The 144,179-nt window shown below is 40.7% G+C and overlaps 1 protein-coding gene across 1 annotated transcript; it reads left to right on the top strand.

Moving 5' to 3' along the window:
- Positions 1–37,138: 37,138 nt before the first annotated feature.
- Tmem200a (transmembrane protein 200A) lies at positions 37,139–121,605 on the top strand. The gene is made up of 2 exons (XM_057762047.1): positions 37,139–37,270; positions 118,442–121,605. Exon 2 carries the CDS (start codon positions 118,458–118,460, stop codon positions 119,931–119,933), a length of 1,476 nt encoding a protein of 491 aa, XP_057618030.1. The 5' UTR covers positions 37,139–37,270; positions 118,442–118,457; the 3' UTR covers positions 119,934–121,605.
- The last annotated feature ends 22,574 nt before the right edge of the window (positions 121,606–144,179 follow it).

Below are 144,179 nucleotides of genomic sequence, written 5' to 3'. Positions count from 1 at the left end.
CACTGGACCACCTCACCATATCCTGGATATTTGAATCTGTCTTTAAGCATGGTGTTATATTATCTTCAAGGGCTTCAGGCTGGTGTGTGGAAATGTCTATAATATACTTTCATTCTGAAAAAAATAGACAGAATATGAATTTCAGTTGTTCAGAATTTATTGTTGGAGGGAAAATAATATTTTTGAACATAAGTTCGGGTTTGAGATATTTTTCATAAGTGAAATGAGCCTCTTGTAGTGATTTCTATGCAGGAACATTCAGACACACGAACATTCATTGTTCCTATACGCGGCTGAGGCCTTATGAGAACACTTATTAAAACTTCCTTCCTTCTTATTTGGAAACGAACTCATCAATCCTGCTGCAGTAGGTCATACTCCAGAGGAGCTGCGCAACGCAGAAGGACTGACTGTCAAGGTAGCAATCTCCTTAAAAATGCTGGTCGTTGTGAAATGAGAGAGTCACCTGTTGATGTTGGGGGAGGGGACACCTGCTATCATTGCTCTTCACTTCTACGTGGCAGACAGGAAGCTATTTTCAGATGTTTTCAGAAGACAGAAGAAAAAGACAACCACTGTTAGTCTAGAGTTTCTAGGAGATGACAATAGGTTTCTTTGTACAATATAGGAATATGGATATTAAAGTACTCCTTTGCAAACCCCTTTTTGTGAGCTGTGAACTTTGCACCTTACCTGAAACCCCTGTGAGGATGCTGCACAGGTTTCCAGCTGCCTCACCTGTGCGACGGAACCTGCACTCATACCGTTCCATGTGTGTTACTATGATTCCTCTACAACGCCTTCAGTGTGGGGGACAGCTATTCCGACCATCCAAGACAACAAGACCAGCCCAAGACAACATGAGTTGGAAGACGTTGGTTTCCAGTGACAGAAGTATTCGCTGCTGGCACAGAGCACCAACATCCATGAGTACAGCTTCTTCCCCTTTTGTTCTGTTCTCTCGTTCTCCCTTACAATTCCTTAATTTAGAAACTAAGGTTTGTAAGAAATAAGTCTACAGCAGGTGGCTGGATGTAGAGAAAATAATCCAATAGTCTGGATAGCTCATTAGCAATCCAGATATGATGCCGGCTGTTGGAATTCTCAACCCAAATATTTTACATGCATTTCTAGGTCTAGCTCTCTCAGTTTGTATGTCCACATAGAGTCTGCTAATATAGTACCTCAAAACTCAGGAGAATCGGTATTATGAAAGATTCTCACAGGATTCACTCAGTAATATGCCTAGGGATTAATGTTATCTTCCACTGAACCTGTGGAAGGTAGGGGCCATGGCTTCCACTTCCTCTATAACATAGAGATGACTACAAAATATATATTTAAAAGAAGGTGACTGCAGGGCTTCTGGAGGCTCTGGGGGAGAAAGGTTTACCTTGTCTTTTAGCTTGGAAGCCAAAGACAAAGGTGAAGTCTTTTGCCGCCCTATTTTGACTGTACATCCCGTTGGGCCCACTGGGATGCTCCAGCAATTGCCTCCCTTCCAAATGAGACAAGAAGTGACCTTAACTTCATCTAAAACATTCATTCTCATTGCCATATAACAATGTATTTAGTTCCCGAGAGCCCGGGGGGTGTACACATCTCTGGGGAGGCATTATTCAGATTATCATAAATGCTAATTGATTAAGCAAAAATAAGCATAGTTAGGATAAAACCAACATATCTCCTTTTATTTTCATATTGTAATTCTACAAAAAAAATTCTTAGAAACTCTAAAATGAAGCAAACTCGATCTTATCAAATTGGATGTTCTAATTATAGTTTTGCTTATGCCAGTTTAAGGTTCCTTTTTCTCTGCAAACTCCTTGGTGTGAAGTTTTCTGCTGTCCGGCTGGGCCGTGAGAGGCAAGCTGACGACAAGGGAAGGTGGCCTTGAGGGCTTCAGTTTCTTGGGCGTCTCCAGTGCTGCTTGTTACAGAGATGCATCATTTCTACAGTGTAGTCAGAGCATATCACCTTGGTGTGAAATCTACCTGGGGACAAAAAGAGAGGCCAGAGACATTAAATGGCTTCCAATTCATGGGGCACATAAAGTTTAGGTACCTTGAAATGACCGAGCTTTTTCACACTGGAGCCTGAAGCATTCACTATTAATGTTGATATATTGTTGGACAGTTTGTTGTCAAGAAAGAAAGAACAGAGAGTCAGGAAGAAAGGAATGGAAGGATGGAGGGTTCTCATATTTTAATGATAACAATGAATATTGTCTATCACTGTTTTGTTTTAACACAGACTATCACATACACTGATTTTTTTCGCTAGTTGACAGTTACACAATGCAAAATGTTCACATTTTAGTAACTCAGAATAAAGATGCACATAGGTTATCTAGCTGTTATTGTTGTTTTTAATTCAATCTTTACTTTGTTCACCAATTTCTTTCATGAGAACATACTTAACAGGTTTATTGAATAAAATACAAAATAATATTAGGTTTTACTTGCCTCAAAAGTAAAAGAAGTATGTTTTGGCTGGTTGAAGTTTGAAACACATATAAATTTCAAGTCACATAAAAGTGAACGAGCATATTGGGTTTGTGATAGCCATGAAAAGAACAGTAGGGATGCCGTGTAGTGAGACCTCTGTCAGTGGGAAGTAGTTTCCATTTGCTGGTGCGTGAGGAATGCATGGTGTCCTGAAGTCGATGCCTGATGTACAGAACTCTTTAGGGGAAGTTTGTTACGATGTTGTAGCAGGCTGTTAAACACACAACTTCAGTGGCACCAATGTCAGGAGTCTTTCTAGAACGTCTGAAGGACAACCTTAGACTATGTCATCTCTGTTTACTTTGACCAAATTCCTCGAGTTTAAAATATAGGATCCTGTGCTTTTCACATCCAAACACCTTTATAAATTTAGCTCCATAAAGTTCAAATATTTATAAACTATTCTTATAATTCCATCAATAAACTGACCTTGGTAAGACAGTGCTGAATTCCTTCCAAGCAGAAACATAGACGTATCTCTTGACCATCAGTTATTTCACTGGCCTGTGGATAGTGTGACTTTAGGCATACAGATAAATGGATGGTCCAAAGACAGGCATCAGGTTGTCAGTGAACCATATACAAACATGGAAATAATTGTGACGATGGTTGCATCTGTCTTTTTAAGATAAGGTAGCATCACTGTCAGTAGATTCTCAAAGGGCTCTGTGTCTAATAAATAACAGAATGGTTCAGGCTGAAAGAATTAGAACTTTTTCCTTTCCTTTTAACAAGATATTGCTTACAAACTTCAGGAACAAATTGTTTTGGAATCATAAATGAGCTCTTTTTACCTATCATGCATAAACTGAGAAGCAGCTTTTTAGAAAATTAATATAAAAAACATAAAATGTAATTGCTAAGCAACCTGTGCATGAAGCATTATATTTTGACTTGTTTTCATGAATTTAGCTATTATAATTAAAGTTAATCTTTTTAATCCCAATTTTGGGCTATGAAAATTATGACAAATTTATTTTTTTCAAAGAATTTTCTGTCTTTAATAATCCAAAATGCAATCATCTAGTCAGGCTTTTATAATATGGAAAATAAATTTCTGCACTCTGATGAAAATGCAAGAGTCTATTATCAAAAGAAAAATAATTCTCACACTCAATATTAGCTACCTAGTAAACTTCAAATGTAACTCAACATTTTAATCAACCTTAAGTGTTCTTGACATACATTAAGATGCTAACTAGCTTTCTTGAATTGCAACAGTAAAAGCATTCAAGTCTTATGAAACTGTAAGATACTTTATAAAATGTGAAAGGAAGGAAAAGTGCAGTTGTTTGAGGGAGAATGGCTGCCACGGGTTCATATATCTGAATGCTTGGCCCCCAATTGGTGGGACTGTTTGGTAGGGATTAGAAGGCATGACCTTTTTGGAGCAAGTGTGTCACTGGGGGTGGGCTTTGAGGGTTCCAAAGTCCTTTGCCATTCTGAGTTAGTTCTCTCCTTGTTTCATACTGGAGGATCAGAAGCAAGCTCTCAGCAATTGCTCCAGTGCTATGCCTGCCTGCCTGCTGCTGTATTCCCTGCCATGTTGGTCGTGAACTCTAACTCTTCAGAACCACAAGGATCCAGATTAAATTGCCTTGATCACCATGTTTTGTCATGGTAATAGAAAAGTAACCAAGACAGAAATGAATACTAACCATGTTTTAGGAAGCAGTGTAGATTCCAAGCCTTGAACAACTCAATCGCATTAGAGATTTCAGAGTGGGGTCTTGATGATTCTCTACTAGGAGAAAACTTTTCTAAAATGAGTGCAAGGAAAATTCCCGGAAGACAGAATTTTAGAAATGAAGATGGAATTTAATAATTTCTAGAATTGCTGTAATTGATTTTGCGTACTGCTGGTGAGGGCATTCCTCAGTCAGGAGCTGGGAAGGAGTAAGGTTACCTCAGACAGAATAGAACCCACTCTGTGCTGTGGAATGATAGTTTTCCAGCCGAAGACAGCCCTTAGACAAAAGTATGAATACGATTGATTTGGAGGAGTTAGTGACACGGGGAATGGGCACCCCAGAGAGAAGCAGGATTTGGAATTCCTTTCAGTCTTTTGGTAACTGGCATCTGGCCCTGCACGGGCCCTTGGCATCTGTTAACTGATTGAGTAAATGAATAAACTGTTTATAATCCCCTCCCCTCAGTGGGGAGGTGAGAAATTGTCAGCCTTCCCCAGATGATATGAAATAGATCAGGTTTCCTGACTTTCCACATGAGCATGGGGAGCTCAAGAGGAAAATAAACAAATGTTAAAATACAGATTCCAAAACTCTCGGTACCTCCCTAAATGCTTTGCATTTCCAGAAACCCTGGCAAGGCAGTCCTGTTAGGAGTACAGGGGGCTTCAAGGAGGATAGAAAGGAAAAAACATAGTAGCTTGTTTTGCAAAGCTAAGAGTTTTGATTTTTCCTTTTTCTTTTCTTTTAAACATTATTACAATTGGCAGCCATTGAAATTTTCAGGCAAGAAAACGATTTGATTAAAAATTAATGAAGCTGATTTATGTAGGAAAGGGCGATCAACTTGAGCCAAAGAAATATACTAATGAGTAAGGATCTTAAGGCTTTGTGAGTAAAAGCCCATTAAAGTGATTTTTAACAGTTTTCTTTCTTTTTTTAATTAAAACCTAAGTGCGAGTCACACATTGAATGTTTTTATCTACTTCCGAAGGCACGCTGAAGCTTTGATTCCCCATGCTTTGTCCTTAGGAATAGAGCAATGCTATTAGAAGGGGCTTGGTGGAGGGAGTCTCCTGTGTTTCCTTTCTCCCCACTTTTTTCACATAGTGATGCAGTAGGATGTTTCTTGACAGATGCTGGTGCCCCATCTCAAACTTCCCAGCCTCTGTAATTGTGAATAACTTTCTGTTTAAAAAAATTGCTTGGTTTCGTTGTGTGACCCATACCCAGGTTGGAACCAGGATAAGGAATTTGCAGATATCATTGTAATAGGCTCTTGACCACAAGGCTTTTCCAGAACAAAACAGAAAAAGATAACTTTAAACTTTATGGTTTGGAATCATCTGCATCTTATGAGGTTCTTATTAAACCAGAGCCCTGTCCTTAGTGAGGACCAATCCTCATAATCATTACAACTTTCTACTCCAGAGAGGCACTGCAGTGGTTTGTATGCTAAGCGACCCTCCAACATTCAGGCACCAGAACACTCGTAGTGCTGTTTGGGGAGGAGCAGCATTGTTGGAGGAAGTATGTCACGGGAGACTTTGTGAGTTCAAAGCCTCGCCCTTCTTCTAGTTTCCTCTCAGCTCTCGGCTCTTTATCTTTTTTATTTTTTGAACTTTTCTTATTTTCTATCGTAAGGATTGGATCTAGGGCATCATAGTGCTCTACTACAGAGCTGTCTCTCGAGTCACCAAGTTAGCCAGGCTGGACTTCAACTCATTCCACAGCCAGGCAGGCCCTAGATGTAAAATCTTCCTGTTAGCTCCCCTCGTAGCTGTGATCATAGACCCAGGCTCTGCTAACAGATTTGAACATGGCGTTGGAGGAAGTTGAAGAATTCGACCACCAGTGCCCCATGTTTTATGGTCTAAAAACAAAGAATGAATGCACAGGAGTAAATCCTTTCACCTGAAAGGCCAGTGGTCTACTCTGCAGCCGTCTTTTCTTTCCACTACATCTTAACTGCCTGCGATGTAAGACCTCCTGGTAGAGAAAGAGGAAGCAGAAGACCATGAGCCAGAGGAACGCAGTTTTTGCAAACATTTAATGTGCTTACACAACCATCAATAAAGCTGAGGATCCAGTCTCTACTTGGCTCTGATTTTTGTTGTTGTTGTTTCTCTATCCTGGAGGATTGCCAACCCTGGAGAGGAAAAGCGGTGCTTAACGCATATGATTTTGGCTATTAATTTTTCTATTTCTATAGTTGAAAATGGGTTTCCAGAAATAAAATCCCAATTTCCATCTTCACAATTAGGAAATAAAGGCTCAGATCTAAATGACACGGCTTGGACTCATTTATTTGCCTTCACACACCAAGGGCTCAACTGAGATTTCCTGGGCTCTTTTTAACTTAATTGCTTGTCTTTTTGACTCAGTGTTTTCAACAACTTCTCAGGATGTCCTCAAACTCATGGGACTCATTTAACTCTACTGCCTCAGCCTCTAGATCAGCTGGGATGACAGGCATATATCTTCTCATCCAGGCTTCTGCCCTTTCTTTAGCTTATATTTTTATCATCATTATATTTATAAGAAAAATTATATTGACTGTCTTAAGTGCCTTCTAGTTATTTATATGCCAGCTATCTCAAATATGCCTTTGGGAAAGAAAGGGATTAAAGAAGAATATAAGGTATGGTCCAGAGATATCAGAATAACTAGCCTAAAACCCTACCAATACTGAGGCATAAGACCAACACGTTCACTCCATAGGCGGGCAGCTATCTCTCAGATATCAGTTCTCTTTGAACATGAGGCACCCCAGAGCCACACTCCCCTGGGAATTGAATTGCTAAAAACCAGAGCTCCATCTTCAAAGACTCTGGCTTCCTCAGCAGCCATTCATGTGCTTTCCAAGAGGAGGTGCACTTTGTACCCCACAGTCTGTCAGCTGAAGGTACTGAAGGCTGTGTGTACATTGCCATGCACGATGCAGCCTACACTAGTGACGCCTGCCGATAAGCGTGAAGGACATCTGGCATTCTTCCTTGGCACAGTTCTCCTTGTTCATTCGTCTCCACAGCATGGAAAAGGCACGTGCTCTTCTCTAGCGGTGAGGGCTGTGGTTGCTCAACACAGTTAGGATTAGGAAATGCCATGTTTTTAAAAATTGCTAAACCCACCACAGAGTGAGGAAGACTGTGCTTAGCTCAGGGATCCATCCAACGAGACAAGGGCATATGGAAGGCTCAGGGACAGAAGAACAGTGTAAGTCAGAGGAGCAAGAGAAGAAGAGCAGGGCTGAAAATGTGTGAGAAGAAACAGAAGAATCTCACCCTGGTGATATTTACAGAAACATCTCCATGAGGCACCGGACAGCATGACATGGTGAATGTTAAGAGAAAACACGATGATCTACTTTAATTAAAACTCGATTGCATGCGTCTTTTCAGTCCTGAGGGCTTGTTTGTCTATTTGTTTTGTCTTCTAGGCTTTCTGGAAGAACTCTAGTTTGCTTTGCTTTGTTTGTCTTTTCTTCCCTTCCCATTTCCCTCCTCTCCCTTTCTCTCCTCCTAGATAAGACTACATCATTTACCTGTTTTAAGTTCTCCATTGGTTTCCTATTTTAATTACAATGACAACAGCACTTTAGTTAGTCAGGCACCAGATTCTTCCTTTTGTCTCACCTCTTCTCAGGCACTCTCCCTCTCATTGGCTCAGCCAGTCTGGTCCTCTAGTTGATCCCAACCACACTCAGGTCATCTCAGCAGCAAGTTCCTTCCACACTGCACCATGCCACTATCAGACTCAGCACTGAAACCCCAGAAACGGACTAAACATATTCCTTCTCTTGAGGTAGTTTGTCACCACAATGGAAAGCTAACACCATCTTTGGAAGCTGGTTATGACAGGAATACAATGGCTTACTACAAGTCAAGAGTAGGTGTGGTACAGACTTCACAATTCTGAGAACAAACGCCCCACGTATTGGCCATGACTGAACTTGTACGAGGGGTCCCGCTTGTTCTTCCCAGCCGCCGAGAACCAAAATAACCACACAAAAACTATATTAATTAAAACACTGCTTGACCCATTAGTTTTAGCTTCTTATTGGCTAACTCTTATATTAATTTAACCCATTTCTATTAATCTGTATATCGGCACGTGGCAGTGGCTTACTGGCAAAGATCTGGCATGTCTGACTCTGGCAGCTCCATGGCGTCTCTCTGACTCCGCCCTTCTTTCTCTCAGCATTCAGTTCTGTCTCCCTGCCTACCTAAGTTCTGCCCTATCAACAGGCCAAGGCAGTTTCTTTATTCATTAATGGTAATCACAGCACACAGAGGGGACTCCCACATAATGAACTATCCTGCTGTAGATGTGTGTTGGACTCTGCCTTATTTCACACACAGCCCAGCATTTGTATTACCTCCTACCCCAAGGTCATTCATTGGCTAGCCCATTGCCCAATTGTCCTTTTCTTTGTACCATTTATCACTTGCAGATGTTGCATTATGTATGTGTTCACCTCTGAAATCTGGGCTGTGAAAAGCAGAAGTGACTGTCCTGGGACCTAGCAGCAGAAACACATGAAATGTTGAGTAGGGGAACAAAGATCTATTGTCACAAGGCTATTGTTTCTGATCTTCCCACAGATGGTGGCAGAGGCCTCAGTAATATTTTTGGTTTTCTTCTTTTATCCACAAAGGGTAGACATTATATTCTCAATGCTTCTCCCTTTTCTCATATAGCAGTTACCCCTTTCTGTAAAGATGTAACTCATCTGTTGCAGCTATAAGAAAGAAAGAAAGAAAGAAAGAAAGAAAGAAAGAAAGAAAGAAAGAAAGAAAGAAGAGAACAATCCAGAATCCACCAACTTAAGATAATTTGTTCACATTTGATATGCTTTCAGACCAAGTGATTCATCTTGGGGCTGCTTAGCTTTTCGTATTTCAGATGATTAACAGACACTTTTGATCAGTGTTCCTGTATTAAAGAAAGTGGACTTTCATCTTTGTAGCTACAACTGTATTTGAGGACTAGATCAAACCTTCAGATGGACTTGTAGAGTTTCTTGGACATTTTCTGTTTTAGCTTTAGATAACCATGTGATTAAAAAAATATATGACAAGCTATGTCTTTAGTTAAGCAAACTTTTCTTCAATCATGTAGTAAGATTCCTGATGCTGGAGTTCATCTGACATCCATAGCTTGCATAAACCCATGGCAAAACATTTTATTTCCATTAAGGCCATTTCTACAATGACAATATGTGTTAACGTTGTATTATTCTGACAACATACCTGAAAGAACTCACCTAAGAGGAGATGTTTATTTTGATTTGGTTTCAGAAGCTTCAGCTACAGTCCACTGGTCTCAGTGCTTTTGGACCATGTATAGCAAGGCAGAAGCTTTGTACAGAGAATGTCTGTTTATCTCATAGTGACCAGAAAATGAAAGAAAGAAAGAAAGAAAGAAAGAAAGAAAGAAAGAAAGAAAGAAACAGGAAAAGGCCAGGATCCCGATATCCCCTTCAAGATTTAACTTCCTTCCATGAAAGTTGGCCTTATGTCTCAACAAGCTTTAGCCATGGCCTTTAGAACATATGTATCCAAACCAGAGTAGACTATTTTTGCATAAAATAGTATGGAGTTAGATCAGAGAACTATGTTCTTGTGCTAGTCTGAACATGTATTATGTATTAGATTCTAGGCAAGTTCCAATACCTAAAAAGAAAAATATATGCCCTTTCCATGTTAAAAAGGTAATATAGGCATATAGACATGTGTGTGTGTGTGTGTGTGTGTGTGTGTGTCATACACATTCACCCCCTCTTGTGCATGGGAGTGTGCATATACATATGTGTGCATATGCACGTGGAAGCCAGAAGACATTGTCTTCTCTATAGCTGCCTATTTATTTGAGACAAGGATTCACACTGAACCTGAGGCTCATGCTTTTGTGTTTTGTTGGCTAGACTGTAATGGAGCAAAGCCTGGTGGTCGGGGAGCTGGGGTTACAGACCTGTTCAGAACACCTAGCTTATTATGTGAGTGCTAAAATCTGATCTGTGGGCCTCATGATTGCACTGCAGGCAGTCTTAGCCACTGATCTGTTTCTCCAGCCCCTTCAGTGATCATAATTCCAGAGCTTCTACTGAGAATTGATTCCTCTGTAAAGGAAATGCATGCTGATGTATTGTATGATGTCTAAACATTGTGGAAGAACCTTTTTCATGAGTATGTTTGGATAAACTTTGGGAAACTATGCCTATTTCCCCCCCTTTCATGTTAGTTCTATGCAATAATGAAGGAGGAGACAGGAAGACATTTGAGAACTAGAGATTATCTTGTCGGTAGAGAGGGGAATGTTAATTCATTTGTAATATTGCTTAATTAGAGCTAATTTTTCTAATATCAATAACTTGTTCTTTTACATCTGTTCACTTAAAAATTGTATGTTGCTAATCAAATTTACTTTTCTCTTTCCACAGAGGCACAGCAGTCTAAGTTGATAAAACATTATTCGCAGCAGAATATTTTTTTTAACTCATAAGTGGATTTTATTTTTTCCTTTGCCTTCCTTATTTCTTTTTCTTTAATTTATTAGATTTTTTAAAAAAAATTCCCAATCTAAACTCCTACTCATTCCCCTTCTCCCATTCCCTCCACAACCCTCCCACTTCACCCCCATCTAATCCTAAGAAAGGATAAGGCACTTTGCTTTGGGGAAGGTCAAAGGCCGTCCCTACTGTATCTAGGCTGAGCAAGGTATACATCCAAAGAGAATAGGATCCCAAAAAACCAGTACATGCAGTAGAGATAAATCCTGGTGCCACTGCCAGTGGCCCCTCAGTCTGCCCCAGCCATACAACTGTCAGCCACATTCAGAGGGACTAGTTTGGTCCTATCCAGCAGAATATTTTAAAAAATTAAGCAACCATCACTTTGCCTTTTAATACATTTTGACCTCAATTATTCTTTCTTGTTACCAAAAGAAAGAAGCACATTCCCAGGAGCCCTCAGGGCTCACCCGGGGAAGCAGGTAGGCTAACTGCAGGTGTTCACCCCTTCCTCCTCTCCTCCAAATACAATTCTCCAGTCTCACCCTCAGCTCAGTAGCAGAACACCTACCATAGCCTCCATCCCTTCCCTCCATCTCCACTGGATCTCACAGATCTTCCCCTCCACCCTTCTTCCCCCTATTCATCTCTGTATGTTGGACTCCAGCAGGCAATCCCTGGGGGCCCCCAAGCCACTCCAGCCAGGGAAGCAGGTAGCGTAAATGGGGAACCTCATCTTTCCACCTCCCCTCCAAATCTAATCCCTCTGTCTCCCCTCCAACTCTGAAGCAAACCTCCTGCTGTCATCCCCCCCTCTTCCCTGCTTCCATCCCCAGTAGATCATACAGACCTTTTCTGACCTTCTTCCACACTCAGCCTCTTATCCCAGCCCCCAACTCCAGCAGGCATTCCCTGGAAACCCTCCAAGCCAAGCCTACCAGAGAAGCAAGTAGGGCAGCAAAACAGGAAAGCGAGCTATAGACGTTCACTCTTACTCCGCCCTCCAAATCCTGTCAGTTCTTACAGTTGTGACCCCTCCTCACTCACTCTCTGTTCACATTTCTGGGAGCTAACCAGGTCCTTGTGGAATACCCTGCCTTCCACACCATTCCTTCCACTCTCCTGTAGACACCCTTTACATACATACACACACACACACACACACACACACACACACACACTCGCCCCCCACCAGCCTATCGCCATTCCTAAAGGTCAGCTTCCAAATACCTAGAAATACATTGTACCTAAAACCCTTAGTGACCACACCTAGCAGAATCCCAGAAGAATTCCCTATGAAGCAACATACAAGCACCCTGCTTTCCTAAAGAACCAGAGAGGACAACAGAAACCACGGAACAAAAGACTCACCTAAAAAAGACCAGACATCAGTACCTAGAATTATAATCATCTCAAATCCAGAAGCCTAGACATTTGAGTCCCTACCACAGTGGGTCCTGAGAATTGTGGCATAGCTGAAATACAGGTCAAAGACCTTAAAATAGCCTTTATGACTATGATACATGTCCTTAAAAAGAAAATAAATAGACCCAATAAGAAATCTTTGAAAATATGAACAGTGGAAGGAAATGAATAAAACTATTCAAGAGCAGAAAAAGTGGAATAGAATATAAAGAAATCCAAACTGAGGGTATTCTGGAAATGAAAACTTAGGAACTAGAACAGGACCCTCAGAGGCAAGCATCACCATCAGACATTTAAGACACTATAGAAGAAATAAGTACCTTTGTAAAAGGAAACGCTAAATCTAAAAGCAAAACAAACAACAACAAAAAATTTTATAGCATAAAACATCCAGGAAATCTGTGGCACTTTGAAAAGACAAAATCTAAGAATAATAAAAATAAATGAAGGAGAGGAACCCCAGGTCAAAGGCCCAGAAACTATTTTCACAAATTGTAGAAGAAATTTTCCTAATCTAAAGAAAGTGATGCCTATTAAGGTACAAGAAGCATATAGAAAAGCAGATAGATATCATGCTCCAGAAAAGAAATCCCCTCAGCGCAGAATAATCAGAATGCTAAATGTACATCTGTTTGGAATGTCTTTTTCCATCTTTTTTTGCCCAGTGACGATGTCTGTCTTTGATGTTAACGTAGCAACAAAGATGGAAAAAGACATTCCAAACAAATGGATCTTAGAAGCATGCCAGTGTTGCCATTTTAATATCTGGCAAAGGAGATTTTAAACCAAATGGATCAGAGGAGACAGGGATGGAAACTATCAGAGGAAAACCCTACCAGGAGAGCATTGCAATTCTTAACATATCTGCACCAAGCATAAGAAGACCCAAGTTTGTAAAAGAGACACTACCGTACTTTAAACTCGTATTGACCCTCACTCACTATAGTGGGAGATTTCAGTCTCCATACTCCCACCAATAAACAGATCATCTAGACAAAAACTAAACAAAAATGTTGGCACTATTTGCTGTTATAAACCAAATGAACCTATTACATATTAACAGGACATTTTACACAATCACAAAAAAAAATGTATCTTATTCTCAACAGGACATGGAACTTTGGTACAGAATTGTCTATATTCTGTCAATCATGTTTTAAATAAACTCTAATTGGCCAGGCAGGAAGTATAGGTGGGTCAACCAGACAGGAAGTAGAGGCAGGGCGATGAAAACAGGTAAATTCTAGGAAGGAGGAAGCCCATTCTTCCCAGTCCTGTCTCAACCACCTAAGAAGCAAGATGTGACCTACCCTGCTGAAAAAGGTACCGAGCCATGCTACTAACATAGATAAGAATAATGGGCTATATACATTATAAGAGCTAATATGAAGCCTGAGCTAATGGGCCAATTAGTTTTATAACTTATGGAGATCTTTGTGTGATTTTCTTTGGGATTTGCTGGCTGTGGGAACTGGGCAGGACAGAAACCCCAACAAGCCTGGCCTTCATGTTACAGAACTTTCTCCAAAATTGAACACAGATCATACACAAAGAAAGTCTCAACAGATATAAGAAACTTGATATTAAACCATACATCCTATCTGACCACCACAGATTAAAACTAGATAACAACAAGAGAAACAACAGAAAGATTACAAACACATGGAAACTGGACAACTCTATTCTGAATGAAAACTGGATCAAGACAGAAATTTAGAAAGATGTTAAAGACTTTCTAGAATTGAATGAAAACGAATACACAGAATATCCAAACTTATAGCACAACAAAGGCAATTCTAAAAGGATAGTTCATAGAACTAAGTGAACACATAAAAAATGAAGAGATCTCATATTAGTAATTTAACAACATACCTGAAAGATCTAGAAAAAAGAAGAAATCACACACAAAAGGAGTAGATATCAAAAAAATCATCAAACTGAAGACTAAAATCAATAAAAAGAAAAAAAATCAATCAAAGCAAAGAAATGCAAAAAAATAAGTGAAACAAAGAGTTCTTTGGGGAAATCCATATGAGCAACAAACCCTTATTTAAATTAAATAAAAGGAGGAAAGATAAGATTTAAACTAACAAAATTAGACATGAAAGGGAGACAACAACAACCACAGAAATCCTGAAATCCATAAGGAAATACTTTAAAAATTAATCCACCAAATTGGAAATTTTAAAGAAATGAATAATTTTCTTGATACAAAAAGAAAATTATTCACTTACAAAAGTTAAATCAAGATCAGATAAGGAATTTAAACAAAACTTGAACTCCTGGTGAAATAGAAGCAATAATTAAAAGTCTACTAATAAAACAAAACAAACTAACAAACAAGAACAAAAAGCCCTCAGGGTCAGATGGTTTTAACTTGAATTTTATCAGACTTTCAAAGGAAAGTTAATGCCAATATCCCTCAAATTACTCCACAAAATGGAAACAGAAGCAATATTTCCCGATTCATTTTATGATGCCACAGTTACCCTGATATCCAAACCACATAAAGACCAATCAAATAAGAAGAATCACAGACCAATTTCCCATATGAACATAGATGTGAAAATTCTCATAAAATACTTGCAAACCAAATCCAAGAACACATCAAAAAGCTCATCCACCATGCTCAAGTAGGTTCATCCTAGAGATGCTGGGATTGTTCAACATTAGTCAGCAAATATAATTCATTATATAAACAGAATGAAGGATGAAAACCACATAATCATCTTATTGGATGCAGAGAAGGCCTTTGAAAACAAATCAAATACTACTTCAGATAAAAGTCCTGGAATGATTAGGGACACAAGAGACATAGCTTAATATAATAATGATAGTTTACAGGAAGACATAGCCAACATCAACTTAAATAGAGAGAAACTCAAAACAATTCTACTAAAACCATGAACAAGACAAGGCTGCCCACTCTTGAATAGCTATTCAATACAGTATTTGAAGTCTTAGCTAGAGCTACAAGGAACTGAAGGAGATGAAGGGTATAAAGATTTAAAAGGAAAGCCGGGCGGTGGTGACGCACGCCTTTAATCCCAGCACTCAGGAGGCAGAGGCAGGCGGATCTCTGTGAGTTCGAGGCCATCCTGGTCCTAAAGAGCTAGTTCCAGGACAGGAACCAAAAGCTACGGAGAAACCCTGTCTCGAAAATAAAAAAAAAAAAAAAAAAAAGATTTAAAAGGAAGAAGTCAAGGTATCTTTATTTGCAGATGATATGACAGTATACATAAGTGACCCTAAACATTCCACAAGGGAACTCCTACAGCTGGTAACAACTTCTGGGACGTGACTGGATACAAAATGGACTTTAAAATGTCAACAGCCCTTCTATATACAAAGGACAAAGGGACTGAAAGAAATTATGAAAACACCTTTTACAATAGCCTCAAATAATAACTAAACTATCTTTTGGTAACTCTAACTGGGCAAGTGAAACACTTGCATGATAAAAACTTTAAAACATTGAAGTAATAAATTGAAGAAGATATCAGAAGATGGAAAGATCTCCCATGTTCACTGATCAGAAGGATTAATATAACAAAAATGGTCATCCTACCAAAAGCAACCTACAGATTCAATACAATTTCCATCAAAATTCTAACATTATTCTTCACAGATTTTGAAAGGACAGTTTTAAGCTTTATAGGGAAACATAAAAAATGCAGGATATCTAAAAATACTCCTGAATATTAAAAGAACTATTGGCGGCATCGGAATCCCTAATTTCAAGTTATATTACAGAGCTATAGTACTAAAATCAGCAAGGATATTGGAACAAAAACCAAAGTTTTGATCAATGCAATTGAGTTGAAAACTGAGACATAAATTGACTCGTCTATGGATGCCTGACTTTTTTATATATATAAATAAGCCAGAAATCCATACTGGAAAAAAACAAAGACAGCATCATCAAAACTGGGTTTGGTTAAACTAGATTTCTACATGTAGAAGAATCCAAATAGATTCATGCTTATGATCCTGTACAAAACCAACCTCCAAATTGGTCAAAAACCTCAAAATAAAAGCAGATACACTGAACCTGATGGCCAGAAAGTAAATAATAATCTTAAACTCATTGGCACAGGAAATTTTTTTTTTTGGAGAGACTACCATTAACAAAGGCACTAAGATCAACAATTCATAAATGGAACTTCATGAAACTCAAAAGGGTCTGTATGGCAAAGGACACTATCATTCCAACAAAGTGGCAGCCTACAGAATAGGAAATGATTTTTTCCCAACAACACAACTGATAGAGGGCTAATATCCAAAACATATAAAGAACTCAAAAACTATATATCAGGAAAACAATTTTAAAAATTGGATGTAGTGGCATTTCAAATGTATTTTAATAAATAAAGACTGCTTGAAGATCTGAGAGTAAAACATTCCCACTGGTCAGCATTACAGACCAGGTTATGGTAACACACACCTTTAATTCCAGTAGCCACAATGACACACAACTTTAATCCCACTGGTACATGCCTTTAGTCCCAATCCTGGAAAGGAATATAACACGGGGAGATAGTTCTCAGACAAGCAGTCTTCTTCTGAGATTCCAGGAGGCAGGATTGCCATTTCAGACTAAGGGCAAGGTAAGAGCCAGTGGCTGGCTGTTTTGCTTTTTGGATCTTCATGTTGAAGCCCAATTTCTGACCCTGAGCTTTTATTAATCATGCTTCAATGGGGGTACAGATCTAAACACAGAATTCTCAATAGAGGAAAGTCTAATGGCTGAGAAACACTTAAAGAAATGTTCAAGATCTTTAGCTATTAGGGAAATGCAAATCAAAACTACTTTGAGACTTCATCTTACATCTCTCAGAATGACTAAGATCAATAGAACAAATAACAGCTCATGCCAGTGAGGCTGTGGAGTAAAGGGAATACTCATCCATTGCTGGTGAAAGTGCAACCTCATGCAGCTACTATAGAATTTAGTGTAGCAGTTCCTTGGAAGCTGGGAGTCAATCTACCTCAAGATCCAGCTCTATTCCATACTTGAGCATATTCTGAAAGGATACTTCAACCTACCACAGGGACACTCACTCAGACACATTCAGTGCTGCTTTATTCAAAATAGCCAGAAGTTGGAAATAACCTAGATAACCCTCAACAAAGGAATGGATAAAGAACTGCAGTATATTTACACAGTGGGATATTGCTCATTCATTAAAAAAATATGAAGTTCACAGGTAAATGGAACTAGGAAAAAAATTCTTGAGTGAAGTAACTCAGACCCAAAAGACAAATGTGGTATGTATTCATTTATATGACTATTAGCTGTTAAATCAACGATAACCAAGCTACAACTCACAGAACCACAAAGGTTAGGTATAGAGTAAGAGACAGGGTCAGATAGAGCTCCCAAGGAAAGAGAGATATATAGTTATAGACAGACGACGGTGACTGAAACAGGAGGATAGAGTGGGGAGGGGAAAAGGAGAGGACATGAGGGAGAAAATATGAGGAGGGATGGCTAAAATTAAGGGCCATTAGAGTAGTAGCATGGATAGCTAATACAGAAGAAACTTACTAAAATATATACACTATGAAGAAAATCTAAATGAAATCACCAAATAATGGGGAGACAGAGTCTCATCTGGACATCTCTTGTCACCAAGTGAAGCTTCCAGTACCAGGATTGGGTTATAACTAATTGAGTTGTTGGTCAAAATGTCCCATGGAAATCAAGGAACAGCCCAAGCTGTTGTTGAGACTATAGGTTGCACTCTACAAACTGACAGCAAGATCCCAGCTGAAGACAACACCTACACAATTCACTGAACATATACTATATGAAGGGAAAAATGCATTTCCTGTCAAGAGGGCAGGGAGGAAACACAATAAAACTGTGGGTTGATTGCATTTTGTAGAAAATTCTTTAAAATACTCTCACATGTATAAAAATTAGAGAAATTTCAGGAAGGCTTCAATTCATTCTACAGATCTCAGCACAAATTCAATTTTGCTTTTTACTGTTAAACCACAAAGTGAAAGGTAGTTCTAAAGTTTGTACTTGTATATTCATGCCAGACTTGCAAAGTGTTCTGACAATTTGGAAGTTTGCTTCTGTTTGTGTTTGAGACAGGGTATTACTCTGTAGACCATGCTGGTCTGGAACTCTTTATGAAGCTTGATGAGGAGGGATTTGATTGAGTTAAAAGTTTTTGCTGTATCTATAGCCAAGAGTTGTTGATATATGAGCGGCAGGGCTGCGTCTCCGGCACCCGGCCGCCCACATGGCTAGCTTATGCCCCGAAATAATTACACGGAAACTGTATTCTTTTAATCACTGCCTGGCCCATTGGTTCCAGCCTCTTATTGGCTAGCTCTTACATATTGATCTAACCCATTTCTAATATTCTGTGTAGTATCACGAGCTGGCTTACCAGGAAAGATCTTAACCTGCGTCTGTCTGGAGTGGGAGAATCATGGCGACTCACTCACTCGGCTTCTTTCTCCCAGCATTCTGTCTGTTTACTCCACCCACCTAAGGGCTGGCCTATAAATGGGCCAAGGCAGTTTCTTTATTAAATGAAAGTAATTCCTCCATCATTTCCCCTTTTTTGTTTAAACAAAAAGAAAGGCTTTAACTTTAACATAGTAAAATTACATATAACAAAATGGTTATCAAGCAAGAATTACAGTTACAATATTTATATCTATTTTATCTCTTATCATAACTAAAGAAAACTATAACTATCTATCCATTCTTCAACTCCATCAAAGACTCCAGAAGGATATAATATTACCTAAGTAAACAAGAAATCCAAAACTTTAGAAATGACAGAGACATCTCACTGCCTGACAGTCACCCAAAGTTCTTTTGTACCATTGGGGCATCCATCTTTAGCCTACAGGCCCATAGTATCCAGCAGACTCTTCCATGAAGCAGGAAATTCCAAAGACAGTTCAGTCACTTTTTGCTGTGTCCTGCAGAATGTCTCACAGACTCTTTCACGAATCAGGAACCCCGAAAGAACATCTCACCTTTAGGCAAGTTCAGCAGTCCTCTCTCTGCGGGTTCTCTGTGTCGTTTATGCATCAGTCCAGGCAAGAGCAGTTTCTTGCCCAAATGTCTATCAAACTCCATAAGGAGCCTCTTCGATGCCCATCTTCCTCTTGAAGTAGATTGGTGCTGTCAGGAGCAGATGTGTCTCATTTTCATAAAAAGCCCTAAATTATTAAAACACTTAAATGCCATATTCTGTAGCCTTTGAAAGATATGAAGAATGCCTATCTGAAATATATCTATGCATATCTAGAAAATCTAACATGACTACAAGCTTGACAATTATTGATGATTATCCATTAACAACCTATATACGTTACATTTTACATGAACTACACAATCACAATACCTTAGTCAAGATCAGAAATACATATACATATAAAAAAATTGACCTTAAAATCCATACCAATGTAAATTATTTATATCTATATCATATCCTCCTTTAAATGTAAAAGAACATTTATAAACAATATTTGGGAACATGGGCGCAGTTTTTCTCTCCAAACTGCTTCCTGCTGAATGGGGGCGCTGTATTCAGATCTTTCATGGTATAACCTGTGTGCCAGGTTCATCTCAGTGGGCAGTTGAGTGAAGCAATTTTTTGAGGGTGTTCACAGCAACCTTTCAGGAGGGCGTGGTCTATCATACCATATTGGGATAGAAGCAATTAACAGGGTCTCGTCCTCTGTGAAAACAAAAGAAGACCCTCTCCAAAGCATCATATCCTTAGACCCATATTCTGAAATCATAATACCCTTATATCCATTCTGGTTTAGCTTGGCAGCCCATATAATGAGATGTCTCTCTGCAGTTAGCTCCTTTACAGTCAAAAATTTTAAAGAAAACACAATAATACAAAAAATCCAGACTCTCTGTGAATTTTCCATTTTTACGTGGCTTATTTTTCTTTATTTCTTTTAATCTATAACTATCTGTACTCTGTCTCTTTAAAGACTTTATCCCCCTTTTTTAAGGGCATTAACTTTATTCTCTCTATATATATATATTTTTTTCTCTCTCTCAAGCCTATGTACATTCATCCAACACTGTGACCCATAGAGGTCTTTTATGTCTGAATCTGTTTTATTGTGAATCTGTAATTTTTTTTTCCAGGAGCATTTCTTAAAATGTTAAGCAGTTCTTAAAAACTTAAGTTGCACCATATAGGGGTAATACGGTACCACTTGTGTCCGGCTCAGTCTAAACCTTAACTGCCCTGTTATTATGGTAATTACGGTAGTTCCTGCCTGAGACCAGCACAGTTCAGCATGGCAGAGCTGAGCCCTCCTGCCTCAGAGCCATTTGGTGCCCCTGAGCCACACACAGTTCCAGGCACACAGCAGTCCGCATTGCCATCAAGCAAGCCGTAGTAGCACTTTACTCCAAATGCTCCATTCAAAGACTCTGTCTCCCGCAGGAGCCAGACAGAGATCGCGATGGCGGCACAGCCCAGAAAGCCGGCATTTTAAAACAGCCAGTTTTTTCCTGTTGCTGAGTCAGGACAATTTCTTTGCCGCACGCAACCCACAAACAGCAAAACACTGTCTTAAATTCTCTCTCTCTCTCCTTTTTAAGCCCTCTCAGGTTTTACGTGGAGTTCATTAGCACGTTGGGTGCCACTCTGTTGTAATAAGAGCAGCGGGGCTGCTTCCCACCGCCACCCGGCTAGCTTTACCCGAAATAATTACACGGAAACTGTATTCTTTTAATCACTGCCTGGCCCATTGGTTCCAGCCTCTTATTGGCTAGCTCTTACATATTGATCTAACCCATTTCTAATATTCTGTGTAGTATCACGAGCTGGCTTACCAGGAAAGATCTTAACCTGCGTCTCTCTGGAGTGGGAGAATCATGGCGACTCACTCACTCGGCTTCTTTCTCCCAGCATTCTGTCTGTTTACTCCACCCACCTAAGGGCTGGCCTATAAATGGGCCAAGGCAGTTTCTTTATTAAATGAAAGTAATTCCTCCATCAAAGAGTAATATGGTGCTGTGTGCTACTTCTGTAAGCAAACTTCTTGAATCTGCTAAAGCCCCTTCCCTTTATTTTTACAAACAGACACAAGCAAAACAGCCATTTTAACCTTATCTGTTCCACTTCCATGAACATGCTTGCTACAGAAATTTCCTCCTCGTGGTCCTCAGTTTTGTAAGTTAAAATTCAAACCCACCAAATAACAGACAAGGTGAAAGCTTCAGTCTATAAATGGTGTAAGAAACCATGGATCTGGGCATATCTTCTCAGAGCCTTCATGGGCATAATGAAAGTGCATTCCTCAGCTCTCTGAGCAGTGCTAAATTCCTCAAAGATCTGATTTCTGCAACAAACCCAGTTGGGCTTCAATTCACGGTAATCCCCCTGCCCTAGCTGTTCAAGAGCTGCAATGACAGGCATGAGCTGTTGTGCCTAGATTGGGGGTAACTTCTCAAACTCATCATTGATCTCTGGGACCTCTCCCATTGGCTGCACTGATGACAGGAGGAAAAAGACTCACTTTGGTTGTTGCTATTAAATGTCAATTATAAAAGTGAGACTACCCCTATATAACTGATGATGGAGGTGGGTCATCTTTCTATCTGTTGTTTCATTGGTTAAGTAATAAAGAAACTGCCTTGGCCCCTTTAATAGGACAGAAAATTAGGTAGGCGGAGTAGACAGACAGAATGCTGGGAGAAAAAAGCCGAGTGAGGAGTCGCCATGATTCTCCCACTCCAGACAGATGCAGGTTAAGATCTTCCCTGGTAAGCCAGCCCATGGTGCTACAGAAAATATTAAAAATGGGTTAGATCAATATGTAAGAGCTAGCCAATAAGAGGCTGAAAATAATGGGCCAGGCAGTGATTAAAAAAATACAGTTTCCGTACAATTATTTCGGGACATAAGCTAGCCATGCGGGCGGCCGGATGCCGGGGACGCAGCCCCGCCGCTCTTATTACAACAAACTGATAAGAAAAATATGTAAATAAAAGTTATAGCAGGGCAATGGTGGTGCAAGCCATTAATCCCAGCACTCAGGAAGCAGATGCAGGTGGATCTCTGTGAGTTTGAGGTCAGCCTGTGTTGTGGGGTGACTGCTTGTTAGTTTCACATTTGCCCAGACTCAAATTAACCAAAGAGACACTGTATTAATTAGATCACTGTTTAGCCTATTAGCTCTAGCTTCTTATTGGCTAGCTCTTACATCTTAATTTAACCCGTTTCTGTTGATCTGTGTATCGTCATGTGGCTATAGTTTACCAGCAAAGTTCTGGCCTGACTGTTCCTGGTGGTGGCTACATGGCATCTCCAGACTCCACCTTCTTCTCCCAGCATTCAGTTTAGTTTTCCCTGCCTACCTCTATTCTGCCCTGCACTGGCCCAAGACAGTCCTTTATTAACCAATGGTATTCACAACATATAGAGGGGAATCCCACATTACTTCCCCTTTTCTGTTTAAATAAAAAGGAAAGTTTTAACATTAACATAGTAAAATTACATATAACAAAACAGCTATCAAGCAAGAATTACAGTTACAATATTAATATCTACTTTATCTTTTATCATAATTAAGGAAAACTATAATTATAATTATATATTCTTCAACTCCATCAAAGACTTCAGAAGGATAAAATACTATCTAAGTTAACAGAAAGTACATTGTAAACAACTTCCAAAACTCTAGAATTGACAGAGACATCTTGCTGCCTGGACAGTCACCCAAAGTTGTTCTGTACCATTAGGGCATTCATCTTCAGCCTACAGACCCATAATATCCAGAAGAGTTTTTCACAAAGCAGGAAATTTCAAAGACAGTTCGGCTTATATTGGAAGTTTGTCAGTTATTTTCTTCTGTGTCCTGCAGAATGTCTGGCAGAATAAAGCAGAAACCCCAAAGGACTGTCTTACCTTCTTTATGTAAGTTCAGCAGTCACTTTTCTGTGTGTCCTGCATGTCCAGTTCATAAAGCATACTATCAAGCAGTCCAAGCAAATGGCTAACCAATGCCATAAGGAGCCTCATCTGTGCCCATCATCATCTTAAAGTAGATTGGTGTTGCCAGGAGCAGATATGTCTCATTGTCATGAAAAGTCCTAAGTTATTAAAACATTTAAATGCCACATTCTGTAGTCTTTGAAAGATTTGAAGAATGCCTATCTATTTGAAATATATCTCTGTACATCTAGAAAACCTAACTAACATGTCTATAAACTTGATTATTATAGATGATTCTCTATTAACCTATAGTTCCTAATTATACATTACATTTTTAAATGAGCTGCACAAACACAATACCTTAATCAGGAGCAGAAATATACCTATAACAAAACTAACCTTAAATTTGTACCAGTAGACCAAGAGCCATACCAATGCAAAGTATTCATATCTATATCCTTTTCCCCTTTGAATGTAAACAAACATTTATAAACAATTATTTAGGAAATTTGGGCATAGTTCTCTCCAAACTGCTTCCTGCTTTTTTGTTGGATGAAGTAAGTTTTGGGGGTTTTCATGGTGACCTTTTAAGGGGTCTTGGTCCATCAAATCACATTAGTCTGGAAGGATTCCATAGGTTCTCATCCTCTGCAGAAACAAAAGAACCCCTTTTCCAAAGCAACATATCCTTAGGCTCAAATTTGAAGTCAAGAAACCTTTAAAACATATATGTTGGTTTAATTTATCAGTCTCCAGAATCAAATGTCTCTCTGCAGTCAAAAAATTCAAAGAAAACACAATAATATACATAATCCAGACTCTCTGTATATTTTCCCTCTTTACGTGGCTTATTTTTCTTTACTCCTTTTAATCTATGACTGTCTGTATTCTGTCTCTTTAAGCACTTTGTTTTTTTTTTAAATTATTTCCTCCTTTTATAACTCTCTATACTCTTTTTCTTCTCTCTCCAAAGTCTAAGTACATTTACCCAACATTGTGACCCATTTAGAGGTTCTTTTTATCTGAATCTGTCTTTATTGTATATCTGTAATTATTTTCATTAGAAGCAAAGTCTTTTTTTTTTCTAATGCTAAACTGGTATTGCTAGGGCCAACACAGCCCTGCCTGCTTGCTCTGCCCAGTCCATCATGGTTGAGGTCTGTTCTCCTCTCTCTGCAAGCAGTGCAGAGTGCCCCAGTTCCAGGTATACAGCGGGTCTATGTTGCGTCATTAAGCAAGTTGTAGTACTCTGTTTACAAACCCTATTTACATGCTCCATAGCTGGACCTCCCAAAAGAGTCAGAGCCATTTGTGTTGGCAAACCAGGAAGCCACTGCTTTTTTTAAAAGCCACACAGTTTCTACTGCACCTTTCCTAAAGCAGCTGTGACATTATTGCTTGCCATGAGCCCATCTAGAAAAAAATAATTGTGGCTACCAAGAAACTGTGCTGAACTTTATTCTTTTTTGCCTAGAATTCCTTTTCAAGCTCTCTCAGGTTTTATGTAGATTCAGCTAGCACACGCTGCAGTGCCAATCTGTTGTGGGGAGGCTGCTTGTTAATTTCCCAGCTGCCTAGACTCTAATATCCACATAGACACTGTATTAATTAAATCACTGATTGGCTTATCAGCTCTAGTTTCTTATTGGCTAGCTGTTGAATATGGAGCGGCGCTGGCATCGGGGCTGCGTCCCGCCACCCGGCTAGCTTTACCCGAAATAATTACACGGAAACTGTATTCTTTTAAACACTGCCTGGCCCATTAGTTCCAGCCTCTTATTGGCTAGCTCTTACATATTGATCTAACCCATTTTTAATATTCTGTGTAGCACCACGAGTTGGCTTACCAGGAAAGATCTTAACCTGCGTCTGTCTGGAGTGGGGGAATCATGGCGACTGCCTGACTCGGCTTCTTTCTCCCAGCATTCTGTTCTGTCTACTCCACCTACCTAAGGGTTGGCCTATCAAATGGGCCTAGGCAGTTTCTTTATTAATTAACCAATGAAAGCAACAGATTAGAAAGAAATCACTCCCACATCAGCTAGCTCTTACATCTTAATTTAACCCATTTTTGTTAATCTGTGTATTGACATGTGGCTGTGGCTTACCGGCAAAGTTCTGGCATGTCTGTTTTCAGTGACAGCTAACTAGAGTCTCCTGACCCTATCATCTTTCTCTCAGCACTCAATTTAGTTTCCCCTGCCCACCTCTATTCTGCCTTGCACAGGCCCAAGACAGTCTTTTATTAACCAATGGTTTTCACAGCATATGGAGAAAAATCCCACATCAAGCCTGGTCTACAAAGCAAGTTCCAGGACAAGCCAAGGCTGTTACACAGAGAAACTTTGTCTCAAAAAAGCAAAAGATGTTATGGACTCAGGTGGTAGCTCAGTCAACAAAATGCTTTTATGCAAGCATGAGGGATTGAGTTTTGTTTTCAGAGTCCACACTTAAAGTATAAGGACATACTTATGACCCTGTGCTGGGGAAGCAGAGATAGGTTGATCCCTGGGGACTCACTGTCCAGTCAGCCTAGCCTAGTAGATGAGGCTCAAATTACAGGGAAAGACTCTGTCTCAAAACACACACAGAATGGCACTAAAAAAACAATACTTGAAGTTGTTCCCTGCCTTTCACTGTACACATATGTGCATCTACACATACCACATACATAAGCACATATGTAGAAGAATTCCCTCACCCTCCAATTCCATTTCCTGACCACACTCTCTTTTGATAGTTTTGTATGTCTTTTCACAATCTTATACCCACACATACACACACACTTTTTTAAAAGATGGGATCGTATCATACAAGATACTCTATAAATTTTTTAAACCTAAGTTTTCTCCTTTGATATCTGCCCATTTTATAATTATTATGATATCATTTAAGGAAGTCAATATTGAAATTTATATATGTATATGTATCTAAACTCTTTGCCCCTCAATGGATGGGTATTTATGAAAACACAAAATAAAACTCTGGGTGAAAATAATCTAATGAATCTAATGAACAGGTTTTTCACTTTTCTTCTTTCCATCCCATTTTCCTTCTCCTTCCTTGACCCCTCCCTTCCTATGCCTTCTTTTGTTCCTTCCTCTTTCTTTCTCAGTGCTAGATATTAAGCCCAGGATCTTCATCCTGTTAGGCAGCTATTTCTCAGCTCATTCTTCAGATCTATTTAGCAGATGTGAAATGATTGAGAAGGCAATTCATTTCTCTGTTCACTGAATTCCAGTGCTGGAAACTATACATAAAAATATGGCCCTCTGCAAGGCAGTGTGTCTGTCAGTGACAAACTACAGCTGCAATAGCAACCCCATAGGATTATAACAGAGCCGAAAATTCCTACTCTCCTAGTGATCCCATAGATAAAGAACAGACAAAAGGGAAGGGGCTGCAGATAAAAAGGAAGAGTCCCCAAAAAAAACTCAGTGAAAGGCTTAGCTGAAACTTGTATGCAATTCAAAAAGTTCTTTAAAAAAAATCTGAGAATGTCTGGAATGATGGAGTAGCTCAGAAGGTTAAAGCGCTTGCTGTGGAGGCCGATGATCAGTGTTGGATCCTTAGTATTCATGGTGCAAGGAGACAAACAGCTCCTTCAAGTTGTCCTGTATGTGGTGCATATACAACTGTACACAGGCACACACACACAAGAGAGACAGAGACAAACACACACACACATGTACAGGCATACTCTTAAAAGATTAAAAGGAGCAACTGTGTACCTCAACAGTGGAGGAGTTTATTAACCAGCGTAAAATACCTGCCTACAGGAAAACACGTAATGAAGGATACCAAGCACGTCATCATGGACCTGGTTCTGAAGAGTGACACTTTTTCAAGAGCCGGGGCTGGTCCTGCAAGAAGAGATTCTAGGTGTTAGCTCTGTGTGTCCCTGACCCAGAAGACTTTCTATTGAGAAAGGCTGTGGGGAGGGAAGACAGCAAAAGGATCCTCCAGACGCATGGAAGCCTAGGCAACGTGTGTGTTTGTGTCTTGGTTTTTAACCAAAAAATTCAAAAATAAAGTCTTTTTTAAAAATAACATGAATAAAGGCTTAAGGAAGGCATTTTCACGTACCTCAGCAATGCACCTGTATTTCAAGCTGTTACAGAAAGGGCCCAAAAATTAGAAATGTCAGTTTTATGGAAAAGCTGCCATAAGCCACCATTCATGTACTAGTAAAAGGAGAACTTACGTTAGTGAGTTCAGTGGAATCTGGATGTGTGGTGATGGCCTCTACAACATCCAGGCAGCCCTGTGCCTTCATGTTTGTTCTGCTCCCTGGCTGGCTGACTTTCCCAGAGCCACTCTGCTCCTGTAAAATCCACTCATGTTAAGTGCCCTAGTAAAAAAGGGAGTCCTGTACTGTACCTTTATTGTGCTTCCCCCATGTTTAGGTAGATTTAGATGAACAAATGTTTACCATTGTTTTATCATGGCCTAGAGTCTCCATCATGGTAGCATTTCTGTAGAGGCAGGCAGCCTAGGAAGAACAGGTAAGACCACGTAGCCGAGGTGTGTGCTATAAGCTAGACTTTCTAGGTTTGTTTCAGAATACTTAGTGATGATTACACAACAAAATCGCCTAAGCAATGCCTTTTTAGAGAACATGTGATTCCTGTTAAGTATCACATGACTCCACTATTTCTGAATTTCTACGATTTAGCATACACCATTGTATTACCCCCATTGATTCACATTGTTGCAGTTAAAATTTTTAAAATTAAAACATAATCACATCACTTCCCCTTTCTTTATTCTCTCTTCAAACCTTTACATATTCCCTCCTTCTAGCGTCTCCTATATCCTTCCTCACTTTCTTTCAATTTGATTATTTTTGCATCATTTTATTATTATTGCTATATATATATATATATATATATATATATACAACCTTCTGAGTTTATTTAAGGTGGTTTGTGCGTATATGATTTCAAGGCAGACCACTTTGCATTAGAAAACTCTTTCGGGGACATATATCTGGAAGAGATCAATTCTCTCTTTATCGTGAGTCATTGATTGCTTGTTATTTGTCTGAGAATGAAAACCCATGACATTTTCCCTTTCCACATTAGTATATCTTCATCCTTCAGGTCTTCTGTAGGCAGCCATTTTGTTAAGGCTTCACTGGTGAAATGTCTCTTTCATTTTTAGGAGACACAATATCCCAGCAGATTTTCTGGTTCTGCAAATCTTACAATCTTTCTAGTCCCTCTTCAAAGTGTTACCTGACCCTTAAATGCAGTAGTCGTGTATTTGTCTCCATTTGCTGTAAAGAAAAGATTCTTTAATGTGGGGTCAGAGTTACAATTGTTTGTGGGTATAAAGATAACTTAAAGAATTCAGTTGGGAATTTTTAGTGGGTTCTTGTCTAAGATCAATGGCCTCACTTGTCCCAGGTAGAAATTAGGTTTCTAGTACCAGGCAAGATTTACCCCTGGTTGAGTTGGCCTTAAGTCCAACTAGAAAGCTGTTGGCTACTGCCAAAATATGAGTGCCACTATTGTTCCTTTAGGAATATCTTTCCATTCTGGCCATTGCTATAGTTCATCAAAACAAGACAGAACTATTGACTGCTTCCCTCACTTGGCAGCTTACCCAGTACTTTTAGGTACTATGAATCCTAGACCTCAGGGAAGAGATTTTCAGAATAATCCATATTATTAAGGTTATGCTTTCTAAAAATTTATATAGTCTTTTTTACATATATAAATTAAGTAAAAAGGCTGGGAAAATTTTCTAGGTAAATCATAGATAGTAGTTAACTGAATGATCACTGAGCCATTTAGTGGGTTTTAAAATGCTAAATTGTCTAAACTCAGTATTTGTTTGGGGTAGACAAGCAAGAAAAAGTATATTTTTCTTAGTTTAAATTGCATTTTCCTGCATCCCACTTCCCACTCCCCCACTATTTTTTCCCCAAGATAGGATTTCTCTTTGTAACTGTCCTGGCTGTCCTGGAGTTTGCTTTGTAGACAAGACTGGTCTCAAACACATAGAGACCCACTTGCTTTTTCCTTCTGTGTGCTTGGACTAAAGGTGTGTGCCATCATTGCCTGGCTCTGCATCTCACTCTTGACCTTGAGTCCGGAGCATCCTTGTTATCACATTTACTCTCTGTCTTTGTCATTGTCTCTGTCTCTTTCTGTCTCTCTTTGTCTCTGTCTCTCTCTCTCACACACACACATGCACACATACTCTCACATGCATGTTGTGGGAGCTGCAGGCTGCGTTCCTGCCACCCAGCTCCCAGCCGCCTAGCTAGCTTATGCTCCGAAATAACAACACACAAACTATATTCTTTTAAACACTGCCTGCCCCATTAGCTCTAGCCCTTACTGGCTAATTCTCATATCCCAATCAACCCATCTCTAATAATCTGTGTAGCACCAGTCTTACCAGGAAAGATTGAGCATGTCTGACCTGGCGACTTGCTTCATCATGTCTCGCCTGGTGATGAGCTGCATTGTGTCTAAGCTCACTTCCTCTTCCTCTCAGCATTCTGTTCTCTTTACTCCACCCACCTATGTTCTAACCTATGAGGGCCAAGCAGTTTCTTTATTATTTAACCAATGACCTTCCTCCATCACATGCACACATAAACTTTTTTGTACAGTTAAAACATGACACTCCCTTAATGTCTCTTCCTCAAAGAGACTTTACAAGGAGAAATCATGCCTTCAGGCAAAGCATGGTAGAGGTAGAAACCATGGTGATTATATTCCAATAGGAAATAATGAAAGGATCCTAAAATTCACAATTGAATTGATAGGAGCATACACACAGAGAGAACCAATAATGAATAGGTGCAAAGTTTTCAAAGAAAGTGATGATGCATCTTGGAAGGTGGCCAGTGCTGAGACTTGGATGAGTAAAAATCATCAAGCTTGGAAACCCTCAACTATAAGTTTTAAAGCATCATTTATACACTTTCATTTTAACATAAAGATATACATTGTAATACACTGCCTATGGAACTCCTGTATAGGAAGCATCATGAATTGTTTGATTTGCATTGATTCTATTGACATCATGTAGAGTGTGTTCAGTAGTGTGTAAAGTCCTTTTGTATATGTATTGCTTTCATTGGCTAATGATTAAAGAAGCTGCTTGGGCTTATGATAGGGCAGAATAGAGCTAGGTGGAAATTCCAAGCAGAGATAGAGGAGAAAAGAAGGCGAAGTCAGGTAGATGCCATGTAGCTGCCAAAGGAGACAGAAGTCCTAGAACCTTACTGGTAAACCACCAGCCTCATTATAAAATATAAAATAGTAGGAATGGATTAATTTAAGATATAAGACTTAGTTAATAAGAAGCCTAAGCTATTGGCAAAGCAGTGTTGCAATTAATACAGTTTCTGTGTGATTTTTTTTTTTTTGGGTCATAACGTCTGGGAACAAATGAGCAGTCTATGCTTACAGTTCAGGAAGAGTAAAAGATAAATAAGTAAATAAACAGAAATTGAGATGTTAACCTGAAACTTGGACATTATCTCATTCTCTTCCTAATTAATGAATGCTCCCTAGTCTTCATCTGTATCATTTCTCTTCATTTCCTCTTTCAAATCCCTAAGTCAAGTTGTCATCTTTCTTTATAAAAATATTCACCCCTTCTATCCATCCTCTATCAGAGCTCACTGAGACAATCCCCTGATTGTCCCACACTCCTCGACCTGAAAGGCAAGGCTCCCTCTGAGCAAGTCCCCACCTTCCCTTCAAGGGTCCTCTTTATGCAGGCACTCCTGGTTTAAATCCTCACTCTCCAGTCATTACTGTCACACCTTTGAACTTGCCCCATTGCTTTCTCCTCTGGAATTGCACACATATTTCTTCTCTTTGAGTTCAGTTATCTGCCCACTTTTTGTTACTTCCTTTTATTTCAAAGTCAGTCTTATCTGCCTTTGAAATGAGATATTATACCTTGGAAATCTCCTTTGACCCCTAGTTCCTCAGTGTTGGCTATTTCTTTTGCCATTGTGATCCAATATCTGACAAGAAGCAACTTAAGGGAGAAAGAGTCTGTTTTGGAACATGGTTTAAGGGCATCTGGTCCATCATCATGGTTTAAGGGCATCTCATCTATCATAGTGGAGAAGGCACAGTGGCAGGACGATGAGGCAGCTTGTTACCTTAGTGTTACATTCACAGTCAGGAACCAGAGGTATGGGACTATTGGTACATAGCTGACCTTTTCCTGTTCATTTTGTATTTAGTTTAGGTTACCAGACTGTAAAATGGTGCTAACCACACTCAGCACAAATTTTTAATCCTTTAGGGAAACTCCCTCACTCAACCATATGCAAAAGTGTTCTTTTCTAATTTTTTAATTCAATCAAATGCACAATAAAGATTGATTGTTGTGCACTCAGAGAACCCAGCAACCCTTACCTTATATCAGCATTATGTGTAGTTATTAAGGCATACTTCATGATGTATTTGTTTATGGAAATGATTTGTTTTTTGGAAATGTCCAACTCACTATACCAAAACATATATAAGGGAAAATACAGGTATTTGATGAAAATACTCTCCAATTAATGAATGATTAACATAAAACTGAAATTCTGCATATATTTTTATATTCTGCTACAAGGCAGTTTCCTTTGAAATGTTGTGTGGTTAGGCTGGGGGAATGCTTATTCTTGTATACTAAGGTTTTTTCTTCTATCTGGGCTTTAAAGCAATCCATATTTTATAAATATCAAGTAAGCATTGAACACTGAATAAGGAGACTTGGGTTAAAGCCATGGCCTAGCAATGCTATGGATGTTGAGCAGGCAATTATCTTCATTCGTAAATTAAGCATCGAGAGAACAAGAAAGACCTTACATAGACATTCTGCAAGTATCTACCAGGAGCCTTAAAAGATAAATATAGGTCCCCAAATAAGATCTGGCCTGCTCAAGTGTACATTAGCTCTAGTTCTCATATCAATATTTGTTTCCAGGATCCCTCAGGGAGCAGTGATCTCTAGTCTCAAAGAGCATGAAAAGGCTACTGTAAGAAAACATAACATTGGGCTTAAAGGTTGTTTTGAAAAATGAATGTGTCAATAGTTTCTCATGTTCCAAAGAGATTTGTAAAAGGGTATTCTGAGATGTCCTTAATGGTGCAATTTAAACCGTACTCTATTTTACCAACATTGTGGCTTAATTAGGATCTATACATCAGAAGAAATGATTGCTTGTTTACGAAATCAGCTATATGTGTGTAACAATTTCTGTCAGTAGCAGAACTAAGACAGCCAGATATTTATAAGCATTTGGAAATTCAAACCACCAAATCATCTTATTTTTATTTAATAAAAACAGATCTAATGTAATTATATCAACAATGACCTCATTTTTCTTACTCTAAATCATAATTACAAGCAGAAAAAAACACAGATAAAAGGAAATTGGGTGGGGCTTAAATTTTTGTTGTATAAACTAATTGGAAGCCCTGTATTTGATTTAGCAGAAAGTGAAGACTAAGTTATTTTCACAGTAAGTTGAAGGATATACCTTGCCTGTGTTTCCTTTTGCAAGCTTGTCCTGCCTTGATCCAGGAAGTGGTGCTAACATGTGACCAAGAGATGTGCTGAATATCGGGTACATGCAAGACTGAAAAAGCTACAACTGCTATTTTATTATTATGAAATATTCAAAGCCAGGTCATGCAAACATATGACAACTATTGGAACTTTATAAATGGGACCAAAAATATATGCTAGTCAGTAGAAGTTGGGATTTTGACCTAGTTGTTGGATGCTCTCAGAGGAATAACACACAGCCAGCATCAATTAGAATGTAGCTAAAAGTGGTAGCATTTGGTCTGTAATTCTGGAAGGGGCTGTAACAAAGGATGACATATGCAAGTAAGCTGTAAGGCAAATGGACAGTGTCCTAATCCAGCACCTCCCAAATTCTGACGTGCAAGCCAAACCAATCACTTTTGACCATTGCTGGCTTGGAGAATGCAGTTCAGCAGAGTTATGCTACGCAAACCCGAGGTCTCAGCATTCTGTATCCAATGATGTCAAGGACAGATCACACTGAGTGGCTGGACACCAACCAACAAGGCCTGGTTCAGGACCACGGACAGCAGAACACGTGGCTAGCCCCAGAGTTGTCTCCTGTTTGTGTCAGTGCTCTATTTTCTGTGGCCAGAATCTAATCACAAAATACACAATCAAGGTTTCTCTTAACTACTTGGGTTGCTGCTGGCCATGTGATGGTTGTCCAGTTCATACAGGTGCCTAGAGGAAAGAACTGAAAAATGTGCCCCTTCAGCGTTTCTGTGTCCTCAGACAAAAAGAACCTGATCAGTTTATTGTCTAGCATAGAACTAATGCGAAACTTATAAGTGTCTAACTAGCATCATGGTGTTGACATCATAAAGCATCTACCTGAGAGGAAGTAGCACTCTTGATTGCACATTTGTTGAGTGCTAGTAGCTCCTGAGGTTGCCAACCCCTCTGAACAAGAGTCAACAAGACATAGTAGAAAACAAAAATTTGAGGAAGCACTATTCAGAGTCAAGCGGAAACGGAGTGAACACAATCTATTAGTATGTATATATTCCCACTACCCTTTTCTTTCTTCTGCATTCCTTCTACTTGCATCTCTAAGGATAGAATTAGGAAGGCCATTCTCTCATTTGACTTTATTTGTCAGTGCTCCTGCTTTGAAATGAAACCTTGGCTGCCAGTGGTTTGGTGCAGGGGCTTTCAGACTACCAATCTATTCCATACTCTGGTCAAAGTAGTTCAGTCAAAAGTCCAGCAAATAATTTCCCTTTCCATCGGCGCTTCCATTTTCATGCCGAGGACCCTCTTCTTAGGTCTGAGGACAGTTTAGTCAGCATTGGTGGCAAAAAGGGTTAATTTCACTCAACCTGTCTAATGATTTTTCTCTTAGTCTTGTACCCGATCTACTTAAAAATACCCGTGAATAGCTGGAGAGATTGCTCAGTGGTTACAAGCACTTGGTGCTTTTCTAGAGGACTCATGTTGGGCACCTTATGACTGTGTTTTGTAATTGTAGCTCCTGTGACCTGGCCTCCTATTCTGGCCTCCATGAGCACCTGTACACAAATGGTGTATATGCAAATAGGCTCACGCATATGCATAATTTTCAATCTGAAAATTCTAACGGTCATGATGTTCATTCTAATATATGTTTCCATATTTCATTAAAATTTTCTTTTCATTCATCAGGCTTGAATATTTATAATGTACTGAGTGAAATTGCTGACCTTTATAGTTAGACATTTTTTTCTCATTACTTCTTAATAGCAGGGAAAGTTCTTCTTTCTTTTGTTACCATAGCATTAAACACACTTGGTGAGTGGGTGTGTATTCAGTTAAATGCGCTGAGCATATAACAAGGCAGAAGAATCCAATATATATTAGTTTAACATATCTCACAACAGCATCAGGTACTTTTTTCTACTCAAGGAAAAAGAGGAATGATATTCAAAAGTCCTTCAGGTAGTTAAACCAATTAGATCAGTGTTTTCTCTCTACTCGGTACCCATGTGATCTTTTAGGATTGACTTATTCTAATGAAAGCTTACACATCTCAGAATGAGACACTCACAAAAATAATTACGTGTGAAACACTGGCAGCTTTTATCCTGAGAAGTTGGGAATAGTTGATTCCCATCCTTTATATCAAAGTGAATATAAAGCCTCTAAGTCCAAATCCATTACTGACAAGGAATGCTCACGAGGCCCTTTTCAGATGGAAAATATTGGCCATTATCAAAGATTAAATAATTTATCTGAGCTTGCCTGGAACACTAAGTGCTAAAGAGGAATTGATGATTATATCTTGGGGGTTGCTTGAACTATTCAACTGCAGATAATCCTCAATTTTCAGGGCAATTTATTACTGAAGCTTTCTAATAGTAATTATTTTTAAATGTGCATTTAAATCATTTAATGTTGGTAATCTCAGTCATTATTGTTATTATTATTATTATTATTGTTATTATTATTATTTGGCTGAATGATTGGAATATAAGTATCAGTGGTGATAAGAATGAGCTTCAATCTTCTCCCATGATCTTTCTTCATCGGTCTGAGGACTCCCTGGCCATTTGGTGCCTACAATGTCAGGATTGACATTTTAAAGGTCTCATTGTATGTTTTAGATAGTGTATCACATTAATTGAGCTCCCTGGAAGAGTAAGAACCTGTTACTCATGCCCTGGAAAATCAGGAAGGATTACTGGGAAGTGTCCACCCCTGGCAGCTTTAAGGAGAAGGAAAGATTCAAGACATTTTTTTTTTGCAAGAGGTAGAAGCTTAGTAGGTTTACACTCTTAATAGGGTTCCTTGACAAATGGATCAGAAAACTTAAAGGAACTGAGCTAATGGCTTTGGGCCAAAGACTACTAGATGAAGGTGGGAGAAAAAGAAAACCACAGATGGTTTGCAAGGTGACTCATTTTTCCAACCCCCATTCCATCTTCTTTAATGTTTAAAAAGCATTTTGGTCGTGAAATTTTACAAAAGTAGTTAACCTCCGGGTTGTTTAGTTGATGTAAGAAGATTTTTCTTTCCATTGCCCATTTTTACAGTCTCTCCTCATTGCCGTAGGTTGACACCTTAACGACCTGTCCGGTCTCTAGGAGTTGCGTTACCTTCATTTATTTTTGAATGTAGAATTTTTTTTCCTTTGGCATGGAATGCTAAGAAAGGAGATCAGTAGATGACTCATTGCAATAGCTACATAGCACAGCAGAATATTTGCCTCTTGCCTATGAGTTAAAAACATCCAAGGAACTCACTGGTTTACAAAACCATAGCCTAGCTAAGGTTGGTGTGCTCCAATGCGGTAGCTGGGGAATGAAACTCTATTTCCTGAATTGACCTTCAGCCAGAGTCATCATTTTGGTCTCTTGCAGAATTGCAGGTAACTATTAATTTATTCTACGGATAAAACACAGTTTCTATTCACTGATAATTTTGGGTAACTTGAAGTCTTACTTAGATTTGAAATCTGGAGCTGAATCTCAGACTCAGTCATTCTAATTCTTAGGATGCATTTCAGCCCTGTGTCCCTCCCCTAATCCTTCCCCAATGCCCAGAACCCTCCCCAACTAGTCTGCTCCACCGGATCTAACTTCCCAAAATCCTAAAGTAGTTTTATCCCCTTGGGGCTCAGGGCTTGTAATATCCCTGAGGGGGAGGGGGGGGTCTTAAAACTGATTCTGTTAGCACAGCACTTGTGCAGCCGCCAGGGGGACCCCGACCCACCCAGGTTGCATCTGATAAGAAAGCATCCTAGGGGCGTGGGGCCGAGGGTCCTATGGCTTCTACTTCCAGAAAACACGGAGGGGTAGGGGACCCCCCAGTCCGTATTGGGACAGGAGAGGTGGGGAATCTCCGGCTCCTGTTCCCGCGGGGGTGAGAGGCGAGTGGGTGTGTCCGCTTCCGCCCGCCGGCCTTCAGCTTAAGCCGAGCTCTTGGTAGCGATACTTTGTTCTCGAGATGGGTTTTGTGTGAGTGCCATCCTGGTTCTAGAAGTACAACTTTGCAGCCAGGGAGGGGGGCGGCTGTGTTGGGGTCCGGGAGGAGAGGAGCGGATCCTACAACCAGCTCCAGGTACCGCGGGGCGGCAGGACCCGAGGAGTTCCCACGGGTCGTGGGCGGCGGTGCGATTGGCACCGTCTGGGTCCCCGGCTGGCGGCGATGCTCCGGGAAGCCCGTCCCCGCCCTCGCCCCCGATCCTCCTCTTAGGAGTGGGGGAGAGCTCAGGAGCTGGAATCCGTTGGGAACCGATCCCAAAACTTTCCCTTTAGCCCCGTGTTCCTTTTGTCTTTCTGGGCAGCGGCGGAGACGCCTTAGTTGCGATCCTCTCGTTCTGGCCTCGCTAGCGGTGTCCCACCGGTACTGTGGGAGGGCAGGGGTGCTGAGTCTCCCCGCGTTGGATGGCGGCGGCCGCGTCCCCCAGATGCGCGAGTCAGGGCGCCCGCACCCTTGCCTGACTCATCCTCCCGCGGTGACCGCACGGCGTCCTCAGCCTGAGCCCCGCGAGGATGGGGTGTGAGACCGGGGCTGCCCGCGGTTGCCCATATTCCGCCTGACGCCCCCCACCCCGCCGCCTCCCACGCTGGTCCCCGGAGGCGCACACCGTCGCGACAGCTGCTGGAGCGAAGAACCCCGAGAGGCCACCGAAGCCCCGAGACACGACGCTCAGGACAGGTGAGGGGACCACCAGGGTGCTGAGGGACTTGCCGAGGTGGATGGGCGAACCCTGAAGCGGTATTCTGGGCTTCTGTAGCCCACTGTCCTCCCCTCCGCTTTAGCCTGCAGAGTTAGGGGAAACAGTGACTCCCAAAGTTTGGGGAATGAACCAAGTCCGCCATCAGTTCCAGACTTCTTGGTCCCTGGAGCACAGGAGAGGTGGTGCGGGGCAGCCTGTGAGCAGTTGGGAGCCCCTGGCTCTGTGTCTTCTCCGAGCTACACCCTCCTTTGTCTAGGTTCCAGAGTCAGCATTCTTTGTGAGGATGTCTAAGGCGTAAATCTATGGAGGAACAAAGTGTGGGCAGGGGTTCTTAGAACAGTATTTCAGTGTGGTCTTGTCTACATAAGAAAAACGAAGAGGAGAGACAATTATCTGTAGGATTCAGCACGACTCTTCTCCCAACAGAGTCTGTCTGCCTTTAGTGAAAGAACTCACAGGTTTGCTTCGTTGATTGTTTTGCAATAATTGATTGTTCACACTAACACTGCACGTTATGAAGGCGCAGGCATTCTGTGTTTGCTGCCTAAAAAAAAAAAATTGAAGAGTATGTGTGTGTGCGCGTGAGTATGCGTGTGTGTTTGTGTGTGTTAAGAAGCGAATCTTTGTTCACTGCTAAGCATTGATAATGTCAGAGAGAAAGGTAGATACCCAGACACAATTAAGTAGCTTCGATCAGTTCCTGTGCTCATTGTTCTGATAGGCAGATACATTTGAGTCACAGGGTTCAGTCCCTGTACACCTTAGTCTGGTGTATTTCAAAACTAAATATGCCTGGCTTACCTTCTTACCATCTTTTCTTCTCAGGAAACAGTAAATGCAATTTGTATCGAACAATTTCCTTTTGTAGTCAAACTAAGTTTCATAGTTTTCTTTTTGTTGTTGTTGTTGTTGTTGTTCTTAGATGTTACCCATTTGCTGCCCGACGAAAACACATAAAATGACCTTTCCTTTCTGACTTGACTGTTGCTATTAGGGCATTTTTTCATTCTGAAAAGGAGAATGTATCCTGAAACTTTTTAAGGCTCTCTTAATTTCCACGCTGCTGGTCCCCCACACTGAAGCATCTGCTCGTACTTCCCTGCCTTTCAAGACAGCTTAAGTGAGGGACAGGCTGTCTTCTGAAAGAAAAACTAGTGCTTCCAATTAAGTGGAAACTGCTCCCCCCCCATGCTTCAACAACTTAATGTTGCATTTTGAATTTTAAAAATAGATACTGGGGTGTTTATAACTTTTCTTTAACAACCCTACCAGACATCTCATAATTATGAGATAATTTGTAACCAGGGCCATAATTATCTTTGTAGCTAGGCTGGGAAAGCCTTTGGTAAGAGAGTTGGTACATAGAAAGGCTCTGAATATTAGTTCCAGGGGACTGGTACAGAGTAACTTAACCTGTTGCTTCTGAGGCTTGCCTGGGTAAATACAAAGTATCCATATGATGCTTAGAATCAGAAAGAACTGGATGTTCAGGAGCCCCTGGTGAGGGAGGATTGCTGTCCTTGTCACTTTTATGGTAGTGCAATTTTTAGATATGCTTTTCTTTTTTTTTTCTTTTTTTTTTTCTTTTTTTTTTTGGTTTTTTTTCGAGACAGGGTTTCTCTGTGGTTTTGGAGCCTGTCCTGGAACTAGCTCTTGTAGACCAGGCTGGTCTCGAACTCACAGAGATCCGCCTGCCTCTGCCTCCCGAGTGCTGGGATTAAAGGCGTGCGCCACCACTGCCCGGCTTAGATATGCTTTTAAATGTGCCAAGAGTTGGATTGCTACATTTGAACTCTCATAGTTTCTAGATTTTGACAATGGTTCATTGCACATAGAAAGACAACTGACATTGGGAGGAGAGAATCTGAAATGATTGGCTAAACTAGTTCTCACCCAAACTCAATAAAAAGAAAAAGAAACTCATATGTTGCCTGTGGAAATAAGAACAAAAATAAGCAGATGTCACTTTTTGCATTTCTTTTTAAAAATGAGATTTTAAAAAGGAAGTGTTCTCAGGAAGTCAAAAGTTCTTACATTGTTTATCATCCAGAACGTAGAATTTAAAATATGAGGTGGTTTAAAAATATATTTCTTGTAGTGTTTCTCTCCCTAAATAGGAGACAGTACAGGCTGTAGTTATCAAGTGAAGTATATTTGGAAAAAGAACTTGTGTAAGGGGAAGAAAAACGAACCTGAGATGGGATGAATCCTTGATGCTATCCAGGAATATGAGACTTGCAATTGTATCAAATTAATCTGCTTGTCCCTGGACTGAAGGTGGGCGTTGCCTGCTAGTGTCTGATACGTACCCAGACACTCAGAAGGCCAACGAGCACTCGGTGAGAGGTCAAATGTCAGAGACAGGAGCTAGGCTGGTGAGGAGGAAACTGGTAAACATAGCCCAGGCTTTGAAGCACATCAAGTGTTGGGGTGTCTGTGGACACCAGGAGTCTGGTGCAGACACCAGAGCAGTTCAAGCAGATCCCAACTGGCACTGTTTGGGGAGCTGCCATCTTGACTTAGCTACTGATAATGTAGCATCGTACAAGTTGTTTGGCCTTTCCAGTCCCTGTTGTCCTCCTCTGCGGAGTGACCTCGGATTAGAGACCTTTACATTCTCCGAAATAACGCTATGTGATGAGTTCTGGTGGAATTAAGAATATGGAATAAAAATCTGAATGTGACGGTGTGCGGCTTGTAGTGCCAGGGCTGGAGGGATCCGGGATACAAGTTTTGTGGGTATGGGGGAAGGACAATGCCTAACAGCTGGAAATGAAAGCAGTCTAGCCTGGGGCATGTGCTCCATCATGGTGATCCCAGTTGACAGGAAAATCAAAGTGCAAACACCAACTTTCGCTCGGTCTTTGATGGTTGTCCATGAGTTTTCGCAAATGATAGCAATTGATTTTCCTAACAACCTCCAGAGGCAATTAGAGCAGAAAGGTGATGGAGGCCAGGCTGGTGCTACAAAACATGCTAGCAAAGTGCAACTCGACTGCCTCTCCGCAGAACTGCTGGTGATGGAAGAGAAGCTAAGCCTGCCTTGGAAATTCTGAGTAAAGGGGGAGCGAGAGGTAAGCCTGATGTCTGACTTTAGTGGAGGCTTGAATTTTGGGGGGAAACCATTTATATTCTAGAAAACAAAATTGTGTGATTATGAGTTTGAGAGCATCTCGGATGCCTTGGATTTTGACCGATGGTGTTTACTCTGGTGGCTCCTGTTTCATGCTTTCTCCTCCCTTAGTCCCCCTTTCTGTTCCATTTCCTGAATGGGATTTACTTATTATCACTGGGTCCTTGATGAGACTCTTCCAAGAACTCCCAGTGCACTGTAAAATAAAGGAAATACCCACAAACTATATAAAGGCGAGGATCTTTGAACCAAGACGCTGTTGGTGGGATGTGTAGGAATAAGTCATTCTTTGAAAACTTTATCACCAGAAAGGAAATTATACAGAAAAACTACACCAAAACAAAAACCAAGGAGTGTAGCCGAGTAGGAAGATGGGGGCTGCAGCTCCCTTCCTGCTGTATCTGCTACCACCTCCTTCTGAACATCATGTTGTAGAGGATGGTTCAGTCCCTCTGCCAGTCACTCCCCTTGAGATTTCTGTGAGTTGCTCAAGGATTCATTTGATTATATGCACATGTAACTAGATTAGGTCGAAAAGAATTTGCTGGCTGATGTGAACGGAAAGTCTAAAAGTGGAACTTGCTTCAGTTGTTGGTGGAACCTGAGATGCACACGACTTTGTCTAGATTCTTCCTCTCATTTCTTACCCCCATTTCTCTCTGGATCAGTTTTATCCCAAGGTCTTTTTTTGTGATGAGAAAGTCACTTTCATTAGCTCCAAACCTATACTTTTGAGTTGACCTCTGTAAGGAAGAGAGGTCCCGTTTCTTTCAAGTCCCTTTTATACTTCTTTGGAAGGATCCTGAGGTGCTAGGCTTCAGTGGCCACAGCATCGGTCCTTAGTATGGTAAAGAGTGTTCCGTGGTAGGCTGGGATAGAATCTGTGCCATGCTCTTCCTATGTGTGGTTTTTGGTAGCAGTCAGATGGGAAGGCGAGGGTTGCTTCTTGACTGACAATTCTCTGAAGATCACAGAGAAGTGGTCCACAAAGCAAATGATGCTCAGATAAAAACAGTGCACTTGTTACCATGTATACTTGTTCTCACTTACACAGAGATGCGTACTTTTGCACACAGGCAAGTCTGGTGTGCAAGTGTGCAAGTGTGTGGAGGCAGAGGCAGACATCGGGTATTCTTCCTCGGTTGCCTTCTCTAGCTTCATATCTGAGATGGAGTCTCTCACTGAATCTGTATTCACCAGTTGATTAGACTGGCTGGCCAGGAAACTTCAAGAATCTGCTTGTCCCTGTTGCCTTTCCTGATCCTACCATGGGCTCCAGATCTATGCTTGCTACATCCAGCTTTTTAGAGGGCTGCTGGAGATCTAAATTCTCATGCTCATAAATGACAGCAAGCACTTTACCAACAGACCCCCCTCCCTTGGCCCTAAACTGCTACAAGCATCCTTTAAGTCATTACATTATTTAAGCTTCTGAAAAGCCTTCTAGAGTGAGAAAACCAAAAGCTGGGGGAGGCAAATAACCACATTAAAATTTTGTGAGCACTAAGTGGTAAGCCCTAATAGCCTCAGTCTGTGCAATATCATTGCTCAAGGCCAATGTCACAATACACTGTAATAGGCCAATTGGAATGGCAGGCTTAGTAGACTTTCTAATATGCATTCCAAGTGCCAGACATCAGTGTCATTCAGTTGCCAAGTGTGCCTGTTCACAGACCTGTCAGACAGGTGCCATGGTGAGGCTCCCGCCAAGTACTCGCATGCATAAATTCTTAGTATGAGACTTGGCATAATAGCAAGAGTCAGGGATGGGGGCAGGACCGGAAGAGTGAACAGGTGGGCAGAGCAATGGAACAGCTACTGTTTGATTGTTGATCTGAGAACAGGAACTTGACCATATGGCTCCACTTTAAACATCTTCCCAAGGCAAATCAATAGAATATGGAATGGGCATCTCAGAGAGAGGGGGAGTCTATTAGTTGTCAGCCATTATGTGCAAAGAGAAGTTGACATTTGCAATGTGTTTGCCGTGCACCTTATCTATAGATGATCTCACTAAAGCTTCACTATAGACCTGGAAGTGTAAGTACGATCTACCTCCTCCCTTTTAGAGCCACGGTATGAGGGTCAGAGAGGTTAATATTGTTTGCCTGAACTCCTGGAGCCAGACAAGAATCTGAAGGAACTGGCACGGAATCCTAGATCTGTCAGAATCTGGAATTCACTAGGGAGTCACTCTGGTCCTCGCAGGGCAAGGTCAACTTCAAGTCTGAGTGAGAAATGGGGAGTCCTGTGGACATCTGGTTACGAAAGAGCTGACCTTTTAGACTCGTGAGAATGAGATCAGAGCAGACCATGTAAAGAGTTGGACCTTGTTTGGCTTTTTTTTAAACGCAATTATCTAGTAAGACGTTCCCACCAGTAGAGAGTTACTATCACCCTGCAGGGTGAACACACCAGCAGGTTAGATGCCTGAGAGGTTAGTTTTAGTTGCTGCTTTCAGTTGCAGAGAAGGAAACCTCTGCCAATGGCCATGGTCTGAGGTTACCTTCATACATATAGATGTTTTGCCTAGAAAGATGGCAAGTAAGAAATAGACACAGAAAAAGAGACTGAGAGAGAGAAAGCAACTAGCGACATGCTAAGTATAGTAGATACACGAAACCTTCTAGCTATATAGTATCACTAAAGGTCCTGCTTGAAAGACTATACAATGAAATATGAATGGCATAATGTTATTCTGCAACAAACGCAAAAGTTTTATTGATTTAGATGTATGTGCAATTCACCGTGTGTGTGCACACACAAGTGTGTAAGAAAAGTAATGAGCTATACGAAAATAACTTATTTGTGAGAATCTCATAATCTTTTTCAAAAAGTGAAGCTCAAGGAATTTTTCATAGTATTGGAGAATGCCGAGCTGGCTAGCGTTATGAAATACACAGTTGCAACAGCTGAGCATAAATGCTATGGCAGAAAGGAATAGGACACCTGAAATGCAGGTCAGCCACCAGAGGCCTCCAGCAGGAGGGAAGTGTGGGACTGTGCATGAACAGAGGAGAAAAAGAAAGCAGCAGGAGAAGAAAGAGGGCATTCGGTGCTCTGCAGCCAGAAATCACCAGGAACTTCTCCGGGGTTGAACAAATTTATCACCGCTCATTAAAAGGAGGGAAAATGTGCACAGGGGAATGTGAGGTGTCTCAGTAAGGGAGGGTTGGGCATCACTGACACGGTTTTGGCTGCTGTTCAGGCATTCAGTGATTCGGGAATGGAGATTGAGATGGGGATAACGCTGTGCCTCTGAGTCTCCATAATGCTTATCGCTAGAGAAGCAAACCCTGGCGTTGATAGAAGCAGGGGTTGGGATGGAGGAGGTGGTTCAGTCAGTGAAATGTGATTCACAAGCATGAGTTTGTATCCCCATTATGCCTGCAGTCTCAGCACGGGGACAGAAGGATCCCAGAGGCTTGCTTGGCCAGCCAGGTGGGCCGAATTGGTGAGCTCTGGGTTCAGTGAAAGACCTTGTTTCAAAAAATAATATGGAAGGAAATTGAAAACAATTGACACTTGATATCAACCTCTGTCCTAGAAACACACACGCACGCACACACAAAGACACACAGTATCAATCATTTGATATTGAATGATCAGGGGATATTTTGTCATTACTCAGGTCAGACAATGTTCATATTCTCCCATTGGATTATGAGGTTCTTGAGGTAAGGGACCAAGTCCTATAGCATCGTAAGAGAGTCACATAAATAACGATTGGAACACAATAAACTAAAGCTGTGAGTGAAAAGAATATTGGAATTTTATGAAACCCAAGTAAAACTAATTCCAGAGGTGCTGAAAACATTTCCTTTTTAAAATTCAGCATCTTTAGGCTGAGATGTGGCATGAATTAAAAATCCCTCAGTCCTCCATCTAGGCAGATTTTTAGTGTCAGAGAGACACATTTTGCCTTCATTAGTAATGAGAGTCAGATGGGCCCAGAGAACATATACATGTACACATATTTATAACATGATGGTTACTTCTGAAGAATTATTTTTGCTTTTAATTGCAAAGTAAAGCATACTCTTAATTAAAATTTTGGAAACACATTAAGGATTAAAAATCCATGAAGAAATCTTAACTATAATCCTCTAACCCAAAGGCACCCGTAACATTTGGCATTTTCATCTCCTCATTTTAATGAGTTTTTTCCATACTTAATATCACAACCTGTACTGTTTGCTTAGCCTTATGTGTTAAATACTTTCCAAATTGTGGGCAACTTTAATAATGTCTGTGTAATATTGGGTTACATGGTGTATGTCATGGTTTATTAACCATACCCTTATACATGGACCTCAAGGCTACTTCCAAACATTTGGCATTGTAAATAGTACTTTGGTGAAACCTTTGTTCTAGCAGGATAATTTATTTTTCTCTTTGAGACAGGGTCTAATCTCTGTAACCCTGGCTGGCCTGGAACTCACTATGTAGACAAGAGGTTCATTTGCCTTTGCTTCCCAAGTTTAGGGATGAAAAGTGTGAGTCATCAGACTTGACTATTTCCTTAGTTTTAAAGGAATGTTATGCATTAGTTTGCATTCTATTAGATATAGATTCTCTGTCTCTGTCTCTCTCTCTGTATGTGTCTGAACATGAATGTCATGGTTTTCATATGGAGATTAGGGGACAACATTAGAGTAAATTCTTTCCTGCCTCTTTATGATCGCCAGAGATCAAAATCAGGACCTCATGTTTAAGCACAAGTACTTTTAGTCTCTGAACCATCTTGTTAGTATCAACACACACAAGCACATGCACACATGCACACACTTACATATGCACATGTCTATGTACATTAATAAATCTAAAAATGTTTTAGTAGATTTAGTAAAATATGTGGAGGGATAATTCCAAGGGAGGCTATACATTTATAAGACCCTTGATATTTAATATTTAACTGATTACCATAGAAAGTGAAGTTGTGATTAATGTAGGAGGGACATGCCTTTCACCATGCCCTTCCTACCTGATTGATTTTTGTTTGTGTTTTAATGATATGTGTGTGTGCATGCATGCAACTGCATGCATGTGTGTATAATATATATATGTATATATATGATATATGCATATAATATAAATATATAGATGTTTGCCCGTGACTGTGTTTTTCTGTGCACCCCACATATGCAGTACCTGAGGAGCCTAGAAGAGGGCACTGGATCAGATCCCCTGGAAATGGAGTTGCAGACAGTTGTGAGCCACCATGTGGGTGCTGGAAACTGAGTCTGAGTCCCCTGCAAGAGCAACTAGTACTCATCACCACTTCTTCAGCACCTCGTTCATTGTTTGTAAACAAAAGAACCCTTGGTTTCAAGTTTTCTGCTAGCATATGTCAACTGTAGATTTCTTTCTTTTATTACCAAATATGCTCTTTTAGGTATAGATTTATCAAATACCATGGTGAGACACTCACTGTACTAAAAATGTTACAAATGTTACTCACCAAACAGATAGGAATGCATGAGTGGGAAAATGAATTTTTGAAAGTAAGTCATCTCACATTCTTTGTGATAAAGGGGATGGAGGCTGAGGGTTCCTCTACCTGAACCTGCACTCTGTAACCTTGGTGTCGTGTTCCAGGACATTGTGCTCTTCTGAGCATGCCCTGTGTGCTAGCTTCCTTCTGTTGCTGTGATAAAACACATTGACTGAAGGTAGTTTAGAGGAGGGAAGGATTTATTTCCACTTACAGGGTGCAATCCATCACCGAAGGACATCAGGGTAGGAATGCAAGCAGGAACTTGAATCCAAACCAGCTTCCTGTTCCACAGAGTATTGCCTCTGACCAAGGACCTCACAACTAAGGAAACACAGTAGAAACTGTGGTGGATGCTGCTTGCTCACTGGCTCACTCAGACTCATGCTTAACTAGCTTTCTAATATAGGTCAGGACCATCTGCCTAGGGAATGATGATGACCACAGTCAGGCTGGCCCAATAACGATGACCAGTGAGCTTGACCCTCTACCTTATTAACAAATAAATCCTCATACATACAATTTCTCAACTTAAGCTCTCTTTTCAGATGATTCTAGGCTGTGTCAAGCTGCTACAGTTAAAGCTAACCAGGAGACCCTGCGTTATGTGCTTACGACCACACAATTTCACAAAGCTTGAACCAAGAGAGGGCAGACCTGTGTTTTTCATTCCTGACTGAGTGTCCTGCACATGACTGGGGCAAGACTGTCCTGGGAGGAAGGATGTGAAGATACCCAGGACTTCCCTGATGACTGTTTCTACTCACTGACTTCCCCCAAGAAAAAACAAATAATGAGGCTGAGTTTTTCGAAGATTCTAGTTCTGTACATTTCCAAAGAAAAACCAACCATGATATAGCATTGACTTTTAAGATGTGAATTTTGGGTTTTATCAAAAGAAGAGGTGATTTGGAATATACTTAGACCCCCATAGATATTTTTGTTCTTTTGATACACTGCCTAAGACTATACGTGAGAACTAGTGAGCTTTTTATGTCCATCATTCTGAGGTGGGCTTTAAATGTCAATTTCATCTTGCCAACAGCTACCATTTTCCCATAAAATAATCTGCAACTGAAATAAAGATTATTTTAGTTTTCTTCCAAAGAAAATATCATAACTGTCTTATACACTTCAATCAATTTTGGCCAAAGTCATTTATGTCTATTTAAGAAAAAATTGCCTAGAGAATGTTATTCAGTAGGTGCCATTTTGTTACATGTGAGTCATCTTACTGTGCTCATGTGTGTTCATGTGTTTACATGTTCCACAAGTTTACCCATAAAGCCAGAAATCAGCCTTGGGTGTCTGGCTCAATCATTTATCCATCTTGTATTTTGAGCCAAGGTTTCTCACTGAACCTTGAACTTACTGATATGACTAGGCCACAAAGCCAGTCAACATGAGGCATCTACCTGGCTCCACCTTTCCGGAACTGGGATTACAGGGATGTACCACTGTGCCCAGTATTTTTAATGTGGGTTCTGGGAATCAAGGTCAGCCCCTCATCCTTGGATAGCAAGTGTTTTTATCAAGGAATCCATCTCCCAGCTTGAATATCTTCTTATACACTGCTGACACAGAAGTCTGTGTAGAAAGGTATGTCCTATATATTTATTATTCTCTTAGTGATAAGATGTGAAGGTTCTGATAGCATACATAAAGCAGTAAGTATGAACTGAACAGGAAGTTCATTAATTAATAAGTGAGTCAATCAGTAGTGTATGCTGGTACCTGCAGATGGGAAAGGGAGCAAAATGAAAGTGGTTACTGAACTTCCCTTTGCCATGGAGGAAGTAGCGGTCACAAATAGGCAAAGCAGTCTCAAGCAGTAGGAGGGGCTAGAGGAAATATGTAATCTCACAAAATCATGGTCAGGACAGACAGCTAGAACATCTGAGTTGAGACCTATGAGACAACGAGGGGCCCACCCCTGTATCTGAGAAGAGTAGCAGAGATTTTATAGAAGATCATTGGGAAGCCAGGGTAAGGGTGTGCTTTGGGTTGTGAGAGTGAAGCAATGAAACACAGGAATTGAGGGAAAGAATACAAAATGGTACCTCGCTGTGATCGTGACTATCAGAACAGGAGCAAAAGCAGCGATTGTTTAGGAGAGTTTTCTATAATCACTAGTTATGTTTAAGAAGAGCTGTGCCGGGCTGGAGAGATGGCTCAGAGGTTAAGAGCATTGCCTGCTCTTCCAAAGGTCTTGAGTTCAGTTCCCAGCAACCACATGGTGGCTCACAACCATCTGTAATGGGGTCTGCTGCCCTCTTCTGGCCTTCAGGCATACACACAGACAGAATATTGTATACATAATAAATAAATAAATAAATATTTTTTTTTTAAAAAATAGAAGAGCTGTGCCTCACTCTATGGCTGGAGATATTAGTTATGCAATGTTCACCTTCCAAGTTAAGTATAGACAGAATGTATAAATTAGCATAAGTGAATAGGTATGCATATTTGACATATATGTAAATAAAGCTTCAGTAGAATGTACTAGCTTTGAAGTCTACTACAGAGCTTTTTATGCTCATCTATTTATTTCACATCCCAGCCACAGCCTCCCCCCATCCTCTGCTCTCAGTTCCTCTACCCCATTCATTCCTCCATGCCTCCATCTCCTCCTCTTCCATCCCATCCAGGAAAGGGCAGGTCTCCTATGAGTAGCAATAAAACATGGCATATCAAGTTGCAGTAAGACTAAGCACCTCGTCATGGGCAAGGTGACCCAGTGTAAGGAGGAAGGTCACAAAAGCCCGTAAAAGAGTTAGAGACAACCCTCATTCTCGCTGTTAGGAGTTCCATAAGAGGACCAAGCTACAGCACTGTAACATATATGGAAAGTGCCTAGGATAATCTCATGTAGGCTCCCTTGTTGTCAGTTCAGTCTCTGTGAGCCCAAGTTAGTTGATTGTGTGAGCCTTCCTGCAGTGTCCTTGAGCCCTCTGGCTCCTTACACTCCTTTTTCTTCATCTGCAGGATTTCTCATCTCTGCCTAAGGTTTTGTGGGTCTCTGCATCTGACTTCATCAGTTGATGTGGGAAGGTCATTTGTTAATTAATAAAGAAACTGCTTGGCCTCATAGGTTAGAACATAGGTGGGTGGAATAAACAGAACAGAATGCTGGGAGGAAGAGGAAGTGAGGTAAGACACCATGCCGCAGATGAGATGAAGCTCCGACCCAGGATGGACATAGGCTAGAATCTTCCTGGTAAGCGTACCTCGTGGTACTACACACATTAATAGAAATGGGCCAAGCAGTGTTTAAATGAATACAATTTGTGTGTTGTTATTTTGGGGCATAAGCTAGCCAGGCAGCTGGGAGCTGGGTGGCAGGAATGCGGCCCGTAAGCTCCCGCTACAATCAGTTGCTAGATAATGCCTCTCCAATGACAACTGGGCCAGGCACCAGTCTGGTCATAGGCGACAACCAGTTCAGTCTATTTATCCTCTGTTGCTAGGAGTCTAAGCTAGGGTCCTTTTCATAGACTTGGGAGATTCGCCTGTGCCAGGCTTCTGCCTGACCCCAAAATGCACCCCAACTCCAGCAGTCCCCTCATAAATCCCCCCTCCATGCCATACCCTTACCCCAATTGCTCATGTTCCCATTCCCATTGCTCATGTTCCCATCCACACCCTCTCTCAGTCCACTCACAAAATCTGTTTCCTCTTCTAAGGGAGATCTGGGCGTACCACCATGAACTCTCCATGATACCTAGTCTCTCTAGGTCTATGGATTATAGCATAGTTATCATTTATTTTACAGCTAATACCCACTTATGAGTGAGTATATACCATGTTTGTCTTTATCTGCTGGGTTACCTCACTCAGGATATTTTTTTTCTGGTTCCATTTATTTGCCTTCTAATTTCATAGTGTCCTTGTTTTTAACAGCTGAGTAATACTCCATTGTGTAAATGTACCACATGTTCTTTATCCATTCTTCAGTTAAGAGACATCTAGGTTGTTTCCATGTTCTTTACAAATAAAGCTGCTATGAACATAGTTGGGCAAGTGTTCTTGTGATATGATTGAGCATCCTTTGGGCATATAGCTGGGTCTTGTGGTAGATTGGTTCCCAGTTTTTTGAGGAACAGCCACACTGACTTCCAAAGTGGCTATATAAGTTTGCAGTCCAACCAGCAGTGGAGGAGTGTTCCCTTTGCCTGGACTCCACAAAATTGGAAAAAATCAAAAAAAAAAAAAAAAAAAAAACCAAAAAAACAGATCAATAACTCCTATGGAACTAGAAGTAGTCATTAAAAGTCTACCAACCACAAAAAATATAAATAAATAAAGTAATTAAGTAAGTAAGTAAGCCAGCCCAGGGCCAGATGGTTTTAGTGCAGAATTCTAGCAGACTTTCAAAGAAGAGTTAGCAACAATACTCTCAAATTATTCCACAAAATAGAAACAGAAGGAACACTGGCAAATTCTTTCTATGAGGCTACAGCCACCCTGGTACTCAAACTACACAAAGACCCAACAAAGAAAGAGAATTACAGACCAATTTCACTGATAAACATTGATACAAAAATACTCAATAAAATACTGGCAAACCAAGTCCAAGAACACATCAAAAAGATCATCCACCATGACCAAGTACGCTTCATTTCAGAGATGCAAGGATGGTTCAACATGCCACAGAGTTTTGAATAATGTGAAACATTAATTTTTAACTTTGCCTAGCATGATGCCTGTGTACTATACCCATTTTGTAAATGTTTGCCAAACTAACTATATAAAATATTTTATACTGTAAGAAAAAATCATAGTGGAATATGAACTCTGTCGGAGCCCGTGTGGGCCCAACACAGATTCCCTAACCCGGCTGGAACGGAGTCACGAGGAATAAAACTGACACAGCTTACACGGTCATCATGAAAAAAGCCAGATCTCTCTTTATTCTCCAAACATTTTATATATCCACCTGAATTGAGTCGGGGGGGGGGGGAGAGGGGGACACACATTAGGCTGTCTCCTAGGCAGCCAGGTGCCTGGGCTCAAGCATCTAGCAGTCAGGTAGGCCATGAATTAGCATCTCTATAAGACATCCTCTTAGTTACAAAAGGAGGAAGCACCAAACCTCTAAAACTCTTAAGTCATCAGCTTTAGCCAACATCTCTTTTCAGGTAATCCACATTCTAACAAAAGAAACTAGGAGCAGCACATCCTGGCTATTGTTAAACAGAGACAGTTTGTCTGCAGAGTTACATGATCACACTTAAGATACAGCATTTCCATTGTTTAAAAAATGTATATCCATTAACTATACTCTGAATTCCATAGTAACATGAAAGTGCAATTGAAATGTCAAAAATTAAAAAATTAAAATATTGAAAATAAAAATGTAACACACAGAAACAATCAGCACTCCATGGACCTTTCTTCACATCTATATGAATAGAAACCTTGGCGAATCCATATTTATAAAAAGGTTTTAGAGACCAAATGTGGAGTTGTGTGTCTTTAATCTCAGTACTTGGGAGGCAGAGAAGAATCTTTGTGAGTTCAAGGCCAGCCTGTTCTACATAATGAGTTCCTAGATAGCCATAGATACACAGAGAAACCATATCTCAAATAAGCAAACAACAAAAACCCAAAGATAAATAAATGAAAATAAAACTTAAAAAAGTTTCCATTAGCATCATGTGGTCCTGTTATATCTTCCTCAACTTGTGGAAATTACTTATCCTCGGAGACTCCCAATCCTAGAATTGACCTTTAGTTAAAATGTCTCTGCTAACACCTGCAGATCCGAGTGTTAAAGGAGGGTTCACTATAATCAGTGATGTTTCTTAATGAATATTTAGCTCAGTGTCTTTCAGGAGATGTGTTAAAATAGACTTAGGCGGTACCTGCTATTTGTTGAGCGAATACTAAGTGTCTCCCACTCTACTTGTGCTAGGAGATTAAGAGGTTTCTGTCAAAGGACCTCGGTCTCAAGAACCACCAGTTGAGACCGTGTCTTCAGCAGGACTGAGACTTAGAACAAGATGCCACACAGGACTCCTTGAGTCTAAGTCTAAAAAGGAGGGGTAGTGGCAGAAGATGTGGCTTAATTCCCAGCTGCCGCCATTTGGAGTCTGCTAAGTGATCTTAAAAGTCGTCTTGCAGAAGATAAGTGAAAAGGGCCATGCAGGGCAACAATGCCACCTGTGCCCAGATCTGCTGTTCTGCAGATATTACTCCGGAGATCCCCTGTCATGGCTGCCAGAGGCTGATCTGTTCATTTGACAGGAGAGGCAGCGGCTGGCATGCTCGGCAGACCCAGGGACTCTTGCTATTCACAAGCCTGCATGCTTAGCCCTCTGTTCATCTTCATTCTACAGGCTGTACGTTGGATCCCTATAGGGGACAGCCCCCAAAGCTCCCCACCACCCTGTCCTTCACATGTTCCCTAACTTTGGAATTGAAGCTTCAACCCTGCTCGACTGTCAGTTCCGATCAGAGGGGCACTCGTGTTTTCTTTTGCTTGTTTATTCTGCGCGTTCACCGTCTACTCTCCTGTGCCCTGGAAATGCTGCAGGAAGTCAAGTTCTCCATGACCCTTCTATTCCAGCTGGAGGAGACATCGCATATGTGATTTATTATAATGGGAGAGGAATAAAGCAGGGTCTAGGGACAGAAAGCCCTGGGATAGGGATCCTGTGAACCTATGAAGGGAGATCACTGTGAGGTCTGACGTACAACAGAGACATGAATGAAGTGAGGAAGAAATTGTTAGGATATATTGGGGAGTCATATTTCAGACAGTGTGGCGGGGAGTGCAGAGTTGGTGAAGAGACAGTGTCAGAGGGCAGCTGTCTTAGAATGCTGAAGTCCCTGGAGACCAGTGCCACAGAACTGTGTAGGCGTCCACGGAGGCTGCTGTAACCAGACGGGAACCACAGGCTGTCTCCAGAGGAACAACCCTGGAATCTTCATCTAGAGCAGAAACTTTTCCACTCTTCATCCTCACAGCTGGTACCAATCTCAGATGGAGCCATGCATCGAGAGGAAGCCCGTATTGGCCCGTGGCTTTCTTGTCCTGCCAGATGGGACTGAGCTCTACCCCAAGGTTCTTAGACAAAATGTCACTGAGCGACATGCTGATAAAGACCTTGAAGCAAGAGTAGCCCAGAGACGCTGCTGAATTGATGATATTTTCGTTTGCTTGTGAGCGAAATTGTGTTGTAAGTTGAGGAGTGTGCCTTGACACGCTGACAGTGTGAAAGTTGAAATTTGGGGCTCCTGTTGGCTTTTTCAAAGGCCTTCATTCCCGACTTAAGTGTGGGAACATGCTGCCAGCAAGGCCTTTCTCCTAATCATTGTCCTCCAGTTCAGTGGGTGACAGGTATGAATTAAGAAAGAAAAAACCTGACATTTAGATCAAAGTTAATGACTCTTCAGAAACTGTGGGAAATGCTCAGGACAACTACCTTACACCAGTATTCGTTTGACCAACAGAGACCCAGACAGAGCTCCTGGGGTTGCAGCCATGACTGTGGGTGGTGCTTGAAAAATCTGATGGGCAGGGAGCTTATACAGTCCAGGAGTAGAGGCAAGAATAACAAACCATAAATAATGATGTGATGAGTATGGTGACCACCATGAAGTCTGCCAGAGACGGGCTCCCTAGAAACACTTCTGAGACTGGGACGGAAACTGAGACCTTGTCTGGGGAAGATAAGAGGCAGGGGGAGTGGGAATCTGCACAGGAGGGCTCAGAAAGAAAGGAGGTTTTTTGTTTTGTTTTTTGTTTGGTTTTTGTTGTTGTTGTTGTTGTTGTTGTTATTATTATTACTATAGAAAACCCTGGATCAGAATGAGCTAAGAGAGTGGTATAAAGAAGTCAAGGACTCATCTGGAGTCTTGTGAGGGCAGTGGCGAGATCTAATGCTTAGTTCTAAGACCAGCATAATGCTTTTAAAAAGGAGAAATGATGTGCATTGATTTAAGGTGCATGTAATATCTAATCTTGATTGACAGATTGATAGTATAAAACAAACAAACAAAAACACCTTGCAAGCCAACCTCTGAGCCTCTCTGTAAAGAGTTGCTGAGGTAGGAAGACTCACCCTAAATATGGGTCATTCTGGGAGCTCACCATCCTGGGAGCTGCCTTTCCGAACTGTATAACAGGAGAAATTCATTGTTCTCTGCTTCCTGTTTGCAAATGCAGTGTCAGCGACTTCCTGCTGCCCCTGCTGCTGTGACCTCCCTGCCTTCATCTACTGCCCCTCCAACTGTGAGCTAAAGCAAACCCAGAAGTTGCTTTGGTCAGGGATTGTCACAGCAATGAGATAAGTAATTAATACGCATACTCTGAAATTTTGTGTAAAAGAACAGGGGAAACAATGCGTGAGGGACCTGGGTAATGGTGGCACATGCTGTGAATCCCAGCACTCAGGAGGTAGAGGCAAACGGATTTCTGTGAATTCTAGGCTGGTCTGGTATATAGAGTGAGTTCTGGGACAGCCAGGGCTTCACAGAGAAAAAGAAGAAGAAAAAAGAAGAAACGCAGGAGGAGTTAGTAGCTTCCCACACCAATCACCGATGGTGGCAGTGGTGCTGCAAAGAAGTGGATAGATGGGATGGGCTTTGGATGTAGCCCTGGCAGACAACAGTAATGGATAGCACCGTGGTCGAGGAGACTTCGTGGTCTTGATACAAGTATAGGGAAGGTGGTACATGCCAGAGATGAAGAAGGCTTCCTAATTCTATGTATGAGTTCATTCTGGAACACACTACATGTAAGATGCTGATGAAGCAGCACAGAGGAAAAAGAAGATAGGTGTTTGGACAGATGAGTCTGGAACACAAATGAGAAACTCATCATGGAGATGTAAAAGTGAGTCATCTGGAAGGTGTCGTTAGCAATAAAGCCATAGAATAAGACTAAGCCTGGGAGTGTGTTTTGGAGCATTTTTCCAGGTGGGTAGGAGCAAAGATGGGTTTGATGTTTTCAGTAAAAGATGCATGACTGATGTCATATAATAAAGCTGTGTTTATACATGTTTTGTTTTGTTTGTTTGTTTGTGATGACCTGGTACTGTTTCCCTCTCCAACTAAATCTACTACAATAACCTGTGGTGTGGTCTTCCATAGTTTCAACAAAATGTGAGTAGAAGTCACTGGCAAGTCTTTTTGTTTTAGCCCCTGTGGTAGTTATGACACCGTTAGAATGGAACAGGCACACAGATTATACCTTCTCAATAAAATGACAGAATAGCATATCTGAAGGTCAGTTCTACACTCACGCTGGTCACTAGTTCATTCCTACTGCCAACCCCATTACTTCTTTCCAATGTAGTAGGGCTGTAGTTTCTAAAGCATTTGAATATTTATTATTAGCTCATGTATTATTTTTGTGATGCATGAGTTTTTAACTCAATAGCCTTTTAAGCATAAGTAGAATATTGATTTTCTAGGACATTGTAAGGAGAATAGATTATTTCAAAGAGAAAGCTTGTGTTGCTAGCAGAAGACTTAGCATGAGTGCATTTGAGGTCATTAAAATGACAAGGGAACGTGTTGATGAACTTGGGCTGACCATCTTCATTTGGAGCTCTGCTTACTCTGCTTCATGTGATGGTGAACTCTAAGGGAACATCATATTCTTGTTCTCATTTTCCTGCAGAAAAAGACACAGGAAGAGCCACCAGAAATACATGAAACTAATGTACAGAAATTGAAAGTCAGTCACGTGTGAGCACTGTCAATTAGAGGTGATTAGCTACACTTATTTTACATTTGCTCTAATAGTCTAATACAGTCTATTCGTTTTCCAAAAGTTATTATATTAAAATATTGAAATTCATAAATTAACCTAATTTATACAATGAAGTTTCAAAGCACTTAATAGGGCTTTTTAGGTCCCTAGTACTCTCTGAAGTTATGATTTAAAAGCCTAAAGTGAGGCTGGGGATATGGCTCATTTGGTAAAGTCAGCTGTTGCAAACATGACTGAGTTTGGATCCCTATAAATGGCAAGCCTGGCTATATGTGCTTGCAACCTAGGTTCTGGGTCAGCTGAGTGAAAATAAATGGATCCGTGGAGCTTATTGGCCGGCCTAGCTGATTCCATGAGTTTCAGGTTCAATGAGAGGCTACCTTAAAAAGGTGCTATGGCAGAAGGCACCCAGTATCAACCTGTGACCTCCACACAGACGTTCATACATGAGTGTACACACACACACACACACACACACACACACACAAATTAAAAGTGTTCTTGGATCTTGAGTCTGGGGCAATTAACTGCTTTAGGTCTTTTGTTGATCAGTTAGTCTTTGGTGGAACCATTAGCACCTTTCTTTTCTTGCACGGGTGCTTGGGAGGGAAATTGACCAGTGGTCTTCTCTGTCCTGGCACAAGTGTCCATAGTTATAAAAGAACCACAGCAGAGAAGTGTGTTAGGCAGCACTAGACTTGGCATGCTGCATTGGCAATCTCTCTATTCTTTGATTCTAACCTCCTCAAATTATTGCTTTCCCCCCTGAAGTCTGTCTCTATCTGCTAAGCATCCCTGAAGACAAACCTTGAGGCAGGGACCAGAGCTCTTTTCCAGAAGAGTAAGGACTTGTGTGTCTGTGGAAGTTGATTTCCTCTTAGAAATCTATGCCCATTGCTAAAGTTAGGTGGAGGGCAGCCATCATTCAGCCTTGAGTTATTGTGCCAGCAGTGACGAACTTTCTCCAAATACAGTGGCTTCAGGAATATGAGAGCGGTCTTCTGTAACAACACTCAGGGACAGTCCTTGAGTAGCCAGACAATCATAAGGACTTGATAGTGTATCTGGAAAATAGTTAACAATCCTTTTTCCTCTCTGTGACAAAAAAAAAAAAGGTTGTCATTAAAGTTTTGTGGGTTTTTTTTTTTTTTGTTTTTGTTTTTGTTTTTCGAGACAGGGTTTCTCTGTGGTTTTGGAGCCTGTCCTGGAACTAGCTCTTGTAGACCAGGCTGGTCTCAAACTCACAGAGATCCGCCTGCCTCTGCCTCCCAAGTGCTGGGATTAAAGGCGTCATTAAAGTTTTTAAGCCTGAAGATTACACAAGCATCTTTGGGTTTCATCACTGAGCTCCCATGGTACCATAGTAGGACTTGAAGAATGGTGAATTGCAGTTTAATATTGAAAGGCTGCTTAGCCAGTCTTCTTGATTGCCTTTGAATGGGACCGCATCTCTAGTCTCTCCGCTTCCAAAATCTGCTGCCACTTGGCTGCCTTATCCAGGTGGCACTCCTTCAAAGATGGTTTTAAAAGCATGGAGTTCACTCTTGACTTTTCTAGTTGCTTGTTCTCAAGATCTTCGTTTGCAAGAAGAGTTCATTGCCAGGGATAATCTGAAAATCACCAGAGAACTTTGAGCATCATCTCCTAAGAGGCAAATGATTTCACTTTCGCGAGCTCCTGTTTAGCTTGTGACCTCTGGCAACTTCTTTGGAAGGACTGATGGGGGGCAGTTATAAAAGGTCATGTAAGTAAAGGGTTGTGGTGGGTGCCTTGAAGTGGACGGTTCCCTACTCCTGGCTCTGTGTTTCTTCATTCACTCTGCTCTATACACAGACACTGTGTATGGCGGCTATTATCTCCCCTGGCTGGGAAATTCTTATTGAGTTAGTAGTACGTACTTGCTTCCTTTCTTCTTTTTTTCCTTTCTTCTTTTCTTCCTTTCTTCCCTTCTTCCCTTCTTCTTCTTCTTCTTCTTCTTCTTCTTCTTCTTCTTCTTCTTCTTCTTCTTCTTCTTCTTCTTCCTCTTCCTCTTCCTCTTCCTCTTCCTCTTCCTCTTCCTCTTCCTCTTCTTCTTCTTCTTCTTCTTCTTCTTCTTCTTCTTCTTCTCGTCCTCCTCCTCCTCCTCCTCCTTCTTCTCCTCTTCTTCCTCCTTCTTCTCCTCTTCCTCCTCCTCCTTCCCCTTCTTTTCTAGATCCATCTTCAATCACAGCTGTTTTTCTAGGGAGTCTTCACCTACCTCCTTTTGGAGAATTGATACTGCCCTGTGCTCACACCAATAGGCCTATCTATACACAGTGACAGAAACTTATTTGCCTTGTGTGTCTGTCACAGACTTGGCAGTGTAATGAGCAAAAGTAGGACCTAATTCTCCTTTACAACAATAGGAAGAGTTGAAAGTAGAGTGCAAAAAGAATGGTCTTCCTTTAATGATATTGTTGGCAGTGTAGTTACTAAGTAGAACCCACTTCTAACTCTAGCAGCATTGAAATGAGTGATTAATTTTTGGAACAAATGGTGGTCTCCATCTCATAGCTCCAGGAACTTATTTCTCTGTGTTCTTGGCATCATTGAGCCATACAATTATGACCAAGTTTTCCAGACCCCCACCATACTCCCTTTGTGCCTAGATCAGGAGGCCAGTCACTAGAGGCATTGCAGTGCTCTTCAAAACTGGGTGCAACACACCATTGTATGCATGACACCTTGTGTCCCCAGACGTTGTCAAAGGGATTATTGAATTTGTCAGATTAAGTTACATTAGCAGAGTAGTTCCACAGGGTTCATTAGGATTATGCAGCTACAGAAAAGGTGGAGTTATTTCAAGATGCAGGACCTGTCAACGTCAACCAAGAACGTTAAGTAGTGCAGAGAAAAAACACTGAATGCTGAGGAATTTCCTTCTGTGGTTCCTCAGAAGTCAGCAGTACCATCCCATGGGCTTGGAGATGGAGGTCTGTGAAGTAGTAAGCCCAAGAATGTCGGCAAAGCAAAAGGAGAGTCCGCAATGGTAAATAGTTAGCCCTTCAGGAGAGCCAGCAACAGTCGGGGGCTTGTCCTTTAAGAGAGTGGAGAACCAGCCCCTCAGAATAGCTGGCAACAGTGGAGAGCCAGGCCCTCAGAATAGCCAGCAACAGTGGACAGCTAGCCCCTCAGGAGAGCCAGCAACACTGGAGAGCTAGCCTCTCAGGAGAGCCAGCAACAGTGCACAGCCAGTATCTCAGAAGAGCCAGCAGCAATGGACAGTCAGCCCCTTTCTTTGTTGGAATTTGAAACATTCTTGAAGTGGAACACCCAGATGCCTTGTGACAGCAAAGGATCTGGCTTCCTTAGCTGTAACTCAGTTCCAGGCCCAGACTGCTTCCTGTGCCTTTGATCAATAAACTATGAGCTGTCATAGTGCAATTCCAGGCTTCCTTTTTCCAGTTTTCTTTTAATTTTTAGTTTTATCTTTTTCATCCTCCCTCCCTCCCTCCCTCCCTCCCTCCCTCCCTCCCTCCCTCTTTCTTTCTTTCTTTCTTTCTTTCTTTCTTTCTTTCTTTCTTTCTTTCTTTCTTTCTGTATTGATTAACACATACATGAGTCAAATGAATCTCAGCAAGTAGTGGGCACTGAAAATACAGATTATTTTTTCTCTTTGTAATTTTTTGATAACTCTGAAAACGATTAAAAAGAAATCCATGAGAATAATTTACTCAAATAATATGAGAAAAGAAAAAATTCTTAAATATTTGCTGTACATATAAATTAGATTAAATCAGCTTTTATAAGAAATACATGTATCCTTCATGAATACTGGTGTTTTTAGTAAATTATAAGCATTTGTCACATTATGGAATTTTTTTTTCTGATTGTGAAAGTTTTAAAGCATGCCTCTCTATAGGCTATGTGATATCCTCCCTCCTGCTGTTTTATTATTATTATTATTATTATTATTATTATTATTATTGCTTTTTCGAGACAGGGTTTCTCTGTGGTTTTGGAGCCTGTCCTGGAACTAGCTCTTGTAGACCAGGCTGGTCTCGAACTCACAGAGATCCGCCTGCCTCTGCCTCCCAAGTGCTGGGATTAAAGGCGTGCCGCCACCACCGCCCGGCTCTCCTGCTGTTTTAATTAGTGAAAAGGAATATTAATTCTCTTGACAACTGAAAGTTTTCATCATACATTTCTTTTATTCAGAAAGGAGCAGCATTCTGCTTAGATGCATTATTAAATGTATGTATTCTCTCTAAAATAAAGAAAAACCTTTGAAGTGATGATCAGATGAGCATCAGTGAGTTTGGCTGTAGACATGCAACTATCCTGTAAATTTTTCTGATGGAACTTCTCTCTCTCTCTCTCTCTCTCTCTCTCTCTCTCTCTCTCTCTCTCTCTCTCTCTCTCTGTGTGTGTGTGTGTGTGTGGTGTGTGTGGTGTGTGTTTCTTTTCAAAAGCCTGGAAGTGTTAGTTTCTCGTTGGTTTTGCTTTTCTTCTGATAGTACAGCTTGCATCTGGAGTACTTTGGTGAAGCACTGGTTTCTGAGAGCCTTTTTATTTGCCACTCCATCTTGTCCACTTGTAAAATCTCATGACGACCATCCAGGGATGTTGGCTGTCCATAAGGAAGAAAGGGGTGTGAAAGCAGAGCCCCGCTCCTCTGGAGAGGGACTCGCTTTGTAAGAACCTGTCCCCCACCATGACCCCCATGCACTTGGGAGAATGTCATTTACAAGATCATGTAATAAACACTCCCAATGGGTTAGCTCGGGAGACACTGTAACCTCTGTGTTAGAGGCAAAGGCGTCAGGGCTACTTACTGGGACACTGGATTCTATAGCTGAGTGACAACCTGGCCTCATGTTAGGGCCTCAGAGACTCAAAACCAGATGGTGGCTTTTTATAAACTTTAAAAGAAGTCTTATTTTTTCTCTCTTTTCCTTTATTATCAATACATATATACATTATATCTATGTATATAATTCATATATTATATATAACATATATTCACATAAAACTGTATATGTACAATATGAAAATATAACCTGTTCAGCCCATTTAGTGTTGCTCTTATATGCATGTTATTAGGGATGACCGCTTGGAATTGGACAACCAGTTGGGGGACTCACTGTCTTGGAAAGACTGATTTTTCCAATTATTAATTGCCTATGGTTCTTCATCTAAGGGTGGAGTTTTGTGGTATTCCCATACACATTGGAACGTTATTGGTGTCATTCTTCAACTCTTGCTTAGGCAGCCGCTTTCATTTTGTGAATACAGCTTCCCTGATCTAAAGAGAAGACACAGTCTCAGAGCAAGTGTCCCTGGGTCTCCGGCTCTTCCAATCTTACTGTCCCCTTTGTAATGTCCTTCTGTTGCTAATCTGTCAGAGTTCCTTTGGACTCTAAATGGAGTTTATTGTTGGGAATTTATGAGACCATTTCTTTCATGAATTGAAACAGATGTCTTGTTCTCCCATTCAGGGTTCCTTGCAAGGAATACTTTTAATGTGAAGTAGTGCTAGGTCACCTTTGCTAGAGATTGGCACTAGATCGTCACCTGGCAGGTCAGCGTGCATGCAGAGAGAACTGTCAGCACAGTTGAGACTGCGCCTCCTGTCCTTCCCCCTCCACCCACCACCCAAAGACAAGGAAGGCTCTTACAGAAAAGCTCACTGTCTAAGGAACAGAACGAATCTTCCATGCTATTCTGTGATTTTAAAATCACACTGTGTTCTTGAAGTAACAAGAGGTTTCTGACCTAGTAACCCAGGGTCCCTCATTTCATTTTTCTTCTACAAACTTGTTCTTAGAGTCTGAGCATTGACCAACACATAATACTATATATATATCACTGTAAGTAAACACGGGAGAATTTCCAGGTGAGCTTTTAAGGTCTACCATTGAGCTTTTGGTTATGCTTTGAAATTCAAAATGGGCAGTTGAAAAATTATCCCTTGTTGAGAAAGAAAGCCCAATTTTTCTAGAACCATGTTGTTATTCTGAAGGCAATTGTTGTTGCATTTATAAAGGCACACTTAAACTTGAAGTGTCTAGAATTTTCTATTCCTTATTTCTCCTGCATCCGGGAGTGTATTAAGTCAGAAAACAACCAACATTTCTTTCAAGGGGGAGAAAACGTATCTGCGGTATTGAAAAAGATTTATGGACTTTGCATTCAGAGGGAACTACATCCCTGTACATGAAAGATAAATGATTTCTAAACCAGAATTAGCATAGGGAGTAGTGTCCTTGTGACAATGGAGGGAGAATGGGGGCCACTGAGAGAGCCACTAGGCGACACCTGTATGCTCTGAGGGCTTGACCGATAAAACGGGACCCTGTAGTGTTGACTTGGAGCAGGAATAAGAGCTGCTGTGGTCCGCTCTGCTGTGAGAGATGATTGCCCTAAAGGCGTACCTCTTATAAGCTAATGGTAGCGTCTCTAAAGACAACTGTGTTATTGTCAGCCATAAAGACTGGCACAAGGCAATTAGGAACTTTTTAGACCAGTGGTAAACATCAAGAAGTCTTCCAATCATGCCACTTTCTGTTTTTCTTTAGAAGAGTGGAAAATTGACCCTATCTCGCATTTTCAAAATATCAATACCCAGGGCAGATAAGAACCATAGGTCTTTAAAAATAATTCTCTGTGTGTGTGTGTGTGTGTGTTGGGGTGGGGTGAATTGACATTAAGTTATTTGTTTCATTCTAAACAAAAACTCCTTATAAACTCAACAAAATTATATCACTAGATATGAATTAGAAACCTCTTCAAAAAAAGACAAATTTCCTTTTAATTAGTAAATATGTTTTTTTTTCCCCTTTAATCTGCTAAGAGGTAACATTCCCTGCGTTCACCAGTAGCTTCAGCAAGCCCGGCCCCTGGAAAGGTTCCAACACCACTCCCAGCCTTCCATTCCTAGAGAACCTTGCTAACTCTGAAGGCTTTTAGCAGTGCTGGGATTCGCTCACTCACCAACTGTCCTTTCAATTATTTGGGAACTGTGTGGCAGTGCTTCTGGAGAAAGGAGATGGAAGATACCCATTGCTTGGGTTCACAGGACCTTTACTATCCCCTCTAACTCTTAGCTGTGTGTGGTAGCTCGCCTTTCTTACACTGAGATGGTGGGACAGCACACCAAGATACTTCAGAGAAAGGGTGACAAGTTCTCTGCTTGGGTCTGTTTCCCAGCCCTCTGAGTCTGTAGGGAAACAACAGGAAAATGTTTAAAGGCATTTTTAAAAATTCACACAATGCTTTTGGAGAGGAGTGAATGTTCGTGTTTGAGTAGGATCCTTAAAACTTATCCTTTGCCTTTTCAGTTTGAAGTTCATTATTTGGCTTGGCCGCATGATTTCCCAAGCATTTGAAGATGTTAGATGAGTCCATTGGGTTCCAATCTGCAGAGGATTTCTAGACTGAAAATGTGAGAGACACAGTTTCCACTCAGATATGTGCTTCCTGCAAGCCTCGTCAGTCGTGAACTCTCTGTAGTTGCATTTGGGGATATTTAAGTTTGAGCTCCCTGACTACAGCAGTTTAGAGCTCTGTCAGGTTCTGGGAGTGAGGGGATCCCTTTGGGAAGATTATGGAATTTGGCTTGTCTTTGTGGAGGTCAGAAAGAGCACAAGAATGGAAGTATCGATGTTTTGGGGATTTGAAAATACATAGGTTAGTTTCTGATTCTGTTTTCCTTTGCTAGGTGACAGTGTTTGGATTCTACATATGAGAGCTGAGTGGAGAGTGGCACTTACCACTTACAAAGGGTAGAGAAACACACATTAGAATTTATTGTTTTTTGTTAAAGTAAGCACCAAGGGGCGTTACAATCCTTTGAGCCAATCTCAATAATCTAAAACAAAACAACAGCAAAACCTCAAATAAAATACCTGAGGGTTTAGGCATATAACAGGTTTGATCCATGTTACCCATTGAATATGAAGTTCATGCTCCAGGCATATTTGAACTGATTATTCCCCGCCTGGCGGCACTGTTTCGGAAGGCTGTAGAAGCAAGGAGGTGAAGCGTAGCTAGAAGAACTGAGTCACTTGGGGATGCCTCCTTGAGAGTCCCTGGGCACTTCTTGTCTTGCTCTCTGCGTTCTGGTTTGTCATTAAGTGGAAAACCATCTTCTGTCATATGCCCCTGCTGACATCATGATGTCCTATCCAAGTCCCTGGGGCCAAGTGACAATGTTTGTGACTCTTCTGAAACTGTGAGCCAAAAATAAACACTCCTGTCCCATGCTATTTTTGTCATCTATTTTGGTCATGGCAGTACAGTAATTACTTAATACAACCGGGAAACTGAGAAATGTGAAAGGAACTAGTATTGTTTCTGGTGGGGAGGAGGTTTCTATTATTTGTATTCAAATATAGGACCTGAAATCTCCTGCCTTAAGGAAAAACCAGCTGAAAAGATGACATGCCTTAATCAAAGTTTAGTATATTAGCTCCATGAATGTTTTCTAAATTCATAGGTCCAGAATGAATTATATAATATGATGTTTTCGGTGTCTTTAGTTAAAGGCCATAAGACCTGTCCTCAGAGGATGACAGTTTATTCCTTATTCATGTTTGTATTTCCACTCATGCAGTGTGTGTGTATTATTGCTCATGAGTGTTTTCATTCATACATTGTAGTCCATAACTTATGTTCACATATCCATCCTTTTTTTCTCTTTCTCTGATTCTTTGGATGAGAGGCACATCTTGCTAATCTTGCTTAATCTTGTAACTGGAAACAACACATACTCACTTCTACATGAGGACTATGTATTTATAGCCCTATGATTCAAACAATTCTTGGATCATTCAGTTGTAAACACCAAGATTTAGGTATGAAAATGGAAAGCTTTAGGATATTCTCATAGAAATATGTGATATCCAATTTATGGGAATTACATAAACCACTGAAAAAAGTGTGGGCTTATAATACCACATAGTTTATGATACCTACAACATCACTGTGCAGAAATAATTTTTAAAGCACCATCTATAATTAAGGAAGAAGGCAAACAGACTCAGAGAAAAGATTTTTTATTATCTTTGGAGTAATGACTTGGCAAATAAAAGATAAAATGCATCTTGTGTAAAGCATAAAATAGAGTGTGAAGGTACATTCTTCTCCTGATAGTTCTAGTGCTGCTGTCTTTAGACACTCTGGTTCAAGCTGATTTGCACACACCTCAGGCTTTTGTAATTCAGTTCCATTGACAGAGAGAGAGAGAGAGAGAGAGAGAGAGAGAGAGAGAGAGAGAGAGAGAGAGAGAGGAGAGAGATTTAGAATAGGCACCCAGTCACACAACAAGATGTAAGTGAGGCAGAGCGAGGTAAGATCTCTCCTGAATTTCAGCCCAGGGCATGTTTTCCTGCCACACCTGACCAGAACCCCGACTGTAGATTCTGTTCTTGTCACTCATGGTAAACACTGTGAAGACATGTGCTGGGATTAAGGGTGAGATCCTTCGCACTGCTCATTCCATTGGGTGAGGAGGAGAAGCAGGTCACAACACTGCAGAGAAAATACAGAGCAGAGAACACACTGCAGTTCAGCAAGCCGGCTATACTGTGCACTAGTGGCCTCTCTGGGAGATGAGCTTCCTCGTAGGTTGGGCTGTGTATAGTAAATACTATTTTACAACTCAAATTATATCTCTCAATAAAGGAAGATTGTTCACATTTGTCAATGTTTAGTCCTCGTATGTTGTTCAGTACTTTGTATATCTCCATGTGATCCTCAGTGTACCACATGAAGTGACATTTCCTGTAAAGGTTCTGGAAAAGGAAGGCTGCTTCCCAGGGAAAGTGTATACCCCCAAAACTTTTTTCCATTGGATACTGTAACCCCTTCCTTCAACCCGTGATTGTATCACCACCATATTATAAGGAACAGTTTGAATGCGAAGGGTGTTACAAACCTGAAAGTGACTTATAAACTTAATAGCTAAGAGAAAGAATGATAGGGCACTTTATACTTTTGAAAAACTATTTATTGCCTTTATATGTAGAAATTTACCTGTTAAAATATGCCAGCATTTGAGTCTGAGAGATTCATTGAGTTAAAAACTCTCTCAGAGTTCTGAGCAACTCTTGGAACTTCAGATTTTCTCAGAAATTTCAAAATGCCTCAGTTATATTTCCAGGTAAGTTATGCTAAGTAAAAGGGTTTGGTTTAAGATTCCAGGAGCTCATTTCATGAAATGAATGTCTAATGTTATTCCAAGTTCTAGAGCTTTTCTGTAATTCTTTGTTAATAAACTTAAGACAATGCTGGGGACTTAGGCTCACTCATTTTAAAAGGTGTTTTTTTCATACATGAGGACCCGAGTTCATCTCCAGAACCCACATTTTTTTAAAAGTTGAACTTTCTTCACATTTGTAATCATAGTGCTGAGGAAGCAGAGACTGGAGGATCCCAAGGACTCATTGGCCAACCAGTTTAGGCCACTTGGTGAGTTACCAACTAATGAGGATCATTGTCTCATAGATGGATGGATGGATGGATAGATGGATAGATGGATGGATGGATGGATGGATGGATGGATGGATAGATGGATGGATGGATGGATAGATAGATGGATGATAGATATCTGGCACACATATATGTGCACACAAAAACGTAATTCACAAATGTATAGCTAAGAAGATTGAGTCATGTAAACCTGTTTTCTTGGCACCCAAGAATTACCAATAAAAGTTATTTTTGCTTACATTTTCAATAAGTATAAGATTAGCTAGAGGAGTGTATCTATTTCTGGGATACTCTGGTTAAGTGTGAAAAGTTTTTACACCCTGATAAATCTTTCCATTGACACAATAATCCAAATCAGACCAAATCAAACCAAATTAGAAAAGCCCAGGTTTAATGGACTCCCAGGTGACCTTCCAGTCCCCAGAGAGGAGACAGGAAGGAAGACTGGAAAGCCACAAGTTCGTTCTCTGGGGGGCAGTTTAAATACCCTGTGGCAGTGGTCTTGAGTCTCTCTGGCATGCTTTGTCAGAGGTGGGGTCTGGACTGAGGAAACTCTGAGAGGAGGGGCCTGGAATGGAAACCTCCACCCAAACATTCCAGACTCCCAGACACATGGATGCCAGGAGCTGTGGTGAAGTCCCAACCCAAACATTCCAGACTCTTTGGATATAAGGATGTTAGCCGCTGGGGTGAAGCTTCCAACCAAACAACGTGAGGATATACCTTCATTGCTTCATCAGCATCAGCTTTCGAAAGCACGTAAAGAGTGAAATGGGCTAACCCCCACCCCACCTCCAGGAACTGACTGTAATGAAGCTTTCCTTGACTGTAAACCTTATGGCCTGACAGGATTGTTAGTCATATGTTTTTGCTTATCTCCGTGGTTTGGGTCCTGGAGACAATCTCATTGCCCCCCTTCCCAGCTGTGGCGTTTTAACCAAGCCTCTACAAGTTCAAACTTTACTTACAGTTTGAATGCGTCACACTTTGGTCTAATGGCCACTGCCTTTTCCTGTCTCCTGATGGTGTGACATGCATTAGGAGGATGCTGTTATGCAGAGAGCAGAAGTGTGAGAGTGAGGAGGGTTCAGAGTCACTCTGTGGGGTCTGAGAAAAGTGCCACTTAGTCTCAAGGAGGCATTTCTGAATTTACAAAGCACAACCCACACTGCCTGCTTCCTTGGATGGCTTGAGTTTAAATAATGAAGTAGGTGAGAAGGCTTGGCTAGAAGTGTTGTTCTTGATCCTTTTTAAGGGGCAAACCCTGTTCTTTTCATGAAGATTCCTCTTAGATAGCAAAGAGGGGAGTGCATTGCATACAGCTGTATTTATGTATTTCATAAACACTGATAATAGGTTCGGACAATAAAAGAGTACTTCCCAGTAAGAAGCAGGTATCCACTAAAACCAGGTATCTACTCATTAGCCTGGCAGATTGCTTCTTGTAGAGTCTGCTCCATTGTTTGTGAGCCTGGTCTGATCTCACAGGGCAACCTTGACTTTCTGTTCCCTGCTGAGGTCTCTGTCAGCTTACCTTCATTAAGGGTTTCTCAGCTGCCACACTGCTGAGAGTTTGCCCCCAGAAAGTCTTTGCTGTAGGGTCCTATCTTCTACATCATAATGTGCTTAGCTGAACTTTTGTAGACACCAGCTGTGCTTCACCCCAAGTTGTATAAGTCTTCTGACTTTGCTTAGATTCCTCTGGGAGCAGAATCCCCCCCCCCCCCCAGATCACTGCATGCTGCAGCCAGTCACTGCTTTGTGATGACAATCTGGGTTTCCCTAGGTTCCCTTCATACCCAACTGCCAGCCTGCAGTGTAGCCCTGGGTCTTTCTGGAATTGGAGCCGCTGCTCCTGTGTAGCAGAGATGTAAAGGCCATGGAAAGAAGCTAGGCATAGTGGGCCAAAACTGTTGTCCCAGGCTTGAAGAGACAGAGGCAGGAGGATTGTGAGTTCAAGGCCAGTGGAGTTACATGGTGAGACTCAAAAATCTCACATGCTGGCCTAGGGAGGTAATTGGGCAGGTGAGATGTTTTCCTGAGAGTCGAGGCCTGGGTTTGATACTTAGAACCCACACTGAAAAACAAAAGAGAAAAAGGTCAGGAATAGTGGTGTGCTCTTGTAATCCTAGTTCTGGCAAGACAGAGATAGACAGATTCTTGGAGCTCCTTGGTCATCTGTCTTAGCTTAATGGGGGAGCTCTAGACCCATGAGAGTCTGTCTCACAGAAACAAGATTGTCAGCTCCCGAGAAGGAACTCCCAAAGTTGACTTTTGGCCTTCACATGTGTACATCTCTACGTGCATATTCACCTGCATTAAAATGCACACACACAGAAATAGGGAAAAGATGAGATACTCCAGAAGTACCTGACTACAGCAAGCACACTGGTCCCATGCTGTGCTGGGGATTTTGGTTTTCTTCTGAACCAGGTATTAAGTGTCCTTCCCGAAGCTATGAATGCTACATGTTTTCAGATCAGGTTGTTTCTTCCCCACCACCGTCCCCATGTCCCATTATCAAGCAGAACTATATGCTGTGATTTTTCAAAGTGGAAGGTAATCTGTGCCTGAATGCCTGAGACTGTAGTCTTCAAGGCTGAAGCTATTAGCCCAGATTACCCTTTCACAGGGACTGCAGCAGCCACCTAGAACTGCAGGATCCTCTGATATGTGCTTCTAGCTTAGATGTCCCTGTTCCTGCCATTAAAGAGCTCTGGGGTATTTCATAAGCTCAATGAACATAAATAAGCATCACCTTGCCTTCTCCGGGGTTCTTTCTTCCCGGGGATGGTGTAGGATGTTCATGTCAGGTTGCTTCTCTGCCACTCGTGATACCTCCATGACTTCAGTCTCTTTGCTTTATTTTCCTTATCAGACAAATGGATACTGGTCTTCCTGCGTTGTTGTGAGTATTAAATTAAGCAACACAAGTTACATACATGAGGTGATATGAGTGACTCACCTATAAAACCGTGTCCAACCTGTGGTGAGCACAATTATTATCTAAACATATGCTTTAATCTGATACCCATGAACCATTTCTTAACCCTATCTTCACTATTTCTCTCTTCTGTACAAAGAATCCCTACTGAACACGTCCTACCTGTGACTTTAACCCAATAAATAAATCTTTGTTCATCTCAAGTACCATGACTTCGTGAAGGCCAAGGTTGTCACAGTAGACATTTAGCCTGTCTTTTATCTCTCTATCCATTCTGCCTGTATTTTGTCTTGGCTAACTAGAGGTATTCTTTAATATCTCCTATTGGTTTCCAGTGGACCCGAATGTAGACTCCTTTCTTTACCTGTATCCTGCTCAATATTTGGCCCCACCTTCAATACTATCCCAGCATGCCTTAGCAACTCAAATCCCAGTCATGGTTCCTTCCTTTGTACCCGCCATTCCTTCTTACCTTTTCTTCTGTCTTACATTGGCTCACATCTACTCACCTTGAAGACAGAACTCCACCATCACTATATCCTAGAGGCAATACCTACTCACCCTTCACTGATCTCATCATTCCACAGTGCATTAACTCTCTCACGGTGCTGACACCTGCTGCGAATTGGGTTCTCTAACACTCACCCTGCATAACTCGTGCCTCTTGATTGTGCTTGTCTTACTAAACTGTGGGTTCTTGACATCTCATTCAGTTTGGCTTCTATAGCTGGCGACGATCAATAGCTAATCATAATTGCATACAGTTGGGATTCTATGAGACTGAACCAGGCGATATAACCTGACGCGAAGGAGGAACGAAAGAGTAGAATGTCTGGATGGAATTAGACAACAGAATGGCACATTGCACTGACAATACAAACATTCATATGGGAAAGAACAGGGGGATCATGGGGGCAGGGATCCCGTGAGATCAGCTATAGTAGAGAGTGAGCGGTCCTAGAGGTGGTAAGGGGAGGAGCATGAGGAGGACTGGATATTAAGCCATGTTACTCCCTTTTACTATCCCTGAGTTTAAAAGAAAATGATCTTGAGAGAGAAACATCCAAAGGGGGAGAAAAATCAATCCCAGCCATAGAATGCCATTTTCAAAGGTGTGTACCTAGTGTCAGTGGAATTGAGATTAAAGAATTTTTCAACAGTGGGATGATGCCTTTGTTTGTAAGCCAGACGTGACCAAGTAAGCCTAGAAGCCGTGCACTGCGGGCAGCTGTTGCTTTGTATCAGCCTTTAGGCCTCTGACACCAGTACACCTGCGTGTAAGGATGCAGAGATCACGTTCAGCAGATGGCACTGCCTGGGATCACACTGCCCCAGAGCTCTGTCATTCTCTATATGCACACAATGTTGCGACAGGTTGCTATTTAGAACAGTGGTCTCAAGAGTTCTTCTCTCCGGTAGGTTATTTTTCAGACTTGTCATGTAAAGCAGGGAAGCAGTTTGCTGCCTTTTTGTTTTTGTTTTTATTTTTTAATAAAAACACTGAGGAGAGGACTACACCATCATATCGTGTACTCCTAACATTTTTGTTACGGCTTCTTCAGAGAGCTAGCTGGGTTTTGGTACCAGGAACATGTTCCGGTTTGCCCACATAAGTGAATATGTTTCTAAAATCATACTTGATAGTCTGGAGGATGTCCTTCATTGGTAGAGCTTGCCTAGCAAGCTTGCGTAGTGTACGTAAAACCCAGTATTCTATCCCCAGCCCTGCACACATGTAATCCCAGCATCTGGAGGTGGGCATACAAGGTCACCTTTGTCTTACATATCGAAGCCATCCTGGGCTACTTGAGATCCTGTCTCAAAAAATAAGTAAAATGAAGGTTGCACTGACATCTTCATTCAGGATTTACCTATGAGATTCTCATCTGGCCTTCTGAATGAGGACCCCTCTCCCTGTCTGGATCTCACAGGCTGCTACTGCACATGGTTCTTCATTAGAGCAGAATAACAGGTGAGTTTCCATTCCCCCGTTTGTGCACTGCTTCCCTCTTGATGTGAAATAGCCACACAGAGCCCTGTTTATATATAAAAAATATAATTAGTGACTCAATTCACTCTTCTTGAATCCGTGTTCTCATAGCCGTCATTAAGATTTGAAATGGATATTTGTCCATTTCTCAGAAATCTTTTACCAGCCTGAAAGAGTCAGATACCCCACCCCACCCCCGTCCTCAGATTCTGGCCTTGACACTGAAAGCTCAGGATAGCGGTAGGATCAGATATCCGAGAAGGAGCCTTGTTCAAGGACTGCTAGGAGTGGCCGGGTCCCAACTCTTCATCTCGAAATTCCCTTCCACTCCTTCAGAAGGGAATACTGACTTCTGCCAGCAGGATCCTGCCTGCCGGGGAACTGTAAGAGAGCCCTGAAAATACGCAGCACATCAAAGATAAGGAAGCTTCCTCCTCTCCTCACTCCACTCCTGCTCTGGCAGAGGCTTGGGTAATGGCAGGGGCTCCCGCCTCCGCACAGCCTGCTCTGGGAGGTGGGGGGATTCCTCTAACTTCCAATTACCAGCTTTTTTTCTATGTGGGAGGACATTTTTTGGCAAAGGATTCTCCTCTTCTCTCCATGCCTGGCTGAGAGCCCCTTTGCTAATTTACCTTTTTGGTATCCAATTTGCATTTGTTAAGATGTCAAAAGGTACACGAAAAACACTGAAAATCAGATTTACATCTCCAGCATCCAGGAGGCCCAAGACGTTGGAAGCTCTATAGGAATAGAAGTTACTATACAAAGTGAAGGAAGCCATGCTGTACGAGCCTTCTCACAAAAGTCTCAAGGCCTTGGAGAGATACATAGCATCCCAAACTGGGATGAGGATGGAGTTTCAGAGATAATGTAACACATTGCCTTTCTTTCCCAGCTGTGGCCAAAGTCAGGATCGCGGACTATTCTCTTTGGTAACTTTCATGTGTCTAAACACTTTGAAAGTAGCAGGTACTCAGTAAATATGTATGGGGTAATATATAGTGATCATCTTCCTTTCTACACATGGGCTTCAGAAATGCTCTCTCCTTCAGTGTACAAAAAGAAACTCAAATGAGCCGTAGAGCCACGCTGAGCAGACTCGTTCTAATGACCGCAGCTAGGTTGAGTTGCCCAGAAAAGGGGTCACTTGAGTAGCTCTCCCCTCTCCCAAGTAGATAGAGCCCTTAGCTGAAATGTCAGCCAGCTGAAACATGTCAAAATCAATCTGTAATTTCTAAGGCTGTGGAAAAGCAGTTCTAATCGCCTGCCGTGGACAGTCTGTTCCATTATACAAGCTGAAACATTAATAGCAGATTTGCAAAGGCAAGCGCAGGAAGAACGGATCTCACTATGGTTTCTTCAGAGGGAATGATTATGCAAACAGCCGAGTTGAGTGCAAGAGACACTAAAAATATCCCATGTCCTGCTTGAGGACCTTAAGTACTCAAGGAACTTTTAAAAAGTTTTTTTTAAAACTGCCACTGTGAAGTGTTGTTTATAAAAATAAATAAAATGTAAAAACAAAAAAAAACCCACAGCAATGAAATTTCTACTGATAGCAATGACTTGTCTATTCTTGTCTATTGGCTGACCTGACTGGGGGAGGCCTAGTTGATTGTGATGAGGAACTAGGCTGAGCCCATCTCCCTGAGGAGTGCTTTACACATCCAGGAAAGGGACACAAGCAGGAAGGAAGCCTCATCAAATCCAAGGCAGGCATCACATTCAGTGGCTGGCAGTTTGAAACGCCAAGACGGGAGTGGCATTTTGGCCACTTAAGACAATCATGTCACGACGGTGGCTCAAAAGAGGGCGTAGATACATAACCACCTTGTCGGGGAGAAGGCAGTGACCAAGGCTTAGCACTCACGTTTCCAGTTTTCCACCTGGAGTGAACATGAAAATAATGAGAAAGGATGTTGGGTGTTGAAATCATGTTAAAGAAAGGCTAGGTGTGAATCTCTCTTTGTTTAAAAGCATCAGCTAAAACTTAAATGTTTGCTCTCCGGCTTTTCATTTATTAAATTAGTGCTTCCTGCTTTTATGAATATGAGCTCTGTTGTTCCCTGCAGGTAGTGGGGCTTCTGAAATGGTGGTAAAATTGTTCAAGAGATCCTACAATTTCCTAAATCCCTCTTACAACAGTTTATATATTTCTATTTACTGATATTTTAATTAGAGCCTTGAAAAATCTCATACTTATTTTGGATTCCAATTACGTTTGTAAACTGAGAATATTCCAAATTGATTAAATAAAGAGTCAAGAAGAAACAAATCAATTTTGGGTTTTTATTTTTGTGAAAATAATACCTATCTTTCAAAAATTGAGTCAGGTAATCTAGAAACATATAAATAAATAAAATAAAAAATTTAAAAATCAGCAATAGTTTCTGGATGCTGGTTACTAACATGGTGAGCACAGCTTTTTTTCCTTTAATTAATTAGTTTATTTTACCACTAATGGGGATTGAACACAGGACCGCATGCATGCTGGGCAAGTACTTTGCCACTGAGTGACGACATCCTCCAGTGGTGAGCATATCCTTTTTTTTAATATTTAAAACACAAAACTAGACATATAAAGTCACGTATACACATTTACTTAAAAATCCAGTATTATAATAGCCTAATGCAACTTGATTCTTTTTGTATCATTTAACAAAAATTGGATTACTATATGTTTTTCAATCTATTAACATCGATGTTTAATAGTGGCAAGTTTTCAAATGTACAGAAATAAGGAGGTGAGGAAGCACTCAGACTTAATTTAATATGTTCCTATATAAAAGCATTGTTTTTCTTAGGGAAAAAACAGACTCGTACTGAATGTACTATGCTAGATCCTTAGACATAACAGGTGCTTTTACTTTATATATCTGTAGATATGATGATTAAGAGAATCGTCTTACATAATTTAGAATTTACATGTGTTTCTATTCCATATGCCCCTGTCTGTATTTTCACAAAATATCATTCTTGTAAATTACCAGACAGATTTCTATATCTCTGGCTGATTAGACTGCTGAGGTATTAGGCAATTATATCACCCAACCTTATTGTTCTGATTGGCATGAGCCGTCAACAAACTATTAACAATTACTTGCAAAGGGAACCTCAGTTGAAGGATGGTCTAGATCAAGTTGGTCTATGCACATGTTCACTGGGGGTTGTCTTGATGTTATTTGATGTAGGAGGGTCCAGCCCCCTGAAGGCAGCAATATCCATAGGCAAGTGACCCTGGGTTGTATAAGAAAGCCAAGAGTAAGTCTGAATGAGCCACCAGCATCCCCCTACCTATCTACTTCAGTCTTTGCCTCAGTGTCTATCCTGACTTCCCTCAGTAATGGGCTGTGACCTGGAAGTATAAGCCAAGTAAACCCTTTCCATCTCTACGATAATTCTGGTCTGGGTGTTTGATCACAGCAGAAAGGTAACTAGAAAACTAAGGTTACAGAATTGATTTGTTCTGAATTTTCTACATTGAATTTATAAAGCAGTGGACTTCAATATGGCATTTACATCTCCATGTAGAATGATAATTATTTCATATTTACTAATTATTGCCTATACAAAATTTATACTACCAGTACCAGAGATCAAACTTTGTAATATACCCCCCCCTTTTTTTGTATTTCGAGCCTTTCTTATTGGTTGACTACAGGTTTATTTTACTGTTATATCATAATGGGAAATTGTTTCTGTTGTGTAATTACCCTTTTAGCCTTAAAAATGTCTTCATTTCTCAAGTTTATTTCGTATAAAGTTAAAACTAGACTTTTATTCTTTCTCCATCTCTTCATTGTGTGTTATTTGTGTTTTAAGTTTGTGATTTTGGAAAATCTGACTCTAAATGCAATCTCTCTGGTTTGATTAATGTTAACTGTTGCACCGGTTTATTTCTGTCTTTATTTTGTTTTCTTTTCACTGGGCCTTTTGCATGCTGACTTCACATTGGCTGCCTCTTCATGGATTTTCATTATTCTTTCTTCCTTGTGCTTTGAAATTTACGTAGTTTTATTGGTATACAAGTAAAAATACTACTGTGTTTCTGTTTGAGTGGGTGGCTTTAAATATACATTTCAAATAAGCATCCTAAGGCTAAAATCGCTTGATGGAGCCATTAACTAATATTATGTTTAAATAATAGATAAGGATGTTATAGCAGTTTAATTCTGCTTAGGCCCTCCGTCCTTTCGCTATTGTGGCCTAGCACTTTCCCTTCCTCGTGCTTTCATTTTCTTTAGTAACCCACCGTCCAGTCCCATGGCCTACTTTCACGGAAAATTCCAATTACTACTTAATGATTTGTTACCATGCCTCCTTTTTCTTGCTTCAAATAGCTCTCCTTTTTTTGTTTTTTTGCCTCAGTTCCCTTTTTGCTGAAGTAAATCTTTTAATACTTACCTTCCTGAGGACGTGCAAGACAAAGTCAGCCTTAGTTTACCTGGACGTGTCACTTTCTCCCCAACCCCCAAATGGAAGTTTAGCTGAGTAGGCTGAATTTGATTGGTCCTTTTTTTCGTGTCATGGAGACCTTGTTTGCTTTGCTTCTGTCTCAGTTGCTTATTTTATGAAGTCTGTCCTCAAACTTGTTCCCAGGTATTTAACTTTTTATTCTTTTCCTGGTAGTTCCACTATGTGGTATGTAGGAGCGTTCTTTCTCTTCTTTCTCCTTTTCCTCTTTGATTTTTTTCTCCGTCTTTTTCTATTTCTTCTTCCTTCTTCTCTTTCTTATTTCTACTTGAGACTTAGTTTATTTTATCAGCTTAATAATATATTTCTTTTTCATCAGCTGCAGAAGCTTCCAGGTTTAATCTCTCTGAATTCTTCTCTCTTACTATGCCTATAGTTTCTCCTTCTAGAATGCCAAGGAGGTCAGGAGGACCATTTATGTCCAGTGCAGTACAGCCTTTCTTATTCCCAGAGCTTTATTCTTCATATTTGAGTGATATCTTCCAGTTACATTTCCATCTCTAGCAATGCAGACTCTGAAGCTGCCCCACCACAGACTTCATAATCCAGTACTTCCATTTCCTTCTGCAGGGTTTCTTTTTGCATGCACCCGATCACATGTTCTCTAGTTCCTCTCTTATTCAAATTTGTTTTTCAAGTGATCTTCCTGTTGTTCTATTACCATCAGTCCTTGAGTTGTGAATCCTACTATCTGGGGACTTCCCTGACTGTAGTGACCATTTGATATCCGTGCTTATTTTCCTTAGTAACTATGAGCTCATCTTCAACAGATCATGTCTTCTGTGAGCCCTGGGTTACACCTGTTCCAACAGGTGTTCATGTGTATCCTGTTGCGTTTTTACAGGTTTCACTAGACCAGAAGTATTTTATTATAACTTCCTATGACGTTTAGACCCATAGAAACTTACTGTGATTTTTCTCTACACTGAATCGTGGAAAGCCTCACAAAGATAAGCTTCTTCGTCATGCCACTGAGACAATGATTGAAGTTCTTTGTTTTATTTTGTTTTACTTGTTTGTTTTCGCTGCCTCTCAGCAATATTAACCCTCTCTCTCTCTCTCTCTCTCTCTCTCTCTCTCTCTCTCTCTCTCTCTCTCTCTTTTTTTTTTTTATGTCTGGGATTGAACCCAAGCTCTCACCCATACTAAGCAAGCTCTCTTCTACTGAGCTAGTCCTCTAGTTGTCTGCATGGATGATTGCTGATTGCTTGGAGTTGAATCTCTATGTAAAGACTCCAAGCCTGGATCTCTGTCCGGTGTGTTTGTGTGGCTATCCCATCCCATCAGCCAACCTCACACAGATACCATAGAAAACAAAACCAAATGGTTAATAAATAGCTGGATGTGGTACTTTATACCTGTAACCTCAGCACTCTGGGGACTGAGATCGGAGTCTCACTCTTGGTTTCAGGGCATATTCAAATACATAATTACTTTTAGGTCAGCCTGGACTACAGAGTGAAATCTGGTCTCAACAAACAAAATGCAGTCTTTAAACAAGGTGACCTGCACACACCTCTGAAGTTGCCCTTCCCAGCTGAAATTTTCTCTCTTGCTCTGATGCCTCTCCATTTTGGAAGTCAGGTAGACAACAGGGATCTCCATCTTTCATGAGCAGTGAGCTCTAGGTTGTCCTCTTCTTTTTTTTTTAATATTTATTTATTATGTATGCAATATTCTTTCTGCGTGTATGCCTGAAGGCCAGAAGAGGGCACCAGACCTCATTACAGATGGTTGTGAGCCACCATGTGGTTGCTGGGAATTGAACTCAGGACCTTTGGAAAAGCAGGCAATGCTCTTAACCACTGAGCCATCTCTCCAGCCCAGGTTGTCCTCTTCTTGCTATCACTTGTGTATTTCCAGTAAAGAATATGGAAGTTCATCTGAACTCAATGTCACCTCTATATCTATATCATCCCTTTCAGTGACTTATCTAATGAGTATCTATGTCCCTCTCCCTCTTTCTGTCTCTCTGTCCCTCTCCTCCCCCTTCCTCCCTCCCTCCCTCCCTCCCTCCCTCCTTCCCTTCCTCTCTCTCTCTCTCTCTCTCTCTCTCTATATATATATATATATATATATATATATATATATATATATATATCTGTGTGTATGTATGTGTATGCACTAGAAATCAATAACAAAAGTCTTCCTTGATTATTTTCCATCTCTTTTGAGAAAGAGCCTCAATGAACCTGGAGCTCACTAATTGAGCTAGGTTGGTTGGCCAAGAAACTGCAGGGATCCCCTTATCTCTGTAACCCAGCCCTGGGATTATAGATCTGTGCTTCTGTGCCCAGTTTTTACATGGGTGCTCGGGATCTAAACTCAGGTCTTTGTACTTAGGCAATAGGCACTTTACTGACTGAGCTATCTTCCAAGCCTTTTTTTTGTGCTAGTAATTATCATTTTTATTAGACTCATGGTATTCCATTGTTCAACCAAACCATAACTTGCTTAATTCTAATTATGGTTAATTTATATTAGTCCTATTTTTCGCTATATCAATTAATGCCAAAAATGAGTATCTTGACACAATTTTCTTTGCATACCCTTCGAACTAATTTGTATGTTAAATGGTGTAAAATTCGATCCAGTGGGTCTAGGTATGTACACATTTTGGCAGTTCTGATAAATGTTGAGAAACCTGATAAATGCTAAGTGTTGCAAGGTTATTCCGAAAGAGTTTTTCATTGTGTCTCCAGCCAATAGTTTTCCAGTACAGTCTTGTCAGTGTCTTTCAATGTATAAATCTGGGAGTTTTTTTTAAAAAAAGATCTCTTATTGCTTCTCTTTATTCATAAGGTATTTTGTATGCTTATGAACTTTAAATTTTTTTCTCTTTTGTAAAATGCCTATTTATGATTTATTTTCTATTTTTAAAAATCATAGATTTTTAAAAAAATCCTCTAAACAGTACAGGCGGTGTCCTTTTGCTTGCCTCGTGGATTGTGATTTGTCCCTGTTAGCTGTTTGTGTTCTGAGACTGGTTGCTTTGCTTCAGAGAGTTTTATATTTTGTATGTTGATGGCTACATTTTATACATTTTACATATAAGAAAATGGTCAATGGTTTTTCTGTTACTATGACAAAACAAACAAACAAGCAAAAACTCAAGTGATTGAATTTATGAAGTGTGATAGAGGGGAATAATACAATCTGCCATTAGAATATTTCATATTTGCAGATGGAGTTTTGCAAAAATAATATTTCCCAGAGAAAAAAGCAATTAAAAAGCTTATTACCTAGATTAATTAAACTTATAAGAACATTAAAGTGAAAGACAAAACAGCTTTCAAGGAGCAAAAGTTGAACTGCTGTGTAGCCAACGGAGAGACTGCAATACTATGCTTGGAAATGGAGGAATAGTTAGATATGAAATAGAAAAGAATTGAGATTCAGCATGTGTAATTGAAAAGGCATACAAACCGACATTCAAGTAGTCTATGTCAATATTTCTCAGATTTTTTTCTTAAGTAGATAAACCCACATAGGAACTTTTTAAAGATTATACTTAGATACTTGGGTGATCTTTTCAACCCTTTGAAACCCTAATTGTTGCATTCACTGTTCAGTAAGCTTGTGCTATTTATTTATTGTGTTTCAACAACTTGTGGGTGGTAATTTTGACCTAGTAGATTGATCCACGTGAAATGTCTGATGCTTGACCACTTTCAAACCGAAGTATCAGCATTTTAATCTAGTGCAATCTACAAACATCATACTTCTTCCCTCTCTTCCTTTGCCCCTGTTCACACCATTTAAGCTGACAGGAGGGGCCGAGCTAATTTATCCACTTCAACAGTCCATAATTAGAAATGATCACTTATATAATCAGAGGATCGCCAGAGGAAGCAAATTCAGATGAAATGATGTCAACTTTGATAGCATGCATTTAAGGAAAATATTGTATTTTAGGAAAGCACAGACTCGTGTGTGGATTTTTGTAGGTCCTTGTTTCAGAAGCACATAGGCATTGGTCTTCCTAGGTCTCCTGCAGCAGTTCTGTTTTGCCCTCTCTGTGAGTTCATTTTTGATTTGGGTTAAAGTACAACCACTTCTAACAAAGAGTGGGAAATTATGTGAATTCACACCTACAACCATCATCATTTAAGTTTTGCGAGGAACCTGGGTTGCTTGGGCTGCTGCAGTAAAACAGTGTGATGTCATAGACTGGTGTCATTACAAGTAGTCTGGAGCCAGGGTGTGCTTTCAATTGTAGCCGCCTCCTTGTCTCGGGTCCTGTGTTGTTCCTAGGTGTCCTGAGCCCCTACTTCCATTCTCAACCCAGATGATGGCCTTACATGCGGTTTACTCCTTGTTAGGCAGTGACTTCCCCACATTTACCCACCCATGATTTTGTTATTGGTTGTCTTTGCCTAGACATATCATCTGCCTTAAACCAACATGAGCTCATCTTTATTTATGCTCATTCAGTGACTTCTGGGAAAAGATGACCCTTTTCTTCAAAATCAGTTCATTGGGGGAATCCCATTAATAGTTTCTCTTCCAGGACAGGATCCACCAGAGTCATGTGCTTTCAGATCTTGTGTCTAACATTTCCCCTTGGTGCCTTTCCATCGGCATGACATAATCAAGCCTTTCTGTCTCATTCAGATGTGATTTTTTTTTGTTGTTGTTAATTTATTTTATTTATTTTTTATTTTTAATTGAAAAAAAAATTTCTGCCTCCTCCCTGCCTCCCATTTTCCTCCCCATCCTCCCACCCCTCTCCCCCTCCCCCCACTCCTCTTCTCCTCCCTCTCCAGTCCCAGGAGCAGTCAGGGTTCCCTGCCCTGTGGAAAGTCCAAGGTCCTCCCCACTCCATCCAGGTTCAGGAAGGTGAACATCCAAACTGTCTAGGCTCCCACAAAGCCAGAACATGAAGTAGGATCAAAACCCCGTGCCATTGTCCTTGGCCTCTCATCAGCTCTCATTGTCCGCCATGTTCAGAGAGTCCGGTTTTATCCCATGCTTTTTCAGTCACAGTCCAGCTGACCTTGGTGAGCTCCCAATAGATCAGACCCACTGTCTCAGTGGGTGGGTGCACCCCTCGTGGTCCTGCCTTCCTTGCTCGTGTTCTCCCTCCTTCTGCTCCTCGTTAGGACCTTGGGAGCTCAGTCCAGTGTCCACAAATACACCGAAGTAGTGTAAAATATATGTGCAGTCTAACATGATCACGATTCAGGTGAAATTACCAAGGTCATGAAGCCCCTGTGTACATCCTCCACCTCCAACTAATGCCTTGACTTTGCTTCTCTTCCTTGCTTCTCTTTGCTTTTTTGTCACATGTGTACTGAAGAAGAATTTGTTCATCTCACAACGTTTTTCAGTGTGAGTGTGCTCTAAGTGCGCAGTCTTGGAAAGTAGGTTTTCACTCATCATTATATGCTTTTGTTATTGTTGTTCTGCTTTTATTTTATGAACTGGAGATTAAATCCATGACCACGGACATGCTAGGCAAGCAGTCTACCGTTGAGCTACAACCCAGCCATATGACTTACTTCTAATTTGAGACTAGAGCTGGCCTCAATCTTGAGATCATCCTATCTAGGTCCCCAATCTCACCTTACCTTCTATCTTGTTCCCTTTCCAGGTACACAGTGCAGTTTCTATAATTTTATATGATGTCTTGAATTACAAAAACAACAAACAAACAAAAACCAAGTTTGTTTGATTTTACATTTCTGGCCTCATTTCCAAAACCTAAATTCTTGTCTTAAACAAACAAACAAATCCCTCTTCAGAACTGAGCATCTATCTCAAATAAGATCTTTCTTCTTTCTCTTAAGATTAAAATCTTAGAAATCATAGTTCACTGTGACTGTCCCTGTGTCTTAGCTACCATATAGATCTTCTCAGATACCTCAATGGCTGTCAATTATGCTTTTTAAATTTTAACAAAGCACATGGCAAGCTATTTTCCTTATCTGGTCCTCTATTAAATGTTAAAAGTAGCCATAAGGAATTTGGAGACCTTACTCTCAATTTTGAGCACAGCATCCCTTATTTTACTGTACCACACTCCTGCCCCGCCTTTGTTTTTCTTGCAGAAAGAGTAAAAATTCCATTGTATACCTTAGATGGATCTTGGAATTATTGTGTTCTGCAAGTGTCAAAATTCTGTATGAATCTCTGTGGATGATGGGGACAGGGAAAGGAGGAAAACTTGCCTTTGCCTCTGAAAACACCTAAATGTGTTTTTAGCAACTTCTGCAACAGCGACAGAAGCAACATCAGTGGGAAAAAGTCCAATCCAGCCGGGCGGTGGTGGCGCACGCCTTTAATCCCAGCACTTGGGAGGCAGAGGTAGGCGGATCTCTGTGAGTTCGAGACCAGCCTGGTCTACAAGAGCTAGTTCCAGGACAGGCTCCAAAACCACAGAGAAACCCTGTCTCGAAAAACCAAAAAAAAAAAAAAAAAAGTCCAATCCAGTGTTTCCTTTCGTCCAGACATTTGGCTCAGCAATGTCATCGAGGATCTAAACTGTGAAACATCACACTTGGTTGAAGTGCTATTTCGTTTGTCTTTTAATAAATAAAGCTTGCCTGAAGATCAGAGAGTAAAACAGCCTTACAGACCAGGCAGTGGTGACACACACCTTTAATTCCACTAGCCACACCAGTTTGCCATAGAAGATGAGTGATGCAAATCTTTAATCCCAGCCCTAGAGAGGAGAGGACCAGGATTGCCATTTTCTACTGAGGTAAAGGTAGGAGTCAATGGCTGGCTGACCTTCAGATTGAACCTCAATTTCTGTTTCTGGGTAAGGATCTTGCTACACCGAAATGGCTAATGGTCAAGAACTGTGTTTCATCTACATTTGCGCCACTTTAGAAGAAGGAATTACGATGATAACCCAGGTTATTCAAAGACGAAACCTTTGTTGCTTCAATGAACTCTACTGGGAGTAATTATCTTAGTAATTTTGCATCATTTTCTTGTGTCACCTCTGCACTCACATGACAACACTTGATTGTCAGTTCCGTAAATCCTTCCGTGCCGAAACCACTGACCAGTGCCTCCGTAAATTCATAGATGAGCAGTAAGATGTGGCCTTCAAGTTGTCCTCAATCTAAAGGGAGATCAACCAAGTAGAAAACTAATTTAGTTTGCAAACGAGATGACAAGTAACACTTAAGAAACAGAAAGGTCATAGGCAGGGTCACGTGCGGGGAGCTCCACTCAGCAGCTTGGAAATCTATCCTCTGGAGCAGGTGTGAGAGGCTGAGGACTAGCTTGACCTCTGGATTTCCTGCCCTCAGCCCTGTTTGCTTGTGAATAAATAACAACTCCATTGTTGGCTTGTTTCTATGCTGAGCCCTTTGCTGGGGACACAGCTCAGAACATGCTACAGGGATTTCTGGTCGTCTGTCTGCAGGTAGCACATCACCTGCTCCACCAGCATATTCTCCTGGGTCAGACTATCCCTGGAATGTTTCTCGCTGGCGTCAGAGCATGGTGGCATCTGACAGTTGTTCCTCTGGCTGACTTTTCTAGTTGGCCAGTTGGTTACCGGTGTAATAATCCTCTATTTCTAATTCTGTCTTGACATCTGCTTCTCATAAGCCCTAACTGACACATTCAAAGTTTATTTTTGAATTTTAGGTCTTAGCTTTAAGTGCTTGTTTGTGTTTCCCTCTCTAAACCAGCATGCTTCCTTTCCACACGATAAACGTTGTTTTGTTTTGTTTTTATGAAGCCAGGCATATTTTCAGCATGTGACTTTGGGATAGCGTGGTTATATTGGACCCCTTGGTCCTGCCAGATTCACAAAGATTTCCCCTGCAGACTGGGGACTTGACAAGCTCTGGGAACAGTATGGAGGTGCCAACTTCACTCGGTTTCCCTTAGTAATGCATCTCTGTCTTCTCATGGCAGAGTTGGCATAAGTTCAAAGAGTTGGCAAGCAAGTTCTTCAGACAGATTGGATTTTTCCCCCTGTCATTCTTTTAATATAAAGTATTTTTATATCTCTTGAATAGCAGGTGGTTAAGCCAGTGCTCTAGCATTTCAGAGGCTAGCATTAATTACAGCGAATCTGTGTGGTCTCTTAGACAGTTTTCTCTACAGAAATTTTGCCTCCTCTCGCCTCCTTTCGCTGTCTCTTTCTGCTCCATATAAAACTATGAGAATAACTCACTCTCCAAGTGAAAACAGTGTATCACATCCTAGATATAGACGGTAACCTCTCAGTTACAGGAATGTATAAAAGTTAATTTCCAGTATTTAGAAGCTCTGCCCCATTGGTTGCAGGGCATATAATAACGGTAGCAGCAAAATTTGCACGTCACATTTTCTTAAAATGCCAGGGTGAAAATCGTATGTTTTGAAAGGAAAGTAATTATGCATGGGAGAAGTTGTGGACTTGAACTTCATCTTCTCTCTTGGGAAGACACTTGGGTGTTTCTGTCTTCAGAGTCTCAGTAAACTGTGTGGTCCAGATGGTAGAAAGAGGGGTTGGGAGACGTCAGGGGTGGGGAGGTGGGAGCAGGGAGGCAAGGGTGGGGAGGCAGGGGCGGGAGGCCAAACTGGTTTTGGCTTCACAGGTTTTGTCTCATCTTGCACATGTGAAACTGCAGGAAAACCGAGCTTAAAGGCCAACAAAAGCTCAAACAGATTTTCAAAATCTGTGGAATGATATGCCATTAACTTTTCCAGTGTGTGTGTGTGTGTGTGCATGTTTGCATGTAGTATATACATATATGTATATTCATGTGTGTCCATGCGTAAAGGCACAAGTATGCAGAGGTTCTTACGTGTGTACGATGTACACATGTGTGGAGATCAATGTCATGTGGTTTCAATCATTATCTTGTTTTATTTATTTATTTATTTGTTTGTTTATTTATTTATTTTTGTGTGTGTGTGTGTGTGTTGGCACCCACAGAAACCAGAAGAGGGAATTCTGGAGCTGGAGTTACAATGACTATCACCTACCTAAAATGGGTGCTGAGAACAGAACTTGGGTCCTCTCTATAAGAGTTTCAAGCACTCTTTTTTTTTTTTGAAAAAAAAAATTTTCCGCCTCCTCCCCGCCTCCCATTTCCCTCCCCCTCCTCCCGCCCCTCTCCCCCTCCCCCCACTCCTCTTCTCCTCCCTCTCCAGTCCCAGGAGCAGTCAGGGTTCCCTGCCCTGTGGAAAGTCCAAGGTCCTCTCCCCTCCATCCAGATCTAGGAAGGTGAACATCCAAACTGTCTAGGCTCCCACAAAGCCAGAACCTGAAGAAGGATCAAAACCCAGTGCCATTGTCCTTGGCCTCTCGTCAGTTCTCATTGTCCGCCATGTTCAGAGAGTCCGGTTTTATCCCATGCTTTTTCAGTCACAGTCCAGCTGACCTTGGTGAGCTCCCAATAGATCAGCCCCACTGTCTCAGTGGGTGGGTGTACCCCTCGTCGTCCTGACTTCGTTGTACATGTTCTCCCTCCTTCTGCTCCTCATTAGGACCTTGGGAGCTCAGTCCGGTGCTCCAGTGTGGGTCTCTGTCTCTATCTCCATCCATCGCTAGATGAAGGTTCTATGGTGATATGCAAGATATTCATCAGTATGGCTATAGGATAGGTTCATTTCAGGTTCCCTATCCTCAAGTGTGAAAGTGTCAAGCACTCTTAACTGCTGAGCCATTTCTCCAGCCCTAGAAATAGTTTTGCTCTTTGTAAGACGAATTTGATTTATGTAGTCGTAGTGTTTGGACACAGGGCTTCGTGCAGAACTGGCAAGGACTCTACCACTGAGCTATCCAGCCCAGCCCGCTACTTTATTCTTCGAGACAGGATTTCTCACTCATGATGGTTCCACTAGACCGACTGACCAAGGAGCTTCTAGGATATCCTGTCTCAGCATCTCCAGTGCTGGGCTATAGACTCTCGGCCATGCCTGAGTCTATGTGGGTACCAGGGGCTCTGAGCTCAGTGCTCAGGTTCTTCTGCTTCTCTGAGTCTTTCTTCCAGGCCCAACTTCTTTTTTTTTTAATTGTTTATTTATTTATTAAAGATTTCTGCCTTCTCCCAGCCACCACCTCCCATTTCCCTCCCCCTCCCCCATCAAATCCCCCTCCCTCATCATCCCTAAGAGTAATCCAGGTTCCCTGCCCTGTGGGAAGTCCAAGGACCACCCACCTCCATCCAGGTCTAGTAAGGTGAGCATCCAAACTGCCTAGGCTCCCACAAAGCCAGTACGTGCAGTAGGATCAAAAACCCATTGCCATTGTTCTTGAGTTCTCAGTAGTCCTCATTGTCCATTATTTTCAGCAAGTCCGGTTTTATCCCATGCTTTTTCAGACCCAGGCCAGCTGGCCTTCAGGCCCAACGTTTTTAATGTAGGAAAATATTGTTTAAAGTCTAGATGACTTCATGGTGAGCATGGGCGTTTTCTATTAAATTTTCATTCAAAGAGAATACATTGAAGGTGCTTTAGTACAGAAGGAAAACCTCTATTTCTGTGATAATAATCATCATAATAAATCTGTTTGGTGCAAGGATTTCACCAAAATGTTATAATTTTGTAACATAGTTATTTTTTTACTTTCATTTCTTTTGTGTGTGTGTGCATATATATGTGGGCACTTGCATGCCACAGTGCATGTAGGGGTCTCAGAGGACGGCTTTCGGGAGCTAGTCTTTCCTTCTACCATGTGGGGCCCAGGGATCTAACTCAGGTCATTGGGCTTTGCAGCAAGTGACTTTACCAACCCAGCACTCTCACCAGCCCATAATTCTGTCATGTTTAGTGTTTACGATCAAGGTAGGAAATTCTCTTGTTTAAAGAGAGCTAACTCGTAATCACCCGATATGACAAGAATGAGTACTTCAAAAGCCCAAGAGAAATGCTAATGAACTTACGTCTTAATTGTGATAAGATTAAATTGGGGGGGGTCATGACCCTCTTATTTAATTAGAGTGAGTTATCAGTGTTATTATAGTACCAGAGACACTAGAGAACTGTGGACGTAGCTGACTGCTTCAGGGGAAGTTCTGGAAAATCAAGCTGGCATCCGACATTGACACTTGAGGTTTGCTCCGAGTCCGTAGCTGCTGTGTAGGAATGAATGGATGGGGTGCGCAGGGAAAACCCTGCCACGTGTTTAAAATCATGTTTATGGTGAAAAGATATTCTCACTAGCAGTGGAAAGTAACTTGAAAGCAGCTTGCCCTTAGCTCTGAGGACTTCACCGTGTCCTTCTTACAGAGGAATTTTCTACTAAACTATAGCATAGGCACTAGACCCAAAGCGCTCACCCTGGGGCTATCGTGTAACCCCCAGATTCTTCTGGAGTTTTACTCGTTGTCCCACTAATCGTTTATAATGAAAGCATCCCAGTTTAGAACCATTTAATGGTGATTTCTTTTAATGTCCCCCAATGTTTTCTTCGTCTTTACTTCTCAAATCCAAATGTCCACTTTATAGAAAGGCTCTTGGATTGAGTGTCTCCAGTGCTCCTTTTTATTAGATTCAGGCTGTCAAGAACCTCATAAGTATGGTGCTGCATCCTCAGGTTGTTCGGGAAATAATTTAGTTCATGGCAGGATAAGGATGCTTATTGTGATCACATGGTTAGGAAGAGCCAGTCCCTGAAAAGATTCCTATTGATTTCAATTTTTAATTACCACAGGTTATATTGAATTTCTGTGAATACATTCTTCTGCTTCTTTCTTCTCCTCCTTTTACAATTATTATTATTTGTGTGGGAGACAGCGCATTGCCACAGTGGATGCATCAAAGTTAAAGCATCATCTGTGGAGTCTGTGTTCTTCTTCCACCTTGATATAGGGTAAGAGACTCGGGTTGCCAGACCATGCGCTTTTACCTCTGAGCCATCCTGACAGCCCCTGACTGCTTTCTCCTTCTCCTCCTCTCTTCTTTTTACTCATTCTTGATATGGGCCGTTATATTTTATGCGTGGAATATGTATTTGTGGTCTGGAATTTACTTTCTTGACCAGTTCTCGGTCCCAGAACTGCCTTTAAGTCACACATCTAGCAGTGGCTGTCCCTTTGTCTCAACTGTGTTAAAACAATGATCGCTGTGGTAAAGCCTGTGAGTCATCAGACCGCAGATGTCAAGTGGCACTCTCTGGGCTTCATGGTTTGTTGCCAGCATCCACATGATTTCTCCGGGTTGACATCTAAACAGCTTCTTAAACTTAGCGAGATCACACCTAAATTTCTGTTTCCCTAACACGACTTTTCTTTTTTGTTCCCCCAAAATGAATATTTTTCCCCTCTGTTTTCCCCAATAATGTCACAACTACCTCCTGTCAAGGCTCTAGAAATATCCTTGGTTTACCTCTCTTCTCTCCTTGCTATGTGTGTGTGTGTGTGTGTGTGTGTGAAATGCATGTGTGTATGTGTGTTTGCATGTGTGAAGATACATCTGTGTGTGCATGTATGTGAATATATATATATGTATATATATGGATACACACACACACATATGGCTGATGTCAATGTCGGGAATCATTCTCTGTCCCTTGTTCCCCAAGTCTCATCTTGGTTCCTTCTGTAGACTTTCACGGCATCATGTGGTTTGTTCTTTTCATCATCCCCTCTCCCAATCCTATATCAGTCATGATTCTTCACCTAAGTCTTGCTTCCATCCTTGCCACTTTGGGATCCATTATCCTCAGAGATATCAGAGAAATGCCTGCATAACAGATCAAATCATCACTGTGTTTCAACACACTTAACCAACCTTAGGATTCTTATGCCACATGCATACACAAGCAACCAGCCCTGTCCATTTCCTCAGCCTTATCTTGTGCCTGCCTCTGTACAGTTGGGGGAGTAGGCTGCTCGTTTGTTTGGATGCCAATCTGTTGTGGGCAGGCTGCTCGTTTGTTCCCAGCTTCCCAGATCTGAAATAATCACACAGAAGCTATATTATTTAAATCACAGATTGGCCAATCACTTAAGCATATTGCTAACTAGCTTTTATATCTTTAGTTAATTCATTTCTATTAATCTGTGTATGGCCATGTGGCTGTGGCTTACCAGCAAGGTTCTGACACATCTGACCCCAGTGATAGCTACATGGCTTCTCCTGATTCTGCCTTCTTTCTCACAGCATTCAGTTTAGTTCCCTGCCCCGGCCTAGCTCTATCTGTCCTATTAAAGGCCAAAAGAGCTTCATTATTCATTGACCAATAAAAGCAACACATATACAGAAGGACTTCCCACACCACTGTACCAGCTACTTTGACCTTGTTTTTGAACCTAGAACATTTTTTTTTTGCCACCTAGAGCTTATGAACATCAACTGCTTAGGTTGTTGTTATCTTATGTCTCCCAAATAGAAGCCTTGAATTTTCACACACAGACCTAATGCTACCCAGGAAGTACGATTTGGGCACTAAATTCTGTCCTCTCCTAGCACAATTTGTTTTTTATTTGCAGCAGGTTATCTGTGGCTCTTAGTGAAAACAATGTTTAACGTCATTTACTGTTAAGAAAACAACAAGAGGAAGCTTCTAAATGAAAGTCTTGATAAAGTCAGTGTAATTAGGATGTTAAAAATGTAGGAAAGAAAAGTTATTATCTACAGAAGACTGGATATATGAAGCACTCTGAAACTCTTGGAAGAAAAGGAAATGCAGATATTATTATTAGCAAGTCATTAGTAGTTTAATTTTCAAATGATTCTCTCCAGTGAACTTCCACTAATAGGGTGGAAGTTTCTCTTACCCTAAGACACACAGCGGTGTTGCATTCATCATTGCTCTTGAATGCATAGCCTCTGGAGCTCTGAGGGCCTGTGCTGCTTGGATAAAGTCCCCAGGCTGAGACTGCATCCCTGGATCCCACTTGTACTCTGTCAATATTATGTGAGTGCATACTGTGTCAGCCACTGTACCAGGGAATTGTGAACAACGAAAGTGTCACTGGCATTTCTGATATAGTTGAGGAGATATGAAATAAGTCAATAAGCCAAAAATATCTAGGTGTTTTTGGAGGACTATTTTTTTCTTATTCTGTACACATTGTTTTTCAGGGGCACACTGAACTTTTCCTTTATTCTTTTTCTTTTCTTTCTATCTTTCTTTTTATTTTTAGGTTTTGTATATGTGTATACATATGTGTTCTTGTATGTGGATGCACATGTTCGTGTGTGTGTGTGTGTATGTGTGTGTGTATTTCTAATGTAGAAGACAGCTTCTCAATGGCTCTCTATCCACCTTAGTTTTTTCTTTTTCTTTTTAAAGACAGGGCTACTCTGTAACAGTCCTAGCTGTCCTGGAACTAGCTCTGTAGACCAGGCTAACCTCAAACTCTGAGTGTTGGGATTTAAAGGCATGTACCACAACTGCCAGTTTATCCACTTTATTTTTTGAGACAGGGCCTCTCCCTGAATCTAGAGTTCACAAACTATCTGGAGAAGAGGGCCAATTAGCTAAAGACCCCTGTACTCCTACCTCCCCCAGCACTGAGATTAAAGGTTGATACTTCAGTGCCTGGTCTTTACATGGGTGCTGGGATCTGAACTCAGCTTCTCAGTCTTCAGTGGCAGGTCCTTTACCAAGGAACCCACCTCCCCAGACCTTATACTGAACTTCTATACTAGCCTATGGACAAGAGATAGAAAAGATTCTGAGATTAGCAAATTCACTCAGTAATTGAAGTCATGGTGAAAGATTTTATTATTTCATAGATAATTCAATGGAACTGGGAGCCCATCTCTACCACACATTACAAATAGATTTCTATGGAGCTAGGTGTTTGCAAGCTGGCATTAGGAAGGTGAGAGGAACAGAGCCAGGGAGATAGGAATGGTAAAGGAGGGTAGAAGAAAGGTTTGCCCTCAGGGGACAAGTCTGATGTGGGAAGTCCTTCTGTATATGTGTTGCTTTTATTGGTTAAGGAATAAAGAAACTGGCTTGGCCTGTGATAGGGCAGAGTAGAGTTAGGCCGTGGGGGAGGGGGTAAAACTAAACTGAATGCTTGGAGAAAGAAGGCAGAGTAAGAGACGCCATAGAGTCACTGGAGGTGAAAGAGGCAAACTGCCAGCTGGCACTTTGCCAGTAGGCCACGAGCCTCGTGGTAAAATATAAAATAATGGAAATGGGTTAATTCTAGATGTAAGAGCTAGCTAACAATATGCTTAAGTTATTGGCCAAACAGTATTGCAAATAATACAGTTTCTGAGTGATTGTTTTGGGAGTCTAGGTGGCCAGGAAACAAACAAGCAGCCTTTTACTATTTACGTCTGTTCCCCTACTAAACTTGTAATGAAGTGCCAAGGCTGGAGGGGCTGAGAAGATGTGCAGAGGCAAGTGACGTGGCCACTCTTCTTGTGACCTGTGGAGACAAAAGATCTGGTTTAAACCTGAAGGGGTAGGCCATCAGACAAGTGCAGTTCAGCTTTAGGGGCTTGACTGTCAGCAACTTTCTTCTTCGTGAACTGCGCCATTTATTGGTGGAGAATGTTCTCTACGGTGAAATGTATCAGTAGTGAGGTGTTGGGGTGCAGGGAGAGGGCAGAGTCTCCAAAACATGATAGTTCTTAAACTTTGAAAGCCCATTGAGACCCCCTTTGAGCTCCTCTTTTATACGAGTAAATTCCCTACCTCCTCCTTACTTACAGAATAACCTTTCTTCTTCCTATGTGTCTCAAAACCCCCTTTTCTTTTCTGCTGCCCATAAGACCAGTCCTGAAGAGTTGTTGAGGTTGTGCACATATTTAGTAAGGAATATTTTGATCTAGGTGTGGGTGTATTAGTGTGTTGCGCATGTGTGTGGAAGTATGGTGTCTATATGAATCATTATTGAACATTCCTCATTTTCACAGGGGTAAGTCACTTGAAAACTAAATTTAAAAGAATTAGCAACATTGAGAGGTCAACATTTTCATTCTGTCTCTGTTTGTTTGTTTGTTTTATCTTTTGACACAGAGTCATATCACGTAGCCCAGGCTAGCTTTCAACTTGAGCTCCTCCTGTTGAGACTCCCAAGCACTAGAATTATAAGTGTGTGTCACCATGCCCAGAGCAAATATTTCTTATACTACTTTTACAGATGTGCTGTCTTTTCCCTTTTGTGTTTTAAATGTCATTCATGATACCACTGATATTTACTTAAGACTTTTGTTTTGGAAGCAGTCATTTTGTTGTTGTTGTTTCTTTGCTTTGCTTGAGACAGGGTCTTGCCCTGTTGCCTTGACTAACCTGGAGCTTGCCCAGTCTGCTCTTGAACTCATAGCTCATAAAGATCCTCATACTGTCTCTCCCTCCTGAGACCAGAGCTGTGTGCCCAGATGGAAGCAGACTTTTTGTTACTAATAAATTTCTTAATGGGATAACAGTTATTACATACTAGGCAATGCATGTTAGTACATACCCCTAATCCCAGATCAAGAGAAGAGAAAGGAGATCACCTGTAAATTTGAGACCAGCAAGTTCCAGGTCAGTCAAGACTACATAGTGAGATCCTGTGTCAGAAAAGTCAAAGCAAATAAGGATTCCGTACTAATTACTATGGCAGTGCTCCTTCGAGTTACATAATAAGCGATGCTATAAGAGAATATGTATTCGTTCATCAGTCAGCTTTTAACGCCAATGTGCAGAATCAAAGATCTTTAAAGACTGCGTTTTTCTAAGAAAATCAACATGATTTTGGTTTGCAATCATTAAGGAACAAGTTTTCTTATCAGTAGATTAAATGCTTATCTTTTGATCACAGGCTTGTTCTGAGTGTATGTCTATGTATATATGGTTAGTTTTCAGAAAATCTCTAATAATGTGAGGACCAAAAGCATTCAAAACCAAGCTTCTCCAATTGCTTATTTTTGTTCATATTTCAGTAAACAAGCCCTTATCTATCCTTCAGTTACTGAAGCCTTGGCATTATCTTGACTGCCTCCCCTATCTGACCACTCATATTTAATGTCAAGGTCTTTTTACTTTGTGTTCTAAATAGTTGTGTTCTTTCTACTCTCCTTTCCCTCATGACTAACTGCCTGCTTCATCTCTCATGCCTAGATTAATGGAGAGGCTTGGGAATAGTCCTTGTAAGAAGACCATACTGCTGCCTCCCCATCCCATACAGTAGCAGGATCTTTCTTCTTCTTCTTCTTCTTCTTCTTCTTCTTCTTCTTCTTCTTCTTCTTCTTCTTCTTCTTCTTCTTCTTCTTCTTCTTCTTCTTCTTCTTCTTCTTCTTCTTCTTCTTCTTCTTCTTCTTCTTCTTCTTCTTCTTCTTCTTCTTCTTCTTCTTCTTCTTCTTCTTCTTCTTCTCTTCTTCTTCTTCTTCTTCTTCTTCTTCTTCTTCTTCTTCTTCTTCTTCTTCTTCTTCTTCTTCTTCTTCTTCTTCTTCTTCTTCTTCTTCTTCTCCTCCTCCTCCTCCTCCTCCTCCTCCTCCTTCTCCTCTTCCTCCTTCTTCTTCGTATTATTATTATTGCTATTACCATTATCATTCTTCCTCCTCCTCTTCTTCCTTCTCCTCCTTTTTTTTCAGACTGGGTTTTTTTGTGTAGCCTTGGCTGTCCTGGAATTAGCTTTATAGAACAGGGTAGCCTCAGACTCAGTGGTCTGCCTGCCTCTGTTTCAGGAATGCTGAGATTAAAGGAATGCACCACCACACCAGGAAACAGCAGGATTTTTACAAAAATGCAAATCTCATGCTTCTCCAGTTGTGTGTATTGCCTGCTCACAATGTCTCTGAAGTAGAGTTCAAAACCCTTACCATGACCTTAGGGATCTTCCCCTTACTTCCCCCCTGCCCAACCACCCGAGTCCATTGGGTTCTCTCATCTCTTTAGATCCAGCACGCCTTCGATTGAGTCCTGGCACATCTGTTGCTCCCTCTCTTCACTGTGCTAGCTCATTTAAAAACTGACTTCCAATGCCCCTCCAACTAGTATATGCCACCTTCACATTTGCATTTATGATATATATATATATATAAAATTTTGTGATCATTTCTCAATCTGTTTTCTCTATTCAGTATTTTGATCTCAAGAGATTACAATCATGTCATTTTTATACCAAATATTCCAGCAGAATCCTTAACCCATTGTAGCCCTTCAGTAAGTATTTGTTAGATGAAATTAAATAAGTGAAAGACTGGTTTGAAACTCACAGAGATATTGTTGGTGTTGAATTATTCTAATGAATGAATTAAAAAATAAAATTATGCAAGTTTGAGCCAAATAGGTTGTGGTGATGTCAGTAGTTTTATCTACATAGATTGAAATTGATTTGTCAGCGTTTGAGCACATAAAGAGAGTTTCAGCTGGAAATCTCAGTTACATCCATGTGCCCTGGCAAGTGGGAGGGGTTATCTGGGTGAAAGTTTATAAAGTGCAGGCATCTGTAGATATTTATTGTATTCTTGCTACAATGTACCTCTGTCTCCAAAGTCTAATCACTTGAATGCTAATGCTTCTCATAACTGCACTTTCAGGTTTTATTCATTAGATGAAGCAACACCAGGAAGTAGACATGTGCATAGCATGCATAGACACACATACACACCACACACACCACACACACAACACACAAACACCACACACACACATACACAAACCACACACATATACCACACACAAACTCACACACCACACATACACAAATCACATGCACATACACACACATATACAAACCACACACACACAAACATAAACACATGCACACACCACACACACAACACTTACATACCACACACATACACACATCCACATACACACACCGCACACTACACTCATACTCCACACAAATGCACATACCATATATACACACCACACATACCACATATACACACACCATATAAAGCACACACACACACTACACGCCACACACACACACCACACTCACACACCACACATACACAAAACACACATACACACACCACACATGCACACACCTCACACACATAAACACCACATACACATACACACTCCATACACACAGATACACCACACCCACCACACACATACACATTACACACACACACACACACCTCAAATATATGATTTCCAAAGTGTTTACCTCTGCTTTGCATGCTCTTAATTTTCACATAGGATCTGTATCAGTTTCTTTGCTTGATGCTGGGAAAATATTCTGACAAAAGCAATTTATAGGAGAAAGGGCTATTTTGGCTCACACACCAAGGATATAACTGTCAATCATGGCAGAAGAGTCAAGGCAACAAGCACTTGAAGTAGCTGGTCACATCCCATCTATAGTGAGGGACAAAGAGGTGCATGCATGTGCCTTTCTCCATTTACACTGTCCAGAATACCAGCCAGCAAACAGCCTCACCCATACAGGCAATCTTCCCACCTCAATTATCGCAATTGCGGTAATTCCCCAGAGTCCTATCTCGTAGGGAATTCTAGATTCTAGATTTAGTAATTAATGCTAACAATTGCAGCATCCATTATTTGGTTATTGCCTTTCCAGACCACAGCAAATTAGCCCCCACAAATGAGAACTTAGCAGCCAAGGGCAGCTGCAGTCAGCACCAGAGGTGGTTTTGACCTGGTGAACTCATTTTTGCTTTCTCCGACACCTGTGACCTTTAATTGCATGGAAAAACAGACTACATTGTAAAAAATAACACTGCCCACTAGTATGTGTATGTGTTTGTATATGTGGTGTATGTGTGTTTGTGTGTGTGTATTTGTGGTGTGTGTGCGCGTGTGTGTATGATGAGTATGCATGCATGCATGCATGAACATACATGCTGGGGCTGCAGGCTGAACCCAGGGCCTAACTTGTGCTTAGCACATTGTCTACTTCTAAGCTCCACCCTGGCTCCTCTTCTTAATCACAAACTCCTCCAGGAATCTTGAATTTTCACACAGCTCTTAGGGTACTGCAGAAATCTATGTCATAGCTGATATTCAGAATCAAAACAAAGGAAAACAACTCTGAGTCATGAAGAGAAAATTAAATCATTTTTTAATACTGTTTGAGGAGCCTAGAACAATGAATTCCATTATAAGTCCTATATTTAGAAACATTTCCATCCATCTCAACCAAATAGGAAAGTTTTATCCTTAGAAAGGTGAATATAAATTTATTATATCCTGACCCCTACTCCTGCTAGATCCTCTCATAATTCAGCAAGTAGCACAGAGCTGAAGTTAGTAATTCTACTGATGGGCTATTGCAAATCATTTAAACTCAGCCTAACTCCTAACAACCTGTGAGGAACAGAGGTCCAAGATCCCCCATTTACAAACCAATTTCTGAAGTCGTAGGTCACTTAATAGCTTCCAGCTATTAAGAGTTGGGAGCAAAGCCTCTAGTCAATTCAGAGTGTTAGTGGTATTGTAAAAATTCACAGGTGTTGGCATGGGTTCAGGCTTGCACACTCCTTTTGGTCACAAATTGAGCCACACTGGGTTTAATCTCTTAAGTGAGGACAATCTCTCATCAGGTGGTTTTATCACACAGCCATATGGAAAGAAGGATAGAGCAGGGTCACAAAGGGAATCTTTGTGGATTCGTGAGTTAAATTGCCTTTATATCTTTGAGCCATGGGATCAGACATTAAACCCAGTGACATCATCTGTCTTAGTCATATCTCACTGCTGTACCAAAATATCACAGACCAGGTGATTCAAAAGTCTCAGGAATATATTTCCCACCCCACCTTCTAGAGGCTAGGGAGGCCAAGATGAGGATGCTAAAAGATTTTTGTGTCTGGTAAGGCTGCTCTGCATTTCCAAGGTCTTCATATGACAGAGAACAAAAGGCATGAGGGACAACTGCTATACGAACCTCTTCTGTAGGAAAACCAGTCCTACGAAAGAGCATGGTGTCCTCATGGCAGTCACATCCCAGAAGCCTCATTCTTAAAGTTGTCATAGTGACGGTTAAGTTGTAACAGACGTTTTGAGGACACACATTCAGACCATGACACCACCTCTCTATTTTACCGAGTTATTTTATTTTCTCTTTCATCTGTTTACAAATAGCACTAAAATAATATTTATACTCACATGGGTTAGTCAGGACTGGATTGCACAGTAACGAGCATTGCACAAGTAGCGAGCAGTCCCTAAATCTCAGTGATCTTAAATAACTAAACCTTTTTCTCACTCATTCATGATCATTATGGTTCTGCCAATAGCTTTTCTATGCTACCCTAACACAGGAACCAGGGGTGGGTGGCTTTTGGCCATGTAGTGTGTTGTTGGTCACCATGGCAGCAGGAAAAGATCGTGAGAAATCATATACGTCCTCTTAGAAGTTTTTCTTAACAAAGGTGACTTCACTCCCACATGATCACTGCCCAAAGCAAGCCAACCCTCTCTGAGTGATTCCACAGCTCTAGGAGGCTACCTATCATCAAATGACAGATCTGTGGTCTAGATTGACTTGTCCAAAACAAGACAGAATCATCATGATCGCTGACTGATTTATAGTTGATTGGTTACATATTTCCACAAGGTCTTTAAATATGTTAGTTGCAGTTAGTTGAGGTTAGAGGGTAACTTATGGGAGTCATTTATCTCCACTATGGGGATGTATTTTGTATATAGCCAATGTATATTTATATTTTCCTATATATGTATTAGAGAAATATAAATATATATAAATAGGAAATATGTGTGTATATATGTATACATGCATACCTCTCCATAAAAAAAAGAAAATTTAAAATTTTAAATTGAAAAAACAGTTAATAGGCAAAGGGGTTTTGCCTACATATACGTATTCATCTCCCTGAATATATATATATATATATGTACATATGTATGAGAAATATATTTTCATATATATATATGTTGGATAAAACTTGGCCTTCTAAAACAGGACTGTTGGCTAGAATGCCAGTAAGAGAGCTCAAATTCTTTCTATTTTTTAAATTGCCTTACAGATATGTACTGTGTGTTAAATATACTCTCCAGTCAGCAAGGTCTGGAACTTAGTTTCTCAGTACCGGGAAGAAAGCGTGGCAGGCAGAAGCACTGTGCTCAGACCAGGGCAAGCACAGTGACTTCTCGGTGCCTGGCTCCAGAAGTCCTCTGTTTGTGTGTTTTCTTTTTATTTCCTCCTCTAGTCTTTGTGGTCACAATGGTCATTCATGGAAGCTAAGGGACACCTGTTTGTGACACCCGTGCCTGTGAGCTCCCATTTCTGTAGCCCTCTCAGCCTGTCCCAATGTCGTCATCCTGAGGCATATATTTTGGGGCAGCATTATTCATTTGAGTTCTTCTGTTTTCTTCCTCTTATGTGTCAAGGCTTCCTGGTGATTGTTTCTTTTTCAGGTCCTACTTTTTGCTTGGCTTTGCTTTGTAACTGAAATTGTGTATATAGCCATGCGCCAAGTAATCACATTTTTGTCAGCAATGGGCCACATGCTTGATTGACAGTGGTCTCGTAGCGCTACAATGAAATGAAATCTCCTGTAAGCTAGTGGCACTGTAGCCCCATGTCTTGTCACGGTGCAACAGGTTACTTCCACTGTTAGTGGTGATGTTGGTGTAAATAAAGCTAACACACTGCCGTTTGTAGAAAAGTACATACTTTTATGAACTGTGTACAAAGCTGGATAATGATGATATGTAACTATGTTATTAGTGCATGAATTCATAATGCTCTACCTCATCTACTTGTAGATAAAGCCAGTCTATGGTAGGTTGTGTTGATCATTGCCTTACACAGTATATGGGCTCTTGCTTACATTATTTTCCTTATAGTGTTTAATCTCCTGCTGTTGTTCATCAGGTCCCCAGGATCAGTAGGATCACATATATGATACATATGATTTACATGTATCATATATGATATAATATATTTATATATAAATATAAAATAATGCATATGGTACATATGTGTGCATATATATATACACACACACATATATATATAATTTAATGCCTATTCTATGTATCAGGTGCATGCATACGATACTCCAGGTATGTATGTAATAGGAAGTGCCATCTGCATTTTGAAAATTGTCCTCTTGACTCACACCTCCTATTTGTCATTCACATCCTCCACCACCATTCTACTTTCTGAAGCAAAGTCAGCTCTTTTAGACCGGATATATGTGCGATTATGCAGTATCTTCTTTCTGTGTCGTTTCACCTAACATAATGTCCCTCAGGCTCAACCATATGTTCATGAACGGAAGGCTTTTCCTTCTGTATTCCACTGTGTGTGTGCATGTAAGTTTTCTTCATCCTTCGTCATTGGTAGCTCGGTGGGTGTTTAAATTGATTCCATTCCTTGGCTGCTGTGGACAATGAGTGGCCGACTGACATCATTTCCCCTCTGATATATTTTCAAGAGATGCTGCTGTGTAATATGGTTCTCGTCCTCCTCCTCATTCTAGATTTTCTGTATGTTGTCCTTGATGGCCATACCAGTTTACACTTTTACCAACAGTGTACAGGGCTTCTCTTAACTTCACATCCTTGCCAAATACGTGTCTTTTTATCTTTTCATAATAGCCACTCATTGCAGTGTTCAGTGTGGCTTTGAATGGTTGGAATGACCTGAGGTCTTCATCCGGTGTTTCAAGGCCATTGTTTCTGCATCTGAGGGAATGCTGCCCTGGTTCATGAGAAGGAAGAATTCCTAAGTGTAGGAATTACCCTATTCCAGATTAACAGATACAGGAAGACAAGGAGGTCACTGACACATCCTTTAAAGTCTGCATTTCAAAAAATAGTGAACAATTGATTCCAAGTCTGCATTTCAAAAAATAGTGAACAATTGATTCCTTTGTAGCAAAGACATTTGGACTCGTTCAGGAGACCATTTGAAAACGGTGTACAACTGTCTTTTCATAGTCCTAGTACCTAAGTAGTCGGTTTGCCTTTTGAAAATCGCTGAGCAAGAGTCACTTCGGCCATAAAGCATCTAATTTATACAAGGAACTGTGTCATTTAGTTGGGTGATTCAAACTGTAAATTCATTTTACGTTTAGGCTGCAGCTTTTAAATTGATTTTGATCAAACAAAAGTGATTTCACTCTTAGAGGAAAGATGCACAAGGCAGGAAAGGTTACACTCTAAGTGATCTATGTGGGACTTTAATAAGTAAATCATAAAGACTAAAATCATATTTATTTAGGTGATAAAAAGAATGCTTTTCCAGTCGACTTATCTGGATATTTTCACTATAAAGATACTCCTGGATGTCAGTAGTTACAGTAGGGAAATTTGTAGTGCAGAATCAACTTTCGGATATAAAGAGCTGGGCACATCTGACTTCTATTCTTCAAATGTGTGTGTGTGTGTGTGCGTATAAAGAGAGAGAGAGAGATAGAAAGAGAAAGAGAGAGAATTTCAAATAAACAAAATAACTCACCACACTGCTTTTTTCTGTGCAATCAATGTATTTATTGAACATTTCTTTCTGTCTTCAAATGATTTTTTACTTGTTGAAATAATGAAACTTAGAAGAAAAATTTTATATAAACATCGCTATCAAGTGAGACTATATTTTAGCATTAAGCTTGTCATATGATAACAAATTATTAAAAATAATAACAAAGTCTTGGGCTGCAGAGATGGTTCAACACAGTAAGGCACTTGCACCAAACCTGACTTGCAGGAGCTCAATTTCCAGGGCCTATGTGGTGGAAGGCATGAACCGATCTCTTGCAAGTTGTCTTCTGGTCTGTGCCATGATATGTGCATGGCCGTGTGTGTGAGAGTGTGTGTTAGATAAGTAAACAATATTTTTTAAAGCAAAAATCAAATCTCTACATTGATTGGGTATGAATATGTCATCAGTGAGTTTGAGGCAACAGCCATTTTTAATATCCTCGACTTTGGAGATGCATGATCCAAACCACAGCAATAGAGAGAACGGCTCCCAGAAACTGTGCCTCAACACGCAAAGATGCATAAGGCCCTGAAGAGGCCCCATGGTGCCACCATCTCTTGGCTTTCTCCAGTATCATTCTCCAGCCATACAGTGGCCGAGTGAGTGTTTGCTATTTAAGGATGCTTTGTAATTTCTCACGTACAGATCTGATAATTTTATAGACATGAAATAAGGGTTAGAAGCTGAACTCATTCTGTCCTCCTCAGCAGCTGTTGCAGCTCTTCGAGGGCACAACACTGAGTGAGGCAGTCAGGCATGCTTAGGACTGCTTTCTTTAAATAACCTTTTTTACGTCTCTCCTTAAATAGCTGACTTCTCCTCACTGAATTCTAAATTCATAGTCCTAAGCCCTTCTTCCTTCCCTTCATCTGTCTTCTCTCAATGTTTTCTTTGAACTGTGCCTCCCTCTCCCTAATTCGGTGCCTGTTAATGCGCTCTACAATGAAAGAGGAATTGCATATCTTTTAAGAAAACCGAATCTGGATTTGAAACCTTACTCTTCTCCTATATGACTGTGACATTGAGTAAACCATGGAGCATCTCTGATCCCTAATGAAATGGGACAGGCTTTCCATCCTCATTGCCCTGAAGCCTCCATACAATAATGCATGTTGAGTTCCTAAAAGATATTCTGGGTTCCTGTCTTCATTTCTCATTTTTCACTCTTCTTTCTAAATCGCATGCTTTCCCCAAAGTCTCTGGGTGAATAATTGAACTTGTGGGATGGTGGACTCCAGTAACAAAAGGATATGCCCAGCTATGCCCATTCATCTTTCTCTCTGGAGTCCATCGTTTTTAGGAAGTCATCATTAATATAATCCTTACTTTGATCTCCGATGTAGGCCTCAGTTCAGTCAAATTTATTTCACCTTTATCTGAATAAGTCCTAAAATGACCCTTTCAAGGGATGGCTCAGCAGTTTAGAGCACTTACTACTATTGAAAAGGACCTGATTTGGGTTTTCACCACCCACATGGAAGCTCACAGCCATTCCTACCTCCAACTCCAGGGGATCTGGCTTCCTCATACACTCACTCACATAAATAAAATAAAATAAAATAAAATATGAATGACCTTTTAAGCAATTGATAGTCCTCAACTTATTTGAAGGGAATGAACTTCTACCACAGTTCACTGAAAGGGCAGGTAGGGCTGAGTGGGGAGCCACGAAGGAAATGGACGTCCCTACCACTGAATCCTGGGTTCTGCTTGGAGATCTGATAAACAGCTGTGTATCTGAGGGCTAAACTGTTACCATTTTTAATTCAGACTAGCTAATTAGGCCTGTGCTCATGGCTTATCCTCCCGGTATTCCCTGCTTGGGAAGCTCTTATCATCCCTTCTGTTTTTCTTCCTCCCTGATATGAAAACAAAAGCCCTTTCCATCCTCAAAGGCAACTGCACCCTTCTGGTACTTTCTGTGCTGCACAATTTCTTCCACCATTATATCTAGAACACCCTGGGTGCTTTGCCCCCACAGGAATTCAGAGGGTGTAGGATTCCAGTGTGTTGGATTCAGTATATTTCACCAAATATACCAAAGTATATATTAAACATAAAAGTTAAATTGTTCTGCAAGAATTGGCAATGCTATTTGTTTTACTTAACAGTATTACTTTAGTACCTTATGCATATTTCAGAAGGAAGAGCATCCTCCTCATTACTCAAAAAAAACACAAAAGCCAGTGCAGGATTTTTACGTGTGTGTGTGCATGTGTATGCATGCCCATGTGGTGTGTTGCACAGGTGTATATGTGTATTAGTTGGCTTTTTGCTAAATATTTTATCGCAACAGCATATAAATATCTTCCAATGCAAAAGACGTTGAAGCCAGGTCAATAGCTCCATTTCAAAACCAATTAATTTTGAAGGCACAGCCAACTTGGGAGTGATATTGTGAATACAAGTCTTGGCAACTCGTGCTACTAAATAAAATTACACATCCCCTTGGCTTGTAGTTCTTTGGTATAGGGGGATGTCAATGACTGCTTTTCTAGGTTCTTGTGCATTCATAGGCCTGTGTGTGCGGAAGCCAAAAATTTGATTAATCAATTACTACAAGTAGAAACGGCGGGTTAATGTGTGACTACAGCCAATAGGAAAAAATTCTTAGAGCATTGTAAGTTCTGGACACCTGTGGGTTGGGTATCACTGAGGATCAAAAATGTAAAAACTGCTAAGTATTTATTCAAGTAGTGTGTGCATTCCCCAACCCCATCATTATAACCTGATTAGTGTTTGGTGGAAAAATCAAGATTGAAGGCATGTTTAAAACTTGGGTTGAAGTGAGTTGAATTTGTAGAATTGCTGTCTGTTGGAGTTAACACATTATAATAAACTTTAAGGATTTTTAAGCATTCGTCAATCCAGGTGAAATCAGAGAAAAGTTTAGAATGGGGATGTGAGTTCTGGACATCTTGTCACCTTGCCTGGACATTAGGTCCTCACAGAAAAGCCTCCTTCACAGCAGTGACTCATCTGTGGGTCCCTGCAGTAAAAAGCTGTGATGAACAGCACAGAAGAAGCAGAGGAAGTAAAACGGATTTGCTTTCAATGCATGAAGTTAAGGAAGAATTAGACTTGGCTCTATCGTATCTAATGAGATGAAGACAAAAGAGTTAAATAGAGGGACCCCCATTGTAGCCACAGATCAGACTTCTATCTTAAGGAAGCTGCTTCATGCACTATGGGAGGATGGTTCCGAGGCTGTGAATATTCTCTGAAAGAAGCCTGTCTCTGTCTGTCAAAGGGCATGCGGGACTGACGGACTAGCTTGAAGGTGAACATAAAACTGAGGACTGAGTTGGGGAGGCCAACAGAAAACCCATAAACGAGTCACGTGACTGAGAGCAGAGGAAGTCAATTGGCTTGTCCAAGAGTTGCTTGCTTCTTGCTTCACACTGAACATGCTTAGACTTGGGCACAGTCCTCATTTTCATCTCCTTACGAGCTTAGGAGCAGAAACCAATTTGTTTTTTCACAACCAGGATGGAACCCCAGCCTCATGTGTACTAGGCAAGTTCTCTATCACTGAGCCACACCAAGCTCCTCTTACTTTTCTTTCTGGGACAGGGCCTACATTTCCCAGTCTGGCCTTGAACTGTCTCAGCATGCCTTAAACTTGTGATCCTCCTGTTTCAGCCTTCCTAGTAGCTCAGATTACAAGTCTGTATCTTAAGGGTCATCAAGGCCAGAAAACAGTCCTTAAGGCATTCTTTGCCAATTTACTTCCACAAATACAGGCATTGCCCAAATGGGTGGATTTGTTTCTGTGCACCCCTGCTTACTGTTTGCTCAGTGATTTTAGCCCTTTGGATGTTTCCTCTGGTCTTGGATCTCTGTCTCAACCCTGAGCTGTATTTATTCTTAAATTAGCAGACATACCTGATTCTGTAGGTGGGTATGAGGTTGATTTGTTTTACTATTATCGTCCAGGTTTCAGCATTCCTTTTTTCTCCTTATATAACTGTAGTTCTCAAGTGGAAAAAAATAAAAGCCATCCATGTTCTTTGCAAATATTTCCACAGCACATTGATACGCACAATGATACATGATAAAATATGCTCACTTGATTGATAGCCCCATGTGTAAGTGTCATCTCTGGTAATGCCTTATTGTTGCCTCCCACATCATGTCAGCACATATCTATACATGCTATGTCATTCTCAAACACAGGATCTGCCCTCCAAATCTGTTCTAATATCTCAAACTATGTTATATGAGTCTTTTTCTTCACTAACCTATGTTACTTCTTTTAGGTGCTGTAGTCCTCCACCCCTCAGGAACAACATGGCATATTTGACCACTCTTCTGTTGCTTGCTCCATTTTTTGGTTTCCAGATTGTCATTGCTACAGAATTACAGTGAATCTCCTCACATCTCCTTTTATATACACTTACACGAGTCTTTCATTTTTACATGTATTTTGTATGTATGTGTGTTGGCATGGGGTGCACACATGGTACAGTACACATAAAGTTCACATCAGAGGACAATATGCAATAGTTAGTGTATTCCTTCCACAGATGGATTCCAAGGATGGAACTCAAGTTGGCAGGCTTTGAAACAAACCATTTTACACACGGATCCACCTTACCAGCACAAGTGTTTCCCTTGAATAATAATTATTAGCATATATTAATTGTAAAAATTAATGATTTTATTTTTTAACCCATGTGCATCTGGAGTCTGGATTACATCTTTCATTAATACACTCTTGCATTCTCCTGCCTCCCTCTTTCTCCTAGCTTCTTCCATATTTGTCACCTACCGTCAGGTAATCCTTGCTTGTTGCTTATTTTTGTTTGTTTCCACATAGACAAGAAAGCATGAGTGCTGTGAATCTTGTTTTGAAAAAGGAAAAAAGGGGAAATGCTGTGAGATTATGCTCTTGTACATTGTAAAGACTTGTCACTCATGTTGGTTTGATAAAACACTGATTGGCCAGCAGCCAGGCAGGAAGTATAGGCAGGGCAACCAGACTAGGAGAATTCTGGGAAGAGGAAAGGCAGAGATGCAGTGCAGAAGCAGAGAAAGCAAGATAAGAATGCCTTACTGAGAAAAGGTACCAAGCCACATGGCTAAATATAGATAAGAATTGTGGGTTGATTTAAGTTGTAATAGATGGTTAGTAATAAGCTTGAACAATAAGCCAAATGGTTTATAATTTATGTAAGTCTCTGTGTATTTATTTGGGTCTGAATGGGACCCAGCAGGACAGAAACTTCTGTCTATACATGAGATACTTCTTCCACATCTAGTTTATTTCCCTTGACACAATTACTTCCAGCGCCATCATTTTTCCTGAAAACTATACAATGCCATCCTTTTTATGACTGAGTAATACTACAATGCATATAAGCACTATTCTTTTTTAATCCATTTATCTGTTGGCAATTAGGCCCATCTTTTAAAGGAGATACTATGGGAGTGAAAATGGCAGGGGAGTAAAGGAAATGTATATCTCAACTTGTTCAGGTCATTCTCAAATTAACCTAAACTATTTATCAATTCCTCTTCTCATTACATCTTATAAAAAATATGTTCCCTTAAACATCACCAGAAATAATAGACACAACCCTTCCCCCCTCATTCTCTCTCTCTCTCTCTCTCTCTCTCTCTCTCTCGCTCGCTCGCTCGCTCTTTCTCTCCCTCCCTCCCTCCCTCCCTTCCTCTGTTGGTCCCTCCCTCCCTCCTTCGGTCCTTCCCTCCTTCCCTCTCTCTGTTAGTTGTGCTTCTGAAGTGGTCTTCATTTGCACTATCTTGCATCATCCTTTTCAGTTTTTTGGACATTGCTTTTTTTCTGCTATGGATTAGCTACTAACTCCCATGCCTGTGTTTCTCTTTGATTATGAAGAAAGCCCTTCTAAAGAATACTCCCTACCCTTGTAGAATGGCAATGAGCATGCGTGATGTTTTTAGTAACATAGCATTATTGGTGTTTCTGCAGTGTGAGGCTTCTCTTGGAAATGTTTTTGCTGCTAAACTTTTTTTTTTTTGCATTTCCCCCATATTCCTGACATTTTATGCAATTTATCACTCTTCTTGTTTTCTCCGTTTTAGCTAATATACCTGGCACACATTTCCCTACAATCCCAAGGGGGGAAATGTCTGTCTGTAGCAAATCTTTTAAAAAGAAGAGAGACAGGGCTTGACTGTTGCTCAATTAAGAGAGTGCTTGCTTGGCATGTACAGTATCCTAGGTTCCATCCCCAGCAACTGCATAAATGAACACTCACAGTCCCAGAATGTGAGTAGTGGAGGCAGGAAGGACCAGAAGTTCAGGATCATCCTCATAGCAAATTTGGAGTTAACTGAGGCTGGCTACACAGCAACCTGTTTCAAAAAACAAAGCAAAGCACACTCTGAAAGAAGAGGTAGAAAGCAAGAGAAACATTTGGTAGTACAACCTGGGGCTGTTACTCTTGCTTTTAGATATTTGCTATTGTCATTGATTACCTTTAAATTTTCTCTGCCTACCACTGTCTTCTCTTCCCGTGCTTTATCTTCATCCCTTCTTTTTTGACTTCTCTTCTCTCAAAGATCTTCCTCCCTCTTTTCACTTCCACTTTTTTCTTTTCTGGGGCAACTTTAGGTCAATCGATTATGTCTCCTGGAATTGAACAAAGAAACTAACTTTCCTTCTTTCTTCTCTTTCTTTCTTTCTTTCTTTCTTTCTTTCTTTCTTTCTTTCTTTCTTTCCTTCCTTCTCTCACTCTTTCTCTCTCTCTCTCTTTCTCGTGTGTGTGTGTGTGTGTGTATGTGCGTGTGGGTGCATGAATGTATGCTCAAGGAGGCTAGAGGTCAACTGTGAGTGTCTTCCCCGGATTTTTTTCTGACAGGATTTCCCACTAAACTTGGATCTTGCTGGACAGTCAGATTCCTGTAATGCTCCTGTCTCAATATTGAAGCACTGGAATTAAAAATTCTTCCTGCCAAGTCAGAATTTTGCTTGTTTATTTTATTTTGCTTTTTCAATTGTGAGTGCTTAAGATCTAAACCCAGGTCCTCATGCTTGTGCAACAAATACTTTGCTCACTGAGCCATCTCTCCAGTGCCTGGAAACTCTTCCTGAAACAGACCCCAGCTGACACTTCTTTAGAAGTGAAGCCGTGGATGCTGCATCAATGCACTGGCAAGCCAAGGTGCTCCCATTCAGCCCTCAATTTGTTTCTCTTCCTGCAGAATGTTCTAAGTGAGACACTTGGAAACTGCAACCATAGACTTAAAATTGGGAAAGGGAGGAAAAATAGCAAAATTACTTGTGTTTCTTAAAAAAAAAAAAAAAAAAAAAAAACAACCTAAGAAAATGTACTAAAACATTAAGGAAGCTTAGTTTAGTAGCTTAGCTCAAAATACCAGTAGACTCCTGTGTCTAAACAACCATTTGGCAATAGAATGACAGTAAAGAAAACACATTGTGTCACAGAAAATAGGAACTAGAAGGCAAGAAAAAAAAGGTCATGTTAAATATCTATGATATAAAATAATATTTATTTTAATATAAAATGTTGCAGCGATGTAATAATGCCATGGATCCTTACATTTAGGTACAGGTTTAGCAAGATTCAATAAAAATTAGTAATTTGAGCTGGGTGGGTGGTGCACGCCTTCAATCCTGCCACTCAGGAGACAGAGGCAAGCAGATCTCTGCGAGTTTGGGGCCAGTCTGGTCTACAAAGTAACCTCCAGGACAGCTTCACAGAGAAACAATGTCTCAAAATAAAAATAAAAGAAAAGGATTAAAAGAAAGAAAGAAAGAAAAAAATAGCAATCTGATCATTAAAGCTCATTTACCATATAAATAATAAAAACAGGCAGAGCTTTTGACAAAAAATAACAATAGGCTGGATTTTACAAGGGATTCAGATATATGTTATGATATTGAAAATTATGTCAATTTAATTCTAGCAAAAACAAATTTAATAGAACAGAATAGTTAATCTTAGTATTGACTCAGGCATGTGAAGTTTGCTACATAGGACAAAGGCAAGAAACTGCCATGTAATTTCAAACCAATGGAAGTGTGGTTGATTTCTTGCAAATAAAAGTTACATTCTATTTTGAATCTTTAAACATTTTAGATGTATTTTATTTTATATATATATGGATGTTTTGCCTATATGTGTATGTGTGTATCGTGTGTGTGTGTGCACGTGTGCGAGTGTGCCTTGTGACCTTCGAGGTCACAAGGAGACATTGGATGTCCTGAAAACTAGGATTATAGATGGTTGTGAGTGATGAATGTTGGTGATAGGAATTGAACCTGGGTCCTCTGCATGAGCAGCCAGTGTTCTTAGCTACTGAGTCATATCCTTAACCAGTCTATTTTGACCATTAGACAAATACAAATTTTACATGCATTAAAAAAAAAAGGAAATCCTGGAGGAATAAGTGTCTGTAACCTTAGACTTAGGTTATTTCTGGTGATAGCAGGTAGCCACCGATAAATAAAATGACACTTTTATTGACAACTAAATGTTTCTGTATGGTAAAAGATATCACATAAATGACATTTTGCTAAGCATGTCACCATCAGAGAGCTAGATTCCTCAACACATAAAGAGTTGCATAAATCCATTTAAAAGTCAGATGAGAACCTTCCTCCTTCCTGAGCAAGAGCTACAGCACACAGGACCACTAAGAAAGCAAAGACCACAAAGACTGTCTCTTCACTTGGTACTGTTGGGTTTTTAGCAGGAGTTACCATAGCAACATCTTAGTTCACTGGGACCATTATAACAAGAATATGACAAATGAGGTGACATATACATTAGAAGCTTTCTTGTAGTTCTGGAAACTAGGAAGTCCAATATGGAGGCACCAGCAGATTCTATAGCCAGTGAGGGCCTACTGCCAAGTTCCTAAATGGTCTCACTGGATCTTCCTTTACAGGGCAGAAAGCGTGAGTGAGTCCTCAGGGGTCTCTTTTATAAGATGCTGTGGTGTGAATATGTCCCCTCAAAGCTCATATGTTGAAAACTTACTCCCCAGTTGCCAATGTTAATAGCATTCTCAGGTGAGGATTTGAGGGGGTGAATGGGGTTCAATGCAGTCTTGAGGGCTGACTCTATGAAGAAGTATAACTGAGGATGTCTTAGTCACTGTTCTGTTGTAATGAAGGGACACCATGACCATGGCAACTCTTATAAAAGAAAGTATTTAATTTTAGGGGTTTGTTTTTGGTTTCAGAGATTTAGTTTGTTATTATCATGACAGGAAGCATGGCATCACGTAGGCAGACACAGTGCAGAATAAAGAGCGGAGCCCAGATTCATAGGCAGCATGAAGAGAACAAACCATTAGGCCTGGCTAGGGCTTCAGAAATTGCAAAGCCCATCCCCAGTGACACACTTCCTTCAACAAAGCCACACCCACTCCAATAGAGTCATAACCTCTGAATCTCTCTCAAGTAATGCTACTCACTAATGACCAGGCATTCAAATATTTGAGCCTATGGGGGACATTCCTAGTTAAAGCACAAGAACTGAGCTGACATGGTCTTGCTTTTTTGCCATATACTTCTGCCAGGCTATGAGGCCTTGAACTTTTCAGCTCCGGAAATGTAAGCAACTCATTTTTCTGTATCAATTATCTAGACTCCTTACTGGAATAATAGAAAAGAGGCTTAGACCGAAGACCAAAAATTTCAGTTATGGTTGGTCCACCCTGATGGCCTAAAGTCCTCCTTAAGGCTCTCCCTCCTGAAGCTATTGCTTTAGGAGTTGGAGGTTAATATACGGCATAGTCACACAAATATTCAGTCTAGAGCAAGTAGTTCACAAAGAAAGAATGTAGATGAGGAAAAACTGACTGAGATCCATTGTGAAATCTGGAAGTTAGAAAATCTGTGTCCTCTTCAGTTCACATTGCTACCACTGAGCCCATGCTTGCAAAGGGGAGAAGCAATGATAAAAGCAGAATTAGTTGTATATATCCCTATGGCTTCCCCATGTTTTCTGTACGCTTTCTATTCGGTCATGACCTGGGTGGCTTCTCTGAAAGAGCCAAGAAGTATGTCCTTCAGTGCTAAAGGAGTTTGCATACCCAAGATTAGAGAATTTTCTTCTTACGAGTATTGAGGAGCTGGGTCTTGTCCTTGCTCCACAGGGCCTCCCTTTACACCTTTTCGTTCCTTGCTTTCAGAGCAAATCTGACTGGATCTTACTCAGGGGTGGTGATAGTAAAATTCTGCAGCCAAAATGATGCTTTAAAAATACCATAGGTTAGAAAATTTAATGAGAGGATTAGTGCCTAATACAGGATGGGCACATTTTTAATACTACTGTGGATGGGGAATTCGCTCTGGTGAAAGACGGCTTATTGGTCGTCTGTAGACTGTGAGCCCTTCCACATCCTCAGCAGGATGGATATGTCTGTGTTGCTTGCTGATCTGGTGTCTTCTCCAGTTGTGTGACAGTAAGTGGAGCAACTCATGCTCAGATGACCATTTTCTCCAGACTTTATTTCAGGACTATAACCATCACCAGTATGTTCTGGATTTCTCAGGCCCAATACCAACAGAAACTTAAGACTCATTAGTGTCTCTCTTTACACTGTTGCTCCACAAATCATGGTGGCCATTCTGTTGAGGGCAGATATCATATCTACCCTGCAATGAGGGATGAAAAGTGAAGTCTGTGTTCATCAGTGCCTCAGTTCTTCGGATGAACCATCTTTGCTGACACCCTGCATGCTGGTAAATTGGTAGCGTCCTTTGCAGTGGCTTCCTTCCTAACAGTTCAAGTCACCTTCCTGTCCAGAAAGAGAGTGAGTGGAGGATGTGACAGGGTTCCTCGAGAGAGTGTCCAGATTAGAAGAGCTCAGATGTGGGGTGGGATCCTATTTCTACTTTGGGGAAAATAGGCTTCTAATGCCTTCTGTTCCTGCAGACTGTGTCTCCCACTGGGTCCCGGCAGGGTGTTTTCTGAGCTCATTATGGATCTGCTTTGTGGCCTCCTGGAGATTTCTGTGTTCCAGGGCTTCATGGCGTTTAGTCCTTGGAGAGCATTTGTTCCCTGCCATTGTCACACAGCTCATAATTGGTTCAGGCCTGCGTTTTGTGCTTTGTCAGGCTAGCTGGTTTTGTAGGAGCCATTGCTGACAAAGAATGCATATAGGTTTTCAAGTGCTTTCTCTCTGTGCTGCATTGTCTGGGAGCTCAAGAAGTACTTGGTCCCAGTGTGTTACATTTTACGTTTAGTGACTTGAGTGTCAGTCTGCCAATCCTCTGAACACCCTGCACTTTGTTCTAGTTCCAGTGTTCTATACCAAATAATATGAATACCAGCAAAGGTCTCAGAATGCCCAAAACTTGTTGACAGACAACTGACATTTTTCAGATTGTCATATGTTATCACCCTATGGCTTCTTCTCTCAGACTGGTGTCCCTGAGCTCCCTCTTCCTCATTATTCTGTCTGTTTTGTACCCTAGTGTCCCAAAGGCAACAGAATGGTGACTGTAGAAGTAAACGAATTCCTTATAAACTTGATACACCTGCAAATACTCGGTGAACAGGCTGAGCTCTCCTGCCTCATCATTCCTCACATTGTATTTTTAAGATAAATCTGTAAATCTGAAGAAACAAAATTAATTAAAAAGAAAAACAAGCTATCATATAAACTCATCTCTTCTTTGCAACCAATGGATTGTTTCTGGAGGCAGAAAACTCCAGGCTTCTTGAATCCCTACAGATCACTAATAACCATACTTGAATAATTAGCCAAACTATTTTTACATTGCTTTACTTACCGTGTGTGTGTACATACACGTGCATGTGTGTGCATATAGGCATCAGAGGACAATTTGCAAGAGTTGGTTCTCTCCTCTTCTATGTGGGTTCTGAGGATGCTCATGGCTAACCAGTGATGTAGGAAGGACACTCAGTGTCTTATTCCAGCATCCACATACAAAACCACTGATGTGTACATGAAAAGAGGACTTACAATTTAGCCTATTAGGTTTTGAACTCAGTCTGATTGAACTGCTAGTCACCTATAGGAACTTTCCCTTTCAGCTCTGATAAGAATATAGGTTCATAAAAAGAGAGAGAGAGTCTCAAAATTTGAAATGTCTCTACTGGGAAGAAAGTCCTAAAACTGTTGTAGCTTGAACAGAAAATATTTCCATCTGTCTCATTTGTGGTACCACATGGAGTTTTATGTAATGTGTTTGGTCCTGACGGCATAGATTAATTTTTACTTCCCTTGGCCAGATAGTCTTTCATTTTGGCAATTTTTAAGCCCTAAACAAGGATAAGAATCCAAATATATGACTAGAACAATGTCAATTATATTGAAAATAATAGGCATACTTCAAGCGAGATGATGAAAATCTTAGTGTAAAGCCCATGTGTAAGGAAGAATTAGATTCTGTCCGCATGGACAGGTCTTGCTGGTGTGCCAAAGCCTCCATTAACTGCCACTGCCTCCTGGAAGCCACCCTGATTCCTCCAGAGGCTGTGAACGAACACTGCCACGTTGCTGCCTCAGAAGACAGTTCACTCATTCCACAAGACTTCTTGTTCCTTCTCAAGAGACTAAATTTTATTAACTTTGTATCCCTGTTGCTACCCACATTTCAATCATATTTGAAAATCATTGAATGAGTTCCTGTCACTCTGTGAGGCACTCAACTAGTATGCAAAACCACAAAAAGGCACATAGAAAGGCAAGAAGCAGCATTGAACCATGGGTCTAAGAGCTTGCATTCCAACTCTTTTCTTACTAATCTGGTGTTTGACCTAGACATCATTCCTGGTTCTTAGTTATATATAAAGAATATTTACGTTGAAGTCTCTTGATTCTGCTGGTCTGTTTAGCTGTGACTATCTGAGTTCAGTGTGTATACATGCCTATAGAACCACGTGTGTTATATAGTAGCATGGTCTGCTGAGAATGGTAGACCAATGTGGTCTTAAAAGAACCAAAGTAGGAAGAAACAGATGTTCAGAAGCATGAGAATACTGAACACTGGTGTGGATTAGTGCTGCAAAAGCATATTATAAATCATGCTTAGCCTGTGGGGGAAAAAGTGTGTGGTCTATGTGTGTGTGTCTGTGTGTTTGTGTGTCTTTATGTGTGTGTGTGTGTTTGAAGAAAAACAAAAAGGTTTTAAAACCTTTTATTTTATAGACAAGACCAGAAGAGGATAAGCACAGAGATGATTATAATGGCTTCTGTGTAGTGCAATGCTGCACATGGTGCTTAACACAGAAATCTCCATAAAGACAAAATGAACTTCTACCTGGAAACAGTAGTGTGAACATGGTTCAAAGGAAAGCAAGCCAAATTAAGACATTGGAAAATCCAAGGGCTTGAAGAGAAGTGAGAGTCCACTAGTCTCCTTGGTGAGAAAAGTAGCAAATGAGATTGCCTTTCAGTGAGTAAGTTCTGATGTCTGTGGTGACTGTCAGACCCTCATAAGACGGTAAAGATGTAGAGGTGGCCCATCACTGTCTTCGTTGCAGAATGAAAATGAAGGCTTAATTTGTAAAGTTTACACTGGTAATCTAGATGCCTGTACTAATAAAATTGTGAGTGATTTATGACCACTGGGAATGGAAAAAATAAATGATCCACAAGTAGCCATAACTTTATACTACTTTGGTTATCAAAGTAAATTTTGGTTATCAGCAGAATAATAATGTTTCCAAGTAGTCTCTTTTCAATTCTTGCTCTCACAAGTCAGTACCAGACTTTTCTGTACTGCATCAAGGAGTAGTAGCTAAATTGAACAACAATGCCCAACAGATACGAAGCCACCAGTAGAAGTGCACAAGGCTTTGCTCCATGTGTTCCTCAGCTTCCCTGTGTTGCCTGCTTTTGGAACTTGGGTGGACAAGATTTGCAGGTGCATATAAATTTGGAAGAACAACAGAATTTTGGAAAACGTACTCTAGGTCTAGAAGAATTACATATAAACTCTATGCTCAAGTTAAAATGAAATTCAATGTCTCAACATTCTCTGTTTGGATCATTGATGATGTGTTGGGGGTTTTGTCACTTTGGCAAAATACCCAAGAAAATAAACCTAAGCTCAAGAAGGCTTATTTTGCCTTGCAGTTCAAGGGCACAGTCACAGTGACAGTAGAGAGAGGCAATGGGTTCACAGCACAGCTGCTATCAGGAAGCAGAGGACAATGAATGCTGGCTCTCAGCTTTCTCCCTCTTCTTTATTGAGTTCTTGGCTCCAGACCATGGAATAGTACTACTCACCGTTTGCAGTGAGTCCTCCTACCTCAGCTAACTCTGTCACAAACATGGCTGGAGGTTTGTCTTCTAGGTGATTCCTAAATAGATCCTGTCAATATTAATAATATTAATATTAAAACAAGAGATCCTGCCAATATTATTAATCATCACAGAGGAAATGAGTCTCATCATGACTCTGACAAACATGGTTGAGAATAAAAATGAGGAGCAGGAAGGGGGAGTGGTCTCTTGAGTCTATAACTGGATGCTGAAGATGCCGAAGGTGCTGGAGATGCTGGAGATGCTGGAGATGCTAGAGATACTGGAGGGATCTGCACAAGCACGAGAGGCTGATGCTCAGTCACAGTCACCCATTCAGTCTTGCACCTCCTCTATAGCTTTTCTCAGGTTGTAATTTGAGAAGTACAATGACTTGCTCCAGTCATAGTTACGAGAAAACAGCATCCTTTAAATATTATGGGAAACCAAATTAGGGTAAGAAAAAAAATACGGGGAAACATTCTCAGATGAAAGTAAACCTGGAATGCTAATCCCCAGTGTATGAAAGTGTCAGCTCTGTACGACCCTAAGCAAGTTACCTAAGCTCTCTGTAATGTAAATTTTCAAACATTTATTTAAGTCTGGTCATGGTGATACACACCTTTAATCCTAGCAGTCAGAAGGTATCTATCTCTGAGTTCATGGCTAACTGGGTCTACAGAGCAAGTTTTAGGACAGCCAGGGCTACCCGGAGAAACCCTGTCTCAAAAAACAAGAACAAGCAAGCAAACGTGTATAAGTGTAGGACAGAAAAGCTGAAGATTTAAGGTTTTTTTTGTTTTGTTTTTTTAACATTTGCTGAACACCAAATGCCAGTTGGTGTTGTAGTTGAAAGATGGGGATACCTGTAGATTCACCCCGGGGTCTCAGCTTACATAGTGGAACAGCCCTAGCATCATCTTGCAGTCTGCCCGTCTCCAGCAACAGCTCCATCCATCTAGTGGTAGACGTTGATTTTCCTAAAGTAACGAATGACTCTGGTATTCATGTCTTAGAGCACCTCCTTTGTATATGCCCAAGGGAGTGAAACATTAATAAATGCCTTTGCAGTGTCCCGAGGCCCAACTCCCCTTTCTCTTCTAGTCTTCATAGTGCCTGCCATGGCAGCAGGAAGCTGTGAACCAAAGGGAAGGCCGTACTCCTGTTGTCCAGCCTGCTGGCTTTTCTCCATCTCACCTGAAATGACGCTAACCTGATTTTTCCCCATGATAAATGTGAGACACTGTCTCCCATATACAGCCCGATGCAAAGCACTTTGTAATTGAAACTTCCATTCCAAAGTGACCTCCGGCTGGTTGCCTCTGGTCTATTAGCTCTTCCATTAGGTTTCAAGCTCCGCAAAGCAGTGACTAAATTTGCTTCTATGCTTTTCCCCTGGGGTGTAGTTTGGATCTCTGAGTGTTGAGACAGGGTCATGCAGTGTGGGAATGCTTTGAATCAAGTTAAGTGGCAGGGGAGGGAGGAACTGTCACCAAACGTTGATTTGCTGTTCCTTGGGATCTTTTTGTCCCTGTTTAGTCCTGACCAACACAGATTGACTTTGGTTATGATATGATCTCTACTACAACCACCAAGTTTTTTCTCTTTCCAACCTGCTTTAGAAGCTTTTGGTTTGGCTTTCTATACATTGGCTTTCTTTCTTCTCTTAACCTAGCGTGCTCACCTTGCTTGCTCATGTGGAAGCCTAGTCATTCTTTATCCCCCATCTTTCTGTATTCCTATCTCCTTCCTAGAATATTTTTTCTCTTTCAGTCCCATTTCCAAACCACCCTCAGGAAGGGGAAGATGATGGTGTCAGTGAACTCTTTTCACAAGTGGCAAAGACCAGTACACCTCTTGGGAATGCAGCGCACTATGGTTGCTGTATAGACAGTCATCCACCCTCATTTTTGCTTCTCTCTTAAATCCATCTATTTGAAAAGATTTCAGACTGTTTCCATATATTGTCATATGGAAATAGCTAGGCTAGATGTCTGCAAGCTACACTAAGCATTTCCTTTAAACATTTGGAACTGGCTTGGGTTTCAGAAAACAGAGGTTGACACTAAATTATTTTAGCCAAGGTTTGGGAGCGGGTCTAAGCTTAGTATGTATACTCTGATAAATCTCATAGACTAGAGTAATGTATTATGCTCTTGTTTGTTCTCTCAATATTAAACTACCTTAATCCCAGTTACAATTTCTCTGCAAGCTGGGTCTCCTTGCCAGCTCACTAAAATGGAACACACCATCCACCACCCTGTTACTTAAGAACAACTCAGAAATCATCTCTCTCCTGGAAGATGAAATTGGATGCCTTTCAGAAACTTCTCAAGACCGAGAGACTTTCAAAATACCCAAGTAAAGCTGGTCGTATGATGACTATTATAAAACAAGACAGAAATTTTACCGACTTACAAAGTGTTGCCTTTTGTTTGTGTGTTGTTTCTTCTTTAAAATTTTGTAAAAATTCTGGGGAAAGGCAACATTTCTTGAACAGTGACTTTGTGTAAGGTTCTATAGTGAATAATAAGAGTGTCAATTAAAACTGAATTTGACCACAAGGCATGGAGAATTCAGACATTAAACATATATATCAAGTGCCCTAGAAAGCTGTTTAAATGCTTCGAGGAATTAACCTTGTGTGGGATATGGGAGTCTAGTCAGCTGAAGGACATCATAAAGGAGGTGGAGCATATGATTAACCAGAAGTCAGTATGTAAAGGCAAGAGCCAATGGGAGTTAGGTCCACGTGGTCCTCCTGAAAGATTCTTTTGCTGTTGTTTCCAAGACATAGTCTATCTGTGTAGCCCTGGCCATCCTGGGTCTCGTTCTTTAGACAAGGTTGACCCTTGAACTCACAATTTCACCTACCTCTGCCTTCCAGATGCTGGTATCAAAGGCATGCACTATCACATTCAGTTGGCCAAAACGTTCTTAACAGTCACAGAAATAACATGACATAGAGTGTAAATGAGAAACAGGAAATATGGGTCAGGTTTCAGTTGTGTGTATGCTAAAAGGAACCGAGAGACTAAACCCGTAGAGTCTGAAATTCCAGATTAATCTGTAGGAAGTAAAGTCTGTTTCACCCACTATTGTGCTCTTACAGAGGTATTCCATGGGATAATCTGCCACCTCCATAGAAACTAGCAGGTATAGGAAAAGGAGCCCAAATCCTGGAGAGCAGTTGAAAGCTTATTCAATGATAGTTAATATAGCTGTGTATGTCTGGGATCATAATACAGAGGTGGAATTGAGATGCCACGAGTCATGAAATTTCTATGATTTAGAACCTAGATGAAAGGTGGGGTGGGTAGGAGGGAGGGAATGAGTCATTGTACAGGGCCAAGCCTAAGGAATGGTTCCACTGAAAAACCAGGTGTGACAACGGGGCCACAGTGCATGGTAGGTGTGAGTTCAGCTATGCCAGCAGCATGTAGCTATGAATGTGTTCCCCAGGGGGCAGCTGAAAATGTGAAATCCAATTCAGGCTAAGGTCTGAAATACAGACTGGGGACTCATCAGCATCAAGGCCATTGTGGAAGATGTGGGAATGCATATGCATGCCAAGGGAGAGTCAAGACAAGTAGCCAAAGGCAGGACTCTAGGGGTAACGATTTACTCTGTGATGGAAGAAAAGCCAAAATTGAACATAGCAAGGTCAGTGTAGAGACAGGAAGACTTGGGAAGGGAGGAATTAGACAGAAAAGAGGCCAAAGAAATCCAGAGGAGCAGAGAGATAAGGAAGATAGAAATTTAAAGAAAAACTAAATGGGTTTTTTTTGGGGGGGGTGTTGTTTGCTTGCTTGTCAGGAAGGGTTCGTGAGTGACTTTTCACCATCTTTACTTGGAATGTGTTCTTTTGATAAGTCTGAGAATTGCTTTTGGCCTGTGCAGTAATCTCTCTCTCTCTCTCTCTCTCTCTCTCTCTCTCTCTCTCTTTTTCTGTGTGTGTGTGTGTGTGTGTGTGTGTGTGTGTGTGTGCCACCACATCCAGGGACTGAATAAGGGGGGGGGGGACTGAATTTAGTTCCTTATGTTTGCAAGGCAGACTACCAACTGACCTCTCTTCCTATCCAAGACCCCATTTCTTGAAGATGACCTAAATAATGATGAAAAGGTGTGTGCCTGGGGGTGGGGGTGTCTTGTGACCAAGGGGTAGCTTAACATATTAGGTAACAAAATTATTTAAACAAAAACAAAATATTTCTTGAGCTCACAAGGCATTACTACGAGAAGAAGAAAGATGAGTATCCCCAGAAATTCACATTACTCTGCCAACACAACCCTTTCCCAAACTGTAAAAATTAAAAGTTATTCTTCTGTCTTTATGACGTGGAAAAACAGCAGCCAAAGTCCTGGCTAAACGGTATTCAAACTGACTTACAAAACCTCCCCAGACACACCAGTGGATCACTGTTTCCTTTCTTTTCAGGGTACAAGAGGAAGAGATGATAGCCACTGGGGGAGTCATCACCGGTCTGGCGGCCCTGAAGCGGCAGGACTCTGCCAGGTCCCAGCAACATGTCAATCTCAGCCCAGCGCCTGCTGCTCAGGACCAGAAACCAGTTCGCAGGCGCCCGCGAGCTGATGTCGTGGTGGTTCGTGGGAAAATCCGGCTTTATTCTCCATCCGGTTTTTTCCTCATTCTCGGAGTGCTGGTGTCCATCATAGGGATCGCCATGGCAGTCCTTGGCTATTGGCCCCAGAAGGAGCATTTCATCGACGCAGAGACCACTCTGTCCACCAATGAGACACAGGTGGTTCGGAACCAGGGCGGTGTGGTGGTGCGCTTCTTTGAGCGGCATCTACACTCTGACAAGATGAAGATGCTTGGCCCGTTCACCATGGGCATCGGCATCTTCATTTTCATCTGTGCCAACGCCATCCTTCATGAGAACCGCGACAAAGAAACCAAAATCATCCACATGAGGGATATCTACTCCACAGTCATTGACATCCACACACTGAGACTCAAGGAGCAGAAGCAGGCCAACGGCCTGTATGCGGGCTTGCTGGGAGACGCGGAGGTGAAGCAGAACGGCAGCCCATGTGCATCCAGGCTGGCAGCCACCACCTTGGCCTCCTTCTCGGGGATGCGGAACAGCTTTCGTGTGGACAGCTCGGTGGAGGAGGATGAGCTGATGGTGAGTGAAAGTAAGACCCTGGGGCACCTCATGCCGCCTCTGCTATCTGACAGCGCAGTCTCTGTCTTCGGCCTTTATCCACCTCCATCTAAGACCACCGATGACAAGACCAGCAGCTCCAAGAAGTGTGACACCAAATCGATTGTGTCATCATCCATCAGTGCTTTTACGCTGCCTGTGATCAAACTTAATAACTGTGTCATTGATGAACCCAGTATAGATAGCATCACGGAGGTGGCAGACAACCTCAAAAGCAGGTCCAGGAATCTTTCAATGGATTCTCTGATGGTCCCAATGCCCGGCACTGGTGAGTCCTTCCAAGCCTCCAGCACATTACTCCCAAGGAACAATTCAGTTGGGGAGTCCCTATCGAGTCAATACAAGTCCTCTGTGGCCCTGGGACCCGGTACTGGGCAGCTCTTATCTCCTGGAGCTGCTAGAAGACAGTTTGGATCCAATACATCCTTACATTTCCTCTCCTCTCATTCCAAATCTCTAGACTTAGACCGGGGGCCCTCCACACTCACAGTGCAGGCAGAACAAAGGAAACACCCCAGTTGGCCTCGGTTGGATCGAAGTAACAGCAAAGGGTATATGAAACTGGAGAACAAAGAGGACCCAATGGATCGGTTGCTGGTTCCCCAAACAGCAATCAAAAAAGACTTTACTAACAAAGAGAAACTTCTTATGATATCAAGATCCCATAACAACTTGAGCTTTGAACACGATGAGTTTTTGAGTAACAACTTGAAGCGGGGAACTTCTGAAACAAGGTTTTAGTGTTTAATAATAGATCATCTTCCAAGGAGAGATATATACTATTTTTACCAGTGTTTTCCTTTTAAAGCATTGGTTGTAAGCCTTTTAAATTCAAATGGTAGCGTGTTAGAAATGGCTGGTTAATTCTGTAATGAAGATGGCTGTATGTATGGGTTCCTTTTCCCTGCAATACTGTAGATTATCATGTGGGATTCTGTTTTCTCACTCTTTGAAAGCATGGTTTCTTTTGTTGACACGAAGACAAAATACCTGCATTCATATTAAGAACTTGACTTTACTTTTAAATCCAGCGCTGATTATCATCTTCATAGAATGAAGTGTCCAGTGTAGAAAGTGTAGGGTACCAAAGTGTGGGCAAGAAGTGTTCCATTCAGGTCCAATACTCAATAGATGTATTTATAAATAAGGGTGAGTGCAATCTTAAGATGTGAACTTTTTGAATTATTGTTTTATATGGGATCGCTTGCGTTACTTAAAACGAGAACGAATTTCTTTTTCATCTGTTATGAACCTTCCTCTGAACTCTGTGGGCAGTATATCCTTTTTCAACATCAGTTCTGTTAAAGTGATATTTTAATGAAAAAAAAAAGAAGATGGCCAAGAGGGCCATGGTTTAGGGATATATGCCAAAAAGCTATTAGTTATAATGTTATAACCTCAGAATCAAAATTTCTCTGTAAACTGATTTGAAAATTGAATTAACCAATGTAGTTTGTAGAATTTCTGTCTTGACACATGCAGAGAAAATGCTGCCTAAGGAAGGAAGATCCTATTTGCTAGTATCTAACTTTCTCTAGCCATCTGTGGTTGTCGAGGGTTCACTCACTCCCATAGCCTTATTTTCTCCATTTTTTTATTATTATTTGGAAAACAGTCAGCTAACTGTGGCATGTCTTCATATCTCTACATACTACTAGCACTCGATAAACTGCCTTGTAATTAACTTTGTGATGGAAAACCTTATGCTATCTCCAAAGACCTTGATGAAAGTTTTAGGGTTGTCGTTCTCAAATATATTAACTTATCAGCTCTACTAAGTATAATAAATACTTTAGTATTTAGTAAAACTAAAGCGGGTTTTAGTTTCAAACATTTTTCACATTTTCGAGGAAGGTAAGACAGTGTTAAGAATTGTTTAGTGGGGTCCTAGCAGGGTGGCTCGGCAGTTAAGATCATCTGCTGCTCTTGCAGAGAACCTTGATTTCATTCCTAGCACCCACATGGGTGGCTCACAGTCATTTGTAACTCCAGTTTCAGGGGAATCTAACACCTTCTTCTGGCCTCAGTGAGCACCAGGCATGCGTATGGTGAACATATATACACATAGGCACTTATACACATAAACTTTTAAAAAAATTTTAGATGTCAAATGGAATACTCAGGAAATTTTAATGGTTTTCCCCAAAGCCTAAACATTTCTGAATATTCCTATTGCTGTTGCTAGGAAGAGCAAAAAGGGGTACATTTGTAAGAGTGGTGCCCCAGAATCCCACCCTGCATTTACAGAGACGCCTTCTTTCTTGAGAGGTACCCTGCTTCATAGAACCTCAAGTCTTTGTGTTATAATAGACTGAGCTCAATATTTTACTATAAAAACATTTAGTAAACTTCTGTTATTCATAGAAGTGTGTGTTCTTCATACCTTTGCTATTATTTTTAAATAAAACGTAATTTCTGCTTAAAATACTGGTTTGCAAACTTTCTGCTATACTCTGTCGATGGCATTTAATATTGTGGTACATGAGTGCACTGACAGTTTTAATATTCCTTTTGTTGGGTTAAAGAGACACCCAGGTGCTCTTTTTATTAGGTTATTTTCATACTTTGTTATCTTGAGATGGTTTTCATCACACTTATATTGACTTCCCAGAACAATAATCAATACCCACATACAGCACACAAATGTCAGTAGGACTCCCAGATTTCAGCACAGTGGTTCCCAGCATGCCTAGCGTGACACACGACATCATTCGCATTTCTGTACCCCGTAAAGTGGTACAGAAATATGGAGAGGATCATGCAACGTGGCTCTTGGAAGATCTAAATAAAACAACTCAGAAGAGAATGCAACGCTTCAGGCCTAATGATCTTGTCAAAAAAAAAAAAAAACTCAAGTTTTTATTTACCAAATAAATCAACTTATTAAATGATACATAGTCTTCACATTTAAATTAATCAGACTCATATGTCACTATTAGCACGAGACAGCTCAGCTGCTATGTTAACTTGGCATCTTTCCAACCAGGAAGACTGTTCATTTCATATTTTGTATAGGACTGCCATGCTCTTATGAATGCTGAAAATAATTTCAAACTTTGATTTCTCCCTACGAGAAAGCCCAGGAACTTGGACATGGTTAGCTGCTTCCAGCCTAGATGGTTTCTAGGCCTGTAGCCTAACTGCAGTGTACAAGTTTTCTAGCACTGTGATGAGAAAATATCACACACTGGACCATTCTAACACTAAACATTGACTTTCCTCACGTTCTTTTCAGAGCTACTGTCTAAGACCACGGTTGGGTTAGAAGAAGGTCCCTCCACTTGTGTTATTGGGTTATTTTCACATTTTCTTATCTTGAGATCATTTTTCATGTTAAATTTCATTGACTCATCAGGGTTGGTTTCTCCTGGGGCCTCAGTCAGCCAAGGCACACAGATGGTGGCCTTATCACCATGTCCTTATGTGTCCTTTCCTCTGGGTATACGTATCCCTGTTGACTCTTTTTATAGGACACCGGCTAAATTGGATGAGATCTCTACCCCATAGGCCTCATTTAACCTCAATTCTTTCTTTAAAAGATCTCTCTGCAAATGCGGTCGTCCTCTGAGCTGCAAGGTACTGGGAACGTGATTCAGCCATAACGTAGCCTGTAGAATGTTGAATGAAAAATCCTTAGTCGAAAGTAGATGGGGAAAACAGAACATGCTCTCAGTATCTTTGCCACCCCAGATGTGTAGCCTCAAGCATGACACTTAATCTTTCAATGTCAATTTATTTCTTAATTTCCAATCAGAACTGGGATTCCTCAACTGTGATGTCAGGTGAGTCAGAATATAAACTATCAAGTGTTTTCTAAGAGTTCTGGCACTCTAAGGCAAGGATCCACTGCTTCTTATTGTGTTTATAAAGCACATTGATTATCCAGTCACTTGAAAGGACAGACGCTGCAGCAGAGCAGAATGGCTCTGTGGTGCAGCCAGGCTCCAAGAGCATAAACCCAGGTACCACCACATTCTCGCTGTGAATGGGTAGTGGTCTCTCCGACTTGCTGATGTGAACCCATCAGTACGTGTCAAATACTAGCCCTGGTCCCAGGATTTTGTAGATTATATGAGATAGCCTTTATAGAGGGTTCAGAATCACCATGGCAAATACATAGTAAAAAAAAAATCTAAGTGTTATTACCACATGGAAATGTTATCTGAAAGATTTTCCAACCTTCATTCCTTTCCTGCCCCACTCCAGCATATCTTACCCACTCTAGGAAGAACAGGCATGTCCTAAGGCATGCCCATGCCCCAATGCCTAGAACGTGAATGTGAACTTAGCAAAATGGATGCAAGCAGAGAAAGGTTACAGATCTTGCAATGGGTGGATTATCTTGGATCATTCCGAGGAGCATTGTGCAATAAAAAAAAAAAAAAAGTTCTTTTAAGAGGGAAGGGAAGCTTAAGGAAAATCGCAAAGGTGTTGATGAGATCAAAGCCATTAGGGTCCCAGATTTGACAGTGGAAAGTGGATGCTTGTGCTAGAATGGTAAACTCTAAGCACTGGAGAAAGCAAGAACAGAACAAACAGATTCTCCCCTCAGTTGCCTGACAAACAAGCTTGGCCATTTTGACTTTAACCAGTGAAAAGGGTGTAGACGTTGGATTTCTAGAGCTGAACAAGAGTGTGATATTTGAATTTGTTCTCTTTATCTTAATTTGTTACAGCAATAAGATAACATAAATCCATCTTTCGCAACTTCAGGGGTTTCTTCAGCAGCTTTTCAAGGACATCTGAAATAAGGTCTTTTGTACATATGACACTGCTTCTGGGTAGAAGCAGACAAATGTCTACATATCCCAGATAGAGAGGAAACACAAACCAAAATAACGACACCACCCAAATCCAATTTGGTGAACCGGTGAGTTTTATCTTGGTTACTTTTAAGAATGTGAGTGAGGCATTGCTTACAGATGCAGAAACATCACAGTCCACCACAGCATGGGTGACAGACCCCCAAAGCTGGAAACCTATAGCATACTACACAGCCTGCAGGCAGTTCAGCAGGTTGAAGGCTGTCCTTTCCAAGTAGCTCAGTTGGTCTAAGCCTCTTGGAGGCAGCTCAGCCAGTCTCTGCTTCTTCTAGGCAGTTTGTCTGGTCTCTGCTTTTTCCAGACATCTTGACTGATCTGTCACTTTGAGACAGCTCAGCAGGTCTGAGAGTCTCTCAACAGACCTCGCAGTTTATATAGGCTTAGAGAAGGAGGAGCCTAATGTATCTGGTCAGTTTCAGGGATTTCCTGAAACCTTTGAGTTCCTTATTTCTCAAGCTTAAGAAGCTTCCCTGCAGAATGGAATTTTTCATCTCCCCTTAGAACGTTCTGTTGTCTAACCTTCCTAACATCCCACATCTTAAGGAGCTTCCCTTCAAGCTGGATGATTTTCATCCTGGAGGAAATGGCTATAGAATAAGGTCTTAAATAGAATATCCGACCAACACTACATTTATTTTTGCACTGATAATATCTTTTTTTAGTTTAGCACTGATAATTTTAATGAAAATATAATAATCTCTAGAAAAAGGCAAAAGCTTCTGTAAGGTAGGCAGTATTACTTTTTTTGAGGTAATAAATCATACAATACAGTGCAGCCATCAATTGTAAAAGCTCCCAAGCTCAGATATTTAAAATATTTGGAGAAATAAAGCTAATTTTAAGTCAGAAGAAAGAATTTTCATATAAATTTACTTGAGAAATGTAAGTTTTATGTTACTTTCTCAAACACAAATATACCACAGAAACATACCATGAATAAAATAATACACGTTAAAAAGAAAATATTGACCAGTTTAGTAATACTTTTTCTATAACATTTTAAATGTTAGTGTCCTGTTGCAAGGAGGGTCCCTTGTTCATCCCAGCCTCCCAGAACCGAAATAACCACACAGAAACTGTATTAATTAAATCACTGCTTGGCCCATTAGCTCTAGCTTCTTATTGGCTAACTCTTACATATTAATTTAACTCATTTCTATTAATCTGTGTATCACCACGAGGTCGTGGTCGACCAGCAAAGTTCCGGCATGTCTGACTCTGGCAGCAGTTCCATAGCATTTCCATCGCGTCTCTCCCTGACTCTGCCTTTTTCCTCTCAGCATTCCATTTAGTTTTCCCTGCCAACCTAAGTTCTGTCCTACCAAGAGACTCAAAGCAGTTTTGTTATTCATTAATGGTAATCACAGTGCACAGAGGGGACTCCCACAGTGTCCTTGCCAACCCAGAGCTAGAAGTCCACTGACTATAGTACTTAAGTTGGTCAGAGAACTGTCACTCTTATTCTCTAGGGACTGGGAGAATAACAAGGTTACCCTGTCTCTTACAGTGAGTCACCCTGTCGTCCCTCCCCTCCTCACTTCTGCTACCACATTTTATACCTCATAGCAAGGCTTCAGAGCACATAACTGTGATGTTGAATTATTAAAGAACCTTGCTTCTAATCTCACATTAGAAGATTAACGTCCTTTGTGACTTGCATTCAAATAGAAGTAAATCGTTGGTTTCCCTCTGCTGCCTTTCCCACAAAGCTGCACAAGACAAAAACTCTGCCTCACAGAAAAGTTCACAATAGTTGTTGTGGTTTTAAGATAGGGTTTTATTTTTCTAAAGCTGTTATAACAGCATAGTCCTTTATTAGCTACCAAGGGGTCTGAATACTGACAGTTCTAGAGGTTGGAAGCCCGAGATCACATGTCAATCATTTTGCTTCTCCTCTTAAATGCTCCTTTGTGCTTTCAGAAGGCCACATTCTAGTGAGAACACACTTTGTCCTCAAAGGACTTGGGCAGTCTTGGTGTCACTGTACACACCCAAATTCCCTTCTTCTTAAAAGAATAACAATTAAGTTGCATTAGAGGCCACCATAACAGCTACCTCCGAGTGCAACCGTGTCATTAACTAACATAACTGTCCTCAAATACAGCTGGATTCGTAGTTAAATGGGGGCAATGAGGTCTCAGTACAGGAACTGGAGGTAGAAGCACAATTCAGCCCATGATGATGGTGATTTACATATCAGGTGTGTTTAAGAACACATCTTAAAGTGACAAAACTAGGTCAATCAAGGGGAGGAGTCCCTCTTCTGGAAATGCTTCGCAGGTAAGCTCATTTGCATTTGTACATAAATGTTTACCATTTATTGGAAGCCTCTCCAGATAGGGTCTTCTTGTTCTTACACCCCTTAGGTGGTTTTCAGGAAGCTGCAGACTGCCTCCACCTTCAGCTTAGAAGACTTTTTCTCTTCTCGTTGCTTCCTTTTGCAATGAGAAAAGTGGTTGGTTCATTGGTCGTTTCACTATAGTGATGATTAAAGATGCTTTTATTTCTTTAATCTCTTTCTTGCCTTATAAATTATTTAATAGTTTTGAAATAAATGTGTAATCTTTTAGTTCCTTCTCATTACCAGTGTATATTTTATCCCTTGGCGCAAGGAGCATGTGGAGCACAAAAATTCATAAACTTTGCTTGCAGCACAATTGCTCATTGTATTCTATTGTAGTCAAAACTACAGCATTTCCAGTACAAGATACAGAATCATTTGCTAATAGAAGCATTTGGAATTTAGAGGAATATGTAAGTTAATAGGACTATTAGGACCTGCATCTATGACCTTAGATTTTTAACACTTGAGGTTTGTTTGGTTTTTGTAGAACTCAGGACCGAGTGTAGACTGAGAGTAGAGGCTGGTACATGCTAGGCAAGCACCCTAGTATGAGCCAAACTTCCAGTCTTTGATTCACCATACTTACATCAGTGAAAGGAATTCTGTGCTTTTTAAACCATGTCTCCAAAGTGCAGTAATGATTAGCTTTGGAGTTCCATAAACAGGACAAACAAAAATATCTAGAATTTTGGGAGGTAAGACGTCTTAGATAGTAAGGATCTTAAAGGAGTAGAGAAGAGACTGATCTTAGAGAAGGCACAATGAAAAACTCTCTAGCGTTTGTATTAACATTTGATTTCTTGTGTTTTAAATATTAACTTTCCAATACTACCATGAAGATTATGCCTGTAAACTCTGTCACACCATGATACTCTTTCGGTGTGAACCTTAGAACTGAAAGACATTTCAATCCATACTCAATAAATCACTTGTATAGAAGGAGGTAGGAACAAGAAGGGGTGTGCAATCTGGGAGATGGGAGAGGAGAAGAGAACACCATATGTTTCTCTTGCTTATTGAAAACCCATGCATGGCAAAAAGGCATTCCATTTATACTTCATTTTGGAATAAAATCAAGCTCATAATTTTTAATTACTGAAGTGTGAGAAAATATTCTTAGTTGGTTTAAAATCACATTTTAGCAGTGTTTATTAGCCAGCTCATTGAGTCAGTCACCCTAAGGGCTAGAGACTGGGTCATTCATTTGAAGTTGTCAACCAACTGTAAGTTGATCAGTAACTGTAAGTCAAGTCAGCAACTGAAATCTCTTGGGAGAATTTTATAGCAACAATAAAATCACTTCTTTTTCTAAACTTTTTCTGCAGCCATTAGGTATATTTTCCCTAAAGCTTTTCCAAATTTTAAATATTTAACCGTATGCTGTAATTTATACTGTTAATCTGGGAAGGCAAATTGACTTTCCATCAGTTCTCGAAGAGGGAAGGAAGACTCTTTCAAACATGCTTTATTATAATTTGTTTGTTATAAAATATCAAGAGGATCAGATAAAACAAATAGCAAAAATGCAAAGGACATTAAAATCTAAGATCAAATTAGATATAGATTTTATTCAACATAGACTATACATTTCCCTTGTCCATTATCATCGTAAAAACATGACCACATACTCTTACAAGCTAATGTAAGTAAATTACATGCTCTTTGGAAAGTAAATACTGTATGTTGTTTTATATTTGCCAAAAAGATGTTTAGCAATTTTCAAAGTGAATTTAATATAAGCCATTCTTTTCTTACTGTACACTTTTCCTGGCAAAGATATTATGACACAAGATGGCTGTATATTTACAAAACTCTGTCAAAATGGTCTGGTCTAGTTCTAAAACTATAGCCTACTTCCAAACACTTCAGAGTTAGCTCTTCATCTATGAGTCATCAGAACTCTCCCCTTCTGATCCTTATTTGTTTGTTTGCTTCTGTTAAGCCAGTTAAATGCCTATGCTTGCTGACTGGCAAGTGGGAGGAGAGGTAAAATTCTATACTGACCATTCTGCAATGAGATGGCAAGTGTAGAATTACAAAGAAAGGCAAGAGAGGATAGGGGAAAGAAAAGGAGTGTGTCTCACAGCACCCTCGATATGTGCTTTCTTTGGTCTCTTACTTCCATTCCCACAGCCAACCAAGAGTCTATTGGAATGAAGGCCACTGTCAATCCATCCACGTCACTGAATTATACGAAGAGAGCCTAAAACTTCTGAATTAATTTTAATATATCACGGTCTTACACAGTGCTGGTACATGCTGGGTGTCAGTGAGTAATGACAGAACTTCAGTCTATAGTGAAAAACACTAGCTAAATTTAATTATCACATACTTATGAGTCAGTTTGCCACAGAGTATCTGACAATAAGCGGAGAACATGTGTGGCTGGTTCTGCAGTTTCTGGGATGGCTGGGCTATCAGCCACTCACTGGGGTGTAAACCAGTTGCTGGGATTTAGAGAAGGCAACAACGCATGGGTGTTCTTGTTCATTTCAGTTTGTAACCAAAGAAGAAAAGAATTTCAGATACTATGAATATCATTTTCAAAATAAAATATAAAAGCTCCTTCTGAAGTGAAACACGGATTTAATATGTAAAGAATAGGCAAGAATCTTTGAAGTTTTATATTACCTTATAGCCCCATATACTTTTACTTTAATCTTAGGGCCTCTACTCTCTGAAATAAAAAGACAGATTTGCTTTTCATTGGTTAGTATTTAGAGAGTTTCAGGTTGCATTTTCCACGGTCCTAGGTTTAGTAGGAGGCATATCTCCATTCTCTAGTCTCGTTGGAATGTCAGTATTACCTGTGCATACAAATTATCTTCATTTCTTGGATGTAAACCTAAAATAGAAATCTGGTCTTAATTAAGTTTTACACATTTGAACTAACACCAGGTACCAGAAAAGTAGGAAAATAGAAATTTCAAAGGCAAACATTCACTCATAAGCAGAACAGAAAAAAAGACTATGAGTTTCTTGTGCATATGCAGACAATTTTTGTTTATTTTACTTGAACCGACAGGGAGACTCGTACTTTTGACACCGTGAAGGAATGTTAAAAAGAGAGAATGTTCTTTGATAGAACAATTTGAGGTAGCCTTTGAAGGGCTTAAATGAATTAAGGCAGTGTTTCAAAGACAACCTCATACAGAGAAAATGCAGTCAAGATTCAGGCCTGCAGTCTGGAGGCAGTCACACCCATCTCAGGATGGACAGATGGTCACAGTGTCAAGTCTGACCTGGGGAAGAGCAGAAGATGAGGTTGGAAAGGTGCAGAGACCAGTAATGACTCAAAAATCAGGCCGAGGAACTCAGCTCCAAGGTGGTGGTAAAACTTCCTGAGCATCAAAGAAATGGATGGAGGGAGGGCTGTTAGGAATCACACTTGGAGGTAATCCGCATGGTGACTGGGTAAATACTGCAAGAATGAAGAAAATATAAGATGTCATTGCAGCCTGGACCAATGTCACAGTAGGAAAAACAGGCTGGCTTTGACTCTGTCACACAACAAAACTGTGCAAATTAAAAGGTAAGATTCCCTCAGAATTTACAATCGAATAACAACTGTCTCGGTCACCTTTGAGCTCTCTTTGCACACAAGGTACTGTGTACGATATTGCAGAAACAAAACCAAGTCAGAGAATATCCTACCCTCCAAGGGTCTTGCCAGACTTAAAAACTAATATCCCCTTGTGCTACATGGCATGGCCACTGCAATGTAGTGGCCTTCAGCTCCTGCCCCACCCTGGACACTATCCCTTTCACTTTAGCCTGGGTCCTCCTCCTGCTTTTGTGACCTACTCCAGCAGTGTGGGTGCAGAGAACCTCTCTGATAACACAAATGATTAGGGCCCAAACACTGGACTCCAAATACAGAAGCTAGATTGGGCCAAGAAGAGCAAAGGTAAACAGTTTTGAAAACTCTGAAATGGTGCAAACCCTCAAAAAATATTAGGTCATGGCATTACTAATGGGTAGATCTGTGTATATCCAAAAAGTGTTTTTGCTTTCTTGGTGGAATATCTGAAAACTAAAATTATTCTTTATTTAAAAGAAGACAAATAGAAAGGACATCCTCGACTTTTGGAGTGCAGAGTGGCATTTATTTTCAACCACACTCGGAAAAACCATGCAGGGGAGGAAGTTGAAGACCCAACCTGGAGGCAACTGCAGGGAAGCATTCAGTATGCGTCCCTTTGCCCAGAGCCTTTGCTGCTGCCCCCTCCACATCTCCATGGTGAATCTTTGTCATCCTCCATTCTTTATCCCCTCCACTCCCAAAACAGAAATGTAAGACAATTACTCATGCACGTTAATCGATTGATTACATGTTCACTCTAGTCCTCTAATCTCTACCTGTGAAATGAACGTCTTTGTTCTCCAGTGAACCAGCAGAGGCTTGGTGAGCTGGGATAAGGGGAACTTCACCCTGCAGGCTCTACTTCCTCTCAGAGCATCCTTTTCTTCAGGATGGCCTAGGACAGCTGCCAGAGAACTGTTTTCAGGAACTGCTGGTAGCAGAGGCGCCCAAGGCCATCTCCAGACTGCTTTCATTCTCTGCATATCAATCCTCCTTCCCTGGATTCCACTATCTCTTCTGGTCCTTGGCCCCCCCTGCTGCCTTCTAACCTTCTGTTCTACAGCTCCTGAGCATAGGTTTATGGTGTCCTTTATTAGCATAAACAAAGTTAAGCTTATCTGTTCACATATAACCATAAAATTATTTATTGATTGATTAAAGCACCAATAGTTACAGGTGGGTGTAACTAGTGTCATGCTTCTAGGTTATGTTAAAAAAAATGTCTAAAACAAAATGTACAGGAGGCCAATTGGGCTCAATAAACCAAAGCAGGGCAGAATCACTCAGGCTGAGATTCTGTACCAATAATTGGAACTGCGTTATCAGACTTCCTGAGAAATCAGAGTCAGATTTGCTCTGGGCCAGAATTAGTCCACTTTAGGCAATTCTGTTTTAATCCTGTGTCAAAGTGATCATTCTGCCTTTGTAGTCTGTCCCTGATTTCTCTGTTCTTTTTCTGCCTATAAAAACTCGCTTCCCTCTCTTGTGGGAGAAGCTTTCTAAGCTTTTTGTGAGGTACTCCTCCAATTTATCAATCTCAGATGAAAAGCCAATTCGATCATTTAATTAAATTTGGACTTTTGACATATATAATGAAGTCAAGGTTCCAGCCTGTGGTGGTTTGAAAGAAAATGGCCTCCAAAGGGAGTGGCACTACTAGGAGGTGTGGCCTTGTTGGAGTAGGTGTGGTCTTGTTGGAGGAAGTAAGTAGCTGAGGAGGTAAGCTTTGAGGTCTCATATGTGCTCCAGCCACACCAGTGAGACACACCACTCCCTGTTGCCCATGAGTCAAGATGTAAACTCTCAGTTACCTTTCCAGCACCATGTCTGCCTGCTTGCCACCATGCTCCCCGACTTGACGATAATGAACTAGACTTCTGAAACTAAGTGCCACCACCTCAATTAAACATTTTCCTTTATAAGAGTTTTCGTGGTCAAGATGTTTCTTCACAGCAATACAAACCCTAACTAAGACACTGCCTTAAAGCCCTTTGGCAATATAAACATCTAATTAGCAGTGTAGACAAGCTGTAAATAAGTAGATGAAGTAGTTTGCTATATGAGCTTGATAAAAATCCAAATTTTCCAAAACATATGTGCTTCTATAATATTTTGCATTGTAGTGCCCCTCAAAGCAAGCATGACAACAAATAACATCATAGCTTTTAAATTTTCAGCCCCAGGAACCTCTTATATTCTTAATAAATGCATGGAAGACTCAAAGACATAAATTTATGTTTTCTGTCTATGCACATTGACTGTATTAGAAAATAAAGTCAAGAACATAAAGAAAAAAAGAAGAAAGCAAACAGGTTTTCCATCCAGTGACCTCCAGCAGCCAGAGGAGTAGCATTTTCCCATTTCAGGACAAATCTGGAAACCCCCTCAGTTTGCTCAAGACAGAAAGAAACAGCAGAGGAACATAGAACCTTCATTTCATGGGGAGAATGAGTCTAAAGTCCTCCCTGGAAGGCCCACGATGCCTCTGGTTCATCCTGGGAGAATGACTAACCTGTAGTCAGGATGTGGTTATTTGAGCATGAGCCCAGGGTACCAGGGTCCTCCAAGCCAATATCCGAACCTGAGGTTGGAATAAAACCTCAGGTACTGTTTCTCAGAGTGAAAGATGAGCACAAAGAGGCTCTTGTAGGTCTGTTCATGCAAATGGAGAATTAAAGCCATTGTGTCGGGTGAGTCCACTTCTCATTCAGCACATGTTTCTTCCATGTCCAGCTCACTATTAGAAAAAAACTAAGTTTTTAATTTTAAATATTGAAACCCATCTTTAATGTCAGTTTTGCTAGTTAACAAAGCCCCTTCTGTTGATTTTACGAAGCAAAGGCCTCACCTTCACTGCTACTGGACACTGATATATCCTGAAACTAATCCAAAGCAATCATTTCTTTTGTAAATAATTTCATCATTTGTCCTTCAAGGTGTCTCCTTTCATTTCCATTATTTTTATTTACATGTTTTTAAATTATATCTATTTATTTAGAGAGCATGTGCCGTGATATGTGAGGGGTTCGGGTGACAACGGCTGCTACCACGTGGTCTCAGGTATCAAACTCAGGTCATTAGGCTCGGCAGCAATACCTTTATCCAGCGAGCCATCTCACAGACTCTTCCTCTTTTTTTAATTTCATCATATTTGTCTCAGCAAAAACTTAACATCAATCCTTTAATATTATCAAATATTACTTGGTAGTCCCAGTTGATTTCTTCATAGCACAATTCAAATAATGTTCACATTTTACAGTTAGTTAACATGTCTCCTAAATCTCATTTGGGTTCTTTCTTTTCCTTTTTTGTTTTCTCCTCTTCAATTTCTTTGTTGGAGAAACTAAATCATTTGTCCAGTATCCCTTTTCATATTCTGCACACAGCTGACTATGAATCCCCCTGGAGATGCACTCTCTGCTTCCATGTATCCTGCATGTGGTCATTTGATCTGCTAAGTTGTTTGGCAAGAATACTGTATAGATGGTATTATGTGTTTTATTTGATCTACTTAAGATACATGATAGCCACAGTATCTTGTTGTGGTGTAAAAATTGATAAGTGGGATATCAAATTGGAAGATGATGGAAGTGAAAAGAAAATCTCCTTATTAAATGAAACAAAGATGTTCAGGGTTTTCTGTTACAGACCCCAATTTACTCATCATTAATAATCAGCCTATACTCACATCTTTTTGTTCAGTTGGGAGTATCAAAAAGCAAATTGCATGCGTTGAAACAATCTTTGTCATTATTTAACTTGAATGACATTTTTATAACATAATCCTCTCTACATGCAAAAGCATATGACTTGCATTTTTATCTCTCACTCTAATACTAAAATTCGAGGTAAGTATATTATTGGGACAGTCTTTTTGTTGATAATAATTGTCTTGTCCTTCGAAGCCAGAACAGCCTGATCTCCACAAGGCATGCCATGTAACAACAACCAAAATATGTTACCCTACCTAAATTCAAGTATGAAGTCTTTTGTTCAAGACTAACAATGCTTTCTTATCCACTGCCAACCTTTCTTGGTGAAAGTATTGAGTCTTTGATGTTTTGGCAAAGTCCTCTCAGGCTAGACCAGTTTTGTAAAATCCACAAACATTAAGAACTTCAAATAGGATCGTTTTGTGTCAAAAGATTTTCAAAGACAAAAAACATGATAGATACTAATCCAAAGTGTTTGCAAATTGGAACCTTCTCTACCAAACCTCAAAAACACTTTCAGGCCTTGCAAAAAGTTGCTCAGTGGTTAGAAGTGTAACCATTTTCTAGGGTAGTCCCACATTCACAGAGAAACACATCGCTATGATTCTAAGTGGTCTCAAAAAGAAACCTCTGCCTCTTATGCCTTAGAAAAATGTTTGCTGCTCTTTGTTTGGTCATGATTGATTGCAGCCTTCACTGTTAGTCCTAGTGGTGTTAATCATCCCCAAGGTGATTCTGTTTCCTTGGTAACTGTAATGTTTATTTTTGTGTGACAGCACTGGTCTGGCCTGTGATGGCTAACATGGGAAGGCAATCCTGCAATGCTAAGGTGCAGGCATAAGTCTTCCATATCTCTGACATTAGAATCACATTTAGTCAGTTCTCAGCATGATGACTACCCTGTCTTCTGATGTTTGGATGACAAGGTGTTCTAAGCTAACACTCCTCTCTGATTCCAAGAAATCATGCCTTAAATTTCACAAGGCTTTCACTGGCTAAAGAAACTCTTGGTGTTTTATCTAAATTGTCATAACTTCAAACATGAATAATGCATCACCATCATATTTATATGGAAATAACCATAGGTATAACTGCTCCAAGGAAAAGAAATAAATACTAAGTGAAAAATCATAAATTCTTTAAGCCAAAGGTATCAATCAACTGCAACTGACAATAAGTTAAAGCTTCTGAATTTCATTAAAATTAATAAAATTCAAGAGTGAATTGCAAATGAGGTAAGCCTCTGATTTTTCCTGTCTTCACTGGAAGTAATAAATATCTCAGTGAACATAAAAACTTTCCTAGAAAATCGCTAAAACGATGGAAGAGGGCAAACAGCCTCACAGTGGATGGAGAGGTTAAAGTCATTTGGGAAAGATGGGCTCTGGGAAATTTGAGGCTGTTGTCTTCTAATATTACCTTGTTTCTATCCCTCTTATGTTTCTTCAAATCCTTCTTATCCTGTGCATCTTAAACTGAGTAAGTCATTTAATTAAGTCAATAATAATAATAAGTTATTAAGTCCAGCAGAAATAAAGATATTCTGAGAAGACAATTGTGTTTCAATCTGTCTAACTATTGGAATCTCCTTCTAGAAAGAAGAAAAGACACCAGCCATGAAAGAGATTTCATAGAGCTCTAACAACTTGTAAGACCATCTCACTGGATGAGACTAATGGTCAGATAAAGAGTCATCAGTGGGTGGGACCACACCTTGACCAGGATGGCTTAGAGCTCATCTTAAATCTCACTTCAGGACCTTAAGAGTGAAGTTGGGGAAGAGTCTTTTTTCTCTTAATGTGGTCAAGTTGAATAAATCTCCATTGCCTGCTTTCTACTATTAATTTGGTCCCTTTAAATGGCTTATTGAGACTGAACAGCCAAACTTAGTTTGGGCACAGGCTGTGACTCCTAAATTTGGACTAACAAAATTTTTAAATGCTAGCTCTTTTCGGGTTTTAAACAAACATACAATGTAGAAATTTTTCAATTTGCCCATGTATAAATTTTCTCTCATATTTTCCTCTGGACAACAATTAGACACATATACACAATAACATGTGATTCCCTTGGAAATATGTTCTTAGAACCCAAAATGACTAGGGCATCAGAGAGGTGAGATCATCAATGTGGAACTGGTCACTTTATATGATCATAAGCTGTGGATACTATAGGAATGCTACTCAGATCCTTAGGAGAGTTGCCCACACTGAATTTCCCACTATTCATGGGTACTTGTGAAGGATTAGAAGTTTGCAGAAACTGAGCATACAGAAGGGGTTTTAAGATTTTAGTTTTAATTATGTATATGTGTTAAGGAAGTGCATATGAGTAAAGGAACCCATGAAGTTAGAAGAGAGTGGGATCCCCTGAAACTGAAATTATAGGCAGTTGTGAGGTAGCCACAATGTAGATTCTGTGACCCAAACTTGAGTTCTCAGTGAGAATGATACACACCCATAACCCCTGAGCCACCTCCCTGGGTTCCAGAGGATGATTTATCTATGGGGTTTTCAGAGTAAACACAACAAGAAGATGAGGAGAGAAATAAAGAATACATTACTATATACCCACCAAAGGCACAATATTTAAAACAGAAATCTCTTGGATTCCACGTATCAAATATTTGAGATTTTTTACTAAAAAATCCCTTTCTTAATTCAGAAGCACAGATATCACCAGATGTGAAAATATTGCTCAATAGAATGATATTAATAGAGTAATATTGTATTACTAAATAGAATAATCCTGTTCAGATCAGGGTATGCCCTACTTCAAGTTACTCTATATTATATAAAGTCTTGGTTTGTCAGGCTATGCATGGCTCTAGGCTATGCAAGCTCCTTTGACAACTTTGACTCCATTTTGAGGAAGAAGGATAACTGTAGTCCCGGGGTGGACCTAGAACATGTATCATTTATTAGATGCTACTCCTGCAGCAAGACAGATAAATAGCTTATTCCTGAGGGTGAAAGGGAAGACTCTTCATCAGTTTACTGGAGAGCAGTGAAATTTGAGGACATGTGGGCATATTAAAGTATTACGAGAAAAATTTGGCTTTCCATATCTAATAAAGAGTGTAGTTTCCTTGTCTGGACTAGAGAAATTGATGGACATCAAGCATTTCCATGACATGGACCCACACCATTCTATGTACACCAAGAACCAAGGACTCCCAGCTTGTATCTGTTCCCTGCTGTTGATTCAGCCAAGTAGACCATATGTCACCTATCTTCCACCTACCATGTCTCCCATATGGCCCTCAACCATTTATGAAATGTATTGAATTATGTTGTAGTGTCTCTAATTTGTATTCAATTTGTAACCTATGATTACGTATAGAGATATACATAGTTACTTGTTACTTTAGAAAAGAGGTTCTGCTTTTGTTTCCACAGAGGATGGAAAGTGGTGGATTTCTTACTGGTTGATATGATTTGATCAAACAAGATCCCCTCTGAAGCAATGGCCCAGGTGGTCCAACATTCACAACAGCTTCAGGACTGCTGGCTGAGATGAACCAGCCACATAGGATACCCCATGAAAGGCTTGATTAACAGCACCCCCAACCATCAGAAAGTAGTCTAAAAATGTATACTCCAAATCCCAAATATTGTTTATAAATGTTTGTTCATATTCAAAGGGGGTTGATTATAAATGGTTAATGGTCAGAGTCTAAAGAAACAAAATGGTTAATGGTCTTTTGAGTCTAAAGAAACAAAAGGAGATAATAATATAGAAATGAATGTTTTACATTGGTATGGGCTTTGGTTTTTTGATAGAAATTTAAGGTCAGATTTTATATGTATATTTCTATTCCTGTTTTGTAACATGAGGGGCTGCTTATTGGGGTTTCTGTCCCGCCTGATCACTAGCCGTTTAGTCCCAAAGAAAATCCTTATGGAGTTTGATAGCCATTTGAACAAGAAACTGCTTTTGCCTGGACTGATACATAAACTGGACATGAAGAACCCGCAGAGAGAGGACTGCCAAACTTGCTTAAAGATGAGATGATCCTTTGGGATTCCTGTTTTGTGAAAGAGTTTGCAAAACATTCTGCGGGACACAGAAAAAAGTGACTGAACTGTCTTTGAATTTTCCTGCTTCATGGAAATGTCTGTTGGATACTATGGGCCTGTAGGCTGAAGATGGATGCCCAACAGTACAGAAGAACTTTGGGTGATTGTACAGGCAGCGAGATGTCTCTGTCATTTCTAGAGTTTTGGAATTTGATTATTTCTTGTTTACTTAGGTAATATTATATCCTTCTAGAGTCTTTGATGGAGTTGAAGAATGGATAGTTATAGTTTTCCTTTGTTATGATAAAAGATAAAATAGATATAAATACTGTAACTGTAATTTTTGCTTGATAACTGTTTTATTATATGTAATTTTACTATGTTAAAGTTAAAGCCTTCCTTTTTGTTTAAACAGAAAAGGGGAAAATGGTATAGGAGGTCCTTCTATTTATGTCTTGCTTTCATTGGTTGAATAAAGAAACTGCCTTGGCCTTTTGATAGGGCAGAAATTAGGTAGGCAGAGTAGACAGAACTGGATGCTGGGAAGAAGGGTAGTGTGGCAGATGCCATGGTTCTCCTGCCCAAGACAGACACTGGTTAGACTCATGCCAGTAAGCCACAGTGAAGTGGTGATACACATTAATTGAGATAGTTTAACTAATATGTGAGAGTTAGCCAATAAGGGGCTGGAGATGATAAGTCAGGCAGTATTTGAATGAATACAGTTTCTATGTGGTTATTTTGGGGCTAAGATTGCCAGGCAGCCAGGACCAAAAGCAGGCCCTGTCACACTACACTGTTTAAGGTATTATGCTTGTACAACTCATTGAAAAATGTAATATAGAAATAGAAATCATAGACTAATAGATAGTCATCTACAATAGTCAAACTTGTACTACAAGTTTGGTTTTTATCATGTTAGGCTTTCTAGATGAACAGAGATATATTTCAGATGGATAAGTATTAGATTAAATACAAAACTTCAGACTCACAAAGAGAGAATAGACAATAGAGTTTTTCCCTAATTTGCCAAATGTAAAAGGACTACATATTGTAACTATAATTTTTGCTTGATATCTGGGTTTTTTTGTTTTTTGTTTTTTGTTTTTTTTGTTTTTTTTGTTTTTTGAGACAGGGTTTCTCTGTAGCTTTGGTGCCCGTACTGGAACTAGCTCTTGTAGACCAGGCTGGCCTAGAACTCCCAAAGATCCACCTGCCTCTGCCTCCCGAGTGCTGGGATTAAAGGCGTGCACCACCACTGCTCGGCCTTGATATCTGTTTTGTATATGTAATTTTACTATGTTAAAGTTAAAACCTTCCTTTTTAATTAGACAGAACAGGGGAGATGATGTGGGATGTCCTTCTGTTTATATATTTATTGCTTTTATTGGTTTTTGAATAAAACTGTTTTGGCCAATAGCTTAACAGAGTAAAGCCAGGTGGGAAATCCAAACAGAGAGAGAGAGAGAGTAAGTGGAGTCAAGGAGATGCCAGGTAGCTGCTAAAGGAGTAATATGCCGCACTAGTAAACCACAGTCTTGAGGCAATATGCAGATTAATAGAAATGGGTTAATTTAAGTAGCAAGAGCTAGTTATTAATAAGCGTGAGTGATAGGTCAACTAGTTTATAATTAATATAAGCCCTGTGTGTTTATTTGGGACTGAATGGCTGTGGGCCTGGATGGGACAGAAACTTCCATCTTCAGCTACATACTGTGTGCTGTGTATAAGAAATATTTGTAACTAAGTAGTAAAGAACTTTCACTCACCTCCACCAAACTTCCAAGGTAGGAAGACTTTTATGGTAAATTGCTGTCATGGAACCCACTGAACCTTGTGAATTTATTGCTTATCAATAAATTCTGACATTGTGGAAAGTCACAGCACATATGTCCATGCTTCTGGCCAGTGCTCGGGACAATTCTTTGCTACTTCCTCCAATATTCAGAATACTACAGTGAAGTAATTCTGGATTTCTGTTTGTTTGTTTGTTTGTTTTTCAGTGCTTCTAATATCAAGAGAGAGGGGAAGACATGGGAATTAGGTTAGCTTTCCTGCCATGGTCTCAGGCTCCTATCTAGGAAAATTCCCATAGCCACATTGTAGAAACTCAGACTGATAGCATCATGATAAAAGGGATCACTTGAATAAGATATGAATGTAATTAGATCCATTCTCTGAAAGAGAGCACTTTATCTTGGTGGTGGTAGCAGTTCATAGAGTAGAAACTCCTACAGGGAAGCCTTTAAAATAGACAAAAAGGATGCAATGCTTTAAAACCAAATTAATTTGTGCCAGTCAGTAGCAGAGTTCTTGGTGGTGACTGTTCTCCAGGTTTCCTTCTTTCAATTTTTTTGAGCTGTTTTTCTTTCTTTCTTTCTTTTTTTGGAACTTGAGGGAGTCCCCCTGAGTGGAAACAAAGGACTCTTCTGCTTGCTTTCATCTCAACTTTGAGGGTTTTTTCATATTACATAGTAGCTATCTCTTTTGCAAACACAGACGGTCACAACAAAGACATTTAACTGTTGTTGGAACAGAGTGCTTAAAAAGCATGCTTATAAAGTCTGCCCTTGAGCTGGATGAAAGCCTTTCTGCTGAGCTGCCCGACAAAACCTTCTACACCAAGTTAAGTGGCCCACTTAGGGCCCTAAATTCCACACTAGGATATGTGTAAGTGCTTCAATCTGAAGAATAAGAGATGCTGAAGAAATACAGGAAGTGCCCACAGGGCACTGGGTTTTGCAGGTGTCTTAGGTGTGACCTTGTTCAGCTACACATGAGGAAGAGTCCTCTGGGAGACCCTAGTTTTTTTTGTTGTTATTCTAGACATAGTCAGCATGAGTTCCTAGTTTGGCTCTCTGGGGAAAATGTTCCAGCTAAAGGCCATGGCACTTTTTGAAAACTAGCTGCAGCGTACTTTTATGTTCTGATAAATATTTTCTGTGTCGATTATAGAACTTAACCTTTGAGGGACAGGAAACAATCGGGTTGCCCTATAACACAGGTTGGGATGCTGGCAACCGTAAAGATCAGCTTGCTGTGCTCTTAGATCTCTCCTTCCCTAGGTGCTATGTTCTCCAGGCTAAATGAGCCAGGGAAACAGAAACAAAGAAAAGAAAAAAAAATCAAACATGAGAGAGTAAATCATATAAAACAATTCTAATTTAGTGTAATTTGGGGGCATTTAATATCATGTGGTCCAGTCAGAGTACCCTGTGTTTCTTCTCTGCCAAATCTCCCCCCTCCCTCCTTCCCTCCCTCTTCCTCTGTCTTCCCACTTAGCTTTGAGCAAAGCCATCCTTGCTTTAGACTCTTCACGCCACCTTCCTTTCAGCCTGGACATATCTCTCGGTGACTAACAAACTCCCAGATGGGCTTCAGGACCCCAGGAGCTTAGGCCTGCTCTGACCAGTCCCAGAGCAAGAAGACTCTCTTTGAATGGTCTTCATGTTCCCTTTTATTTTTATATGAATGACTTCAGATGAAAGCCAATGTCTTGGGGGAGAAAAAGAAGGCAGAGAAAGTAATTTGCATGCAAAAGACAGTGTACAGAGAGAAATCAAGGTGACTGAGAACTGTTTAAAGAGCCTCAGTTGCTTTCAGCAGTTAAGCTCATGGCCTCCTCTTTCTGAGTCCTGGGGGTTCAGACCCAGGCTCCCCTACTGGACTTCTGGAGGGTGGGGTGGCCTGACAGACTCCATTCATAGTCTTACTTTACTTAGGACCACCCTGCCAAATGACAGCAGACAGATCAGTGATCTGGGAGAAGCCTGAATGATGAACTGAATTAAACTCTGTTTTCACAGACAAGATTGACTGCCATATCTTCACAAGTCTGCTGAAATCTTTATCCCACCTTTTCTCAGACAGGGCTTTTCCTTGTGAATCTGAACAAGGTCACCAGTGTTCTGCAAGTAGAATTGCGTGGAATCAAGGCATCCCGTAACATCCTTTTTTTTTTTTTTTTGGTTTTTCGAGACAGGGTTTCTCTGTGGTTTTGGAGCCTGTCCTGGAACTAGCTCTTTTAGACCAGGCTGGTCTCGAACTCACAGAGATCCTCCTGCCTCTGCCTCCCAAGTGCTGGGATTAAAGGCGTGCGCCACCACCGCCCGGCTCCGTAACATCCTTGATAAGAGCCTGGGTCTGAGAGGAAAGAACTGCATTTTGTCTCTCTGGCACCTTGAGTTTTCCAGCAGCCATAAAGAAAAATAAAGGTGACTTTTTCCCTAATCTTTTGAGAAGATTAAGTGAACACGGAGTACGTACATCATAAATTTAAACTATTGTGCTTAGCAGAGGCAGCCTTAAGATAAAATTTAAGGCAGACTTTGTTAATTTTTAGGGTCTTTTTGCTCGTTCAGTTCCCCACTTCTCAATAGAGTGCTTCCTATCCTCCACCCCACAGGAATTCATGCATCTGCTCCCTGCAGCCACCACCTCCCTGCACTTTGATAACATCTGAATCCAATCACTAAGCACATAACACCCATGAATCATGTGCACCACACATCAAAGAATGTTAAGATGAGTACATGAAACTCTGTCTACAGAAGCATCTTAAGGGGATGTCTAACAGAGACAAGCAATTGAAAATAAATGTGTTCTATTGAAAACTCAAAATTCACTTCTTATTTCTTCTAAACTGAGTTCTCTATGTAGCATTTTTCATGCACTGTGCTTAGACTTCACTTAAAACTAAGAAGCACCAAGTTGTAAAGTGTTTCCTCTACCAGGTAAGTCATATTTGCCCAATAATAATGACTTTCCTTGACTAAAATTAGAGGAACGATAAGTGATAGAGCCAACAAGTTGTGCTGACCATACAGGGTGGAGGGAACATGGATCGGTGCAGGAAAACTGTCTTCCTACCCATGGTGATGTGTTGACTACATTCTCTAACCCAACTACCAGGGAAGACGGTGGGTTGCATGTGTGAATTTAAGTGAACGAGGTTGTAGCTCAAGGGCAAAGTGTATGCCAGACATGTGTGAAGTGCAGAATTCTATCCCAGAACTGAGAAAAATGACCTTAGTATATGCATTAAAAATATAAGTGCTGGCCCCCAGTATTCTGTATTTTTTCAGTAGAGTTCCTATTTCTCACAGGTAGTTTAAGATGAATGTTTTATGAAGCTACAATTACCCTGTTACGAAAACCACACAAAGACCCAACCAAGAAAGAGAATTACAGGCCAATCTCACTCATGAACATTGATGCAAAAATCCTCAATAAAATACTGGCAAACCGAATCCAAGAACACATCAGAAAAATTATCCATTATGATCAAGTAGGCTTCATCCCAGAGATGCAGGGCTGGTTCAACATACGCAAATCTATCAATGTAATCCACCATATAAATAAACTGAAAGAAAACAACCATATGATCATTTCATTAGATGCTGAAAAAGCATTCGACAAAATTCAACACCCCTTTATGATGAAGGTCTTGGAGAAATTAGGGATAAAAGGATCATACCTAAATATAATAAAAGCTATCTACAGCAAGCCGACAGCCAACATTAAATTAAATGGAGAAAAACTCAAAGCCATCCCACTAAAATCAGGAACACGACAAGGATGTCCACTCTCTCCATACCTCTTCAATATAGTGCTTGAAGTTCTAGCAATAGCAATAAGACAACATAAGGGGATCAAGGGGATTCGTATTGGAAAGGAAGAAGTTAAGCTTTCGTTATTTGCAGATGATATGATAGTATACATAAGCGACCCAAAAAACTCTACCAAAGAACTCCTACAGCTGATAAACACCTTTGGGAATGTGTCAGGATACAAGATCAACTCCAAAAAAATCAGTTGCCTTCCTATACACTAAGGATAAGGAAGCAGAGAGGGAAATCAGAGAAGCATCACCTTTCACGATAGCCACAAATAGCATAAAATATCTTGGGGTAACTCTAACCAAGGAAGTGAAAGATCTATTTGACAAGAACTTTAAGTCTTTGAAGAAAGAAATCGATGAGGACACCAGAAAATGGAAGAATCTCCCTTGCTCTTGGATTGGGAGGATCAACATAGTAAAAATGGCAATTCTACCAAAAGCAATCTATGGATTCAATGCAATCCCCATCAAAATCCCATCAAAATTCTTCACAGATCTGGAGAAGCCAATAATCAACTTTATATGGAAAAACAAAAAACCCAGGATAGCCAAAACAATCTTATACAATAAAGGACTGTCTGGAGGCATTACCATCCCTGACTTCAAACTCTATTACAGAGCTTCAGTATTGAAAACAGCTTGGTATTGGCATAGAAACAGAGAAGTCGACCAATGGAATCGAATAGAAGACCCTAGCTTTAACCCACAAACCTATGAACACCTGATTTTTGATAAAGGAGCTAAAAGTATACAATGGAAAAAAGAGAGCATCTTTAACAAATGGTGCTGGCAAAACTGGGATGTCAGCCTGTAGAAGAATGAAAATAGATCCATATCTATCACCATGCTCAAAACTCAAGTCCAAATGGATTAAAGACCTCAATA

The sequence above is a fragment of the Chionomys nivalis genome, chromosome 2 (genome assembly GCF_950005125.1).
Source record: "Chionomys nivalis chromosome 2, mChiNiv1.1, whole genome shotgun sequence".
NCBI lineage: Eukaryota > Metazoa > Chordata > Mammalia > Rodentia > Cricetidae > Chionomys > Chionomys nivalis.
This window is presented reverse-complemented; position numbering and strand designations above follow the sequence as displayed.

Coding starts and splice junctions, on each gene's coding strand:
- Tmem200a (XM_057762047.1), top strand. CDS start 118,458: ATGATAGCCACTGGGGGAGTCATCACCGGTCTGGCGGCCCTGAAGCGG.